Raw genomic sequence first — 144,179 nt, forward strand, 5'->3', positions numbered from 1 at the left:
CTGGGGCTGCAGTGACCTTTATGATGACTGGGTCGTCGTTGGCAGAGTCTTCATCAGCAGCAGTATCCGCCACTTCTTGTTGAGCCTCATCACACTCCATAACTCTGAGACTTTGGACGAGCTTCCTTTTACGCTTAAGTACCTTTGTTGGATCATGGTGTGCCTCACTCTCAGACGGCTGTGGTGCTGGTTCCCAAGTTTGATCCGTATCATCAGAAGGAGGTGTGCTTGAAGAGGATGTAGACACCACCCTTGATCTCTTCCTTGCTAGGGTTGTGGAAGACAATGAAGGATCATCAGGAGGAGTGGCTTCCTCAAATGATACCTCGCCTTGATTGTCGATTTCCTGATGTGCCCCTACTTCGGGAGGAACAACTATTGTGGGCACTTGTGACCCTCCATGCACCTCTGCTTGCGCATCTCCTTGCGCTGCCTCTCCTTCCACATGTACTTGGGCTTGTACTTGCACATGTGATTGTTGTTGCGGCTGTGGTTGTTCAACACTCGTCAGATGAGCTACAACAACCTGTGTTGATTGAGGGACATTGCTGCTGCTTTCTTGCGATGAGCCAACATCACTGGTCGATGGTGATTGAAGAACTATACTGGCTGCCTCTGCAGCACTCAAGGGCTTGGACTTAAGTTGGCGTGGTGGTGGTGGTGGCACTGAGCCCAATGGAGCGGGGGGGGTGCTGCCAGCTTGGTCCCCAGCAGATCCCGCTGCTGCTGCTGCAGGCATACTTTTTTTTTTACTCCCAAAAAAAGGGGCGGGCGGCACACCAGTCTCCTTGGTAACTTGCTTCTTCTGCTCCTTACTGGCACCTTTCTTGCTAGAGGAGCTACGGGTTACTTTTTTTGGGGCCATCCTCTTCAGAGCAGTTCAGCAGGCAGCAGTTGCACGAGTTGCAGAGGGTTCTGTGTCCAGACGTGACGTCGCGTGACGTTATGCTGCACACACCGCTGCAGGACTACTTCCTGGCACTGGTGGTTCTCTTGAGTCTTCTTGTGCACCTAAAAGCAATGGAAGACAGAGGAACATCAGTTCAGTTATACACCCCAACAATTCGACAAAACACAGAAAAATGAGCACAATCCCATGCCATCCTTGATGTTTACATTGAAGACACCCCACAGAAAGACTACGGACATGCAAGTATGCAACACTCACTACCCCTGGGCATAATGGATGAAAAGTAGGCAAAATAAGTGCAGGCCTCAGACACTGCCTCTCCTCAAAATGGCCCCTTACACCCCAGGCACATGTTGCCTGTACCAGCCAGCACTCAAGATGGCCACCACCACCACCCACATGGCCAGTCCACATCAACAGTACACCCCCAAAAAACAGAAAAACAGCCAGAAATCACCACAATCCAACGCCATCCATGATGTTTACATTAAAGAGAGTGAGACCACACCACAGGCACACTCAGTCCATGCACCACCCACCACCCCTGGGCAAAAGGCCACACCAGCAGCCCCCCAAAAACGACAAAAAACAATAAAATAAGCCCAATCCCAGCCCATCCATGGCCTCAATTATGTTTAAATTCAAGAAGACACCCCACAGAAAGACTAGGCCCATGCAACACTCACCACCCCTGGGCAAAGGGCCCCACCAGCAGGCCCAAAAAAATGACAAAAAACAATAAAATCAGCACAATCCCAGCCCATCCATGGCCTCAATGGTGTTTAAATTCAAGAAGACACCCCTCAGAAACACTAGGCCCATGCAACACTCACTACCCCTGGGCATAATGGATGAAAAGTAGGCAAAATAAGTGCAGGCCTCAGACACTGCCTCTCCTCAAAATGGCCCCTTACACCCCAGGCACATGTTGCCTGTACCAGCCAGTCTCAAGATGGCCACCACCACCACCCACATGGCCAGTCCACATCAACAGTACACCCCCAAAAAACAGAAAAACAGCCAGAAATCACCACAATCCAACGCCATCCATGATGTTTACATTAAAGAGAGTGAGACCACACCACAGGCACACTCAGTCCATGCACCACCCACCACCCCTGGGCAAAAGGCCACACCAGCAGCCCCCCAAAAACGACAAAAAACAATAAAATAAGCCCAATCCCAGCCCATCCATGGCCTCAATTATGTTTAAATTCAAGAAGACACCCCACAGAAAGACTAGGCCCATGCAACACTCACCACCCCTGGGCAAAGGGCCCCACCAGCAGGCCCAAAAAAACGACAAAAAACAATAAAATCAGCACAATCCCAGCCCATCCATGGCTTCAATGGTGTTTAAATTCAAGAAGACACCCCTCAGAAACACTAGGCCCATGCAACACTCACTACCCCTGGGCATAATGGATGAAAAGTAGGCAAAATAAGTGCAGGCCTCAGACACTGCCTCTCCTCAAAATGGCCCCTTCTTACACCCCAAGCACATGTTGCCTGTAGCAGCCAGCACTCAAGATGGCCACCACCACCACCCACATGACCAGTCCACATCAACAGTACACCCCCAAAAAACAGAAAAACAGCCAGAAATCACCACAATCCAATGCCATCCATGATGTTTACATTAAAGGGAGTGAGACCACACCACAGGCACACTCAGTCCATGCACCACCACCCCTGGGCAAAAGGCCACACCAGCAGCCCCCCAAAAACGACAAAAAACAATAAAATAAGCACAATCCCAGCCCATCCATGGCCTCTATTATGTTTAAATTCAAGAAGACACCCCACAGAAAGACTAGGCCCATGCAACACTCACCACCCCTGGGCAAAGGGCCCCACCAGCAGGCCCAAAAAAACGACAAAAAACAATAAAATCAGCACAATCCCAGCCCATCCATGGCCTCAATGGTGTTTAAATTCAAGAAGACACCCCTCAGAAACACACTAGGCCCATGCAACACTCACTACCCCTGGGCATAATGGATGAAAAGTAGGCAAAATAAGTGCAGGTCTCAGACACTGCCTCTCCTCAAAATGGCCCCTTACACCCCAAGCACATGTTGCCTGTAGCAGCCAGCACTCAAGATGGCCACCACCACCACCCACATGACCAGTCCACATCAACAGTACACCCCCAAAAAACAGAAAAACAGCCAGAAATCACCACAATCCAATGCCATCCATGATGTTTACATTAAAGAGAGTGAGACCACACCACAGGCACACTCAGTCCATGCACCACCCACCACCCCTGGGCAAAAGGCCACACCAGCAGCCCCCCAAAAACGACAAAAAACAATAAAATAAGCACAATCCCAGCCCATCCATGGCCTCTATTATGTTTAAATTCAAGAAGACACCCCACAGAAAGACTAGGCCCATGCAACACTCGCCACCCCTGGGCAAAGGGCCCCACCAGCAGGCCCAAAAAAACGACAAAAACAATAAAATCAGCACAATCCCAGCCCATCCATGGCCTCAATGGTGTTTAAATTCAAGAAGACACCCCTCAGAAACACTAGGCCCATGCAACACTCACTACCCCTGGGCATAATGGATGAAAAGTAGGCAAAATAAGTGCAGGCCTCAGACACTGCCTCTCCTCAAAATGGCCCCTTACACCCCAGGCACATGTTGCCTGTACCAGCCAGCACTCAAGATGGCCACCACCACCACCCACATGGCCAGTCCACATCAACAGTACACCCCCAAAAAACAGAAAAACAGCCAGAAATCACCACAATCCAATGCCATCCATGATGTTTACATTAAAGAGAGTGAGACCACACCACAGGCACACTCAGTCCATGCACCACCACCCCTGGGCAAAAGGCCACACCAGCAGCCCCCCAAAAACGACAAAAAACAATAAAATAAGCACAATCCCAGCCCATCCATGGCCTCAATTATGTTTAAATTTAAGAAGACACCCCACAGAAAGACTAGGCCCATGCAACACTCACCATCCCTGGGCAAAGGGCCCCACCAGCAGGCCCAAAAAAAGGACAAAAATCAGCACAATCCCAGCCCATCCATGGCCTAAATGGTGTTTAAATTCAACAAAACAGTTGTATCATGCACCCCTAACCAACCCTGGTCCTACTGGATACTGTGGCTACCCACAATATAATTTATTTAATGTTCTGAAAAAGTTCCAAAATTTTACTTGCAGCAACTGTAATGCCCCAAACAAACTTACTTGTGAAAGTTGATTTCTAATCCAAAAGTGATCCAAAGACAGTCAAAAAGGCCTCAAATCCAAATATCCAGCAGCACCCACAAAAAGTAATCCTTCCAGCTCCAGATCCAAATGAAAGTGACCAGGAGATGGACAAAGCACTGGGAGGAGCCTGCTGGACAGGAACAGGAAGTTGGAGACTGTGGGGCACTTCCTTCCTCCCCCCCCCCCAAAATGGACTCCTTGCAAAAAAAAGGCCATGCAAATGTCAACCTGAGGAGTGATTCTGATAAAAATCATAATTTTCTGAAGGTTTATCCTGTTTGCTGGTGATTTTCTTGTGCGAAATTGCAAAATCTCTATTTCGCAAGTGCGAGATTGTTCCTTTCCGCCGCAACTACGTGTTCGCAATTGCGAACTCTCGCGAGGTGTGCTGTGCAAGGTGGCAAGCCGCGAGTACGTATTCGCGGGCGCCAAACTCCCGCGGGAACACGCAGCAAGATCTAAAATGGCGCGTCACTCGCAAAGAAAAACAACTCGGCAAACGCTAAATGACGGAAAGTGAACGCCGTGCACCACGCCGCGCGCCGCAACCAAGCAAAAAATCCGCCGCGAGCGGATTCACGGATTTTCGACAAATTCGCGAGCGTTCGCGGATTGCGGATTTGCCGAAAATCCCAAAAATCCGCGAACGGAGCGGATTTTACGCCCATGCTTAGTGATGTGTTCTGTTGTTTGTGCTGCTGTGTTTTTGTGGTACATTACAGCTATGTGATGTTGTGTTGTATTATGGTGGTTGTCTAGCATTCTGTTTAACTGTTTTTTGTGTTGTTCCCTGTGATGATTTAAATGTTATGACGTGTTTGCATATATTGTTTTGTTCCGTAGTTTACTTTATGAAGCAGATCTCAAACTAATAATTAGCATGACGGGCGGATCACCACCCCGGGCAAGCGGTGGTCACTGCCGGCCAGGCGGTGGGGATCTGCCCTCCAGATGGCCCTGTGTCACCCCTGCCATATTTGATTGGCATGGGGCACCGCAGCGGTCGGAAAGATCGTCTGCCGCTTTTCCGCCAGTCGGTTTCCCGACCCGGCAGAAAAGGCTCTTAACATGGTGGCGGTGCTTTGCAGGCACCGCCTTCCATATTAGCATGTGGCTTTTCCAATGCCTTTCCTACGAGGAGACTCTGCCATTGAAATTCATGCGGATTTCGCTTCGGTGGGCCGTTGCCTCATTTTCGATTTCTCTGCCTGTGCACCTAGGAGCCTCAAATGTGAATTGCATTATTTCATTAATTGTCCAAAATTCAGTTGGGTCTAGAGTCCTGCTTGCGCTGTATCTATTAAACGTTCTCTTTGTATGCGTGCAATATTCTTAAAGGAAGGAAAGTATAATTATATTCAACTGGATGCCATTTCACTTGGCTGACGATTTTTTTTACATTTATTTTTAAATGTTCTTTTCTGTTCTTTTATAGGACATAATACAGGATTATTATTCAATAGATGTAGATCAAAAGTAATTATTTCATGTGTTTTTTTCAGTTTTACTATGAGACAAAATAATGTATCTCATTTTAGATCACAGTAACTGTACAATTTCTCGGTCAACAAACATATAAAAGTTCTCCATTTGGGAGATGAGCCAATATTTTTCTTTGCTCTCCTTGATGTGGACTTCATGCCTTGCCTTTATTACTTTAGTACTTAGATTATTTACTAAGTGTTCCTTGGCAGTCCCCTTAGCAAGCAGAATCCATGTTAGACTGATTAACAATCTGTACTTAGAATATTTTTGTGTTTCTTCTCTATATCTTAAACTGATCAGTCCTAATGACAGTATGTTATGTTATTATTATTTATATGGCGCAGAGCTACTCCAAGGATTGTCCTGGTGCTAGAAAGACATAACAGCAGCTACATCGATGACCGATACAGCTTGTTGAAAGAACCAGGGGGCACATGTCTCAACATAGGTAATAGCGATTCCTTAATAGCTATTTTTTATAAATCGCTACATAGTAATTACAATTTCGTATGTATGTAGGAATCGCTAAAAAATGTGTGATTCCTACATATTCCTTAATTGCGAATTGCAAATTGCAATTCGCAATTAAAGAATAGCTTCCCATTCATTCCTATGGGCCTAGAGGCCCATAGGAATGAATGGGAATTGCATGCACAGTTTGAGGGTACCAAATAGGTACTCGCAAAATGCGCATGCAATTTCAAGGGTGCAAGGGTGCCAAAAGGACACCCTAATGCACCCCTGAAATTGCCATGTGACCACATGTTGCGCACACACATGCCCCAAGGGCATGTGTGTGTGAGTAACATGGAATTTTGAAAAACGCACTTTAGTGCATTTTTCAAAGTTTTCGCAAATTAGCATCAACTTTAAATTAATGGTAATTTGCGATCCCTAATTGTGAAATCATAATTTAAAATTGCATCATGCATTGCATTTAGGGAATCGCAATTTGCGATTACCTAAATGCATTCACAATTTAAGTAATCACAAATTTTGCGATTACTTAAATTGCGAATTTGGGTTGATGCATTCTAAATGCAAAAATACCAGTCGCACAGAGGCAGATTCTGCAAATCTGCCCCTTTGCGACTGGTATTTAGAATGATGCATGTGCCCCCAGGTCTTTAGTTTTTTCTTAAAAGCAATGAGATCACGTGTTGTACTTAGTTCTACAGGGAGTTTGTTTCATGTAGCGGGCCCAAGATAGGAAAAGGGGGGAACATCCTTTACAACGCAACTTTTACCACACAGTGCCTTTACGACGCAACTTTTACAACGCAAACCATTACAACGCATTGCGCTGGGGGGTGCTCTAGGATAGGGAATAGGTTTAATTTACTATCCAACACCTTCCCTACTATCCACGGGGACTGGAGTTGGAATAGTAAATTAAACTATTCACTATCCAGCACCCCAAAGCACTATGCGTTGTAAAGGCATGCGTTGTAAAAACCGCGTTGTAAAGGCATGCGTGGTAAAAGCATGCGTTGTAATGTCATACATCCAGGAAAAGGATCTGCTGCCCATTTATAGTATGCTCTTTAACACATAATGTTGGGGAAATATGCTAGACCTTAATTGGTTCTGGCTATTGTCTAGGTTTGGGCTCAGCTTCCACAGCCATACATTGCTGATTTGCATTTATTTGCATTTTGTGTATTTTTAAATTGATAGACTGAGTATATATCTTTTTGACTTGTGCAATTATTCTTAAATTAACCTTAATGGATTGTACTTTTAACTTCGTCTCCTGGATTTTCCAGTTTAGGTTTTCTTACGTGATTTCACTGAGTTTTCATGACATTTTAGGGCACTTGTCTTTAAAGGCTCACACATTGCCTCGATATACTGAATGACCAGCAATGGAAGTGTGTAAAACAGAATTAACTTCCATCATACCCGCTATTCACAGTGCAAGCAGATTGTATTTTTGCTGTATTATTCCAGTCACTGAAAGTATACAAATGGGCTTGTACAATTCTGCTAATCTGGAGATCGCAGAATCACGACAGCAACTTTACCCTACGTGAAAAAAAATGCTGAAGTCCAACAGTGATGGTAATTTTGGGCATCGGATGGACAGTGTCGAAGAGCTTGGGGCGCTCGCTCACAGGGCACGTTTGGAAACAGATGATGGCACTTGAGGGCAGGTAGCAGTGGTGGTTGGACTAATCAACAAGCACAAGTACAGGTGGGGGTGAGTGTGTTTGTCCTTTCATTGCATGTGACTTATCATTGTCCAAGCATTGACAAAGTTGTACACTGCTAATAGTATGATGATATCTTGAAGACCCTGAGGGGCTGTCCGGGGGGGGGGGGGGAGGGAGGGTCAAATGTTGTTTAATATTTTGAAAGTTTTAACAAATTTCGCCATTTTTGTGTACAGGCACTGTTGTTGTAGGAGTATAAAGTCCTGATTTACTATGAACAGTAGCAGCTGGGAAATGTAGGGTTGTATGTGTGGAGATTTAACTGAATAGCACTGCATTAATGGCTGTGAGGTCTCAGGCCGCAGGCGCTAGTGTTACGCGGCGCCGCGGCATAAGGAACACACGGGACACCAGATTTGCTTTCGCGTGGTCCGGACTGACTCACCGGCCACGCCCCCATTTATTTTATACTCCTGCGCGTGACGTAGCACGCCCGCGCATACGCACCCTCTCGGACGCGGGCAACTAGACCGCTGCCTCGCGATCCTCGACATTACAATGGCGTAAACAAGCTCAACCAATTATACTGGAAACAAAGCGTAGTTCAATAGCAAAATTAGGCATACCAATGTTTGTTCATTAAACTACAGCATATTCATTAAGTTATTTAAAAATTGCAGATCAAAGGAAAACACTACTAAAGTTCACCTAAATTGATCGTGTTAGTGAAATCTTAATGACGCAGCCTTCCCAAGTGATATACCCTGAATATTCTATCCAAGTAAGGCAGGCCATGAAGGTGAACTGCAACGTGAAGTAATCAGAAAACTTTAAAGATTATTCTACTGGACACCGACATACAGTTTAGAACAAGTAAATGTGAAGAACTGGAACCATGCTATGGTGGATTCACGAAGAATATAGCGCTGAATTTTACTACGATCTGTAAAATGGAAATTAGACTTTCTGGGACTCCAAAATATAGGACATTCCTTTATTTGAGTCATGTGAGGATGGTGGATTGGTCCACCATTTCACATGATCTCGTGGCTACTCTGTCTACTGGTTCCTCATTCCCTACCATGAACAAGCCCAGGATGCCCATACCACACATAGTCGGGCAAATTACAGGTCCTAGATTCCTAAACTCAACCTTTCATTTTGACAAACACTTTTAACCCAAAACCAAAGGTGTGTGAAAATGGGGATTTTTTGTTAGCATTTATTTTACAATTTCGACAATGTTACTAGCTTAGAGAAGTTCTCATAACAGCAGATACAAATATTCCAAATGGGAGTTTTTAGCTGTGCCGACAATCCTGTTAAGTTTACATTTTTTAAGACGTTTTCCGACAAGAAAATGCTTCAGTGGAAACAATCCTCTGCTATAACTTTTTTTTGCAAGAAAAGTTACTTATGGGCAACTTTGTGGGATGATGATTATTGTCCCAATAATACAAAGTTGAGAAGGCTGTCAAGTTTGAATTTTTTTAATGTATTTTTGTTATTGGGATACGTTGGGAATATCTCATCCGAGTCATTACACAGCTCTTCTTCAAAGGTCATGGGCTACCTTCTGATAGACATGGGCTACAGATGCTAATTGAGATGTTAACAAAAGATTGAAGGGGACGAAAAGAGCTCAGGTGGGAATGTATTTGTCCTTACAAACAGAGAAGGTGTCTGATAGTACAGAGGATGATAAAAGTTTTTGGGGATGGACTGAAAGCAATGGGGGAGGTGATGAGAAAAGAAAATGTTTATTCACAGCTATCCTGAAGGACAGGAGGGTGGGGGTCAATTTAGTCGTATCATTCAAGATGTTGAAAGGATACAATTAGAAGGACCTTTACTTATATGTACTTTCCTTGTCTTGCAGATCTTAATTTTCCTGAGGTTCATGCTGTCTGCGATTCAGGTGCTGGAAGAGAGGGAATGGTGTTCAGGTGGGTATTTGATCTTTCTGGTAAGAATGGTTTGACTTGGTGTGTCATGCAGTGTGGTTTGGTGTAGATGAGTGCTGGCAGAGGGAGCCAGGGATGAAATATGTGGTGGGACGATGTGGTTGCACTTGTGTTGGTCTAAATTAAAGCATACAGCTGCTTGGAAGATGACTTCTGGGAGGCTGAGGGCACACAAATGAAGGCCAGCAGGCTGTCTTTTGTGACTGTCATGATGTGAACATGGTTCTCATGAGTCTGTACCCACTTTTAAGAGCACAGGGGCGAACCCTACCATGATTTTATTTTTGTCTCCACTAACCTGTATTCACTTCTAGTGGGGTTCAGAACATCTTGGAGCTATTTTAGCGATCATAGCCCACTAATGGCTGAATTTGGCTGGAGTAGCCTAAGGAAGACGTTCTCAAATATTTATAAAAATCCCGTTCATTCTTTGCGCACTGCATGAATTCCCCCGCTGTGCGGGCGAGTTAATGAGTGGACGAGATTCGGACGGCCCCCGGCCGTCCTCTGCATATGTCCACCGTAACGTCTGACGGCCGGGGACTGTCTGAAACACGCAAGGGGTTAAACTAAAGGAACAAGGTAGAAGCATTGGGTGGGGCACGATAGTCACTGGGGATTTCTTGAGGAAACTGATTAAGGTGTGCAGTCATGATTTTGAGGTATGTTTAAATCTCAGCTCCCCTGATCAGGCTACTGTGATTGCGTATTCCAATATTTGTAGTGAGGTACAGAAAGCCTTTTTTAGACCTGAACTCAAATCCAATGAGGAAGGCCCTAAATGGTTTGATAAGATGATTTAAAGATTACCCTTAAACAAAAGCCAAGGAACACACTGGATGTTAAAGTGGCTAGAAGGGACTATGCACAGGCACGAAGGGATAGGAAGAGTCATCTAAAAAAAGTATCCTGGGTAGATATAAAGGAGGCTTGTGAAGACAGGAACAATTCTGTCTTCTGGAGTATTGTGAATTGCCCACTTTTTAATGAGATAGCCTTACCAGATATCAGACAAAAAATCCTGCTAAGAATTGGGTACCTCATTTTTAAATCATCTACTCAAGTAATTGTGTCCCTAGTTCTTTTCCAATGCCAGAGAGGGGGCTACTGCTGCCATTTGAACTGGCTGAGGGAAGAGAAAGCATAGCAGGAATTACACCAGGGAAAGTGCCAGGCCCAGATAGGGTGTCCGGGGATCATTTTAAATCATGTATGAATTTCTGGGCCTCATTAATTACCCGACATCTGAATTCTGTAACCAGTGGCTACATCCTTACATGTTGGAAAAAATAAATCAATGTACCCAATTTTAAAAAGGGCAATTGAGAGCACCCAGAAGGCTACCGGTCCATATCGCTAATAGACGCTGAGGTAAAGGTTCTGGGCAGGATCATCTTTAAGCGTTTAGTGGATTGGTCTGACTGTAAACAAATTCTGTCCGATATTCAGTACTGTTTCAAACCAGGCCTAAAGACAATTGAACAGAACCTTAAACTTTACTTAGTGATTAAAAAGTACGCAGTTGGCCTAAAAGGGATGCATATATTTTGGCTTCATGAACCTCATCATGGCATTTGATAAAGTGGATAGACTGTAGGCCGTCCTGGGGGACATGTGGGTGGATGAAACCCTTGTAGCTTTTTTGCTCCATTTGAACACAGGCCTGGAGGCATCAGTGAGGTATAGTCCCACGGGGGAATGCATTATGCACTTTCAGTTGCGTCGGTTGGTGGGGGGGGGGGGGTCAGTCAGGGCTGTATTTTAGCCACCATGCTTTGTATCATATATTAATATGTTTGACCAGTTTTTAAGAGAATGTTGTGGGATTGTGCCTCTGGTGGGAACCAGAATGATCCTGGCATTACTGTATGGGGATGATTCCATTCCTATTGCACAGACATCAAATGGCTTACAGTTATTATTAAATCATTTGTATGAATTTATGGAGAATTTAGGTATGAAAATCAATTATCTTAAGTCTTACACCATGACAGTAGGCCCAGAAAATGTGAAATCGGAAACCCACTATATTAAAGACCATTGTTTAGGGAAGGCGGATAGGTTTTTTTAACTATGTATTCTGTTGGATAATCAACTAAATTGGGGACCTCTGGTAAAAGCGCATTTACAATCTTTTAATAGGGTATCGACACGTTTTCTATTCGGCAAGGATATAGCCATATAAAATCTAGATTACATCTTTACAATGCGAAGTACATCCAACAGTGGCATTTGGAGCAGAAATATGGGGATACAAATTGTGCCCCTCAATATAAGTGCAGAAAATTAAAGAAATTCAGGAGACTATTAGAATCCCACAGAGAGTCCCAGAGAAAATAGTGCATGAAGAGATGGGAGCATATTTTATTTTTGATTTTATTCAACTCCGCCCAATACTTCTTTGCTTCACAATATGACTTAAAGGTGAGTTAGAATTTAATAGAAATATTATGTGTGACTGTTTGAATATGGATCATAGCCATCACATCCCATGGGTAAGCTGTGTTAAAAAACTCTAGGGGGCGCTGGTTAAGCCCCAGCGCTCCAGAGATGAACCGTAAATCGTATATAGCCTCGGTTAAAAAGGCCTTTAGATTAACTACAAGAGAAGCAATGTTCTCTGAGGCCCTACATAAAAACAGTTACAAGCAGTTTGTGATGGTGAAGGCTATGAACAAAATGGAAATGTATTTAACTATGGGCATGTCGGCCCAGCATAGAAGCATACTAACGTATTTTTGTTTAAATCTGTTCCCGCAGCTGTTGGTGGGGTGGTATAAACCTTCAGATCGCCCTCTCTATACATGTGATAGGACTTCTGCACTAAACACTTTACATGTTGTTTTTATCTGCTCCAAATGGTCAGTCTTAACACAAAAGTATGCCCTCACTCTTTTGTAGCCCTTGAATTTTACTCAAGTGAGACCAGCTTTATTGTATCTGCAATTATTAGATACTCCAAAAGTCTGGTATTTTTTAACTCTTTTTAACCGTGTGTATCATGATAATTTTTTTAACTATTTTTAATTCTAACAGTGCTGTAACGGCTATTTTATCACTATGTTTTAACAATATGCTTTTATGATTGTTTTTGCAAATCGAATAAAAAATACTATGATGATGATGATGATGGTGAGGACTCATGATGTGTGATTGTAAAGTCTAGCATGAGGAGTCGAGAATTTGTGTTGGGAGTAAGGGTTTGCTGCTGTCTTGGAAACAACACTAATATGAGAAGTGACACCAGAACACAGTGCATCATTGCTCTTGCTTACTACCAAACACACAAACGGCAATCACCTGCCCCAGAGAAGTGTGGCTCGATGGTTAGAGCGGCAGACTCTGATGCAGAGGTCTGACCAGGGTTCAATTCCGGGTCTTGGGCTCAATTTCCCCGGACCTGATAATTCTCGCCTCGGTGCCTATTCCAATCATGGAGTCCCACTCTGCAACTCTGGGCAATAGCTTGCTTAATCTCCACAACGGCCCCAACAGCGCTGGGATGCCTGGCTTCACCTTGGGGGTGCCCAGGAGTGGACATTTCACAGGGAAAAGCCAGGAAGGGTTCCACAGCCGTATGAGTACAGCGCCAGGATGCACCGTTGCTGGGGCAGCAGTGCGCTTTACAAGTACAAATTCATTCATTAAAAAAGTCACTGAAATAGCAGAAAGACTCCAGTCATCCACTAGACCTAGCCTCCTTCACATGTCACAGACATAATGGCTGCAAACGATTGAATCATTCATAACCACTGGTAATTACTCTGACACTTCCCTTATATTATTTTCAGCTTGTCAGTGCCATCTAGGGGGAAAATGAAAATGCAAATCAGTTTTGGCCCCAACCTACAAGGGACAGCCAAGCTTCATTATTGTCAGTATTATGTCCAACCCTCTTTCCAGGTCTTATCATCTAACATTATTGTACTATTGCCCTCCAAGGATATTATCACAGGGTTTAAAGCAGTTTGAATACTGATAGTACATCCCATATGAACTGTGTAACTGGGTTTACTACCTCCACTTTCACAGTGTCACTTGTAAGGCCCTGTACCTTGAACAGGGTGACATCCATGTATTTGTCAACAAGTGCATAATAATCATATCACCAGGGGCCGTTTTGACCTGAAAAGGCCACAAAACAGACCCAACAATGCATTTTGTGCTAAGAATATAGCGCTAAATATAACAGAACAAGAACGGCATCAGTCAGTTCGCTGCTCGTACTCTTTAACTGGGCTCTTTCATTCGCCATTTTGCCTAAATTACTCTAAACTACATCTGCAGGCATTATTGCATAATTGTTGGTAATTTTGTGTTACCTTGTGACTCTGATTACTCTGGCGTAAAATTTCACGCAGGCCTTACTTAAATGTATTTTTTTGTCCTGTGGATTCAGCCAATTCATGGAATTTGTGTTTGCGTCAATGACCTCAGTGTTCAGAAGGCTGGTTTATACCAGTGAGTCTGTTTCTCCAGGTGAATTTTTTCACTTGTCATCAGGGACTTTGGGGAATATTATCAACAACTAGCGATATTTATCGCTAAAAAAGCTTAGCGACACTTTTTTTATCGCCAAGCATCGCCGGATTTTATCGCAGAGATACCGTGCTATTAGCAACGTTTATCTCCAATGCGATAAAATACCTGGCGATAGCGGCGAAATGCGTGAATATTGCTGGAAAACCAGCGATATTCACGCATCATCGCCAATAGGGTCTTAGCCAGAATATCCACCTCCCATTGGATATAATGGCTAAGAACTGGTCTGAGCAGGCGTTAGTTTTTAGCGATATTCTCGCTTAGCGCAAATTTTTTCATCGCTACGCCTGCCTTGCTAATAGGTGATAGCGACGTTAGCGACTGCTTTCAGTCGCTAACTGGTTGGGTATGTCCACTTTGCATGTCATTAGCGATAAATATCGCTAACATGCAAAGCGGGCCCCAAACCGCTCGCTATCACCTAAAAGCTGTCGCTAACTAATGCTAGCGACAGCTTGCTAATAGGCGATGAAATTATCACCGTTTTGTGGCCGAAAACGGCCGCAAATGCGGCGATCATTTAATTTCGCCTGCCTTGATAATATGCCCCTTTGTGCCTTATTTAGAGCTTGGCGGATGAGATTTTCAATTACAAATGTTGCGTCCTTCGAGTCTCCTGTATTGCAAGTGCATTACGGCCTATGATGCTAGTATTATGGCGGGTGCTACATCTGCCATGTTTTGGGGAAGTATACGGTCCACCAAACTCTAAATAAGGCCTATCGTTTATAGTAGTAGGTGCTTTTCACTCTATCAGGCTACCCCTGGCTGCACTGCAGGAGGCGCACAATGGCGGATATCTCCTGGCATGGCAAAAATGTAGCCGCTGAGCTTGATGGAGCATTTTGAATTCTGCCAATTCGACCTAATCGTTTTTTCAAAAGTCCCAGGTCACAATAGACTAGTGTTAGGCAGTATTTTATCCCGGTGTGGTTTGTCTGCTTTTCAGCCAGAATCGGTCGTACGTTGCACTCCAGTCCGATAATTGCATTTTCAGAACCATTCTACCATGCCATGCCCCAGGGCTCTTTCTAGGGCAGAAGTGGAATGCAGGACTCTTTGATATGCAAGTACTAATATATGGGAGACAGCTGTAGTGTAGTATTTTCATCCTCAGCGAATTTGCAGCATATTTGTAGATATGAATATTGCCGACAGTTTAATAGACCAGCGCATGCGGATGAAATTAAAAGCAGCTTAAATGTTTTCTTGCTCTCAAAGGTCTTTGTCCCAGTACTAGTCTACAACGTGAGGTCCATAGAATGGCAAAAAATGAAGCACGCAGAGTGATAAATATGTATTGAACAGATGTGGTTAAAGAAAAGCCCAGATGTGATAAAAACAAAACATGCAGATGTGTTAATGCATTGACGTACCTTTGGTTGGCAAAATGTGCTTAAAATCAGATAATATATAAATCATACAGATTGGCATCAATATTAAAACTGAGGAGATATTAAAATATGGTTCAATGTCTGAATAAAAATTGTCTAAGGTGTTTAGTTTAACCTTTCCGACTTTATTTTGTTTCATGAGTATTTTTAACACAATAAAAAAGTAAGTTTGGAACCTCTGAAGTCGGAGTCAAATACTCTAACCGCAATTCCTTTTTTTCCCAGCTGCTGCCTATTTTTCAGAGGTATAAACTGCATGTATGACAATGGTTGAACAAACCATAATACATTTAACTCATTTTGCATGACAAATGTCTCAAATATTATAGAGCAGTGGAACCCATCCGCAAAGCGCTCCAGCAACTTGTCGGGAGTAGAAACCTCTATTTAAATATCAATCCAATACAATAAAATGTCAACGTTCCTAATGGTGTGAAGCATCCCATATTACTCAGAACTCACGACATTAACCTCCATGTGTAAGCAATTCCAAAAAACATTTCAGTGAGGTGCACATTACAAAAAGTAGGCATGAAAACAGCATAATTAACGATAACCCTTATACATGACTAAATCACTCATAGTGGGCTCCCACAGAGAGATAGTGTCTTTACCGCCTTGTCTGGGTTGAAAAGTGCTATATAAATTCTTTGACCATACCATATAATAGGAACAGGTTTTTTGAAAGCCGAATTAAAACACAGATGATCTTAGAGTAAAATTTAAAACAGTATTGTGCATGCACACACTTTTATTGAGCATTACTAAATAACCACAAACGTTCGAGGCAACTTAATATCATTAATCCAAGGTACCTGGCCAACTGAAGACTTGAATGGGGGAAATTGAAACTTTTTTCGTTTATTGTTATGAATGAGCAATGCTTGAAAGTTTGGTGAGATTTGGTCTAAATTATCCAATTTTTACAATAAGTGAATGAGAATTAAGACATTAGGGGTAATTGATTAGCAATAGAAATAGGGCATTATTACGAGTACAGCGGTACATAGGACTGCCGTACTCGCAGAGGCGGTCCGACAGCCACCACACTTGGGCCTGCCCGCAATATTACGAGTTGGGCTGTCGGACCGCCACAGGACCTCTGCATCCACCATGGATCCAGGATCCCGCAGCGGTTGTGCAACTTGAGGGACCTGCAATATGCTGGTGGTGCCACTGATAGAAACAAAGAGACAGGAGTAAACATGTTAACCCAGTCGAGACCCGGGTACAGGATGCATACAAAGAACATTGTTTCAACTGGAAATTATTCCATATGGCAAATTACAGATGCAGATTTAATCACAAGGAATAACGGAAATAAGGGAGACCCAAAGAAATTCGTAGAGAAACATAAGGTACTTATTTACAAGTAGTTATGACAGCACTACCGTACATTGTATGTGAAAGTAACCATAAGTGGGTTGTGCACTGAACGTGCTAGTGACAGTGAACGGCGCAGTGACACAAAAAAAGTGAGCAAGCAGCGTCATAGGTTCAGAAATTTCAACAATACTGTGGACATTGACAAAGGGAAATTATACAAGGCAAAATTTGCTGTACGTTGTTTTTAATTATTTAAATTGACCACATTGGAACCAAAACTGACGGTGGGTGGTCGACGGCGTTTCTACCTTTCTGATTTCAGGTTATTATCAGGACCAGGTTACTTGATTTGGAGATATTCCTGAATGAAAGGGAAGGCATCCCAAGCGGCAGGCGAGGGAGCGTAGGTGGTCCAGGAAGAACCTGCAGGCGAATGGGCAGGCAGAGTAAAGAATGTAAGAAGGTTGAATCATCTGTGGGTGATGGAATTGCTTGAGCAAGCCAGCACTTGTATTTATAGCGCGTGGTGTCGAGGCATCTGGTGCAGTGTAAACAAGGTCTAGAAGGATCCCTGTAAGGTGTTTGTGTGGAATGGTTGATGCCTCAAGGTCCGCTTATATGCAATTATGAGCAGACTGGGACAAAAAGCCGCGGGCAGCGGTCAAGGCACGAGAGCAGTCAATGCTCATGTGGTAATGGGCGATAGCAATTCAGCCTATGCGGCAGCCAAGAAGAATAGAGCAATGAAGGCACCACCAGCATATTACACGTTACCTATCTGCGGCCCCTTTCATGGCGGTGAGCCTGCCATGAAAAGGGTGATTGAGAGGCAAAAAAGGGGGCCTTAACAGGGCCCCGTGCCGCTTCTGGGCCTGGGGGTGCGAGCAGGGTGGCAAGTGTGCCACCCTGGAATTGCACACATGTTCCTCCATGGCGTGGCATGCATGCCACACTTTGCAGTAACCTCCTGCAGGTGCAGTGAAGGTGACAGGCTGCATGTTTGGCTCTCCTATGAGCCAAAGAGCCCACCACTGTGAGACTGCTGCAGCACAGCCAGTCCGACCAGGATTAAACTACAAATCCAACCGGTGGGTGCACCACAGCTTTGGACTGCCAACATTGTAATAAGGCCCATAGTCTAACACGACAGCAGCTTTGCTGAAGCCCCAGTAATCTCCGCCTGCCTGGTTGAGATCTCTAAATATGATAGACTGCACTCTTCCACTCAGCAAAGTACATCCCGCCACTGACCTGGCAGAATGGAGTACATACAGCTTGCCAAAGGATAAATAAGCCCCTATGGGGCACATGCATCAAAGTTCCAATTTGCAATTACCAAATTGCGATTTTTAAATAATCACTATTTGGTAATCTCAAATGCCCATGCATCAAAATTTCGCAAACATTTACCCATTCAGTAAAAATCACAATCGCTACTGCAATTGCCAAATACCCAATTGCAAAAAGCAAACCCGCAATTACTTTATCGCAAATAGCAAATCCGTTTTTCGATGCAGCATGGTGACATCACAACCAGGTAGTGATGTTGGATATGCTGTCACCTGTGTACTGGGAGAGACAGAGGAGGAGACAGACTGCAGGAGCACAACAGGAGGAAGCAATTTTGGAGCCCAGAATACCCTCTGTAAGGACATCAGCATGTCTTCTGGAACAAGTGAGAACAAGGCAGCACAGTGGAAGAGGAAGCTGAAGTTCAGCGAGGAGGAGCTTGAAGTCCTCACCGTGGAAGTTGTACAGAGCCATGACAAACTCTTTGGGAAGCAGTCACTCCAGGTCCCTGGGTCGGAGAAACACGAAATCTAGCTTCGAATCCAATCCAGAATCAATGCAGTGTGGGTCACACAGCGCTCCATAGAAGGCCTGCGGAAGCGCTGGAATGACCTGCGGAGCCATGCTAAGGAGAAGGCTGCCGACAGGCTTGCGGATGTCAAGAAGACTAGAGGGGATCACAAACCCAAACTGCAGATACACCCCTGGAGGACCTGGTGGAGTCAACACTTCAGCCTGAAGCTGTAGTTGGAGTCACCCAGATCGATACCTCGGCACAGCCCAGTACTTCACAAGGTAAGATGCATGCTAATTACCATTCAATGCTAAATTTAAAAAAAATACCAAATTAGACCAGGCTTAGTGTTGCAAATCCTACTCTAGTGCACATTTAACTTGCTACACACAAATGCATTATGGGATTAGCAGCCAGCAACACCAATAGGAAAGGCAAGGAGGGATCAAAACTGCTGTTGTGCTCTCAAGTACAACAAGCATGTTAAAAATCTAGACACTGTGTGTTACCAATAAACTTTATTAATCAATACCCTGCGCAATGTGACAAACATGTACAAAAAAATACTGAACTTGCTCTGTTTAACATCACAGATGCAGCTGCCCTGGAGTCTGACGAAGGTGAAGGCCATGACACCCAGGAGACCCAAGCCCAGTCCAGAGAGGAGACACAAGAGGCCCCAGCAAACACAATACCTGCACACACAAGACACAGGACCACAGTGGCACCACTACATGCCTTTGAAACAGAAGAGGAGAGCCAACCAGACCCTCAAACATCACAGGCTGGGCACACCCCAACACCAAGACCCCAAGTACAGATGCAGGTCAGCAACGTCCACAACCAGAGACTCAGGGTAGGGGCTCACATGGGAGCTGCTGAAGATGATGCTTCTGTCATCTGGGTTGGGCTGGAGAGCCAAATGTTGAAGATGCAGCGCCTGCAATGCAAACACATGCGGTTAATGCAGGCACAACTTGATTCACTGGCTACAGACATAGCAGGGATTAGGGACAGCATGAAGGAGCTCACTACAGCAGAAATGCTTAAGTCGTGTTCTTTTTTGAGAGGTCCGGATGGGCACAATGAGTGCACCAGAAATTTGGGAAATAGCATGATCACTCCGCGAGTGGAATTTAAGCGTGTTGAATCTTTAAAGAAATGAGTAAAATGAACGAACAGATGAAAGTAAATGGAGTATGTATTTGAAGTAATTGCCGAGTTTGGCGCAACTAAGCAGTGCGTTTGGATGGTGCGCGATGTCGCACCATTGTTGAAGTGTAATATACCAGGGGCCTTATTTATGAAGGCCTTGCGCCGCCGGTGCGTCACTTTTAACATGGGAAAAAGTGACGCACCGGCGGCGCAAGGCCTTCATAAATAAGGCCCCAAGAGTGTAATTTTGGGCTTAACACTCACCATTCAGCACGAAGATAAAAAGTAAGGAAACTAGCAAGCAAGCAAAAGGAGTGCATCCTGTTTCTATATCAGTTGTTGTACACAGAAAGCCCAGTATCAGGATAGCACCCACATGGTCAAAAATATTTGAAATCTTTAAACGGAAAGACAGATGAGAAACTTCACTCGCTAGGCGATGACACCGTGACTTCATCGAGGACAGAATTTGGACGATTAGGAAATGGACATTACAGTACATGTAACAGTTGTGTTTAAAATATTTAAGCTGTCTTAAATTTTCGAGACTTTCATTACATTTTGCAGTTCACTAAGAAGGGTTTCATGGGGAATGTAGTTTTGGTATTACAGCAACAGGCGGGAGCAACTACAAATTGGAGAAAGCGGGAAACTTGCAATTAGCATAATTAGTGGGCGGGTAGAAAGAAGGATATTAAGAGAGAGGCAGGGAGGGGTGCAGTTCAGATCGGGTTGAAGATGCATAGAGGATGGAACGTGTTTTTAACAACCCAGGGCAGGTATGTGCACCAACAGTTGTATGAATTATTATGAGGGTAGCAATCCTAAAGTATATTTTGAAGACAGATTTTTGGCAAAGTGCTAAATCAAGTTAAACGCATGGTTTGAGCATAACATGTCTAGCAAAGGGCTTGCACACCAAAGTAATTCAGGCACAATGTCATGCGGCACTCCGACTGTAGAAATAAATGATGAAGGATGAGGGTTGTAGCAGTAGGTATGGAGCAGAGGTACTGGGTTTTTAAGAACCGGTACAGAACCGGTAACCCAGCGGTGTCAGGGTACACCCAGAGACCTCGGGTTCTTCCTGATCCAGACCACAGAAACTCAGAGTCTTCTAGGTGAAGTCAACGATCGATTTATTGGCTGCAACCAAGGTAACAAGTGTCCTAGAAGTACAACACACGGGGAAGTATATTCTCAGGAGACTGCTCGAATTTACAAAGTCAGGCTTCTCTTCTTATACACAATTTTAAGCTTCAGGCAAAACATTCTTGGTTGTAAAGTAAATCGTTAACATATTTCCAATACAAAGAAAGAGCAGAGTCATGGTGACATGTCCATATTTCACTTCGTGCTGCTTACAACAAATCATCCGGCAAGGCCCAACATTTCATCAGATATCAGTGGACCCCCAATAAAACAGGCACCTCCCCACCATAAAGTAAGTGAAGCAAAAAGAGCAGAGATAGATGGGAGCAAGATACGGCAGGTGTGCGCGCTGAAATGGTTTTATGGCTTGTTGAGCCCTGATGCTATCGTATTCGGCCACTGGGAGGGGAACTGACCTAACGAGTTCGGCCTGGGGCAATGGTTCCAACTTGCACAGGTCATAGGGAAGTCGATTAAGGAGTATGTGTCCTTGTGGAATTGAATTCAGCTGGATTAAGGCCTATGTAAAGGGCAACACATAAATGGAGGCGAAGGGTTTCAGAACGCAAATGACGATTTCGAGGTGAAATCGTCACTCGAATGTGCTGAAATTATATGTACATGGTGTGCTCGTCATTCTCGGTCTTTTGATACCAAATTCGTCATGTTTCGACGAAGTTTTAATTCTCGAGTCCAGAACGATTACATGAATCCAGAATCTTCAGAACCACAAACCCTCCTTTTGCCCTTACATAGGCAAATAATCTATCCTCATGTTAATCTGAGTCCAGATCTATATTCCTAAAGTCATTGAGATGTTGCTGTAACATCATTCTAGTACTCAGTTCATCTCTTGAAACAGGCTTCCTTACACATGATGTAACACAGAGGCCACATATTGCAGGAGCACACTGTATGCACAGACAGAACAGAAAAAGAATGGCTAAGACCATCCCAATGACCATTAGAATTTTCCATCCCCAGGCAGATATCAGTTCCCAGAACCATCCCAGTAACGACCAATCTCCTTTATCCACATGAATAGATTCGGAAATCTTATGTAGTTTGGAGATGGCCTGGTACACTGTTGGAGCGTTATCAGGGATGAAGATGCAGCAACTAGATTGGATCAATCTGCATACCCCATCTCGGTCTGCAAGTATGACATCTAAAGCGACCCTGTTCTGAAGGGTCATAAGTCGATCCGACTGGAGCTCAGCAGTCAGGTTACTAAGGGCACCAGTAGTTTCTATCACTGTGGACTCAACTACCCTTGTCAATTGCCTTATGTTCCTGCTGTTAGCCATGGATCCCCAGAACGGCAGAAAACCCTTTGCAAAGTCCCCAAATTCTTGACCTGCAGTGTCTTCTTCACTCAAAACACCTCTAACTATCCTTGTCCTGTGGTAGTCTGCCGCTGCTGTGTAGGTGGGAGGCAACAGGAAGGAAACAAAACATGAGCCCGAAAAGTCAGGGGGCAACCATGTATAGGCTCTATCGTGGCAGATGAAATAAGTACCCTTAGCTGCTAAAAACGCAGGGGAAGTCTGAGATCCAAAAACATACGTTTCAGTACAGACACTCTTCCCTAACTGAGCCCTGGGATTCGTGCCATTACCTTGCAGACACAGATGACCCTGATGGGGTACAATCCAAATCGGGGACGATCTCTTAGCTTGCTGTTTCTTACTCAGAGTTGCTCCATATCCAGTCATGTTCCATCCTATGTATAATAGTGTCTCATCTCTAGGGATAGTCTCATAAGAAATACCTTCCTTAATCATGTCTACTATACCCTTGACTAGAGCACTCTTTCTAGGATTGTCTGTTACAGAATGCAGGGGGTAGATTTCGTGTGCATATATGAACATTGTCCTATATGCCCATACAGAACCATTGTGACTAAATGGCAGGACCAAATAAGGGATACCTTTATCCGTTGTGTGAGGCATAAGACCGCACACCCAACAGTAAGTTGTGTTCATTACGAGTTGGTGTTGGTGTAACAACTGAACAAAGGAGTTATTAATGACCTCCAATCTCCTACTTGATTCGTGGTCAGGCAAAGGGTGGAAAGAATGAGAGGAAACAGTGGGAGGAGGTATGGGGGATGCAGTGGGTGCAAATGTTACACGAAAAGAGAATAAAACATAACTTATTAAAAATACCATGACACTGAATAGCATGGAAATACACAATATTATAAAGTTTTTCCTTGTCATCACGTTGCACAGTCTGCGCTTTAAGGTCGCTTGTTTGGCAGGTCTCTCCACATCGGTAAACTCCATCCTCTCTAAATTGCTGCCCGCGGTGGTAGGTTGCCTCTGCTAAGGGATGCTTCTGTCAGCCTAGGGCAACTCCCTTGGACCAACCAGAACTACCGACCTAACGTCGTCAGCTGCACCCCAAAGACTTTTAATCAACCGCGGCCCTAGCAGCAGAACCCGGATGGCGGTTCGAAAAACAAAAATAAGCAAGTTTCCTAGATGGGAGAGCTGCACTTTCAAAAATAATACTTGGGGGAAAATATCTATTTTTATTAGTTCATGGATCTTGGTCTCCAATTGTAAAAAGAAAGTGTTTTATTAGTTCGTTTTTCTCGGTCTCAAATTGTATCGTTGTTTCCCAGGTATTGTCTGATCCTGGAACAGAAGGTCAGGCTCTGTAATGTTCAATCGCTCGGATGGTGTCACAGCCTTGTGCAAAATGTTCTCATTTTCTTGTTCAGAGTCAGTTCTCTTTACGTGCAAGTCATGAAAAAGGACGGTATGTGACACGGTATCAGGTTCAGGGTCAGCAACACCCTTCTGGACCCACTGGTCATAGGGTAGAGGGAAAGGGATTTTTTTACAATGGATCCCGTGGACCCAGTTGGCCTTCCCCTCCACCCGAACGGCTGATCTTGTAGAAAGAAGGACGAAATGAGGCCCGGTCCACCTGGGCTGGTCGTTTTTCGTTCTTTGGAAGTTCCTTACAAGGATCCAGGAACCGGGGTCAATGGCGTGACCCGGAGTCTCAGAGGCCGGAGGCAGGGTGTTGTGGACCTGTTGATGCAAAACACGCAATTTAGCTGTCAATTCATACAGATAGTTAAGCAAAATAGGGTGCTCAAGCTCACTGAACTTGGTGGGTCTAGGCACTCCCCATATGTTGGCTGGCCGGCCAAAAACTATTTCATATGGACTAAGTTTCACTCGTGAATGTACAGTCATCCTAGTGGACAGGAGTGCTAAGGGTAGAGCGTCAGGCCATTTAAGACCTGTGCTCGCTTGGATTTTGGCCAGTTTAAGTTTTAACGTGCCGTTGTAACATTCTACTAATCCAGCTGATTGGGGGTGATTTGCAGCGTGGAACTTCTGCCGGATACCTAGCCCTTCACACACTCTCTTCATCACGCGACCCACAAATTCACTCCCATTGTCAGACCAGATCATTCTAGGCATTCCAAACCTGGGGAAGTACTCTTTCACAAGGGCTTTTGCTGTGGACAAGGCAGTATTGTCTTTTAGGGGATAGGCTTCTACCCATCTTGAGAAGGCACAAACAACAACGAGTACGTATTTTAAATTGTTGCACCTCTCCATGTGAATGAAATCTAGCTGCAAAACCTCGAACGGGTACGTAGGAGGTGCAAAATGACCAGCTGGAGTTGGGGTTCCCCTACCAGGATTTTGTTTCAAACATACCATGCAATTCTTGACCACATTCTCTGCACATTTGGGAATCCCTGAATTCTTCCATACTGGGGCCAACACCTCGCAAATCCCTTTAACGCTGATATGAGCCATTCCATGAGCCATTGTAACCACTGCAACCATCTCTGATGCTCTGATGATTCAATCCAGCAACCATTTGCATCCATTCTACCCGTACTTTCTCTCCACGTGCTCAACTCTTTCTCTGTGGCCTCAGCTTGAATGGACTTCACGCTCTCTACTGTGTCTTCACACATTCCAACATCACCAGTCGATCTTGCAGGGCCTGCAACATACATTCGGCTCATTACATTCTTTGCAGTTTCTTTCGCGATCTCATCAGCAAATGCATTTCCACGACCTACATCATCAGTCACCTTCTTGTGAGCACTACATTTCACAATTGCCATTTGCAGGGGCAAGGTCAGTGATTCAAGAAGCTCATTCACCAACTGACCATGCTGAATCTTAGCTCCATGCGAAGTCAGGAATCCACGTTCTCTCCACAATCTCCCAAAACTGTGAGCCACTCCAAAAGCATACTGACTATCAGTGTAGATAGTCACTTTTATCCCTTTAGACAACACACATGCTCTCGTGAGTGCAATCAGTTCTGCTGCCTGAGCTGAATTATGTGGGACACGTGCAGCTTCAACTACTGTGTGCAACATCGTAACGGCATATGCTGCGGTCGTGTCCCCACTCGGGAGCTTAAAGCATGAACCATCCACCCATAATGTACCATCACACTCAGCAAGAGGAGTATCGAATAAATCTATTCTCCCTTTCGTCTCTTCCTCTGTTCTGAGAAAACAATCGTGCTGTTCTGAAACATCTGATTCCTCTGTAATTGGCAACAACGTAGCTAGATTTAAGGTACTGCATCTTTTTATGTGCACATGGCTCGCTAGCAGTGTCAATTCGTAACTGGACAGTCGAGCACTAGTTAAATGCTGTGTCTTGGTTCTATTTAACAATGTGTCTACTGCATGCGGGACCATCACGATTAGTGTATTATTCATTACTAGACCAGCAGACTGTCGAATAGAGACAGCTGCTGCTGCTGTGGCTCTTAAACAACTCGGTAATGCTTGTGCTACCAGATCCAAAGTCAACGAAAAATAGGCACATGGACGCTGCCTACCTCCAAACAACTGAGTCAACACTGACAATGCACAGCCCTCCTTCTCGTGGACATACAATGTGAAAGGCTTACTGTAGTCGGGGGTACCTAACACAGGAGCCGAACACTATGCTGTGCGCAATTCGAGAAAACTTTTCTGACACTCTTCAGACCAAGGAATGGGAGTGGGTGTATTTTTGCACGTTAATGCCACCAAGGGTTTGGCTAATAACGAAAAATTTGGAATCCATTGTCTACAGTACGATGTAATGCCCAAGAAAGCACGCACTTCTCTCTGTGTTTTTGGCACATTCAATTTCGCTATTGCCTGAATTCTTTCTGGGGTCAGTTTCCTTCCCTCCTTCGATAAGAGGTGACCTAAGTAGGTCACTTCTTGTCGGCAATACTGCAGTTTGGAAAGTGACACCTTGTGATGAAGATCACACAGATGATGTAACAATGACAGCGTGGCCTTTTTACAAATTTCCTCAGTGTCTGCGGCAATGAGTAAATCATCCACATACTGTACAAGAGTAGCACCTTCAGGTAAAACAATCGTATCAAGCTGTGTTTTTAGAGCTTGACTGTATATTGATGGACTTTCACAGTAGCCCTGAGGAGCGCATTTAAAGCAGAAGCTGCGACCTCCTAAACTGAAGGAAAAAATATCCCTGCTTTCCTCGGCAATCAGGATGCTGAAGAAGGCATTCTTCAGGTCAATCACCGAAAACTAAGAGGCAGATGCTGGAATCATAGTCAATAGCGTGGTAATGTCGGGGACAACTGGGAATTATGGCACAACTATTTTATTCACCTCTCTCAGATCAATCACGAATCTGTACACAGGTGGCTGAGAAGGGTTAGTTCGTTTTAAAACAGGCAGAACAGGGCTATTGTAAACATTGCCTCGTGTTTCTTCAATCACATCCTTTTCAATCAATTCGTAAACGATCGCTAGCAAAGCTTTTTCACCTTCACTCGAGATTTTGTATTGGGGAATTCGTGGCATTTTAACGTTGGCTTTCAATGTTACAACATATGGTGGAATTTCTAAACGACCCACATCGTTAGGACCAGTGGCCCAAAGAATATCTGGAAGAAACGACAATTCTGCTGGAAGTTTGTCCCTCGACAAATACATGGGAGAAACTACTTTCTTACCTAGAGTAAGGTGTACTCCAGAAGGAGAACAGTGCAAAGTCGCACGCAACCTTTTTAACAAATCCAACCCTAGCAAGTTTTCACCACAACCTGTTGTCAGAATGAGGGGTGCTTCGAATTCACAAGGACCAACAGAAAGAGACAAAGAGTCAGAAATCGGATTTCTAACTGGGGCGCCAGAAAAACCTACAGAAACGTTCATTTCGCCAGACAAAGGTGCGCCAGGGAGTTTGGAGTGCATAATAGAACTCTTTGTAGCACCAGTATCCAACAGAAAAGGCTCTGACACACCTGATGTAATCACCTCGACGTAAGGTCCACTCTGATCTACTGGAACTGAAACAACTCCCTCTCTTTGTCTATGGCTGTCCTAGCAATCATTACCCTCCAAATACTCATCTTCTGTATAGTAATCATCAACGTAGTATTGAGCTGTCCTGTCAGATGCGTTATTCTGCTGATCAAACCTATTCATAGAATTTTGTGGTGGAAGGGGACGTGCGTTCTCAGGGGCGTTTCCACGTCCTCTACCTCTATGTGCTTGCTGACTGCCACGACCTCTCACACCAGAAACTCCATTTTCACGTTGTAATAGAATAGGACAATTATACTTGAAATGACCCTCTTCTCTGCAATATGAACACTGGTTGGGGCCTACAGGTACACGGGGTTGAGTATACTCGATTCTTTGTGAGTTCCTCTGATACTGTTGAGGCTGCTGAAAATTACTCTGGTAGTGGTTCTGACCATTGTTATTTTGACCATTATTATTTGATTACCACCACCACGTGGCGGATATGCTTGCTGCAGCAAAACCTTTGTTTTTAATTCCTTGGTTTTCTTTTCTACTCTATCTTTCTCATCCTTGTCTCTATTTTCGTAATAATGGACAGTAGCTAATATCTGCGCTGAAGAGGAGACTGCCCAAGAACTTTCTGAATCCCTTAACTTTTTACACAATTCTGGAAGCAGATTGTGCACGAATTTATCGACAAACAATCTCTGACCACCTTCTGTGGTCATATCTTGACCGCTGTGGTCGACAAATGTTTCTTCAAACCTGGTGAAGAAATCTGAGACTGTCTCTTCCTTCTTCTGCTTGCATGCAGACAACTTATCCCAATTTACACGTATTGCCGGCTATATCGTCTTCATGTAATCAACTATTCTACCATGGAGTTCTGCTATCAAATGCTCAGGCTTAGCACCACCAACTTGTCGGGCGTCTGCAGCGGCAATATTAGCCCATGAGTCACCTAACTCTTGATCATGATCTGTATGTCGAATTTTACCCAATAAAGGCTGTGGAACAACATTCCCAAACAGCATATCAATATCGGCTAAATTCATTATGCATGACCCAGCAGTCTGTGACAACTCTTTGTAATACCCTGCAGGATTTTTACGCGGATCAGGTAATGTCTGTTTAAGTGCTAAGACTTCAGCTCGCTTCCATGGGACATGTACCTATACACGCTGAAAGTGTGGCAGAATAGGTGGGTTAACAGTTGTGTCGCCCTCTCTCCATTGTGGGGGAACTCCTCTCATCGGGTATTGTCGCACCTTTTTCCTACTAGATGCACTAGATTGTGACCCAGAACTGCTTCCCTTACTCCGATATGATAGCAACATTTCAACTGCTTCCTCCACATCTGGACCTACAATCATGCCCTCTCCAAACTTAAATCGTACACGACACATCTCTTGCGGCATGCATTCCAGATCATTGTCTCCCAAATCCTCGCAAAGGAAGACACACATCTGTTCGAAAACATATCTCTGTGTCGGTGCTTCCCATTGATGGAAGACTTCCATGACCGACTCTACATCATATTTTACGGTGTCCATAACCCATTTTCGTGCTAAACGATTCAATGAGTCTCTCTCTTGATAGTCAGGCAGTCGACTTTGCAACTGTCTTCGTTCCATTTTAGGGGTCGTGGTAGACGACCCAAAAAGAGGTGAAAGAAGGTTAGTGACAGTGCTGGCCATTTTCTGCCGAATTGAAGGTGAAACTGAAGGAAGAACGGGGTAAGATAAGGCAGGAGCAGAGATACCAGCAGAGGGGGCATCAGGAGAAATAGAAGGAGCACTAGGCACAATCGTAGAGGGAGCATTAGGAGAAGTAGATAGTACAGTGGGCAAAATCGTAGAAACAGGTGTGATCGGTGGGCCTTGAGGAGGCTGCACCAAAGGAGTAGGAGCCAGCTGAAGAGTAACTGGTGGTTGCTGCAGAGGAATAGGAGGCATAACAACCACAGGTTGTGCAACTGTGGGTTGTGGAGGTGCCGTGGGATTTTGTGCATAGGGGGTGGTGAACTTAATAAATGCGACATTAATGGATCTTTTTCACGCTCTTTTGCTGCCTCTTGCTGAAGAGACGGCAAAATTGGATAACACTTATCAATCGCCATTTTACGTTGCCTGTGCAACTGCTCACTCATCTGTTCTTCTTCATTGTCTTTAAACTGCATAGCAGCTTGCATTACTGAAATTCCTCCTTCTCTCTTATTTTTCTTAGCTAATTTGATTTCCTTCTGTTTGGCCTCCTTACGCCATAGGCGAAAAGAGTCGAACATCGCCGGCCGGGCTTTCTTTTTGAACAGTTTAACTTCAAGGTTATCTAAGATTTCGGTATCAAACCTACCATATTGGGGCCATTTTAAAACACCAGCTGAGGTACTGGGTTTTTAAGAACCGGTACAGAACCGGTAACCCAGCGGTGTCAGGGTACACCCAGAGACCTCGGGTTCTTCCTGATCCAGACCACAGAAACTCAGAGTCTTCTAGGTGAAGTCAACGATCGATTTATTGGCTGCAACCAAGGTAACAAGTGTCCTAAAAGTACAACACACGGGGAAGTATATTCTCAGGAGACTGCTCGAATTTACAAAGTCAGGCTTCTCTTCTTATACACAATTTTAAGCTTCAGGCAAAACATTCTTGGTTGTAAAGTACATCGTTAACATATTTCCAATACAAAGAAAGAGCAGAGTCATGGTGACATGTCCATATTTCACTTCGTGCTGCTTACAACAAATCATCCGGCAAGGCCCAACATTTCATCAGATATCGGTGGACCCCCAATAAAACAGTCACCTCCCCACCATAAAGTAAGTGAAGCAAAAAGATCAGAGATAGATGGGAGCAAGATACGGCAGGTGTGCCCGCTGAAATGGTTTTATGGCTTGTTGAGCCCTGATGCTATCTTATTCGGCCACTGGGAGGGGAACTGACCTAACGAGTTCGGCCTGGGGCAATGGTTCCAACTTGCACAGGTCATAGGGAAGTCGATTAAGGAGTATGTGTCCTTGTGGAATTGAATTCAGCTGGATTAAGGCCTATGTAAAGGGCAACACATAAATGGAGGCGAAGGGTTTCAGAACGCAAATGACGATTTCGAGGTGAAATCGTCACTCGAATGTGCTGAAATTATATGTACATGGTGTGCTCGTCATTCTCGGTCTTTTGATACCAAATTCGTCATGTTTCGACAAAGTTTTAATTCTCGAGTCCAGAACGATTACATGAATCCAGAATCTTCAGAACCACAGAGTTAGGGATTTAAGCAGGAGGGCACGAGGGGTGTGATCTGCATTGCTTGTGCTTAAAGAGAATGCTGCTGCTGGATTAGGAAGGGGCGAGTTTATTTAGATAAAAATGAACGCTTTGCACAGTTTTGTTTTATAGGTTAGGTTTCTCAATATATGTGAAGGGACGTAGGGAACTATGGATCATATTAGACTGTAAAGGTCAAATTTTGTCAAATTAGTTTGTGATTGTGTTACTGTCACACCACCTTTACCCAGTCCCCACACTTGCCTTACCACTCCCACCCTATCCCGAAAACACTTTTTTCTCCCTTTTCACTGTGAGCACCTTCAAATGTTATTATGAGATAGATAACTGTGACACACAAGAGTTACCTATGAGTTTTTTGGCTTTCATCCATTTGAAACTGTTTTTGATTTCATGACTTATTCTCTTTGAAACGATGAAATTTTGCAATTGATTTTTCTAGAATTGTTCATTAAAATATGAAATGTGATATATCATTGTGGTGAACTGTTGCTCTTTTAGATTCTGTATACATTTATGATGATGTCTAAACACTGACCCATATTCAACGTACTTACTTTTTGACCCAGGTCAGGCAGTTTTCAGGGTAAACCCCGTTGAAACTCAACACATGCCATTTGTCAGGGCTGATATTGAAGTACCATTGCAAAGTAATGTTGTCTAATTTTGACTGTCACAATGCAAGTCTGCACATGGTATGTGTGCATTACCACTACCACATTTTCTACAAAATAAATATCACAAATAATTAAAGCATGAAGTGTCTCATCTCATCATTACCTACCTTAAAAGTAATGCTGTGTAATTTCTGCACGTCTCTGTCTCCCTTCTGCTGTGCTCGGCCCGTGTGCTGCTGGTGTTTGTCCTGGCTTGTTGTCTTCCTCAGGCTCGGTGTCTGAGAATTCCAAGGGTATGTCTCTAGTAGTTGCAATGTTGTGCAACATGGCACAAGTGGCCGCAATTTTGTAGCAGATATCTGGCCTACACTGCAATGCCCCGCCAGTCATGTGGAGGCAGCGGAACCTACTTTTAAGTAAGCCGAAGGTCCGCCCATTCACATTGCGAGTGGAAATATGCATTGTGTTTCTTCTCACTTGGGGTACTTGGATTCAGGTATGGCGTTAGTATGTAGGAACGCACAGCATATGCACTGTTACCTACAAGGTAGAAAGCAACAAAATACACACTGCTTTGTGTCATCAAGACCAAAGGGTCTGCAAGACATTTGTACATATGTTTTCCAAGCAGGTATCCTTCACCAAATTCACCCCCAAGGAGAAGAGTGTGTATGCCACTGTATCTAAAGATGTAGGAATCATGTGTACTGCCAAGGAAACTAGCCATGTCTGTGATGATGTGTTTAGAATTGCAGATGATTTGTATATTAAGTGAATGGTATGATTTCCTGTTCCTGTAAATGTACTCACTCACTAAGGGGGGACATGTGGCTACATGCGGCCCATCAATGCAACCAATTACGTGGGTAAATTGGACAACCTGATAGAAATCAAATTTTGTTTGCTGCAATTCATGTGGTGATGTAGGAAAACGTATGTGGTGGTGTATCCCCTGCAACATGGCGTCTAGGAATGAGATGAAAAAGCGTGAAAGTGCACTTTGGGAAGCCCTCCAGTTGCAGCTATTACACCCTGGATACTACCTGACTCCAGGAGGTGCAGTGAACATAGCACCTGCACATGAGTGGGAATGGCATATGTCCTGTGGGTCTGACGCTGCAGTTGGGGACCTAATTCAGTTATCAGATCATAGAGCAGTAACGGCACCCCCCCCCCAACCCAGCGCCTTGAGACCCTACGGGTGAGTAGTGCGCTCTATAAATGACCTGATTGATTGATTAGATCATGTCGGCAATCAACCTATATTTGTCATATATCTCTTCCTCTGTCCCAGCAATGTAAAGCACACTAAAAAAATGCACCTCTGTATCCTCCTTCTTCTCTGTGCTGTTGCTCGTAGCCTCGTCCTCCTCGCCATGACGTAGAGTGCTGCCATTGTGAAACATTCTGAGGCCTTATGGGACTGTTTACATACTTTGCAATGGTGCCCACCTGATTAGATAGTTTTCTCATGGTTAACACCTGATTTGAATTTGTGCTATTTTGCGAGTGCAAAATTGCGATTTCTGGGCCATTTGCAGTTTGCAAATTTTAATGCATAAGTTTGCGATTACCAAATGGCGATTCGCTAATATGGATTCGCTATTTGCCATCCGCTAAATAGGCAATCGCTATATTTTGCAAATGCAAGTGGAAGTCAGCGATTTTGGTTGAGGCATTGCTTATGGCTATTTTGCGTTAGCAAACTGCCATTTTTTGCGATTCGCACTGTTTGCTATCTCAGAATACTTTGATGCATGTGCCACAAAGTCACTAATGAACTAAACAAGCAAACAAAGTCAAAATCTTGCCTTAAAATCCTTTTAATTGTTAGGCATTACTTAAGTAATTTACATGAATGAAAATGTACACTGTGACTTCCATGATAAGTCAAGTCAGGAATTTGTATAGCGCGCTACTCACCCAGAGGGTCTCAAGGCGCTTAAGGGAGAGGGGTACGCTACTGATCGAACAGCCAGGTTTTGAGTTGCTTTCTGAAGGAGAGGTGGTTCTGTGTGAGACGGAGGTGGGTGGGGGGTGAGTTCCATGTCTTGGCCGCTAAGTAGGAGAAGGATCTTCCTCCCAAGGTGACTCTTCGGATGCGTGGAATCGCGGCGAGGGCTTGGTTGGACGATCGTAGTTGGCGGGTGGGGGTGTAAAAGGTCAGGCGAGTGTTGAGGTATCTGGGTCCTAGGTCGTGGAGGGCCTTGTGTGCGTGGGTGAGGAGACGGAACGTGATTCTCTTGTTGACGGGGAGCCAGTGCAGGTCTCTCAGGTGACCGGATATGTGGTTGTGGCGAGGTAAGTCAAGGATGAGTCAGGCGGAGGCGTTTTGAATGCGTTTGAAGTCTTTTCTGCAATTTGGCTGTGGTTCCGGCGTAGAAGGTGTTTCCGTAGTCTAGTCGGCTGGTTACAAGTGCTTGGGTGACCGTCTTCCTTGTTTCGGTGGGGATCCATCGGAAGATCTTTCGGAGCATGCGTAGGATGTTAAAACATGATGATGAGACGGCGTTGACTTGTCTGGTCATCGAGAGGGAGGAGTCTAGGATGAATCCCAGGTTGTGAGCATGGTCCGTTGGTTTGGGTGGGATCACTGAAATAATATCGACTGCCAAAATATCGACTACCCAAAATATCGAGGAAAAAATATCTACAGCCAAAATATCGAGTTTCTATGTACAAACAGGTAAGTACAAAAATATCGAGTACAAAATATCGTTTACAAAAATATAGTTGTAAAAAATATCGACTTTAATAAAAACAATGTTTAATTATATTAATATAAAAAATTAACTACTAAAATATAATTAACAATACTTAAAATAACTTTTAATAATTAAATAATTAATAAAAGTAAAAAAATAATATTTTTGTAATCATATTTCTTAAAACATATATATATATATATATAAACAAAATTTAATTAAATAATAGCCAATATTATTAACGTACAAATACAAAAGAGTAAAAATTACTATTCCCACTCCAGTGGGTGCAACAGTAGGGAAAGCGTTGGATAGCGTAGGGGTTAAAATTTCTATTCCCACTGCAAAGAGTGCAACAGTGGATATATGACATTACAACGCAACTTTTACAACGCACTACCATTACAACGTAAGTATTGGTAAGTATATAATAATTTTTTTAATTTAAATTATTTAAAATTATTTTAATATAATTTAATTTAATTTCATTTCATTAAATTAAATTAATGTAAATTTAATTTTACTTTATTTTTACACTGTACCCCTGTACCCCAAAAACCCAAAACTGACCCTGAACCCTAAAAATACCCCTTTACCCAAAAACTAAAAACTGACCCTGAACCCTAAAAATACCCCTTTACCCAAAAACTAAAAACTAACCCAGAACCCTAAAAATACCCCTTTACCCAAAAACTAAAAACTGACCCTGAACCCTAAAAATACCCCTTTACCCAAAAACTAAAAACTGACCCTTAACCCTAAAAATACCCCTTTACCCAAAAACTAAAAACTGACCCTGAACCATAAAAATACCCCTTTACCCAAAAACCCAAAACTGACCCTGACCCTAAAAATACCCCTTTACCCAAAAACTAAAAACTGACCCTGAACCATAAAAATACCCCTTTACCCAAAAACTAAAAACTGACCCTGAACCCTAAAAATATCCCTTTACCCAAAAACTAAAAACTGACCCTGAACCCTAAAAATACCCCTTTACCCAAAAACTAAAAACTGACCCTGAACCATAAAAATACCCCTTTACCCAAAAACCCAAAACTGACCCTGAACCCTAAAAATACCCCTTTACCCAAAAACTAAAAACTGACCCTGAACCATAAAAATACCCCTTTACCCAAAAACTAAAAACTGACCCTGAACCCTAAAAATACCCCTTTACCCAAAAACTAAAAACTGACCCTGAACCCTAAAAATACCCCTTTACCCAAAAACTGACCCTGAACCCTAAAAATACCCCTTTAATTTAACATAATTAGCAATTAATCAATTAAATTAAATTAATTACCAATTACATTTTAATTAATTAACACATATTATTTAATTACCAATTAATTAAATAGTACTACCAATTAATACATTTACATATTTAATTAATTATAATTAAATTACTTCCCACCCTATTCCCCTATAAACCCACAACCCGCTACAGGAAATACATTATTTTAATTTACATAATTAGCAATTATTAAATTAAATTAAATTAATTACTAAAAACATTTTAAATAATTAACATATATTATTTAATTACCAATTAATTAATTATTACTACCAATTAATAAATTTACATATTTAATTAATTATAATGAAATTACTTCCCACCCTATTCCCCTATAAACCCACAACCCGCTACAGAATAAAATTACACAATAATTTAAAAAAAATAATTAATTAAAAATAATTATAACAAAATGACACTTTTCACACATATTATAACATAAAAACACTATAAATAATTAAATATTATTAAAAAAACGATATTTTTTACTATCTAGATTATATACTTGGATATTTTCACTTTCTATATTATTTACAGTCGATATTACTTCACTTACCTTAAAAACGATATTTTGGCTGTCGATATTCTGTCCTGTCGATAATTTCTCCAAACGATATTTAAAACTCGATATTCTATCCAAACGATATTTTGGAGTCGATATTATGTCTGTGCACCGTTTGGGTGCGCTGCCTAGGGCCGGGGGCCACCATAAGTCGTCCCAGGCAGAGGGGGATGATCCTAGGATGAGGACTTCCGTCTTGTCGGAGTTCAGTTTTAGGCGGCTGTTCTTCATCCATTCGGCTACGTCTTTCATCCCTTCGTGTAGGTTGGTTTTGGCGGTGGTTGGGTCTTTGGTGAGGGAGAGGATCAGCTGAGTGTCGTCTGCGTAGGAGATGATGTTGAGGTTGTGTTGGCGTGCAATGGATGCGAGGGGACTCATGTAGACGTTGAAGAGGGTGGGGCTGAGCGATGATCCTTGTGGAACGCCGCATATGACTTGGGTGGCCTCTGATTTGAAAGGGGGGAGGCGGACTCTCTGGGTTTTTCTGGCTAGGAACGAGATGATCCAATCCAATGCCTTATCTTGTATCCCGACGTTCCTGAGGCGTTGTACAAGTGTGCGGTGGCAGACCGTGTCGAACGCTGCGGAGAGGTCCAGGAGGATGAGGGCCGCAGTTTCCCCGTTGTCGAGCAGTTTCCGGATGTCGTCTGTGGCTGCGATGAGGGCGGTCTCAGTGCTGTGGTTGGCTCGGAAGCCGGACTGTGAGGGGTCGAGGGAACTGTTAGACTCAAGGAAGGCGGCGAGCTGACTGTTGACGGTCTTCTCTATGACTTTGGCGGGGAACGGGAGGAGCGAGATGGGGCGGTAGTTCTTAAGTTCGGTGGGGTCTTTTGTAGGTTTCTTCAGGAGGGCGCTGAGCTCGGCGTGTTTCCAGCTTTCTGGGAAGATAGCGGTGTTGAAGGAGCAGTTGATGATGTCCCGGAATTGGGGTGAGATGACGGAGTCGGCCTTGTTGAAGATGTGATGGGGGCATGGGTCGGTTGGCGATCCGGAGTGGATGGAGTTCATCAAGCGAATGGTGTCATCGGTGTTGATTGGGGTCCAGGCGGGGAGGGTGGTGGTGGGGGGCTTCAATTCAGTGGTGAGGGGAGTGGGCTGGTCGCCGAAGCTGTTATGTATGTCTGCGATCTTGCTGTGGAAGAACGAGGCTAGAGAGTCGCAGAGGTCTTGAGAGGGAGTGATGTCGTTGTTGCCGGCGCTGGGATTGGTGAGCTCCTTGACAATGCTGAAGAGTTCCTTGCTGTTGTGGGCGTTGCCGTCCAGTCTATCCTTGAATGCTGATTTCTTGGTGGTGCGGATCAGCTGGTGGTGTTTGCGGGTGGCGTTCTTGAGGGCGGTCATGTTGTCTGTGGTTGGGTTTCTTCGCCAGGCTTTCTCGAGGATGCGGCAGTTCTTTTTGCAGTTCTTGAGGTCATCGTTGAACCAGGAGGCTTTTTTGCTTCCTGGCTTGTTGGGATGGTTTTTCAAGGGTGCTAGTTCGTTAGCGCAGTGGGTGATCCACTGTGCGAGATTGATGGCTGCTTTATTTGGGACCGTTGCTATGGCCGGAGGGTTTTGGTTCAGAGATGTGGTGAGCTGGTCGGTGGCAATTTTGTTCCAGCTTCTGCGGGGAACTTGTTGCGGGTGGAGGTGGGTCGTGGTCTTTCTGAAGCTGAAGTGGACGCAGCTGTGGTCTGTCCAGTGCAGTTCCGTGACGTGATTGAAGGAGATGTGCTTGCTGGATGAGAAGATTGGGTCGAGCGTGTGTCCGGCGTAGTGGGTGGGGGTGTTCACCAGTTGTTTGAGTCCGAGATTGGCGAGGTTATCCAGCAGGGTGGTGGTGTTGTTGTCGTTGTTATTCTCCAGGTGGAAGTTGAGGTCTCCTAGGAAGATGTAGTCATCGGAGGGGAGGGCGTGTGGGCTGACAAAGTCAGCATTGTCTTCGCTGAATTGTGTGCGGGGTCCTGGGGGTCTGTAAATGAGGGTGCCTCTGAGTGTGGTCTTGAGGTCGGTGTGTATCTGGAAGTGGAGGTGTGCGGTGGCTAAGAGGGTGTCGTCGGAGTTGGTTGATATGCGGATGGTGTTTTTGTGGACGATGGCGAAGCCTCCTCCTGTTTGGTTGAAGGGGTCTCTTCTGATGATATTGTATCCGTCCCGGATGGCTATGGCGATGTCGGGTGCTGATGAGGCGTTCATCCAGGTTTCCGTGAGAAAGGCGACGTCCGGCGAAGTGGTGTCGAGTAGGTTCCATAGTTCAATGGCGTGTCTGTGGACTGAGCGGGTGTTGAGCAGGATGCACTTCAGGTAGTTATTGGAGCTCTGTTTGGCGTTTGTGGTTGTAGTGTGGGTCCTGATGCAGCAGAACTTGCAGGATTGGCAGGTGAAGGGTCCATGGGTACGTCCTGGGGCAGCTTGGTGGCAGTCGTGGAGGCGGCCGCTGTTGAGTGCAGTGAGGATTACGCCATCGTAAGTTTGGCGGGATGGATGGCCTTTGCGGGATCGAGGAGTTCTGGCGCTGGGCGCGGTACAGGCGCGGACGGGCGTAGACTGGCTTACCTTTGGCGCGCCTTCGGCGCGCATAGATTCAGAAAAGGGGGTGTTCATCACCACCCCCTTTTCTGAATCGTTTTTGGCCACTATAGGTGTGGCAGGGTATACTCAGACATGAGTCCCTTTCTCACTGCTCCATCAGGATTCAAGAAAGCCGGGCCGAAGAGGCTGAAATGCCAGAAACCGGTCCCCGGTAGCTTGTCTCCTTTCTGGTGAAGAATTGGCTTGGTAGTTTGGTCTGCCCTGTTCCCATGATGCACTGGGCCAGGGACAGACTAATTTGCATATAGCCAGGTTCTGAGCTGGGATGGGGCAGGGAGATAAATAACGGTGATGGATCAAGCCCTGATCTTTGGACTGGGTAAGAGTGGTCTGCTTAATTCAGACACTCTGTTCATCACCACCCCCTTTTCTGAATCGTTTTTGGCCACTATAGGTGTGGCAGGGTATACTCAGACATGAGTCCCTTTCTCACTGCTCCATCAGGATTCAAGCAAGCCGGGCCGAAGAGGCTGAAATGCCAGAAACCGGTCCCCGGTAGCTTGTCTCCTTTCTGGTGAAGAATTGGCTTGGTAGTTTGGTCTGCCCTGTTCCCATGATGCACTGGGCCAGGGACAGACTAATTTGCATATAGCCAGGTTCTGAGCTGGGATGGGGCAGTGAGATAAATAACGGTGATGGATCAAGCCCTGATCTTTGGACTGGGTAAGAGTGGTCTGCTTAATTCAGACACTCTGTTCATCACCACCCCCTTTTCTGATTCGGCGCGCATAGGGCGCGCCTGCTGCGCGTTTGCCACTCTGCCATAAGTGGAGAGTGGAGGGGGGCAGAGCGAGGGAGGAGCAGCTGGGAGGCGGGAGCGGGGTGGCAAGTGGGGAGGGGAGGAGCGGTGATGCAGGAGGGAACGGGGGTTGGGCTGAGCAGCGGCAGGGAGCGGGGTGGAGGGGCACAGGGCACAACAAATGAAATCCAGAAACAAAACCGAAACCAGAGAGGCACAGCGGGCAGCGGTGGCGGCAGCAATCAGGGGGCACAACAATTTGAATGCAGAGCAAAAATGAAACAGGCACAACAATTTAAATACAGGGCAAAAATGAAAACAAAATACTGCACAAGACCAGATCCTTGGCGAGCTCAGGGGCACAGCAGCTGTGGGGCACACCAGAGGCACAGCGGGCAGCGGTAGCGGCAGCAGTCGGGGGTCAGGCACGAGGCGGGTGGAGTGACTGGCTCTGACCAGGTCAGGTCGAGTGTCGATTTATATATACCATATGAGGGAGGCACCAGGGCAGTAGGCCATGCCATAGCATGCAAACAGCATTTACTGCAGGAGCTGGCTGACACTGCTTACCAGAATGACAGAAGTCCAACTTGCAGTTCACCCCTCACTGCATACAGGCCCCTGGACCTCACACTCTGATCTTTTATCCTACAGATATTGTGGAATGTTCCACTTGTCTGCATTTCCCTATTTCTTCACTTGTGCCTGTTACTTAGAATCAAAGAAGACTAAACCAATTTTAGATAATCATTTACAAAGGTAATACTGGGAAATACATGGGGAACAGATTTCAAGAAGTTTTTGTCATATATCAGTGGCTATTCCTCCACCAGGCTGGCTCTTTCGTGGTGCACCAATATATCATCAGTGGGATACAAACATGTATGATCTATAAAAAACATTCTGATTTGCCATTGGACATTTTCCTCTTACTTCACATTGCCACTCAATTAAAATTGCCCAAAACTCCTCCTAGACAGTGATGTACTGTTAAGTGGTGAGTTGCGTGAAATTCAACAGTGCTAAAGACCTGTGATTTTTTTGGGCACATCAAGGCAAATTTTAACCAGCAAATGAAAGCCTAAAATTAAATTATAATGATAAGAAATAAGTGATTGAGTCCTTGAATGACATAACCTTGTTCTTTTGGCAACATGCATTCCTGCCCGATTGTGTTTATCTGAAAATCTCAAATACCATAAATGTTGTAAGGCTTTTAAAAAAATATATTTTTATTGTTTTTTTCCAGGCATGAATAGTACATCATACATCATAGTGTTGAAATGCAAGGGAAACTACATCCAGCAGTTGTTATGTCAGCTGAGAATACCTCTTGCATACGTTTAAAGGTTAGGAATAGAGGACGACTCATATCAATCCTAGCAGTTGTGCTAATGAGGGTCTAACATCGTGCCGTCACCTCAGTTTCCGAGAGCCTTATCGTTTCCCATAACTGTGTAGAAAAGAAGGAAAAGACTAATCATAACCTATGGAATTCAGCTGTTGTTTACCTATCTGGTAATAGGAATTGTACTAATGTGTGTCGTGTTCTGGTAGTCGTGCGGTATCTCTAGACAGGCTCTTTTCCCATAAATATAAGCAGTACTGCCATCAGAACGCATTTTAGGCTGGTACAGCTTCGTATACCCCACAGATCATTAGCCTCGCGAATGGTGCAATTCTGCCTTGGCAACTGTGTGTCCGAACAGTGCGTGAGAGGATGCAGTGAGAAAGGGTCCTTCTTTCACATACTGTGGTCTTGCCCCAAGATTCAAATGTACTGGGAGGATTTGAACCGCATAATGGAGACAGTGGTGGGAGAGAGGGTCCCGCTAGAGTTGAGATGGCACATTCTGGGTGTAACGGGAGAGATAACATGGCCACAGTGGGCCAAGACCTGGCAGGCCTTGGCAGGGGGTAGCCAAGAGGAATATTGCACAGGGATGGGGGCAGCAGAAGCCCCAACACTGGAATCCTGGAAGTGTGATATGGACTGGTGCCAGGGGGCTGAGCATGTGGTATACCAAAGCCGTGGCTGGCCACACAAACGGGAAAAGTTATGGGGGGCATGGGTAAAGTACAGCAGCCAATGGGCAGGCCATGAGGTGTGTCTTACAGGTTTCCAGGGAGAGGAGGGAATATAATACCACCTTGATCCGTAATGGTGTTTGCAGCATGCAATTGAGATCGGAACTGGTAGCACTATGGGGTATATGTGACATTTGGCTACCAACAGAATATATGTCTATGTATGTTGTACATCTGAAGCTTGTTCTTATGTTTAATAAAAACATTTAAAAAAATACCACCACCCCCAGACCTCTCCTCTGTGCTCCAATGCCTCAAGCACCTCCTCCAAAGGCCAGTCACTGGGTGCCTCCGTATACCCTCCGAACATCTTCTCTCAGCAATGCCTATTCCTCTGCTCTAGCCCACGGTCCACGTAATGTTCCCACATTGCGGTCATTGGACCTATCCTAACTGTCCATCTCAGTGCATTCTGTGTGCCAGGTATCACCAAAGCCAGTTCCGCAAATCTGGTACCAGCTGTTCGTGCTCTGAGCCTGGGAAATGGACCCAAAAGGCACACCTCTGCTGTTCAAGGGAGTGTACAGGCCAGTAGATCGTTAATTGTGTTAATAGCAATCCCCCATTGTGATCAGTCCCACGCTAGTCCGGTCAGTCAGCTGGCGTCCTGTAAATGGAGAAGGGGGACACCATGTGGCAGTCCTACCAGTGGCATGTCTGGGGCATAAAGTGGGTCCAGACTGACCTTTTCAGGCACCTGTGCCAACACTGCAAGGCTACCTTCAACAATATTCCTAGTTCAGGGATCCCCACCCTCAGATCCAGGAGTCTTGCCAGCAACAGTTCTTGGTTGCTCGCCAGTGTGATGGACCCCAGTTCTGTGGTGTGCTCAACGTCTAGCCCTGAGCTGTCCACTGAAGCTGAGCAGATAGAGCAAAGTCTGTGCCCCTAGGTCCATGTCATTTGGAGGTCTCTGACAATTGCCAAGGAGACCCTATTAAGGCCTTCATCCCATGTCAGGACTCATGACAGCGGGTCCAGTTGATCGAACCTGAAACAGGAGTGTGTTATCTTGACTGGAAGATTAACAGAAAAAAATAATAGTCTGGGCAACATAATTATTTTAGACAAGGAAATTCTTGCTATTAGTAATTTTAGGGTCCGCCAGAACTGTACACATGTTTTAAGTGAGCGAAGTGACGGTCCCAGATTCCATTTGTGGCATCCTGTTGGTTGTCTCTTAAGTACAGCAGCAGGTCGTCTGTATATAATGAAATAATATGCTCCCTTCCATCCACCACTATCCCATGAATTTCTGCCAACAGCTCAATGGTCAGAGCAAACAAGATGAGAGAAAGAGGATGACCCTACCTAGTCCCCTGATAAATCTCATATGGGGCGGAGACAACACCCCCTGTTCTAACCCTAGCCATTGGAGCAGTGTACAATAACCATACCCACCTAGACCATCTCTCACCCAACCTCATATTTAGCATGACTGCCTGTAGGGAGTCTCATCTCACTGAGTTGAAAGCTTTTTCAAGGTCAACTGACATGATGAGAGAATGCAGGCTTGTGACGATACACGGGTGTTATAGGATATGATATAGTTGGCAGAGGTTTAAGGATGTGACCTTTCTGGTATGAAGTCATTTTGGTCCTTGTGAAAAAGACCCCGCATATAAGGTAATAACCTTGATGCCAACACCTTACTAAGAATATTAAAGTCCATGTTCAGCATAGACAGAGGACGGGATACAGACGCGTGTGTACCTTTCTGTTACATTTTCGAGAGCAGTATCAGCAGGGCATCTGTCAGATATTGGCAATTTGCCCAGCCTCAGTGATTCAGCATACAAAGTCTCCAGTCTGGGGGCCAGGTCACTGTGAAGGCAGCATACAAATCTACAGAGTGGCCATCTGGGCCGGGAGTCTTCCCAGGAGCCATGCCCTTGGTTGCTGCTCTTATCTCCTGTATTGTCACAGGGCCTCCCAGATTTTCCCTGTGTGTAGGGTCAAGTGTGGCCAGGGGCAGAGGGGATAGAAACATTGTTATGGTCTGTTGGACTTGACCTGGTTGGCTCAAGTTCACTTAAACGTTCTGCTTTTCCCCAGACCGTTTTCCTGAAAGAGAGCTGTGAAGTTAGATGCTGTATGTATTTGCCACTGCTAATCAGTGTGCAAGTACGGATATTCCCTGTATAAATTGTAGTGGTGTTTGGTTTTCACTGATTGGTATGTTTGACTTACTAGCAAGATCCCTAAGTGATGTGCACAGTGTGCACCAGAGCTAGTACTAAAGAAATGCGCAAGGAGGAAACACAGGTCTTCAGTGTAGGGCCTGTGCGCATTGTGCTAAAGTAGCATGTTGTCCTGACAAGTGCTAACACTTGTCAGGCCTTACTTTCCCTTTTGCATACACATGGGGCACCCTTGTAGGACGTCCTGGGTAACCCCTAGGCAGGGTGCAGTGTAGTTAAAAGGCAGGACTTGTGCCAGTGTGGGTGCTAGGCCCTGACAGTGGAAAATGCTCCATTTCATTTTCCCTGGTGAAAAGCCATCCTACCCATAGGACAGAATGGGGGAGGCTGGGTGTAGTATTGTTAACCTAGTTTCCCAAGAATTGGAAATGGATCAGTGAAGTTTGGTATGTCTGAACTCACAGCGTCATAACGCAACTTTTTGGGTAGATGGTTTTGTCGCTGTATGTCCAGAAATCACTGATTCAGAAAACAGCAGAGTTTGTGCTTTAGACCTTTTTGCGTGTCTCAGCAGAATGTGAATTGCTTGCCTGGATCAGGGAGAGGTGAGAAAGGCTGAGGGAGGTCGTGCCCCAGGGGAGGGCTGGAGACGGCGCCAGACTGCCCTGCACATGGAGCGTGGAGAAGGAGAGGCTTTGGGAGGTGAAGAGGCCTGATTCAAAGCCATAAAACAATAGACCCATCTATCTCTGAGTGGTTAAAGATCCAGGACCCCTGTATCGAAGAGAGGACAATGACACTGGGGGGAAATATGCAAGACTGATTTAGGGAAGGGTCAGGGAGCCCTGAGCACAAGGAAACTTCAAAGACAATGAGGGGTATTACTGGAAGAACTGTAACCTCAAGACTTTGGTTTTTGTCATGTTGATGATGTTGTCGAGAACGGTCTCGGTATCGTTCAGAGAAATGCTGGAAGCACTTTGAAGATGCCATTGAATGGTTGAGCCTCTGGCGGCTTTGACCTGTATGCGATCGGGAAGAAAACCTCTGCCTCAGGAGGAGTTGCTGAATAAGCTGCGGGATACACTTGACCCTTGCTTCGTGATCTGGAGCTTGTGGGCCGTTTGTAGCTCTTACCCAAGGAGAGACTGAAGGCTGAAGGAGCGCTGCAGTGGGTCGTGCCCCCCTTCATCCTGAACAGGACTTTGCTGTGTGCTGCGTCCTGTACCGAAGGGCCCAAGGTGAGCTGGCTCCCTGTTTGGAAACACCGGAACATAAAAGTTTCCAGGAAGTCCCAAGTAGCGTGGTGGTGGGACCATGTTGTGGCAGCCTGAGACCTCCGAAGTGGTGCCTGAGCTGATCATGGGCACCTGGAGTGAATCAAGATTCTGACGTGCAGGATGCGTGTCTTGGTGCGGCTGCAGGTGTTGAAGTGCCTGTGGAGTGTGGACATTGTGGAAGAGAGCCGAGAATCAGGACACGCAGGGGCGCGTGTCGCAGTGCAGTCCAGGCTCTGGTGGAGAGTGCCGGGACATTGTGGACACTGAGGAGGAGTGAGTCTCCAACACATGTATCAGCGCGTGGTGGAGAGGTGAGACGGAGACGCGTAGTGTGCATGTTGTGGTGCCATCCGGGTGTTAGTGGATAGCGCCGGAAGACCGTGTGCACCAGGAGATGGAGTGAGTCTCGGCCGCGCCGGGGGTGCGTGCCGAAGGTGCCATCGAAGGTGCTTGTGAGGAGTACTAGGGAGCGGTGAGCACCAGGGAACGAAGAGTCCTAACAGCGCTGGAGAGGAGGGCCAAGTGATCGGGCCCTCGAAGGCAACATGAGGTAGCACAAGCTTTGTGTGGAAGGCTTTGTGGAAGGAGTTTGTGCTTAACATTGGTGGCCCGGACCGTCAGTCCTGCAGGAGCTGAACTACCGGCCCGAGCGTGCCTTGCCCGTGGTGACACGGTTCTGGAGAAAGGCCAAGCCGCTGCAGCAGGAGCGGAGAGTGGGGTTGTGCCCCCCAGGTAAAGTGGACCATCGCATGGGACGGGGTGCAGGCCTGGAGGGACACTCTCTCGGCCTCTCGCTGCTGGCAGCTCTGTGTGACTGTTGCTCCGGCCCAGATCTTGGTCCGTGCTGGTCCCGGACGGGCCAGTACAAGGGCCAGGGCCCAGAGTGTAACTTGGGTGTCATAGTTGATCCGTGTTGGAGGCAACTGGTCGCACACTTCTAAAAACAGTTGCATAACACTTTGCATATTTGCTGCTAGTGAACTATCAAGCTATTGAACAATATCTGACACTAGAGGTGCTGAACAAACTCAGGGGTTAGTGTGCTACACACTACGTTATGTTTCCCTTGCAGGATACAGGATCATAGCGTAGTGCATTGATTGTTTACTGCACTGTACTGAATTGCACTGTGACGCAGTACCTTCCGCGCACAGGGCATGCTGGTAGTGAAACGTATTGCATTGTTTTCCTATCGCACTGTTGGTAATTGCAGCGTGACACATTGCTGTATTCCATCCTTGAACAGGGCATGCTGATAGCAAACCGAGTTGCATTATCTTGTGTTGACTCAGTACATGATCTTGATGCTGTGCATTGCATTGTTTCACTGTGGTACTGTACAGGAACCCATTGTTAAGTAGTGCAGTATTCCTTGTATTTTGTAACGTGTAAGAATCTAGTGATACGACGTACCTAACCTATTGAGAACGGTTAAAAGTCAGCGTAACTGTTGGCTAGAAGCGGTGGTTGGGGATTAGGACCGCCCAACCTACCGGAAACAATATTACCCAGTGTATATATGGGGAGTTTATTGTGTGGTAATTTTGTATATCTTTTTATATAAAGTATACTCGATTTATACAAACTCGTGTGGAGTCCATTTGTGGTGACATCATTGGGATTGCTGTGGGCGTGGTTGCACATACTGAACGCTTGTGCCTTGGAGATAAGCCTGGCTGATCGTGTCAAGCTACTAAGGGGGTGAGCAGGGCTGTCTCAGACGGTGTCCTTTTTTTGACCCAATGTGGGAGGGAGAGGTCCGGGTCACGCACTTGACAACAACGATGCGCGTGGGTATTCCGGCTTCTAACACGGCCTCTGGTTGTATGAGCTCGGGGCATTTCTAGAGTGTTTCATAGTAATCTCGGAAAGTTGTGTTAATGGCTCCAGGAGAGTTCAGTTGCGTACCTTCAGCCGATGACCATTGTTTAATGGGTGTTCTCTCGCCTCCGGGCAAACCAGCCATGCTAAAATCCTATCTGACCCCCCCTTTGTACGTTCTAGCGAGGTCATTTTTATAGTCATAACATCAGAGACAGTCCAGAGTCTTGTTATATTGAAGTCTGACTTTCGTTATTTGGTCTGGTATCGTGTTATTGGTGCCCAGTTGTCTGCCCAGCTCAAGTAGCCGCTGTTCCAGAGAGATGAGATCTGAGTTTATTTCTCTCATTGCCAAAACAGAGTGCCCATATACATTGCCCCAGCAATACCACCTTTAGGGCTTTCCATTCAATGAGGGCAATGGAGGCAGATCCCATATTATGATCAAAATACCCAGAGATCGCTGTTCACAAGGTTTCCCTAAAACAAGCATCCTCTAAAAGCAAGGGGTTGAGGCGCCAGGTAGATGTTGCTGGCCGCTCCACCACTGGTCAGTAAGTCAGGAGTATAGGATTATGGTCTGAAAACGTGTGCCCTAAATACTCAGTGTGTATCATTGAGGTGCGAAGAGCAGTCGAGCATACACACATATCGGGTCTTGTGTGTAATTTGTAAAGATGGGAGTGATGATAGTAGCTGTGCTCAAGCCAAGGATGCACTCTCCAAATATCTGTCAGTTCCCAATGACCCAGCCAGGTTTGGAAACCCTCCGAAGTCCTATATGCTGATGTCCCCAGTAGGGGCAGATGGATCTGTCGATGGTGACATTAGCCACACTGTTCAAGTCTTCCCCCATGATAAGATCGTCAGCAATCATAGTGGACATTGGGACAGAGAGTGTTCTAAGAATGTGTATTTGAACCATATTTGGGGCATATATATTTCCTAGTGTCATCTCTCTACCTATTAGTCTACCCTTAACCAGAACATATAGTCCTTCACCATCTATAATGTAATGCAAAAGCTCAAAATGGGTTTCTGTTATATCCATATAAGCATCCCTCTGGAGAAGGCAAGTAGGAGGGTGCACAGAGTTGCCCTCATCATCTGCGATGAAGGTGTTCTGCTCCAGCTGCTGTGAGGTGCATTTCTTGCAGCATAACTGTGTGTTCAGTGTTACTGTCAATATCTATGGATATTATGGCACTTTGAGGCCAAGCCCATCCGCCTAGCATTCCAAAATATCAATTTCACATTTTGTGTCGCTCCTATTTCAGAAGTAGAGACAAATCACCCCCATGCACCCATACCCATTTCACACCTCCCCCTACCATCCGCTTCGTGTGCTTCCCCCAAGACGTGTAAATATACCCTCAACTATGAACTACCACACCCCAGGGCAGTTCAACAACGGCTAACTGTGCAAACCTGTAAAAGAACATGATCATCATGGGACAAGCACCTCGAGCCACTTAGGTGACGTAATGCAGCAGGGGTCAGGCAAGGGAGAGTGACTCCACTAGTGCCACACCAGCCCATATATTGCATTAGCCACCAACCTTCCTCCATTCTGGGTTATGGATCATCCACCCACCCCATATTTGATGGCATCACCGTGTCAATGCTCAGCATTATGTTCCAATCATCCTCCCTAGTACCCCATCTGGAGGACCTGAGTGTTCGCCATGTGTCGCTGGGGCCCATCAGATTAATTTGCCAACCATCTGGGGGGTTACTACCGGCATACCCATTCTGCTCACGCTAGAGCCTACAGAGTTTGAAATCAAGGACTTGTGATCGCAAGACTGCTCTCTAGCTGCCTTTGTCTTCTGAATTGATGTAATGTCCGCTACTGCCAGTAGTGATGCAGCTTGTTCCCTTTCTTTTTGGAAGGGGGGGCCTCCCCTTGGAGGTCCTGTGGGTCTGACGCCTGCTATGTTTCTGAAACTTTTTGCCATGTGTGGTGGATTGGGTTCTTAACTTTGGAAGAAGTGCACCCCTCTATAGGCCTCCAGCCAGGCTCACACCTCGCCAGGTGTGTCACTAAATTGGGTGGTGCTATCTGGTATTATTTGCAATTTGGCTGGAAACATCAACGAGTATTGCAGTCACTCATCTCAGAGGGCCTTCTGGACCTCCATAAAAGACGCCTATTGTGCTTGTACCTTAGCAGTAAAATAAGGGAATATCAGCACCTTACTGTTGGTTAAAGGATATGGACCATGGGTTTGTGCCCTTTGGAGGATAAATCCTCAGTCCCTATAGTGTAGCAGACTAGCCACCAGGGGTCTATGTGCCCTTTCCAGGGCAAATAATTGAGTAAGATCCTAAAGTGCCACCTCAGTATGCAGCCAGTCCTCCAAGAAGGAGTCCATGTCCGTTTCCTCATTTCCCCCAGGCAAGCCCACCACCCTGATGTTATTGCAGTGGTTATGGCCCTCCACATCTTCCGTGCGGTGTTCCAGGATTGTGACCCTACAGTCAAGTTTTGTATACACAAAGGTATCCCCCAGTTAAATTGAGGCCTAAGAGGAGGGGGAAAAGAGATAAATACAATAAGAACAACCTCTTATCGGGCCTATCTAGTTTCTAAAGTGGTAATTACTCAGACTGGACATTTCCCCATAGAACAAAATCTCAGCACAAAAGCTAATTTCTTTCTAGTTTTATTTATTTATCAAAAACATTTTTATACCTATATTTTCATGTACTTTTTTTAATTATCATTATAATTTTTTGTCCTCATTCACCTTAGAAAGGAAGATAAAGCAGGGAGTCCATTATTTCTGCCCTTATTTTTGAGATGGAATACTGACCATTAACGGGCATACTGTAATAGACACCTGCCCTTATGCAGCTTTCTCTCTCACCTGCTGTAAACACCGGAACTGTCCTAATAAAAGTAACGTGTAACCAGACCCTATAGCAGTCTAAGAGTTTTATTTGCTGGTGTAATCATTGGACATTATTCAGATCCTATTTGCATAGCTTAGGGTATTAGTAAAAAGTACTTATCGCAACCCTTCTGTGGGTTCCAACCATGTCTGTAATAAATTCCAGAATGCTTTCTTTTTTTACTTTATTTCGGATTGATCCATCCTGGACATATACATGCGAGACTCCCATCATTCTGCTTGTTGAGGTGGTACATTGCTCACCCACTTTCGGCAAATCTCTCTCCTGGCTAAGAGCATTGCATAAAACAACATATGTCTAATACTGCTTGTGTATTCCTCGTAACACCAAAAATAACCAGGAAGAGGCTTACCCTGTGGAGTGAAAACAGGTGGTTCCTTCTTAAAAACTCAGGTTTTACTATTTGGTAATGTGTACGCATAGATACTTGCCAGGTGTTTCGCAGCTTCTCTCGCGGCAAGTGATCTCCCCACAGGTCTTCGGCTAAGGTGAATTCTCAGTCCATAATGTCCTGTAGATGCCAGTACCATAGTGCTACTTCCTATTTTCTGGTGATTTAGTTACCAGTTGGTCTGCTAGGGATTTTCCCATTCCTAATGGTGTTATTTTGCTTTGCTCCCAGCTTTTCAATTGCAGGTATTTGAATTTAGAGAGTCCCCGCCATTATCTCATTTTAGTTGTGCCAAGATAATAATTTACCTTCTAATGTCAAGTCGCCCCAGATTTTGAAATCAGCAATTTTTTTCCAAGAGATACTAACCCCTTTATTAGCCCAGATAAATTAATTTATATATTGTTGTATTTTTTGTATGGTTGTTTTTCAAAATGGAGAGGAATGGGATCAAATAAAAAGGTGAATTTTTGTAGAATAGACATCTTAACTAAACTAATTCAACCTAAGACGGTTAATGGCAGATGTATCCAACTCTTCATTAGTTTAACAGCTTCCTTAACGACTCTTTTTAAATTATTCTATGTAATTGAATTGATATTTTGATTAAGGAATTATTTCCTGCGTGGTTCCATACCATCACTTCTGTCTTGCTTTCATTCACTGAGTACCCTGACATCTCTCCAAATGTTGTTGCTATAATTAAAATTGCTGGTAAGGCTCTATCCAAATCAGAAGTGTAGACCACAAGGTCATCCACATATAGGGCAACTTTCCTAACCCAGTCTCCCTGCTGAAATGGTGTAATATCAATGGTATGTCTAATTTTAAAAGCAAAGGGCTCCATATAAAAATTAAACAATATAGGAGAGAGAGGGCAACCTTGTCTTGTACCTCTAAAAGATTTATCTAAATTAGGGTTTAGTACAACATTAAAATCCCCTCCCATATTTATCGGATCGGGGAAATCCAAAAGGTTAGCAAAAAGATTTGTTAGGTGCTCGCAATCGTCGTAATTTGGGCCGTAGTAGCCAACTAGTGTCAATGGCCTGTCATTTACCTTGATTTTTGCTATAATCCATCTCCCCCCTTTATCTACTCTAGTTTCTGTTATCCATATTTTTGCATGTTTTTTCACTATTACTGCTACTCCTCTTATATTGCAACTCTGGTTTGTTTTCAAAAACTTGTTCTACCCAACTTTGTTTTTCAAAAAGGTCTACACATTCCTTTCTTAACAGATGAGTCTCCTGCAAAACTAAGATATGTGCCAGGGAGTCTTTTAAGTATTGGAGTAATTTATCTCTTCGCCCCTTTACTCGTAGGCCATTGACATTCCCGGTTAAGATCTGAATAGCCATATCTTTTTTACTCTCACTAAAACAGAGGATCTTGAAGATTTTTTCCCAAATGCTCCCCACCCCGTGCCCCCTCATCCCCCCTTCCCCCACCCTTCTTATCCAGGATAACCCACCCCTGCTTCTTCTCCTTGGACTCAGTGTTAGTCCAAGTTAGACTTCGCTCTGAATACTCTCCGCCCCATTTCTAACATGTTTACATAATCTATATGTTGTCCACTGAATGTCAAATGAATGTGAACCTATCCTTCTAAATGAAAAAGCACTTTCTTTGGCTTCCCCTGCCACCTTTTATGCTCTCCAAAAGATCGTCTGCTTCCTTTATACTTCTGACCATTTGCATTTTGTTATTATGTGTTGGACCCGGCCCTCCTGACTAGTGAATGGGAGGGGTGGCTGAGCTCATCAAGGGGGCTCCCAAACCAGCTGCGCCTGGTTTTTCCCCCACCCTGCACCTTTAGACAAAGGAATTCACTGTATAAAAAGGGGCCCCTTACAAAATGTTCTTGTTTCTGACTTGAATCCTGCCAGGGGCGTTCTGCTGCTTGGGCCCAGGGGAAGGCTTGCCTCCCTGGGCCCTGCCCAGCCCCTGGATGCCCTGGAGGACTTATTTTGGACTTTTTCCTTTAAAACCTTTTCCAGGACCTTTTGCCAGAGGAGAGCGCTGTGCTTTTGCTTTTGGTAGCTGAGGCCCCTTTGCTATGGGAGCCCTTCTTGGGGGGGCTTGGGGTCTGCCTGCTCCCTAACGCTTTGTGAGCACTTTATTTGGGCTCTGCAGCGTGGAGCTGCTCTCTGTCCTGCTCGTGTTGATGGCAGGTGCCCACCCTGCATTTTGGCCGTGCCGTGTTTGTTTAATTTGCAGGTGCCGTCCCGCGTCATGGCCGCCTACATTTGCATTTGATCCCGAGGGAGCCTACCCCTCATTTGCCGTCCCGATGGCCGCCGCCGTCCGCGGTCCGCCTGGTTGTGGGCGGGGCCGCGGGACGGAAGCCGAAATGACGCCGTTGCCGGGCCAGAGATGGTGTGTGGTCGGTGCGGGGCTCCCGTGAGCGAAGGGGAGCCCCGAGATGGACGACGCGGGAAGTCGGGTGCCCACCCCGCCTCCCGCAGCATGATAGTTGAGTCCCAGGTCCCAAGCGGGGGCCCGGGTGAGGAGGAGGGCGGGCGCTCCTCGGGAGAGAGAGAGAGCCCCGGCGGAGGAGTCCAGCGGCAGCTGCCACCAAGAGAGAAGTCCCCGAAGCCCGGTAAGTGAGGGCTGAGCAAGGGGCAGGGCAGCATCCTCTTAAGAGCAGTCCCCCGCCTGCTAGGGGGGTGCTCCAATGGTTGGGGGCATGATTGTTTTGGGAGCCAGAGTGCTCCGAGGAGCATTGTATTAATTAAGAGCCCATGAGAGGCTCCCGGGCATTTTGGCCTTTCGATTCCCCAGCGAGGGACTCCAGCACCTCAGGAGCATTTCTTTTGATCACGAGTCCCCAGAGGGCGGACTCCAACGTTTAGGGGCATGTATTGCTGGAAGCCCCTATCGCTCCACATTGGGACATAAGTACTTTGGGGGCACTTTGTATTGGTTTAGAGAGCCTGTGTAGCTCTGACTGTGCGCTAGTTGTCCTTAGAGCCAGAGGGCTCCAACGTTGGGCGCAATGTCCTAAGGGCTGGTGAGAGCCCCGTCGCAGTTTTGTCTCCAGCTGCCCAGCAATTAGTGGGCAGCTGCACCATTTAGGTGCCACAGGAGAGAGAGTCCCTGTGTGGGACAGAGATGGCACAGAGGTGCCAGGCCTTCTACAGCTGCGCAGCACTTAGTGCCAGCTGCACCGTTTAGGCCCTGTTGGTGTTCCTAGCTGCCCAGCAATTAGTTGGCAGCTGCAACGTTTAGGTTTGCGCCGGTGGCGCACCCCTGACTGGCGCTGCATTGGCAGCGCGTCCTGACATTCTGGACACAGGGCTTTTTGAGTCCCCTTGTTGGATGGCCCGTTGGCCAGGGGGCTGGTATGTGGATAGGGCGCAAGGCCCTAATGTGATTTTTGCGCAATGTGATTTTGCTATGTTTCTGGTAGTAGTTGCCTAATGTGATTTTTGCGCAATTGTGTTTTCCTGCACCTCTGAATGTGTTTTGAGGCATCATGTGCCTTGTTCTTACACCGCTGAATGTATGTTTATGCATCATGTGTTTTCCTTCCCTACACCTCTGAATGTTGTGATGCATCATGTGTAATGTGTTCATGCTTATACCCCTACAGGTATTGTGATACTTGGGTGGTTGTTTTTCTTTCTAGTACAGATGTGCTAAAGTGATTATTATTCTATGATCTACAACCTGCTATTTCTAACAGTATTTCTAGTTCTAAAAGTGTTGATTCCTGACAGTGGTCCAGGTGGCCCTGTCTTGTACATATCCCTTGTGAATATTGCCCGTGCCAGTTGGCACAATCTATATTGTGTGATTACTATCTGATGTGTTATTTGACAATACAAAAGTTATTTTTATATAACCTTGTGTGGAATTCCTTTTGTGGTGTGCCTAGGATGTTGTTGCTGTTGTGTGCGTGCGCAAATGCTTTACACATTGCCTCCCGGATAAGCCTGTCTGCTCGTGCCAAGCTACCAAGGGGGTGAGCAGGGGTTATCTTGGCGTGTGACTCCCTTGCCCTGACTAGTATGGTGGTTTCTGCCTGGCTTTGGCGTAAGCCTTAGCCAACCAGAAATCCCAGTTCTAACATTATGCATAATGCGTAGTGTCGCAAGGAACGTTAATTGTACATTGGCCCCGACTCTCTTAAAATCGTCCATGCGCTTCCCAAGCTCCCTTTGTCTTTCTAACGTTGCTCTCGATAGATCAGACCATATTTCAAAAGAAAATTCTGGACCTTTTAAAGACCTAAATTTCAGTGCAGATAACAACATTTTTTTCTTTAATTGCATATGTCTGAAAGTCTTTTTTCTTTTCTTTAAGTGGATTATATTTGCCGGATTGATTATTCACAGGAATTCAATCAGTCTTTCCTCTATCATACTGCAGTTTCTGTGGGTTTAAATCTGCTCTGCTAAAAAACAGAGCAGATTTGAACCCATGGAGACAGCAGATATAATCTTCTTAAAGAAAAGAAAAAAGACTCACAATAGCATATTGGGATATCAACAGACATCCTAAAATTAGATGGAGTTATAATACCCTCAAAGATATGGAGGACACATAACGACCGCAATATATCATCAGATCGGATTGCAATTAAATCAAAGAATTTCTTCCACGTATAAGAATATACTAATTAGGGAACTACTCCCTAGCAGAATATCCTCTTGATGACAGCGATCTGGATTATTCAGTACTTTTTAGAATCAGAGACACTTCCATGTCTTAAACCGAATATAGACCCCCAGACCACTATACAGATGCAAAGTATATTTCTCTCTTGGTCCTGAAGAATGTGATATAAATCTGTTGTTTTCACCGAAACGTGCATAGACCAGTGATCACACATCTGGGAGTCCTACCTAAGAACCAAATTAAAGAAGAATCAACCAGAAATTAGCTTAATGGACTTGTGAATGCCTAATCGTGATATTGATAACTGTGACGGATCGGAATAGCGAGCAGGACTCCATTACAGATGTGTTTTTATTGTGACTTTTCTGTGTGGTATGATTGATGGTTTGTGTGAGAAGAATGAAAGGTGAGAATGGAAGGATGATGGTGTAATTTTGAGGGATACTATAACTTGTATTAAAACTGAGAGAACCTAACTGTGTTTTTTTTCCCAATTGAAATGTTGATATGATTTTGTCTAATTTGTAAATGTTTTTATGAGTACAGTGGTATAATATAATTTAAAAAAAAGTACAGGAAAATATAGAAATAAAAATGTTTTTGATAAATAAATAAAACTAGAAAGAAAGTAGCTTTTGTGCTGAGATTTTGTTCTATAGGGAAATGTCCAGTCTGAGAATCTATGGGGAAATGTCCAGTCTGAGTAATTACCACTTTAGAAACTAGATAGGCCAGATAAGAGGTTGTTCTTATTGTACCTACAGTCAAGTTCTTCCAATCTTCACAACATCTCCTACTACACCACCACCACTGTGTTCAGAGTGTTCCACTTCTTAGACCCTGTCCACAAGTTTATGGTGTTCCAACTGTAGGAGGCCAAGACCCACTGACATTGCTCCTATGTCTTGTTGTAGAGTAGTTTTGGTATCAGCTATAGCTACCAACACTTTATCCAGGTGCAAATGAATAGAGTCCTCAGATGTGTATGTATTATCTATGTGTGTAGGGGGTAGGGGCAATGGCTCACTCATCTCAGGGTGTGTGACTCCTGCTTATTCCTGGGTTTCCCCATGTCGGTTTGTCTGCTCTGAGAGCTGTAGAAAGTCACAGGTCTCCAGGCTATTAGAAAATCAGCCCCAGTAGATCAAAAACGGGCCCTTAAAACATCTGAGGTGTGGTAATGCAACCCCAGACTCTCTGCTTAGCGTTACCGCTGGGGAGCCCTATCTGCACCCACCCAGGGAATCCAGGCAATCAGGAGGTTTGTGCATTCCTGGCAAGTCCCCATCTGTTAATCCCCACATGTTAGTAGCATAATTTCAAGCCGTAGGGTTCAGGACCTTCATTCGGTGTCCTCTAGTGGCCCCAGGAGTTCCTAGCATCTCCCTAGGGCAATTGTGGTGCTCAGTATATGTTCCTAATGGAAGGGTGGCACTTTAAGGTAAGTGTCTGTCTTGTCCTTGCAGAACTAGCTCCCAATTAGGGCCCAGTCCGGTGTCCGATTCCCAGTGATCTGGATCAAGGCTATCTTCACCCCCATGTAGGCCTCAAGCCCTGGGATGGCATGCCTTCCTTAGTCCTACCTCTGGCCCGTGTGTCCTCCTGGGGTAGGTGTCCCTTGGGTAGAGAAGGTGTTCTTGGATCCCAGGGCCCGACCTCCAGCATTGCACTCTCAGGTTGTTGCATAGGGGCGAGGGCTCCAGGTCCAGTGCCCGACCTAGGCCCCAATCTCCCATGTCACCACACTCGCCTCACCTAGGGGCCCGTTGGGTTCTGCATGATGTGTGCTCCTCTGAGTACGCCGCGTATCCATTTGTCGTAACTCCTGGCCTCTGGAGGCATCTAGGGTACCGACAGCCTCTGAAGAAGAGCCTCCTCTATTCCGGCCTGTGATGACTTGAGGAAATTGGTACGCAATGTGTCTCCAGCCTCGGGGGTCCCAGTGGCAGCAGCAGACAGGGGAGGAGGGGGCTCCGCTCCATGTCTTCTGGCACACGAGGCGCCCCCTAAGTCCCCAGATCAGACACGCACATCCGCCAGGCCCCACATCTTGGGTTTCCACTTCTACAGCCATGAGGCATGCATGTCATGGCAGGTGACCACCAGCATCGGTACCGCTTTTATCAAAGTCAGCTTCTGACCCACAGCCCTGGGAATGGGGGCACCAGCACTCAGAGATGGACTTCGGGTTCAGTGTGAGTCTCGCCATTCGCCTGCTATAGCAGGATTAATGGTGGGCTGGCATCAAGCAACTGGCTCATGCATGCACCATCTTTAGGTCCTAAGCGACGCTCCCCTTGTAAGGCTTTGATACTTCTTGGAGTCCAAATTAACCCCTGTCCTATGTGCCATCGCATGAAAATTCGACATAATCTTCGGACATTCATCAATTCCCTTTGAGTCTACAAACAGAAACACATCTAGGCTCTGTGCTACTCCCTGCAATCCCCTTTATTTATCATAAACCACTCAAAGAATGGAAATAGCACAAGAAGTAGCACAACACATGGGCGAACATTTATTAAGGGAATATATTGCCGTTAGGTAGTTATAGTTAGAATGTAGTTTCCATAACTTTGGTGCTGTTCAGCGAATCCTCGCACAATTTTCAAAACTAGTTTGACACTCAATTCAGCTGCTGTCTTGATTGTTCCGGAGTGATCTGTCAAGCGGGGGCCAAAAAGAGGGGAGGTACCAAAACATGTTTTCACCATGTTAATTTCCGTAAGAACTTTAGACACAGCCCGAACTGCTGAATGAAATTATTCCAAATCCGGCAGGAGGGTAGATGTAGGGCAAGGGAAGTGCCTTTTTGTGATGTGGTGTAAATCCGTTTAGCAGTTGGGTAGTCATTTAAAAAAAAATCCAGTTATATATATATAGAATCTGCGACCACTGCCGGACTTGTGCTAAGATCTAATTCGCTGCCAACACTTCAAACCAGGAAGGTTTGGCAGCCATCTTGTGACTCGGCTTGAACCAAGTCATAGATTTTTTTTTTAAAAGAAAAGGGGGCAGGGTAAAACAAACAGACCCCCCTAGACCTCTTGGAGGTGTCCCAGGGGACCCCACAGGGCCAAAAAAGCATTATTTTAAAAAATAATTCCGAGTGAGTCGCGCTGGATCCACAGCTCCCACATAAAATGAATCCATTCTTAATCAGCTCCCAGTTGTGCCAGATCCCTGCGGCATTTGCATAGTGTGGGGGGGCACTCGGACCCCCTCCTGGGGCTTACTAATGCCCTAGGGACCACATCCATGAAGTAGTGTGGCTCACTGGTTAGAGGCGGCAGACCCGAGAGCAGAGGACGGCCCGGGACCAGGGTTCGATTCCCGGCGCGGCAGGTTTCTGGACCAGGGTCAGCGGACTCGATAATTCTCTCGCCTCGGTGCCCACTCTGATCAGCGATCACACTCGGCAACTCTGGGCATTAGCTTGCCTCATCTTCACTAACGGCCCCACCAGACCGCAGGGGATGCCTGGTCTCACCCTGGAGATACCCATTAAGGGACAATCTCTCAGGGATGCCAGGAAGGGTTTCGCAGCGGTCGAAGCGCCTTGGGACCCTACGGGTAAGTAGTGCGCTATATAAATGCCTATACATTTACATTTACATCCTCCATAGGGATTTTTTAAAATGAATGTGGAGGAGGCCCGTACGACCTCTTATGCTGCCCGGGGACCGCCACTTCCCCAGGACTTATTTATTTATTAATGGGGAGCATCTTGGATCCCCCCAGCCTTGGGGACCACCACCTCCCAGGGGCTTAACCTTTAAACAATGCGGGAGCTGCACAGACACCCCCCAGAGCCCTGGGGACTGCCACTTTCTCGATGCTTTTGTTAAATTGAATGCACGGAGACAGGCGTCCCCCACAGCCCCGGGAACCAGCATTTCCTGGGCAAAATTGAAGAAAGGGGGAGGAGCTACACGGCCCCCCTCTTGGAGCTGTAGATGGCCCTTGGGACTGCCACCCCCAAAGGCTGACTCCTGCTATATCCTGGTTTGCCCACCTAAGAACATAGCTGTTTGCTATGGCTTTGCAGGAGCTTTACCACTCCTGCCACAGTACACGGTACTACACTTCTAGCAAGTGAGAGAGCCAAAAATGCTCTCACTTGCTAGAATGGGAGTAAAATTGCTTTTACACAGCTCCCTCTCTGTAAAAAAAAATATGCAGGCTTCCGCAGGAGGCGGGAGACCGGCAGGGACCACGGAGGCCTTGAGGCTCCCCATGTGGTCTCCATCAAAAATAATAACAGTAGAAGAGATGCTGGGCCCCGGGGGAATGGGGACGCCTGTGCCGAAATTGGCCCAGCAGAGGGGGGCCATGAAGCCCCCCCACCCCCATTCAAAAAGGCCTGGCCCTGGGTAATGGGGTCCCCGGGGGCCAAATCGGCCCAGGGAAGGGGGTCCCTAATAATTTGTTTTTAAAGCTATATGGCAAGTTGCCAGAGGCCCTGGCCCATTTTGCCACCCCTCAGCAAACATGCATCCTGGAGCACTACTAGTTGGGGGATGAAGTCCCTTTGACTCTAGAGGGTCCTTGGGGCCAACTACCATTGCTGTTACCTACAGTAAGTCCCACACAGTAGGATTGCTGAGAGGTTGTTGGAGGGCATGTCCCCTTTCTCTACCAGTCTACAAACAGGCCTAGTTGGGGGATGAAGCCCTATTGGCTCTTGAGGATCCTTTGTGGCCAACTATCCCTCATCCTACCTTCAGTCCCACACAGCGGGATTGCTAAGAGGTCTTCGAAGGCCACACACCCTCTCTCCACCACCCTGCAAACACAACTCTTGGCGCACTACTGGTTGGTGGATGAAGCCCTCTCGGATGCTTAGGGACCTTGGGGGCCAAGAAGCCCTCCTGTTGCCTCCAGTAAGTCCCTTACAGCGGGAATCCTGGGAAGCTGGTCATGGCCTGCCCCCTTTCTCAACCACTCTGCAAACGTAACTACCCGATAAAAAACCATAGAAATTCACTTAAGAAAACCAAAGGTTACAGGGACGTTATATTTAGGAAGCAGAAATTGAAAAACCTTAGAAATTCACTGAAAAAAACAAATGTTAGAGGGATGTATTAACATAATATAAGTAAAATCACTCAGTAGTAGTGCACCTAGAAAACGAATGTAACTTTTGTAGTAGGAAAGTATATATGTTTAAAACTCAGAAACCTTTGGAAAACACCCACAATCCCTTGATGTCATTAGTGATGTCATTTGAAATGTCACGAGTGAAATCTGAGCCTAACTATAACGTCCCTATAACCTTTGCTTTTTTCAGTAAATATATACATAAGCACAGGGTCAAACCCCAGCTGATGGTAACCATGTGAGTTAACTAGTGTATTGGTTTTAATTAACTATGCATAATAAACTTACCTTACCTAGGAGTATCTGAAGAAAATTGCTTCCTTGCATTCTCAGACCTTTCAAATGACGTATAGGCCACTATCTAATCTGCTTGGCCAAAATGTTAACTAATGGAATTTTCTCAAAGACAAAACAAGTGATGGATCATCAGGAATTCACTCGATCTTTTAGGTACCAACCCTTGTTGGGAAATTGTAGTTTTTAAGGCAATTCCTCATGCAGTTCAGCTGCCCTCCCCAGTTTTGTTTTATTAGCAAGTTATTTGTTCTCCAGCTCTGGTTTTCACCTCGGGGATTAGTGATACATAACATTAAGAGACCTTTTTTATGGGATCCCATGGCCTTCTGGAACCATTTAAGAAGAAAATTGCCCTTGCTGTCTTACTTAAGTTAAAGCATTTTCCAAGTTGCCAGCCTTCACTCTCATATTCAGCCTGATTCATCATTCTCCCGTTTTGCGAGCCCCTGATGGCGATTCATAAGGAATCGCTATTAAGGACTTGCAAAACGGGATTCATGTGGGAATTGCTAAATAAATTACGATTCCTACACATTCCTTATTTGCTAAAGGCCCATAGGAATGAATGGGGAGTTATTCCTTATTTGCGATTAGCAATTAGCTAATCGCAAATAAGGAAGCGATTTCAAGGGTGCCAGGGGTGTCCAAAGGACACCCTGTAATGAGGTTCCGTGACAATTTTACTCGTGTTTGTAACATTGTCGTAAATACATAATTTTGGTATCAGTGAACCGCAAATGATCCATTTAGTATATCCTGGTGTTTTCGCTATGCTACGAGCAAGAGCACTCCTGTTACCAACACATTTGTGATTTACCCATGGCATCCATCTTAGAACACGGAAGCCATTTTGTATTCCTTGCCCTCACATAGTCAATGGACATGCAATGACTTCTTTTATTTAAGGACACGTAGGCTTTAACCGGCGATTCACCTTGCTAGTGACACGTGCACCTTAGGCCAGCAACGCTGTGGCAGCATGACTCGGCAAGAACTGCCTCCCCAGCCTGAGGCCAGTCCTGCTATACTGGTTCTTGTGTTCGTTAGCCTGATCATGATTAGGCGGCCGAAGCTGGTAACCGTGCCCATTTACGACCCACAAACATTTCTTATCCTGTCTTTCTATCTTCTGCACCTGGCTCTGCTCCTTTCCTTCTGGGCCTTTATTAGGGGGAGGTAACGAAATTTACGATGAAGCGGTCCGGGTCTTGAATGAAGAATTGACATGGGATTATGATGGACTAGTGGGAACCCCTCATTTGTAATGTTTTGACATCAGATACTGTTGACGATCCCTGTGCAACGCCAAATATTTATTGTTTAAGACACGAATGCTTAGAACTGTGGTAACATGTAAAGAATTTGCCTGAAGCCCAATATTTAGTATATAAGGAGCAACCCTCTTTGTACAAATCGAACAGGCTCCTAGATACTGCCCATGTGTAGTTTCTGTGACTTCTGTGTCCCTGCAGTAATAAACCTTTGGTCTTTGACGCCACCATCGAGAAGCCCGTGTTTCTGTTTGTTTGTGCACCAAGACAGGTGGAACTCCGGGGTCTTCGGGTGTTATCCCTGACACCTCTGGACGGAACCAAAAAGTCCAGAACTCCAATTGGCGCCCAACGTGGGGCGACATCATTCGGTACCGGTCCAAAAGCCTGAAGAGTTCGAGGAGCTTCGTGTGAAGATTTCAGAGGGAGGCGCCCCACTTCATCGATCCCGGCATATCGCAAAAGTGGCCCCGACGTTCTCTTCCACGAGGGTTCCCGTTCAGACGGCTGCAGTGGTCCGTTGCCTTGACCGTCGCCCTGTCTTGGACCCGAGGTGCAGTCCTCAGTACGGCGAAACGTGACGGGTTTCTCCTTGGTGACGTCTTCAGTGCCTCAGTTAAGTATTCAGTGGTTGCTAGTTGGTTATTTTGTAAGGATTGCTCCTATTTGGATAATCCTTTTAGTTCTCAGTTCAGTTCAGTTCTGTAAGGTTATCACTGGTTATTCTGGTTACGATAATCATTCTGTTCAGTTCAGGTATCGATACATTTGTCAGTTCTGGTAGGCCTAAGTTCTTAGTTCGAGTGCGCATCTTTTCTGTTTGTGTCTTGTTTGTTTTGTGTTCCGGATTATAAAATGGTAAGTCGGAAAAATTGTATGTTGTCTTGTTTTAGTTGCAACAGTGATTCCCGGTTGGAGGACTCGTGTTTGGTTCCTCCGATTGGAACTCCCCTTTATGATCTATATTGCAAATTTGGTGTGGGCCCTATCTCTTATAATGAGGTATGGATCCGCTACACAGAGAAAGATGGTGTCCTTAGTTGGCCACTACATGGTAGTTTTGAACCTGAAGTTCTCGATAATCTAGAAAGAAGGTTGTTTAAGAAGAAAGCCCGGCCGGCAATGTTTGATTCTTTCCGTTATTGGCGAAAAGAATCTAAACAGAGAGAAATTAAAAAGTTGAAGAAAGAACAGAAAGAGCAAGAGTTGACTTTAGAACAGTCTGCTAGGCAGCTGCAACTCAACGAGTCTGAGAAAGCGATGGAGGTGGCCGATAGAGAGCGTAATTTAGCGATAGACAAGTGCTATCCTGCTTTGCCATCGAGTACGGCTAAGATAGTAGAGGACCCTGAAAAGGATCCCCTGTTGTCTTACTTGTTACGATCACCCCCACCGTATGCACAGGGTGCTACGGCTCCACCTATACCGAATGTTCAATTACCGGTTGCTGGACAACCTGGTGTCCCTGTTCCCGCTCCCCTGAATCAAGTTCCTGTACCTCCTGTGGTCAATATTAATGTTCCTTCGACAACCCCTCTTCTAGGGTTGCCGGCTTCTTTACCTATGCCTGTGTCGCTCACACCTGCTACTTCACAAGCTATCTTGCCTGCTACTCCTACTGTTCCTGATCTATCTGTTCCAACTGCTACTCTATTCACTGCCTCTGTTAATATTATGACTCCGCTTTCTGTTCGTCGAAGAATCACTGATTCTGTCTCTAATATTTTATCTCCCTTCTATAAAACTCTGATTAAGACTCCTACCTCTGACTCTGTGCAGAGACGTAGTCAGCTTCCCAGTACTGAAGAAAGAGGAATATTAGATTCCACTGCTCTTAGATGGGTTTCGAAAGTTGGAAGATATAATGTACAAGATGTATTAGATACATTTATGCAATGGAACGAACCGACACAACGATATGTGTTCGATGAAATGTGTTTCCTTCTACGTGAGGAATTGGAAGAGGATGACCCTGAATCAAATCTAGGAGAATTAATTAATGTTCAGAAAGAGTTTGCTGCAGGTATGATAGTTGGACAAAATATAAAAGAAGCGATGGAACTGATTTTAAGTTATAGGAATGACTCATCCCTTCGTTCACCGAGAGAATTAGAGAAACGTAGTACGAAACGAAATCGTCAATATCCAATGAGAGAGGTTCCACCAATTTGGCGTGAAGCTGTGCAAGCTAATGCAAACCTTGGTATTGCAGCCGCTCCGGCCCAATTCCAGAGAGTCTGGATACATATTCCATGGAAGCGAGCTGAAGTATTAGCAGTGAAACAGGCCTTGCCAGATCCGCGTAAAAATCCTGCAGGGTACTACAAAGAGTTGGCTCAAACAGTTGACGCTTGTGTATTGAATCTTGCTGACATAGATCTGCTATTTGGTAATGTAGTACCGCAACCAATTTGGGCTAAAATTCGTAAAGAGAATCATCCAGTTGCCCTAGGTGGTGACTGGGCAGCTATAATTGCAGCGGATGGTCAACAAATAGGTGGTTCCAAACCTGAACCTTTAATTGCTAATTTGCCTGGTAGAATAATCGATTTAATGAAAACCTTGATGCCAGCATTGCGCGTTAACTGGGACAAATTGTCCGCGTGCAAACAAAAGAAAGACGAAAGCGTCTCCGACTTTTTCACAAGATTCGAAGAGACTTTCGTGGATCATAGTGGTCAGGATATGAGCACAGAAGGAGGCCAGAGATTATTTGTTGATAAATTTGTGCACAATCTGTTGCCAGAACTTAGTGGTAAATTAAAGAATTCTGAAAGTGCGTGGGCTGTCTCTACGACTGCGCAAATACTTGCGACTGCTCAGTACTATGAAAATAGGGATAAAGAAGAGAAAGAAAAATCAGATAAAAAGACGAAAGATTTAAAAACTAAAGTACTTTTACAGCAAGCTTATCCGCCTCGTACGAATCAAACTAATATGCAGCAAGGGTCATATCAAAGAACGGATTATAATTTTCAAAGGCCACAATACCAATGGAATCAATGTGCTTATTGCAAAAAGGAAGGTCATTACAAAAGTGAATGTCCAGTTCGAACGCAAAATAATGCTGCGGCAGCTCAGAGAGGTCGTGGTAGTTCTATGCAAAACTCTAGAGGTCGAGGACGAGGTGCTATGCCTCCGCAGACGAGTGATCGCCCCTCTAATTATTTCGACCAGCGACATGGACAATCTGCCCAACAGAATAGGTCTCCACAGTATCATGTCGAAGACTATTATGAAGCTAGTGAGGAAGATCAGCAAAGTGAGTACTAGGACAGCCATGGACAAAGAGAGGGAGTAGTATCAGTTCCAGTAGATCAGAGTGGGCCTTATGTCGCAGTAGCAACATCAGGTATAGTCGAACCGTTTCTGTTGGATACTGGTGCAGCAAAAAGTTCTATCATACATGCGAAACTCCCTGGCGCACCTTTGTCCGGCTCAACAAACGTTTCAGTAGGTTTTTCGGGCGCCCCTGTTCACAACCCTGTTTCTGGTCCTTTGTCTATTTCTGTTGGACCACGTCAATTGAAAGCACCCCTGATTTTGACGACAGGTTGTAACGAAAATCTGCTTGGTTTAGACTTGTTAAAACGCCTGTACGCGACATTGTACTGTTCTCCAGCAGGAGTACAGCTTACGTTGGGTAAAAGAATAATCTCTCCGATGTACTTGTCGATGGATGCGCTCCCACCAGAGCTGCGTTCACTCCCTGATACTTTTTGGGCGACTGGTCCTAATGATGTAGGTCTATTGGAAATTCCACCCTATGTAGTAACTTTGAAAGCAAATGTTAAACTTCCACGAATTCCACAATACAGAATCTCTAATGAAGGTGAGCGTGCGCTCCTACTGATAGTACAAGACCTAATCAAGAAAGATGTTGTAGAAGAGACTAGAGGTAATGTCTGTAATAGTCCTGTACTGCCTATTTTGAAACGAACTGACCCTACAAAGCCTCCAGTATATAGGTTCGTAATTGATCTTAGAGAGGTTAATAAAATTGTGATCCCACAGTTTCCTGTGGTTCCAGACATTACTGCATTGTTAACGTTGATTCCTGCTACAGCAGCATGGTTTTCAGTTGTCGACTTGAAAAATGCCTTTTTCAGCATTCCGATAGCCGAGGAAAGCAGAGATATCTTCGGTTTCTCTCTAGGAGGACGAAGTTTTAGATTTAAACGCGCTCCACAAGGTTATTGTGAAAGCCCATCCATTTACAGTCAAGCATTAAAAAGCCAGTTAGATTCCTTCGTACTTCCTAGTGGTTCTGCTTTAATACAGTATGTCGATGATCTTCTAGTGGCTGCCGATGACAAGGAAACTTGCAAAACAGCTACGATTTCTTTATTGCATCACTTGTCAGATTTGAATCACAAGGTGTCACCTTCAAAAATGCAATACTGCTGCCAAGAAGTAACCTACCTAGGTCATCTCTTGTCAAAGGAGGGAAGGAAGTTGACCCCAGAGAGAATAAAAGCAATTACACAGATGAATGTTCCTAGCACGCAGAGAGAAGTACGTGCCTTTTTGGGTATTACCTCATATTGTAGGCAATGGATCCCAAATTTTTCTCTTCTAGCAAAACCATTGGTAGCCTTGACTGGGAAAGGTGTTCCGAGTCCGGTACCATGGTCTGCTGAATGTCAGCAGAGTTTTTCTGAGTTACGAAATGCACTGTGTTCAGCACCTGTATTGGGTACACCCGACTACAGTAAGCCATTCACGCTCTATGTCCACGAGAGAGAAGGTTGTGCATTGAGTGTTTTGACGCAGAAATTTGGTGATAAACAACGCCCTTGTGCGTATTTTTCATCAACATTAGATCCAGTAGCTAGAGCATTGCCTAGTTGCTTGAGAGCTACAGCCGCAGCTGCAGCTTCCATTCGACAATCTGCTGGTTTAGTAATGAACAACATGCTAGTAGTTATGGTTCCTCATGCTGTGGATACACTCATGAACCGAACCAAGACGCAACACCTTACCAGTGCTAGATTATCAGGTTATGAACTGACACTGTTAGCTAGTCATATTCAGATCAAAAGATGCAATGTATTGAATCCAGCAACATTGTTGCCGACTAGCGAAGAGTCGAGTGATTCCGAACCACACGACTGTTGTTTCAAAACTGAGGAAGAAACAAAAGGACGAATCGATCTAAAAGACACTCCGTTGTCAGAACCAGATGGCACGTTGTATGTTGACGGGTCTTGCTTCAAATTGGAGAGCGGTGATGTGACTGCTGCTTATGCAGTAACAACTTTGAGTACGATTGTGGAGACTGCAAGAGTGAGTCAGAATTCTGCCCAGGCTGCAGAATTGATCGCGCTAACAAGAGCGTGCGTTTTAGCTAAGGGAAAGAGAGTGAATGTGTTCACAGATAGTCAGTACGCGTTCGGCGTGGCCCATAGTTTTGGCCGTTTGTGGAAAGAAAGAGGTTTCATTACGTCCCATGGGACTAAGATTCAACATGGTCAGCTAGTTAATGACTTGTTGGAATCTCTAACCTTGCCGACTGAAGTTGCGATTGTGAAATGCAGTGCTCATAAAGCAATCACGGATGATGTTGGTCGTGGGAATGCTTTTGCTGATGAAATCGCAAAACAGACAGCTAGAAATATGATGAGTAGAATGTATGTTGCAACGTCTGCAAGATGGATTTCTGAGTCTGGAATGTGTGAGAACACAGTGGAAAGCGTGAAGGAAATTCAGAAAGAGGCGGCTGAAGAGGAAAAACTTGCATGGAGAGAGAGCACGGGTAAATTGGACTCGAGTGGGTGTTGGATTGACTTGTCGGAACAACAGCGTTGGATGTTGCCTGATGCGTATGTGCTTGCAGTAGTAACGATGGCACATGGAACAGCGCACATCAGTTCAAAAGGGATTTGTAAGATGTTGGCTCCGGTCTGGAAGAATGACGGGATTAGTAAGTGTGCAGAGAGAGTGGTGAGAAATTGTATGGTATGCTTGATGCATAATCCTGGCAAGGGAATCCCCACACCTGCAGGTCACTTCGCTCCTCCTTCCTGCCCCTTTGAGGTGATCCAGCTAGACTTCATTCACATGGATCGTTGCAATAATCTGAAATACGTCCTAGTGGTAGTTTGTGCTTTCTCCAGATGGATCGAAGCATACCCACTGAAGGACAATACTGCCTTATCCACTGCCAAAATTCTTCTTAAAGAATACTTCCCCAGATACGGAATGCCACGGATTGTATGGTCAGACAACGGAAGTGAGTTCGTAGGGAAAGTTATGCAGAGTGTGTGTGCCGGCCTAGGGATTAGACAGAAATTTCATAGTGCGAATCATCCCCAGTCCGCGGGTTTAGTCGAGGGTTACAATGGCACCCTTAAACTGAAACTCGCTAAGATACAAGCATCCACGGGTTTGTCCTGGCCAGACGCATTGCCTTTGGCTTTGCTATCAACAAGAGCAACTGTACATTCTAGAGTAGGGCTTAGTCCTTACGAAATAGTTTTTGGCCGTCCTGCAAATGTTTGGGGGGTACCTAGACCGAAAGAATTTAAGCAGCTGGAATACCCAATGTTAATTGATTACCTTTTCGACTTGACTGCTAAATTGAGTCTTATTCACCAACAGGTTTTCGATGCATTGCCAAAGCCACCGGAGAGTCCAGGCCATCAGCTGAAACCGGGTGATCAGGTGGTCATCAGAAATTTTGCAAGAACAAAGAATCTTCAGCCCAGATTCATTGGCCCATTCCAAGTCCTGCTAGCAACGAGAACTGCTATTCGTGTGGCCGGAAGGAAAAATTGGATCCATACGACACATGCTAAACGTGTGCCTCTGCCACTTCCTTACGACAACTGGGTAAAGAAAGGAATCGGTGCCTCTGAAACGGAACAAGTCCCCAGGTTCATACCTTTCAGCGATGCAGAACTGATCACGGATTCACCAAATTCTGACTCTCCTCCTGAAACTGCTCTTTTGAACCCTGAACATTTGTCATCCACACCCAATGAACATTTGCCATCTGCACCAAAAGAACATTTGCCATCTGCGAACGTGAACATTGCAACGTCAGCTGAAAATACATTGTTTCCAGATCAGACAGCTCCTGCAAAACTGAGATACAACTTACGTTCTCGCAATATGGACAAATAAAGCAGGAAACTGCCTATTTTCAGATTTGAATTTGCTATACATTGCCTCCAGCCGGGAAGTTTGCTAATACTTTGTATTGTTTCTTTTTGTTTTAAAATTGCCTTGCCGTCTGGGTAGCCGTAGGGTCGTGGCTGTGTGCCTAGTTGAATCTGCGGGGGTCAGACACAAGGTCGATCTTTCTGTTAGTTCTGGGAACTCCCAGGGCTGATAGAGGCATTTTCATCTACGTACACATCATCAGTGGTCGCGAACGGTCGTAGAAGATGGAGCTTCCTGAGCTACAACGAGAAAATGTAATTTATGTTCGCAGAAATAGACTGTACAGAATACTACACAGCAAATGCTTTCTAATGCAATGTGCAGTTACATTTTTAATTGTTTTGATAACGTTGGTGGGTGGAATCGTCTTTGGTGTACATTTGATTTTTATGCCAGTAACTACAGTACCTTCCCTTGATCCTACTACTTCTACGGTTTCTTCTATGCATTCTTTTCACTCATTTCCTGAACACGAACAAGCTCGACGCTCAGAATTTATTAACAATACATTTGTACAGCTCTTGCATCAACACCAACTGATAGTTAATACTACAGACTGCTGGGTGTGTGGCTTGATACCTCACACTATGGATAAAGGCATTCCCTATCTAGTCTTGCCTTTCAGCTATAATGGATCATTTCAGGCCTTTCAGACCATTTTTTCATATGCCCTTGAGACCTATCCTCCGCGTCCACCACGGTCCACTAAATACAACTCAGCCAACAAAGCTTTAGTCCAGGGAATTATTGATATGATTAAAGACGTCAATAATACTCCATCTTATCCTAGAGATGAATTACTGGTGTATTTGAGTTGGAACTCTACAGAGTATCGCCTTAGTTTGGGAGAAAGCAAGCGTAAAAGCTCCACTTCAGTTTGGGTCGTGCCTCACCGAGGTCAGGTCTGTTTGCAAGGAAATGGGAGAAATCCGAGAGCTCAGCTAGGGAGGAGTGAGTGCGTTGAGACTTACGTATTTCCGTCTAACTCCTCCCCTGCCTTTCTGACTGCTAGGGGTACCTACTTCATTTGTCAGGACAGAGCATATACATGGCTGCCTGCTGACTTTTCAGGTTCATGTTATATTGCTCGATTGTTACCCCCGACATACACTGCTTCTTCAGATTATCACAAAACCAGAGTAGCAAGAGGTGTCTTCAGCAAGGAAGATACCGCTGGTCAAGAAGCTGGAGACTTTTTCAAAGGTTTCCTTCCGTTTTGGGGGCCTATGGCCAATAGTAGAAACCTTCGTCAACTAACACGGGTAGTTGAATCTACAATTACAGAAACTGCTGGTGCCCTTAGTAACTTAACAGCTGAGCTTCAGGCGGATCGTCTCATGACGTTGCAGAACCGTATGGTTCTAGACGTAATACTTGCAGATCGAGGTGGGGTATGCAGAATGATCCAATCAAGCTGCTGTGTCTTTATTCCAAATAATGCTCCAACAGTCTATGAAGCAATCTCTAAGCTACATAAGATTTCCGACTCTATACACGTAGATAAGGGAAACTGGTCCTTCATGGAGTGGTTTTGGACTCTGGTATCAGCGTGGGGATGGAAGGTTCTGATGGTCATTGGTGTCATCCTAGTATTTCTGTTCTCGTGCTGTCTTATTATCCAATGTGGTCCCGCTCTGTGTAGCCTCTGTGCTGCAACCTGTTTCAGAAAACCACCTGCATTAGGAGAAAAGGCACGAGACAGGATGATGATACAACAACATGTCACTAACCTAATGAGCATAGAATTAGACTCTGACTCTGATATAGACTGAGTAATTGCCTATGTAAGGGCAAAAGGAGGGTCTGAGGTTCCGTGACAATTTTACTCGTGTTTGTAACATTGTCGTAAATACATAATTTTGGTATCAGTGAACCGCAAATGATCCATTTAGTATATCCTGGTGTTTTCGCTATGCTACGAGCAAGAGCACTCCTGTTACCAACACATTTGTGATTTACCCATGGCATCCATCTTAGAACACGGAAGCCATTTTGTATTCCTTGCCCTCACATAGTCAATGGACATGCAATGACTTCTTTTATTTAAGGACACGTAGGCTTTAACCGGCGATTCACCTTGCTAGTGACACGTGCACCTTAGGCCAGCAACGCTGTGGCAGCATGACTCGGCAAGAACTGCCTCCCCAGCCTGAGGCCAGTCCTGCTATACTGGTTCTTGTGTTCGTTAGCCTGATCATGATTAGGCGGCCGAAGCTGGTAACCGTGCCCATTTACGACCCACAAACATTTCTTATCCTGTCTTTCTATCTTCTGCACCTGGCTCTGCTCCTTTCCTTCTGGGCCTTTATTAGGGGGAGGTAACGAAATTTACGATGAAGCGGTCCGGGTCTTGAATGAAGAATTGACATGGGATTATGATGGACTAGTGGGAACCCCTCATTTGTAATGTTTTGACATCAGATACTGTTGACGATCCCTGTGCAACGCCAAATATTTATTGTTTAAGACACGAATGCTTAGAACTGTGGTAACATGTAAAGAATTTGCCTGAAGCCCAATATTTAGTATATAAGGAGCAACCCTCTTTGTACAAATCGAACAGGCTCCTAGATACTGCCCATGTGTAGTTTCTGTGACTTCTGTGTCCCTGCAGTAATAAACCTTTGGTCTTTGACGCCACCATCGAGAAGCCCGTGTTTCTGTTTGTTTGTGCACCAAGACAGGTGGAACTCCGGGGTCTTCGGGTGTTATCCCTGACACCTCTGGACGGAACCAAAAAGTCCAGAACTCCAGTAACACCCCTGAATTGCAACATTACACAGGTGTTGCGCACACACATGTCCTAAGGACATGTGTGTGTGTAACATGCAAAAGAAAAAAATGCACTAAAGTGCTTTAATCTATTTTTTCGCTATTTACCACGAAGTCAGACTTCATGGTAAATAGCGGCCAAATATAGCGAATTCGCAATTTAAAATTGGTTGATGAATTGTGTTAGACCTGGCATCATTGGCATGAGTCTCTCCTCCATTTTTTCTGTTGGCCTCTTCTGTTTACGATGTTTTTGCTGGTATATGCTTTGGGCACTGTGCCACTGCTGATCAGTGCCACAGTGCAAGTGCTCCCTATGTGAAATTGCTGTATTGATTGACTTCCATGTTTGGCTTATTTGGTTTACTATCAGTCCCTAGTAGAGTGCACCAGGAGTGCCAGGGCTTGTAAATACAAATGCTGCTAGTGGGCTTGCAGCACATGTTGTGCCACCCACAAGAGCGGCCTAGTAAAAGTATGTCTGAAGGTCTGCCATTGCCAGACCACGTGCAGTCTGACTGTCACGAGGACTGCGCAAGTACACCTACTTGCCAGTCCCTAAACCTTCCCTTAACTTCATGTTAGTCACCCCTATGGTAGGCCCACGGGCAGGGTGCATTGTAAGCATAAGGTAGGACAAGCCTGACAAGGTTGGCATGTCCTAATAGTGAATTACATCCATAGTCGTTTTTCACTATTGTAAGGTAGCCTGCTCTCCATCAGTTAGAATGGGCTGCCAGGATTATTAATGTTATAATCCTAGCGGGCTCGGGGAGCATGGTGCAATGTCGAGTTTGGTATCCCTGAACTCAGGGTTTAATAACGCATCCGTTTGTGTGGATGGTTTTTGGACTCTGTGTTTGAAAATAGCACTTTTAGAAAGTAGCTATTTTCTTGTCTAACTGTCTACCGGTCTCTGCTGGTTCTGGTGTGCGTGTGACAGGAGCTGGGTGGCTCCAGAGAGTCTGAATGAGTCAGTGTGGGATGAGTGGGGCATTTGCATTGAGAGTAGGGGAGAGTAGCTCTTGATAGCCTGCCCTGCCTGATACAATGTTGGCTCCGCCCCCCTGCCAGGCGACTGATGACTCTGTGCTTGCCTGGGACTTTCCTGGCCCGCCTCCTGCCGGGCAGCTGATGGCCCTGCCCCTGCCAGTAACAATGCTGGCTCCGCTCCTGCTGAGCGGCTGAGGACTCTGCCCTGCCCAGTGAATAGGCCAGGTGCTCTGGCCTGGCAACACCCACAACAAACCCAGGATGGGGGGAAATTCCCCTGCATGGACAAAGGGATCAAAGCCAAAAAGGGGTATAAGAGAAGGACCCCTGAACCAAGAAATCAGATCACTTCTGACAAGGAAACCTGAACCAAGGACAAGAAGCCTGCTGATCTAAGGACTGCCTACCCCTTCTGCCAGAGTGCTGTTTGTTGGGGGAATCCTGCATTGCTTCTTTATTTTTGCCAAGGAACCAGGAGAGAGGAACTTTTGTGTGTACTCTCACTCTTTGCTGAGAAAATCTCCAAGGGCTGGAAGAGTGCCAGTCTCCTGTTGAAGTCACAGGGCTAAAGGACTTCATCTGCTTAAAGTGCTATTTGCTGGGATTTGTGAATCCAGCACCTCTGAAAGAATCCAGCAATCTCGACGCCGACGGACGCCGCCGAATCCAGCTCGACATCGTGAGTAACGGCTCCAGTGTCCCGCTTCCTCGACGCCGGCCGCCGGGCCCGGTCGACGCCAGCAGCAACGCCAGTGAGTAGTGAGTTCGGCTCCAGCTCCAAGTGACCCCGTGTCTGCACCGCCGCTGATCGCATCGACTTCGAGCCCTCTCGACGCCGTGAGCGCTGCTCACTCTTGCAACATCGACATCGACGACGCCGTATCCTGCTTCATCCCGTGAGCGCTGCTCCCGCCTGACTTCGGTCGACGCCGCTGCAGATCGCCCCGACTCCGAGGCCCGATCGACGCCGAAGACGCGACGCCGGACATCTCGACGCCGCTGATCATCGAGTGCTTCACTTTTTCCAAGGTACTGTGTTGTTGGGGTCTGTGCGACTCCGGGCTCGACGTAGCGCTCCTCGCGGTCGACGCCGAACCTTTGGATTAACTTTGCCTCGACGTCGTGTGACTCCCGTGGGGGTTACATTGTTGCCAAGAACTGTGTTTTAGAGAAGAAGAGTTGCTTTTGATACTAAAGACTTTGTGCTAAGAAGAAACCGTGCTTGAACTATTATTTTTCCTTCCAAGAGTATTTATTAAGACTGTGGTATATTTTTGTCGTTATTTGGTCTTGTGCTAAACCTTATATAAAAATACTTATTTTTATAATACTACTGTGTCGTGTCCATTTGTAGTGTATTCACTTTATTACTGTATGTGGTCATAAATGCTTAACGCACTGCCTCTGAGATAAGCCTGTCTGCTTTGCCAAGCTACCAAGGGGGTGAGCAGGGGTTATCTAAGTGTGTGATCTCCTTGCCCTGACTAGAAAAGGTGTGTCCCTATTTGTCAGAAGTGTATACCTCTGCCAACTAGAGACAGCCGCTTCTAACATTGGTGGGTCAGCGGTGGGATTTTGAACTTTGCATTTATGACCCATGTGCAGTGATTAGTGTGCGCTACATAGTGAAAGCAGACCATAGCGCAGCCACAATCTGTTTTGGTTGGATATTCTATTTTTGTTCTCCGCTTTTCCTGAAGCTTGATTTTTGAAACTGCCAGTTTTGACCATGAGTACTGCTGGAAGCACTACACCTGTTGTTGCTATTGTGGAGGAATTTGATAGGAGTAAGATAAATGGTTATTCCTTAAAGGAGCTGAAACACTTTTGCAAACAATTGAAAGTCCCTACTCCAGGCCTCTCCAAGAAAGCAGAATATTTCAAAGCATTGGAAGCCTGGTTAGAGGCCAGAAATCCCTCTGATCCGGTGGTGGTACCGACAGAGGAAGGGGAGGAGGAAGTGCCCGTGACTGGGCCTGTATCCCCTCCTGGCAGCAGTGTTTCCTCCAAAGGTCTTTCCCCTGAAGAAAGAGAAGAAAGGGCGAAGGAGCGAGCCTACAACGTGGAAATGGCAAAACTTAAGATAAATGGGCAGTTGGAGATAGAGAATGCAAGAGGCAGGAGAGAAGCTGATTTGGAGATCAAAAGATTAGAGTTTGAAAGAGAGAAGTTAGCTTTTGAGCGTGAGAAAATGGTGAGGGACATGGAGCTCAAAGCTAAGGAGTTAGAATTGAATCCCTCTGGTGGCAGCGTCCCATCTGTGCCTGCAGAAAGTAGGTTTTATTTTCCCAAAGATGTGATCAAAGATTTTCAGAAGAATGAGGATATTGGTCAGTGGTTTAAAGCATATGAGTTAGCATTGTTGGCCCACCGGGTCCCTGAGAAGGATTGGGGAGCGGGGTTGTGGGGTCGCTTTGTGAATGAGGGAAGAGATACCCTGTTAGACATGCCTGTTGAGAATAGGACGTCTTATGCTCATATGAAAGATGCTTTAATGTTAAGGTATGGCCTCACCCCAGAAAAGTACAGACAGGCCTTTAGAGAATGTAAGAAGTTGCCTGGTACCACGTGGGTGGAGTATGTGTCATATTTTTGCAGAGCCATGGATGGTTGGGTAAAGGGCAGCAAAGTGGAAAGTTATGATGCTCTTTATGATTTGTTTGCTTGGGAGCACTTGTCTAATAACTGTTTTCCAGAGCTGCGCCAGCACCTTATTGATAGCAAGATATCTAACCCTAGAAAACTTGCTGAAGAGGCGGACCGCTGGGTCAGTACCAGGGTCCACAAGGGTCCAGTGGGAGACTCAGCCAAAGGTGGGCAGGGTCCCCAGCAGAAGAGTGGGGGGGACAGGGGTAAACAGAAGGAGTCCCAGAAAGGGCCCCAAAGTAATCCCCAAGGGAACCAAGGGAAAGGTTCCCAGCCTCCCCCTGTGAAGAAATCAGAGGCCCCGCCAGGTAAACCTGGTCATAGGGTCCCACTGACCTGCTTCGTTTGTAAGCAGGTAGGACACCGTTTTTATGACCCTCAGTGTCCCTTGAAGAAGTCTGGTGCACTACCCAGTGCACCACCCCGTCAGTTGGCTAGTGTAGCTCTGGGAGGGGAGGAGATGGTTGCCCATGGTGGGGAGGGTCCCGCAGAGATGTCCCTGGTCTCTCTAGGAGACATGGAATTGGTCCCTCCACCCCCTCTGCCTAGTAACACTAAGAAATATAGGCAGTGGGTGACCATTAATGGCCATAGAGTGGAAGCTCTCAGAGACACCGGAGCGAGTGTGACAGCTGTCAAGTGTCACTTGGTGTCCAGAGAGCAGGTTGTTCCCCACGCATTCTACCCTGTGATAGCTGCTGACAACTCCCAGAAAGAGTGTGAGGTAGCTCAAGTTTCCTTTGAATGGGGGGAGTTTCGGGTACTCTTCAGGTTGCTGTGAGGCCCGCCATGCCTGTTGATTGTCTCCTGGGCAATGATTTGGAAGACTCCCCTTGGGCTAAGGTGGAGAGGGAGACACATTTGAAAATGTTGGGTGTGCCAGAGTGGGTGTGTGCAACCACTCGATCCATGACAGCAAGTAAGGGTGTTGATGGGGTTCTAGAGCCTGAAAGTATGGCCCAGGACCCAGCTGTGAAGAGAAGAGGCAGGGGGCGCGGGAAACCGTCCCCCGTAGTTCCCGTGGTCCAGGAGGAGGCAGACCTCGAGGGGGATGCCCTGGAACCCACAGGTGAACAAGTTGCCGAACTGGGAGACCTGCCCGAGCTGACCCATTGGCAGCAGGATGGTGGTCCCTCCAGGGAGGAATTCTGTGCAGAACAGAAAGTGTGCCCTTCTCTTGTGGGTATGAGGCAGCAGGCCTCAGCCCAAACCTCAGGTGATCAGTCAGGGTCACATTTTGTGTACTGGGAGAACGACCTCCTGTATAGCGAGCCTAAGGCTGCTGAGCCTGGGTCAGCCCGTGTGCTGGTGGTACCCCAGCGCTTCAGAGCCTTCCTACTGGGTTTGGCTCATGACGTTCCTTTAGCTGGACATCTGGGGCAGGACAAGACCTATGACAGGCTTGTCACCCATTTCTATTGGCCTCAGATGCGAAGGGACACAGATGTCCATTGCAAGACCTGTCAGACTTGCCAGGCAAGTGGGAAAAGCGGGCGGAAGCAGAAGGCTCCCCTCCAACCTTTTCCCGTGGTCAGTACCCCCTTTGACCGGGTGGGGATTGACATTGTTGGGCCACTGGACCCCAAGACAGCCCTGGGCAACAGGTTCATCCTGGTCTTGGTGGACCATGCCACACGGTACCCGGAAGCCATCCCTCTCAGAACAGTGACTGCCCCCGTGGTGGGACGGGCACTAATGGGTGTTTTCTCCCGAATGGGGTTCCCCAGAGAGGTGGTGTCAGACCGGGGCACCAACTTCATTTCCAACTATATGAAGTCTCTGTGGAAGGAGTGTGGGGTAACTTATAAGTTCACCACTCCTTACCACCCTCAAGGTAATGGGTTGGTTGAAAGATTCAACCGTACCCTTAAAGGCATGATCATGGGTCTTGAAGAACCAATGAGGCGTAAATGGGACGTCCTCTTGCCATGCCTGTTGTTTGCTTACCGTGAGGTGCCACAGAAGTCTCTAGGGTTCAGCCCCTTTGAGCTTTTGTATGGTCACCCGGTAAGAGGACCTTTAAGTCTGGTCAAAGAAGGCTGGGAGCAATCTCCCAGGAAACCTCCCCAGGATGTATACAGTTACATGCTGGCCTTTAGGAACCAGACTAGGCGCTTCAGGGATCTTGCTCAGGCAAATCTGGAGGCCAGCCAGGAGGAGATGAAGCGGTGGTACGACCAGAAGGCCACTCTGGTAGAGCTTCAGCCTGGACAGAAAGTTTGGGTCATGTCCCCTGTGGAACCTTGTGCGCTCAAGGACAGGTGGACTGGACCATTCGAGGTTGTGGAGAAGAAGAGCGATGTCACCTACCTGGTGGATTTAAAGTCTCCCAGGAACCCCTTGCGGGTCCTGCATGTCAACCGATTGAAGCCCCACTTAGAAAGGTCCGAAGTGGGCATGCTCCTAGCTACAGATGCTGGAATGGAGGAGGAGAGTGAGCCTCTTCCTGACCTCCTGTATGCAAAAGAGCAAGATGGGTCAGTGGATGGTGTTGTCCTCTCTGACACACTGACCCCTGAACAGCAGCAGGATTGTCGCCATTTGTTGGGGCAATTCCCTGATCTGTTTTCCTTGATTCCTGGTGTTACTCAGTGGTGTGTCCATGATGTAGACACCGGGGACAGCACTCCTGTCAAGCACAAGGCTTACAGAGTGACTGACAAGGTCAGAGCATACATCAAGGAGGAGGTCTCCAAGATGTTTGCCCTAGGGGTGGTTGAGTCCTCTAGCAGTCCTTGGGCCAGCCCCGTGGTCTTGGTTCCAAAGGCTGCAGCGCCTGGTGCTTCACCGGAACTTCGGTTCTGTGTGGATTACCGAGGACTCAATTCAGTCACCAAGACTGACGCGCACCCCATCCCCAGAGCTGATGAGCTCATCGATCGGTTAGGGGCTGCCCAGTACCTTAGTACGTTTGATCTAACGTCTGGGTACTGGCAGATCGCCTTGACCGATGGGGCAAAAGAGAGGTCAGCATTCTCCACACCAGATGGGCACTACCAGTTCCGGGTTATGCCCTTTGGGATGAAGAATGCCCCTGCCACCTTCCAGAGGTTGGTCAACCAGGTCTTGGCTGGGCTGGAGGATTTCAGTGCCGCCTACCTGGACGACATCGCAGTGTTCAGCGCCAGCTGGGAGGAACACTTGTGCCACCTCCAGGAAGTGTTGTTGGCCCTGCGCAGAGCAGGCCTCACAATCAAAGCCAGTAAGTGCCAGATTGGGCAGGGTTCAGTGGTGTACTTGGGGCACCAAGTAGGGAGCGGCAAGGTGGCCCCCCTGCAACCCAAGATTGATACCATCCTGGCATGGGCACCGCCCAAAACCCAGACTCAGGTGAGAGCCTTCCTGGGTCTCACGGGTTACTACAGGAGGTTTGTCAAGGATTATGGTAACATTGTGCACCCCTTGACTTCGCTGACTTCCAGGAAGCAGCCACGACTTGTGAACTGGACTGACGCCTGTCAGACGGCCTTTGACACCCTGAAAACTGCAATGTGCACAGCACCCATACTCCAGGCACCCGACTTTTCTAAAGAATTTGTTGTTCAGACGGACGCTTCAGAGCATGGCGTGGGGGCTGTTCTAGCTCAGGTGAATGAAGAGGGCCGAGACTTACCTGTAGCCTTCATCAGCAGGAGGTTACTTCCCAGGGAACAGAGGTGGAGTGCGATAGAAAGAGAAGCATTTGCTGTGGTCTGGGCACTGAAAAAGCTGAGACCCTACCTGTTTGGGACTCACTTCCGGGTGCAGACAGACCACAGGCCCCTCAGATGGTTGATGCAGATGAGGGGTGAGAATCCAAAGCTGTTGAGGTGGTCCATTTCCCTACAGGGGATGGACTTCACGGTGGAACACCGCCCTGGCACAGATCACGCCAATGCTGATGGTCTGTCCAGATTTTTCCGCCTTAGTGATGAGGACTCCCTAGGGTAAGGGTAGTTCTCCCCACATTTCAGCTGGAGGGGACACGTGTTAGACCTGGCATCATTGGCATGAGTCTCTCCTCCATTTTTTCTGTTGGCCTCTTCTGTTTACGATGTTTTTGCTGGTATATGCTTTGGGCACTGTGCCACTGCTGATCAGTGCCACAGTGCAAGTGCTCCCTATGTGAAATTGCTGTATTGATTGACTTCCATGTTTGGCTTATTTGGTTTACTATCAGTCCCTAGTAGAGTGCACCAGGAGTGCCAGGGCTTGTAAATACAAATGCTGCTAGTGGGCTTGCAGCACATGTTGTGCCACCCACAAGAGCGGCCTAGTAAAAGTATGTCTGAAGGTCTGCCATTGCCAGACCACGTGCAGTCTGACTGTCACGAGGACTGCGCAAGTACACCTACTTGCCAGTCCCTAAACCTTCCCTTAACTTCATGTTAGTCACCCCTATGGTAGGCCCACGGGCAGGGTGCATTGTAAGCATAAGGTAGGACAAGCCTGACAAGGTTGGCATGTCCTAATAGTGAATTACATCCATAGTCGTTTTTCACTATTGTAAGGTAGCCTGCTCTCCATCAGTTAGAATGGGCTGCCAGGATTATTAATGTTATAATCCTAGCGGGCTCGGGGAGCATGGTGCAATGTCGAGTTTGGTATCCCTGAACTCAGGGTTTAATAACGCATCCGTTTGTGTGGATGGTTTTTGGACTCTGTGTTTGAAAATAGCACTTTTAGAAAGTAGCTATTTTCTTGTCTAACTGTCTACCGGTCTCTGCTGGTTCTGGTGTGCGTGTGACAGGAGCTGGGTGGCTCCAGAGAGTCTGAATGAGTCAGTGTGGGATGAGTGGGGCATTTGCATTGAGAGTAGGGGAGAGTAGCTCTTGATAGCCTGCCCTGCCTGATACAATGTTGGCTCCGCCCCCCTGCCAGGCGACTGATGACTCTGTGCTTGCCTGGGACTTTCCTGGCCCGCCTCCTGCCGGGCAGCTGATGGCCCTGCCCCTGCCAGTAACAATGCTGGCTCCGCTCCTGCTGAGCGGCTGAGGACTCTGCCCTGCCCAGTGAATAGGCCAGGTGCTCTGGCCTGGCAACACCCACAACAAACCCAGGATGGGGGGAAATTCCCCTGCATGGACAAAGGGATCAAAGCCAAAAAGGGGTATAAGAGAAGGACCCCTGAACCAAGAAATCAGATCACTTCTGACAAGGAAACCTGAACCAAGGACAAGAAGCCTGCTGATCTAAGGACTGCCTACCCCTTCTGCCAGAGTGCTGTTTGTTGGGGGAATCCTGCATTGCTTCTTTATTTTTGCCAAGGAACCAGGAGAGAGGAACTTTTGTGTGTACTCTCACTCTTTGCTGAGAAAATCTCCAAGGGCTGGAAGAGTGCCAGTCTCCTGTTGAAGTCACAGGGCTAAAGGACTTCATCTGCTTAAAGTGCTATTTGCTGGGATTTGTGAATCCAGCACCTCTGAAAGAATCCAGCAATCTCGACGCCGACGGACGCCGCCGAATCCAGCTCGACATCGTGAGTAACGGCTCCAGTGTCCCGCTTCCTCGACGCCGGCCGCCGGGCCCGGTCGACGCCAGCAGCAACGCCAGTGAGTAGTGAGTTCGGCTCCAGCTCCAAGTGACCCCGTGTCTGCACCGCCGCTGATCGCATCGACTTCGAGCCCTCTCGACGCCGTGAGCGCTGCTCACTCTTGCAACATCGACATCGACGACGCCGTATCCTGCTTCATCCCGTGAGCGCTGCTCCCGCCTGACTTCGGTCGACGCCGCTGCAGATCGCCCCGACTCCGAGGCCCGATCGACGCCGAAGACGCGACGCCGGACATCTCGACGCCGCTGATCATCGAGTGCTTCACTTTTTCCAAGGTACTGTGTTGTTGGGGTCTGTGCGACTCCGGGCTCGACGTAGCGCTCCTCGCGGTCGACGCCGAACCTTTGGATTAACTTTGCCTCGACGTCGTGTGACTCCCGTGGGGGTTACATTGTTGCCAAGAACTGTGTTTTAGAGAAGAAGAGTTGCTTTTGATACTAAAGACTTTGTGCTAAGAAGAAACCGTGCTTGAACTATTATTTTTCCTTCCAAGAGTATTTATTAAGACTGTGGTATATTTTTGTCGTTATTTGGTCTTGTGCTAAACCTTATATAAAAATACTTATTTTTATAATACTACTGTGTCGTGTCCATTTGTAGTGTATTCACTTTATTACTGTATGTGGTCATAAATGCTTAACGCACTGCCTCTGAGATAAGCCTGTCTGCTTTGCCAAGCTACCAAGGGGGTGAGCAGGGGTTATCTAAGTGTGTGATCTCCTTGCCCTGACTAGAAAAGGTGTGTCCCTATTTGTCAGAAGTGTATACCTCTGCCAACTAGAGACAGCCGCTTCTAACAAATTGCATTTAAGGAATCTCTAATAGAGATTCCTTAAATGCAATTCCTCGCACAATAGCGAATTCTATAATAGCGATTATTGCATTTGGGATGATGAATCACAAATGCAATAATTGCGCTCGCAAAGGGCCAGATTCTCAGAATCTGGCCCTTTGCGAGCCGATTTTCGTTTCATGAATCAGGCTGTTATTTTCTTATCAAACTTATCACGGGCGAACAGTTTGGAATAGGATGGTGCTTTGAAAGAGATAATATTTGTGAAAGTCCTCACACTCTTCAATCATGTGCAGAAGAAGTTGCACCTATGCCTAGTTGAGTTTATTACCTGGCACATTTCTTTCATTGCAGGCATGTATTTTCCTTTGACTACAGTAGCCCTGTGTGAAGGGAAATAAACTCTAAAAGCCTGCTATGCTTGCTTCATATATCCATCCAGTAATCATGGTGCCATTTGTCATAACTCAGCAATGGTGTACTTTTTATCTGGACGATATTATTTAAATGTGGTCCTGTAACGCCTTTTTTAGTAGCCCATGAGCAAAAATATAGGGGCATATTATCAAGGGGGTTTACCTCCGCTTTTTTGGCTTTAAAAGCCAAGAAATGATCTCCCTATTACCTAGCTGTCGCTAACACCAGATTTTTATCGCAGATAAACCTTGGTATTACCAAGGTTTATCTGCGATAAAAATCGCCGCAGCTCAGTGGTAAAATGTTGTCTCTAACCAAGCAATAGCGATAATTATCGCTATTGCTTGGTAATATGCCCCATAGTTTCTGCTCTTGGAGGAGCTGGAGTATTAAAGCCAACTCAGATATGTGTTTACAAATGTTTAAGCTAATGTTTTTTTATGATCTTAAGACTTTTTGTACTTGCCCAACTAGGAGCCACCAGATCGAGATGAAAACTTTCCATACCCCTTCCCTGAAAGTAATGTAAACTTATTGTAAATATAACAGTTTGCACCTTAACCCTTGTGACATGTATGCTCCAATATTGTAGTCCTCTTTCTTCTGACATAGCCAAGTGACAATGCTTCCCTCCCATGTGGTACCTACTTAAGGAAATTTCTAACCTCTTTTTGCTCTTTCTTACCCACTTTGAAATCCATATCTCTGTGGTCTGCCTTCTTGGTTTGCTATTTCCTGTACTTCCCAACATCCTTATTGCCATAGCACACGTATAGCCTTACCCCTAGATGTTTTAAATGCCAGGAGGTCTAATCTTGTGTGACCAACGTGAAAATTGCTAATTTAATTGTTGATGTCATACCCTGCTTCCCTGAGCCCTACCTTTTACTCATGTCTGTAACTACGAGCAGCATGATATCGGAAGTCTTGCCACCACAGACACTAGGCATGCATTCATGTGGGAGGGATACTAGGTCAACATAGGTGAACTTGTTCTCTGCAGTGGTGTAATGCTGTGTTTTGAAAAGTCTTTGGGATGTGGCTGCACAGCTCCTGCTCATATGCCACTTTCATAGGCCACTGTCCTGGGCGACATGGGCCTGTTCATCAGAGGCGCAACTAGCGCCACATTTCGGGGGGGGGGGGCTTGCGGCTAAGAAAAAATTTCAGGGGGTACTGAATCTCTAAGCAATTGGCAGAGTGGAGCTTCAGGGGCTCTTAGATGGGTGAAACAACAACAATGCCTCATTAACAAGCAAAAGGTCTTTAAAGGACCTGTGAAGTACTCGGGTGCAGCTGTGTGTGCCCGGGAAGCAGTCTCATCCCGGGCTGCCACACACGACGGGGAGGCTGAAGCCCTTTGAGTCCAAAGCGGCGTTGCGCGCCTGCTGTTCATCCATTTGAACCTGGGGCTTAACTCACCGTTGGTGCAATTAGATTTCTTCCTTTGTTGTTAGTGTATCTTGGCCTGGAAGCTGGCAGGATTGCATCACCGAAATGAATACATTTTTGAGCTATGACAAACAATGGTTCTCTGTAAAAAAAAATATGCAGGCTTCCGCAGGAGGCGGGAGACCGGCAGGGACCACGGAGGCCTTGAGGCTCCCCATGTGGTCTCCATCAAAAATAATAACAGTAGAAGAGATGCTGGGCCCCGGGGGAATGGGGACGCCTGTGCCGAAATTGGCCCAGCAGAGGGGGGCCATGAAGCCCCCCCCCCATTCAAAAAGGCCTGGCCCTGGGTAATGGGGTCCCCGGGGGCCAAATCGGCCCAGGGAAGGGGGTCCCTAATAATTTGTTTTTAAAGCTATATGGCAAGTTGCCAGAGGCCCTGGCCCATTTTGCCACCCCTCAGCAAACATGCATCCTGGAGCACTACTAGTTGGGGGATGAAGTCCCTTTGACTCTAGAGGGTCCTTGGGGCCAACTACCATTGCTGTTACCTACCTACGATTGCGAGCGGCCCGGTGGCAGTGGGCTTGCTCGTGGGAGCTGAGGGCTGCGACTGAGCTTTTAAGTTCATTTAGCGCGCTGTCACGCCGATTAAAAGCGGTGACACGCACTTACTTTTAAATTGTATATTCTTGTTGACTAACCTGTACTGAACATCAACAGGTACCTTTTAACCTTCATCTTGCCTTTTCAGGGGCCCAGCGAGGCTGGCTGGCAGCTGATTCCACCTCAGGCGCCGAGCGGTAGTGGCCGCCATCTTGGATCGGGCTGGTTCGCCCGACCCCACCCACGCCACTCCCCCCACGCTGCTCCTCTATTTAGGAGCGTTTCACAGTCTCCCCAGCGATTGCGAGCGGCCCGGTGGCAGTGGGCTTGCTCGTGGGAGCTGAGGGCTGCGACTGAGCTTTTAAGTTCATTTAGCGCGCTGTCACGCCGATTAAAAGCGGTGACACGCACTTACTTTTAAATTGTATATTCTTGTTGACTAACCTGTACTGAACATCAACAGGTACCTTTTAACCTTCATCTTGCCTTTTCAGGGGCCCAGCGAGGCTGGCTGGCAGCTGATTCCACCTCAGGCGCCGAGCGGTAGTGGCCGCCATCTTGGATCGGGCTGGTTCGCCCGACCCCACCCACGCCACTCCCCCCACGCTGCTCCTCTATTTAGGAGCGTTTCACAGTCTCCCCAGCGATTGCGAGCGGCCCGGTGGCAGTGGGCTTGCTCGTGGGAGCTGAGGGCTGCGACTGAGCTTTTAAGTTCATTTAGCGCGCTGTCACGCCGATTAAAAGCGGTGACACGCACTTACTTTTAAATTGTATATTCTTGTTGACTAACCTGTACTGAACATCAACAGGTACCTTTTAACCTTCATCTTGCCTTTTCAGGGGCCCAGCGAGGCTGGCTGGCAGCTGATTCCACCTCAGGCGCCGAGCGGTAGTGGCCGCCATCTTGGATCGGGCTGGTTCGCCCGACCCCACCCACGCCACTCCCCCCACGCTGCTCCTCTATTTAAACGTCCCTTATGTGTCAGCGCAGCGGACGAGCGCAGCGGGCGCGCCGGAGGCGCGCCGGAGTCAAGCCTGAGTCCTGCCCGTCTGCGCCCGTCCGCGGCAGGCCGGGGCTAGGGGCTCCCCCTTATGCCCTCTCGTTGCCTTATACCTCCTCTGAGCTTCTCTCTCACTGGATCCCTGGCACTATTAGCTCTACTGTGGCTAATTCACTACAGCTCTTAAATCTCCTTACGTGCCCCCCTGCTGCCCCCCCCACCGTTATTCAAAGTTATCTTCTGCCTTGCGCCTCCGCGCCTTCTCGCCCCCTTTTGCTTGTCCCCCCCACGCCGTCCTACAACACTACTGCTACGCTCCTCAATACTCGATCTGTTGTCAGTCATCAGCACGAGCTGCACGACTTCCTTGACTCCCATAACCCGGATCTCTTGTTCCTAACTGAGACCTGGCTCAAGGCTGATTCCCTTCCCAATGTCCTAGCCGCACTCCCCCCTTCCTACTCCATCATTCGGGCGGATCGCCCGGAGGGTAGGAGAGGTGGTGGAGTAGCCCTGATATCACATTCTGACTCCCACTTTCAGATACTTCCCTCTCCTCCTATCCCTGAGGTAGACTGCCTAATAATTCGTGCTAGCTCTAACTTGACCCCCCTCACGGCTGTTCTCATTTATCGACCCCCTCATGCTACTTCCAACTTTGTCTCTTGTCTCCAAGACACCCTCGCCACACTGGTTATTAACAACTCCTCAGTGTTGGTGTTGGGTGACTTCAACTTTTGGCCCAACGACCCCGCCGAAACCCCCCTTTCTAAAGATTTCACTAGCCTCATGACCAGCCTGAATTTCTGTCCCCTCGTCCACAGCCCCACACATGTCCACGGCCACTCGCTTGATCAGGTCTGGACTTTAAATATCCCCACTACTCCTCCTGTCATTTCCCCGTGCTCTTGGTCGGACCATTTTTCAATTTCCTTCTCCCTCGCGCTAGCCCCAGCATCTAAACCCCCTCTCCCTAAGAACACCTGGGCTAGAAAGTGGGGTAAGGCAGATATGCCATCTTTCTGCCTAGCCCTGGCCAACTCCTGCCCTGACCTCTCGGGCCTCACCGCCCCAGACCAGCTGACTACCATCGATGGCTGGCTGGCTCGGGCAGGCGACGACTTCGCTCCCTTGAGACGGATTACGGTGAAGCGTGCCCATGCGGCCAATCGTTGGTTCACCCCCGACCTCAAGGAGAAGAAGCTGGCCGCACGCAGAGCAGAGCGCGTATGGAGAAGAGAATACTGCCCCGCCAAAAAAACCACCTATCTCTCTGTGCTCAAAGTTTACAAACAAAGCATACTTGATGCCAAGACCCTGTTTTACTCAAACAGGATATTGGCAGCCGAATCTCAATCCAAAGAGATTTTCGCCACAGTACATGAGCTTGCCTCATCTAACAGAGCCACGGCCTTGATCCCCCCCTCCCAACCACTCTGCGACTCCCTCAATGATTTTTTCATTGACAAGGTCGCAACGATCAAGGCTAAAATCTCTCCTCCCTCCTCGGCCTTCATCAACCCCTCCCCCCCGGTTATCACTTCCAAACTCACGTCCTTCCCCCCTCTGACCACAGCTACACTCTTTCCTCTGCTTCAAAAGGTAAAGTCGGGCTCACCCCTAGACTTTGCCCCCGCTCGTATCTTGCGAGAGGTCTTCCTACACTGTCCTACCCCTCCCCTCACACTCTTAAATGACTCACTTAAATCCGGAGTTGTCTCCACTGCCCATAAATTTGCGGCAGTTATCCCCATTCTAAAAAAACCTGGTGCCGACCCTTCATCTCCTTTAAATTACCGTCCCATTTCCCTTTTACCCTACTTGGCCAAGGTCTTGGAGACCCACGTAACCAGCACCCTGAGCACCTACGTGGAAGCCAACCACTGCCTCTCCCCCCGGCAGGCGGGCTTTCGCCCCCTCCACTCGACGGAGAAGGTAGTGATCTCAGTGATGGACAGCCTACGCGAGGGCATTGATACCAACGTCCCCCAGGCCCTCATTCTTTTAGACCTATCCGCCGCATTTGACACGGTGGACCACTCCATCCTTCTCACCCGTGTCAAGGCGGCGGGTATAGAGGGCCTGGCCCTCGCCTGGCTCAAGTCCTTCCTGAGTGACAGGGCTCAGGCAGTCCATCTTGCTGGTTTCACCGCTGCCTCTCGTAAGGTCGCATGTGGAGTTCCCCAAGGCTCTTCCCTTTCCCCTCTTTTGTTTAATTTATACATCTACCCCCTCATTTTTATGTTACAGCAGCTCGAGGTCACGGTGTTCAACTACGCCGATGACCTCCAGCTAATTTTCAACCTTTCCCACCCCTCCTCCTCTGCTTCAAATGTCCAATCCGTCATGTTATTCATCCAGGATTGGATGAACTGCAACCACCTCAAACTCAACCCAGACAAGACGGAGTTAGTCTTGACTAGAGGTGGTTGCAGCCCCTGGTCCCCTTTCCACTGGCCCCCTTCACTTGGTGTTCCCCCACCCCCAGTCCCCAAGGTCAAGACCCTCGGCATCCTCCTGGATCCCTCACTTTCCGTCCACTCCCAGGTCAGCTCAGTTGTTTCCTCTTGTTTCTTTTCCCTTCGAATCATCAGAAAGATTTCTCGTTTTTTTTCTTTACCCGCCCTAAAGATTATAGTGATGGCCATGGTGCTCTCGCGCCTCGATTACGGGAACATCATTTACAACGGCGCTCCAGCTTACGCCATTCGCCGTCTGCAGCTAGTGCAGAACCAGGCTGCCCGCCTGATTCATGGCCTGCCTAAATACCACCGAGCCACTCCCTTACTGCAGGCATTGCACTGGCTGCCGGTGAAAGAGCGTGCCTTGTTTAAACTTGGTTGCACCACCTTCCAGGCTAAAACAGGCACCGCCCCGGAATTCATTTGTTCTGCCATCACCCCCTACATTCCTGGACGAGAGCTTAGGTCCACTCATCAGGCTCTGCTAACTATCCCCCGCTTCAGTAAGAAAAAGACTGGTGGTACGAAATTTGCAGTACTTGCTCCTTCGTTTTGGAACTCCCTTCCTTTGGAACTCCGCATGTCATCTTCCTACATGGAATTCCGGAAGGGTCTCAAAACTTTTCTTTTCTCTCGAGCCTACAATGCTTAATCCCCCTCTGCTCCTGCCCGCTTCTCTCAATCCAACAGCGCCATGAAACCGCATGGTAAAAGTGCGCTATAGAAAAGTTTTTAAATTCAAATTCAAATACAGTAAGTCCCACACAGTAGGATTGCTGAGAGGTTGTTGGAGGGCATGTCCCCTTTCTCTACCAGTCTACAAACAGGCCTAGTTGGGGGATGAAGCCCTATTGGCTCTTGAGGATCCTTTGTGGCCAACTATCCCTCATCCTACCTTCAGTAAGTCCCACACAGCGGGATTGCTAAGAGGTCTTCGAAGGCCACACACCCTCTCTCCACCACCCTGCAAACACAACTCCTGGCGCACTACTGGTTGGTGGATGAAGCCCTCTCGGATGCTTAGGGACCTTGGGGGCCAAGAAGCCCTCCTGTTGCCTCCAGTAAGTCCCATACAGCGGGAATCCTGGGAAGCTGGTCATGGCCTGCCCCCTTTCTCAACCACTCTGCAAACGTAACTACCCGATAAAAAACCATAGAAATTCACTTAAGAAAACCAAAGGTTACAGGGACGTTATATTTAGGAAGCAGAAATTGAAAAACCTTAGAAATTCACTGAAAAAAACAAATGTTAGAGGGATGTATTAACATAATATAAGTAAAATCACTCAGTAGTAGTGCACCTAGAAAACGAATGTAACTTTTGTAGTAGGAAAGTATATATGTTTAAAACTCAGAAACCTTTGGAAAACACCCACAATCCCTTGATGTCATTAGTGATGTCATTTGAAATGTCACGAGTGAAATCTGAGCCTAACTATAACGTCCCTATAACCTTTGCTTTTTTCAGTAAATATATACATAAGCACAGGGTCAAACCCCAGCTGATGGTAACCATGTGAGTTAACTAGTGTATTGGTTTTAATTAACTATGCATAATAAACTTACCTTACCTAGGAGTATCTGAAGAAAATTGCTTCCTTGCATTCTCAGACCTTTCAAATGACATATAGGCCACTATCTAATCTGCTTGGCCAAAATGTTAACTAATGGAATTTTCTCAAAGACAAAACAAGTGATGGATCATCAGGAATTCACTCGATCTTTTAGGTACCAACCCTTGTTGGGAAATTGTAGTTTTTAAGGCAATTCCTCATGCAGTTCAGCTGCCCTCCCCAGTTTTGTTTTATTAGCAAGTTATTTGTTCTCCAGCTCTGGTTTTCACCTCGGGGATTAGTGATACATAACATTAAGAGACCTTTTTTATGGGATGCCATGGCCTTCTGGAACCATTTAAGAAGAAAATTGCCCTTGCTGTCTTACTTAAGTTAAAGCATTTTCCAAGTTGCCAGCCTTCACTCTCATATTCAGCCTGATTCATCATTCTCCCGTTTTGCGAGCCCCTGATAGCGATTCATAAGGAATCGCTATTAAGGACTTGCAAAACGGGATTCATGTAGGAATTGCTAAATAAATTACGATTCCTACACATTCCTTATTTGCTAAAGGCCCATAGGAATGAATGGGGAGTTATTCCTTATTTGCGATTAGCAATTAGCTAATCGCAAATAAGGAAGCGATTTCAAGGGTGCCAGGGGTGTCCAAAGGACACCCTGTAACACCCCTGAATTGCAACATTACACAGGTGTTGCGCACACACATGTCCTAAGGACATGTGTGTGTGTAACATGCAAAAGAAAAAAATGCACTAAAGTGCTTTAATCTATTTTTTCGCTATTTACCACGAAGTCAGACTTCGTGGTAAATAGCGGCCAAATATAGCGAATTCGCAATTTAAAATTGGTTGATGAATTGCATTTAAGGAATCTCTAATAGAGATTCCTTAAATGCAATTCCTCGCACAATAGCGAATTCTATAATAGCGATTATTGCATTTGGGATGATGAATCACAAATGCAATAATTGCGCCCGCAAAGGGCCAGATTCTCAGAATCTGGCCCTTTGCGAGCCGATTTTCGTTTCATGAATCAGGCTGTTATTTTCTTATCAAACTTATCACGGGCGAACAGTTTGGAATAGGATGGTGCTTTGAAAGAGATAATATTTGTGAAAGTCCTCACACTCTTCAATCATGTGCAGAAGAAGTTGCACCTATGCCTAGTTGAGTTTATTACCTGGCACATTTCTTTCATTGCAGGCATGTATTTTCCTTTGACTACAGTAGCCCTGTGTGAAGGGGAATAAACTCTAAAAGCCTGCTATGCTTGCTTCATATATCCATCCAGTAATCATGGTGCCATTTGTCATAACTCAGCAATGGTGTACTTTTTATCTGGACGATATTATTTAAATGTGGTCCTGTAACGCCTTTTTTAGTAGCCCATGAGCAAAAATATAGGGGCATATTATCAAGGGGGTTTATCTCCGCTTTTTTGGCTTTAAAAGCCAAGAAATGATCTCCCTATTACCTAGCTGTCGCTAACACCAGATTTTTATCGCAGATAAACCTTGGTATTACCAAGGTTTATCTGCGATAAAAATCGCCGCAGCTCAGTGGTAAAATGTTGTCTCTAACCAAGCAATAGCGATAAAGCTATTGCTTGGTAATATACCCCATAGTTTCTGCTCTTGGAGGAGCTGGAGTATTAAAGCCAACTCAGATATGTGTTTACAAATGTTTAAGCTAATGTTTTTTTATGATCTTAAGACTTTTTGTACTTGCCCAACTAGGAGCCACCAGATCGAGATGAAAACTTTCCATACCCCTTCCCTGAAAGTAATGTAAACTTATTGTAAATATAACAGTTTGCACCTTAACCCTTGTGACATGTATGCTCCAATATTGTAGTCCTCTTTCTTCTGACATAGCCAAGTGACAATGCTTCCCTCCCATGTGGTACCTACTTAAGGAAATTTCTAACCTCTTTTTGCTCTTTCTTACCCACTTTGAAATCCATATCTCTGTGGTCTGCCTTCTTGGTTTGCTATTTCCTGTACTTCCCAACATCCTTATTGCCATAGCACACGTATAGCCTTACCCCTAGATGTTTTAAATGCCAGGAGGTCTAATCTTGTGTGACCAACGTGAAAATTGCTAATTTAATTGTTGATGTCATACCCTGCTTCCCTGAGCCCTACCTTTTACTCATGTCTGTAACTACGAGCAGCATGATATCGGAAGTCTTGCCACCACAGACACTAGGCATGCATTCATGTGGGAGGGATACTAGGTCAACATAGGTGAACTTGTTCTCTGCAGTGGTGTAATGCTGTGTTTTGAAAAGTCTTTGGGATGTGGCTGCACAGCTCCTGCTCATATGCCACTTTCATAGGCCACTGTCCTGGGCGACATGGGCCTGTTCATCAGAGGCGCAACTAGCGCCACATTTCGGGGGGGGGGGGCTTGCGGCTAAGAAAAAATTTCAGGGGGTACTGAATCTCTAAGCAATTGGCAGAGTGGAGCTTCAGGGGCTCTTAGATGGGTGAAACAACAACAATGCCTCATTAACAAGCAAAAGGTCTTTAAAGGACCTGTGAAGTACTCGGGTGCAGCTGTGTGTGCCCGGGAAGCAGTCTCATCCCGGGCTGCCACACACGACGGGGAGGCTGAAGCCCTTTGAGTCCAAAGCGGCGTTGCGCGCCTGCTGTTCATCCATTTGAACCTGGGGCTTAACTCACCGTTGGTGCAATTAGATTTCTTCCTTTGTTGTTAGTGTATCTTGGCCTGGAAGCTGGCAGGATTGCATCACCGAAATGAATACATTTTTGAGCTATGACAAACAATGGTTCTCTGTAAAAAAAAATATGCAGGCTTCCGCAGGAGGCGGGAGACCGGCAGGGACCACGGAGGCCTTGAGGCTCCCCATGTGGTCTCCATCAAAAATAATAACAGTAGAAGAGATGCTGGGCCCCGGGGGAATGGGGACGCCTGTGCCGAAATTGGCCCAGCAAAGGGGGGCCATGAAGCCCCCCCCCCATTCAAAAAGGCCTGGCCCTGGGTAATGGGGTCCCCGGGGGCCAAATCGGCCCAGGGAAGGGGGTCCCTAATAATTTGTTTTTAAAGCTATATGGCAAGTTGCCAGAGGCCCTGGCCCATTTTGCCACCCCTCAGCAAACATGCATCCTGGAGCACTACTAGTTGGGGGATGAAGTCCCTTTGACTCTAGAGGGTCCTTGGGGCCAACTACCATTGCTGTTACCTACAGTAAGTCCCACACAGTAGGATTGCTGAGAGGTTGTTGGAGGGCATGTCCCCTTTCTCTACCAGTCTACAAACAGGCCTAGTTGGGGGATGAAGCCCTATTGGCTCTTGAGGATCCTTTGTGGCCAACTATCCCTCATCCTACCTTCAGTAAGTCCCACACAGCGGGATTGCTAAGAGGTCTTCGAAGGCCACACACCCTCTCTCCACCACCCTGCAAACACAACTCCTGGCGCACTACTGGTTGGTGGATGAAGCCCTCTCGGATGCTTAGGGACCTTGGGGGCCAAGAAGCCCTCCTGTTGCCTCCAGTAAGTCCCTTACAGCGGGAATCCTGGGAAGCTGGTCATGGCCTGCCCCCTTTCTCAACCACTCTGCAAACGTAACTACCCGATAAAAAACCATAGAAATTCACTTAAGAAAACCAAAGGTTACAGGGACGTTATATTTAGGAAGCAGAAATTGAAAAACCTTAGAAATTCACTGAAAAAAACAAATGTTAGAGGGATGTATTAACATAATATAAGTAAAATCACTCAGTAGTAGTGCACCTAGAAAACGAATGTAACTTTTGTAGTAGGAAAGTATATATGTTTAAAACTCAGAAACCTTTGGAAAACACCCACAATCCCTTGATGTCATTAGTGATGTCATTTGAAATGTCACGAGTGAAATCTGAGCCTAACTATAACGTCCCTATAACCTTTGCTTTTTTCAGTAAATATATACATAAGCACAGGGTCAAACCCCAGCTGATGGTAACCATGTGAGTTAACTAGTGTATTGGTTTTAATTAACTATGCATAATAAACTTACCTTACCTAGGAGTATCTGAAGAAAATTGCTTCCTTGAATTCTCAGACCTTTCAAATGACATATAGGCCACTATCTAATCTGCTTGGCCAAAATGTTAACTAATTGAATTTTCTCAAAGACAAAACAAGTGATGGATCATCAGGAATTCACTCGATCTTTTAGGTACCAACCCTTGTTGGGAAATTGTAGTTTTTAAGGCAATTCCTCATGCAGTTCAGCTGCCCTCCCCAGTTTTGTTTTATTAGCAAGTTATTTGTTCTCCAGCTCTGGTTTTCACCTCGGGGATTAGTGATACATAACATTAAGAGACCTTTTTTATGGGATGCCATGGCCTTCTGGAACCATTTAAGAAGAAAATTGCCCTTGCTGTCTTACTTAAGTTAAAGCATTTTCCAAGTTGCCAGCCTTCACTCTCATATTCAGCCTGATTCATCATTCTCCCGTTTTGCGAGCCCCTGATAGCGATTCATAAGGAATCGCTATTAAAGACTTGCAAAACGGGATTCATGTAGGAATTGCTAAATAAATTACGATTCCTACACATTCCTTATTTGCTAAAGGCCCATAGGAATGAATGGGGAGTTATTCCTTATTTGCGATTAGCAATTAGCTAATCGCAAATAAGGAAGCGATTTCAAGGGTGCCAGGGGTGTCCAAAGGACACCCTGTAACACCCCTGAATTGCAACATTACACAGGTGTTGCGCACACACATGTCCTAAGGACATGTGTGTGTGTAACATGCAAAAGAAAAAAATGCACTAAAGTGCTTTAATCTATTTTTTCGCTATTTACCACGAAGTCAGACTTCGTGGTAAATAGCGGCCAAATATAGCGAATTCGCAATTTAAAATTGGTTGATGAATTGCATTTAAGGAATCTCTAATAGAGATTCCTTAAATGCAATTCCTCGCACAATAGCGAATTCTATAATAGCGATTATTGCATTTGGGATGATGAATCACAAATGCAATAATTGCGCCCGCAAAGGGCCAGATTCTCAGAATCTGGCCCTTTGCGAGCCGATTTTCGTTTCATGAATCAGGCTGTTATTTTCTTATCAAACTTATCACGGGCGAACAGTTTGGAATAGGATGGTGCTTTGAAAGAGATAATATTTGTGAAAGTCCTCACACTCTTCAATCATGTGCAGAAGAAGTTGCACCTATGCCTAGTTGAGTTTATTACCTGGCACATTTCTTTCATTGCAGGCATGTATTTTCCTTTGACTACAGTAGCCCTGTGTGAAGGGGAATAAACTCTAAAAGCCTGCTATGCTTGCTTCATATATCCATCCAGTAATCATGGTGCCATTTGTCATAACTCAGCAATGGTGTACTTTTTATCTGGACGATATTATTTAAATGTGGTCCTGTAACGCCTTTTTTAGTAGCCCATGAGCAAAAATATAGGGGCATATTATCAAGGGGGTTTATCTCCGCTTTTTTGGCTTTAAAAGCCAAGAAATGATCTCCCTATTACCTAGCTGTCGCTAACACCAGATTTTTATCGCAGATAAACCTTGGTATTACCAAGGTTTATCTGCGATAAAAATCGCCGCAGCTCAGTGGTAAAATGTTGTCTCTAACCAAGCAATAGCGATAATTATCGCTATTGCTTGGTAATATACCCCATAGTTTCTGCTCTTGGAGGAGCTGGAGTATTAAAGCCAACTCAGATATGTGTTTACAAATGTTTAAGCTAATGTTTTTTTATGATCTTAAGACTTTTTGTACTTGCCCAACTAGGAGCCACCAGATCGAGATGAAAACTTTCCATACCCCTTCCCTGAAAGTAATGTAAACTTATTGTAAATATAACAGTTTGCACCTTAACCCTTGTGACATGTATGCTCCAATATTGTAGTCCTCTTTCTTCTGACATAGCCAAGTGACAATGCTTCCCTCCCATGTGGTACCTACTTAAGGAAATTTCTAACCTCTTTTTGCTCTTTCTTACCCACTTTGAAATCCATATCTCTGTGGTCTGCCTTCTTGGTTTGCTATTTCCTGTACTTCCCAACATCCTTATTGCCATAGCACACGTATAGCCTTACCCCTAGATGTTTTAAATGCCAGGAGGTCTAATCTTGTGTGACCAACGTGAAAATTGCTAATTTAATTGTTGATGTCATACCCTGCTTCCCTGAGCCCTACCTTTTACTCATGTCTGTAACTACGAGCAGCATGATATCGGAAGTCTTGCCACCACAGACACTAGGCATGCATTCATGTGGGAGGGATACTAGGTCAACATAGGTGAACTTGTTCTCTGCAGTGGTGTAATGCTGTGTTTTGAAAAGTCTTTGGGATGTGGCTGCACAGCTCCTGCTCATATGCCACTTTCATAGGCCACTGTCCTGGGCGACATGGGCCTGTTCATCAGAGGCGCAACTAGCGCCACATTTCGGGGGGGGGGGGCTTGCGGCTAAGAAAAAATTTCAGGGGGTACTGAATCTCTAAGCAATTGGCAGAGTGGAGCTTCAGGGGCTCTTAGATGGGTGAAACAACAACAATGCCTCATTAACAAGCAAAAGGTCTTTAAAGGACCTGTGAAGTACTCGGGTGCAGCTGTGTGTGCCCGGGAAGCAGTCTCATCCCGGGCTGCCACACACGACGGGGAGGCTGAAGCCCTTTGAGTCCAAAGCGGCGTTGCGCGCCTGCTGTTCATCCATTTGAACCTGGGGCTTAACTCACCGTTGGTGCAATTAGATTTCTTCCTTTGTTGTTAGTGTATCTTGGCCTGGAAGCTGGCAGGATTGCATCACCGAAATGAATGCATTTTTGAGCTATGACAAACAATGGTTTCAGGCCATTGGTAGTGGATCTATTCAAGAACAGATCTTATATTGAACTGATATGATGAACTGAGGACTGAAGCATGCTTAGGGTGTAATTGAACATTACTTTGTACTGTTAATAAAACTCTGGAGACCAGTGATTGTAACGAGTTTCAGTATACACTGCACATTGAAAGAATGTAGGAGACGTGTATATTAGTGATGGACCATCCTGGAGTAGCTGTTAAAAGTCCAAGAACCAATTATTATGGCATTCTGGTGCAGACAGTTAGGGGTATGTATATCATTGCTGTTCCTTCACCCTTGCGCCTCACAAGGGGGTGCAAGGGTGAGAAAACCACAAAGTCAGATTTGTCAAACCGCTGAAGGCCACCTTGCATGGCTTGATAAATGTAGAGCAGTGAGTTGCAGTGAAAATTGCTGTGTTGCTTTACTTTTCCCTAGGGGGCATCCTCTTCCCTTTGTGCAGGAAGGTGCAGGAAGGTGTCCCTCCCTGCACAAAAACAATCCCTCTTACAGCACAGGCATCCTTTCACTATTGTGCAAGGGTGCCTACATTGGCGCAAGGCAGCACATTGTGTGAGAGCACAAGAAAAGGGCAGGAATGCTCTGTATAATGGTAAATACTGCACATTTCTGCCCTTTCACACAGCGCAGCACGGTGGCTTGCTACGTTGCCTTGTGCTGCGTGAAAGTTTGACTAATGTAAACTTGGGAGACTAAACACAGTTCGCAAAATAATGGTTATGCTTTGTGCAATGTGAAATTGGTGGTCCTGCCCAATCACATAGATTGAATGCACATTGGGCATGTAGACCTGTCCTATGCTGCTGTTCCGCTTTGACAAGCGGAATAAGTTATTTACTCAAGCCCCTAACCTCCAAAACGGAAGTTTGGTAGCACATGTTTTCTGGGTCATAGAAATTAGTAGAAATCCATTACAGAATAATGCACAAAAATGTACTCATATCAATTTTATGCTGCTGCATTCACTTTCCAATTGAAAGGAACTTCCCCAATCCCAAGCAATTCACGTCATACCTACTAACGACAATCAATGGGATTTAACAGGGGATACCTAAGCAATTTTGTCACCCACTAACCTATCTACCTGCCAATAAACACAAATAGAAACCGTGAATAACACTGACTCGTGTAGAATTGTGCTTAATTTGTGCAGGTGGTGGCAGATGGTGGGCACCAGCTCTCATACTTAGTAACGGAGTCTTATTTTCCAACATCAGACTTTGATCAAGAGCAAGAGAGAGAAAGGCAGAAAAAGAGAAAGGAGGAAGAGAAAAATAGTAAAATAGACACAAAGGGAGATAGAAGGGATGCAAAAGAACCTGCGAGTCTGGCATAAAGAGACAGAAAGTATAGGTTGGTGGACGAAGGTGCAATGTTCTGCTTGACATGTCTAGTGTTCCAGCAGGCACTTGTTTAACCAGCCACTCCCCCGAGGGCTGGCCACACCCACACCGCACACCCATTCAACACAGGCGTCACGAGTGACGTGAGCCTGATAATAAAAGGCCCCGAATGCACATGCTTATGGCCAGTTAACCAGCATATCCAATGTGTCTGTGTCACTCATTTTAGTAGGCTGTGGCCTAGGGCCCACAACTTTACTGTAGGTGTGGGCGGAATTGGTGTAGTCGCGCTACACAGAACTCCGCGAAACTGCAAAAAAATACTGCGCACACGCAGAAATTCCATGAACACGCGGAATTGCTAGTTTGCAATGCTTTTTTCCTGTACGCGAACGCTGTTTCCGTGCTCGGGGGGAAATATCTTGCGAACATGCATTTTGAGAATGCGAACAATCAAAAATTCCAGGAAGACGCGGAATGCAGAATTTCGGGTACTTCCCAAATTCCGCGAGCGGAACGGAATTTACCGCCCAGGCCTACTTTACAGAGGGGCATATGGTGGAATCAGCACTAGGCAGCCTTGGTAATCGGCAACCCCAGAATTCTGCAGTTCCAGTGGCTTCCTCAAATCATTTGGGACACAGGACTTTTTTCTAATCAAAACGAGCAGTGCATATACATCTTCCCTACTCTGTGTCTGTTTGAGTGCTGTTTTATATTATTACGTCTGCATTGACCCTTGTATAGCATTCTAAAGGACCAAATGGTGGTTTGAATTGATTTCACTCTCTGGTCAATTTTGTTTGAAGATGGAAACATGAAACCAGTGTATCCACAGGAGTGCTGCAAATCAATACAAGCTGAAAGCAACAAACCGAAAAGTCTTCACTGTCGAACTAGACAGCATCCGTGCAAAGAGAACATGAAATATATATCACTGCAACATACGGACACAGGTTGATCAATTTTTGTTCTGACCTCCTCACCCTCAATGATGCAACGAGTGCTTGCTGTGGATCTTGGCCTGATCAATCAATGCCAAAGATATAACAACGTTCTGCTTTGCACGACTTCAAACCATGTTTTTATTTCATGTACTGCATTACACGTAGGACAGTCAAAGAAACCTTCAAAACAATGTATAGCTGTATATATTCGCCTGTCAGTATTTTAATTCAAAAGAAATGTGTCTCTTGAAATTGAACATTACCGTTGGATAACTTTTTGCTTCTGGCACTTGGTAACTTGTAGCAGAATTTAGAATATCAGCACACATCTTCTTGCTCATCACATTAAAAGTTTAGCCTGTGATATTAGTAAAACAGTGTATTATGGGGCTAGTTCTTCAGAAAGCGGGATAGCCTGAGAGGCATGGGCATGCACTCTTGGTTTGCGGGCATTTGTGTTTTTTACAAGATTTACAAACCTCCTGGCCTTTGCCAGGGTAAACTATCAAATTCATAGTTTCTCTACTGCACACTGGGTTGTCGTGATCCCACGTAAGTGGATTGTCTGCACTGCAGAAAATCCATAGGCTTCCATTGGGTAGTTTAGCAGTAGCTATTACAGCCAGTTCAAATAATAAAGACAGATAGAATTATGTAACAGTGCTTAATTAGTGCTGGTGGATGCCTTTGAGCATCAAAGACACTTATTTGTTAGATTTGGGATAAAGGTTCCAGGCCATTGCACATGTAGGCTGACTCCATACTGCTACACCTAAAACCATGACACAAACAAATTAGCAAAGCTGATAGGTCTGGCCTTTGCTGACGCAATGTTTTTTTTTAATGCACGCATATGTAACAAAATAAATGAAAAAGTAGGCAACCACCTAAACATGGTAGACATAAATAAATAAAAATTCCAGCTACCCGATTAATTCACATTGAACACAGGGCTCGTAGTGTTGGAGTAATGAATACAAGGAATATTGTGGAATTGTTTAAAATGTATTTTTTGTGTACTAATATTAACATATGATTTGCAATTGTACATATGATTCTACATATATAGACTGAATTAATATAATTGCAATTGAAAGATATTTCATATGATGTATACAAGTGAAGGTATGAATGTGCTTTAGTTAGTCTGTATACTACTCCATTTTGAACAAGATGAATGCCATCTCTGTCACTCACTCTTGCTTCCCCACCTGCACACATCCTCTCTCCATGGGATTCAGAAAGCACTGTTAAGCTGGTGACAATTGTTTATTGCCACTCAATGCGTTGCCTTGCTTGAGTTAATTTGTTATGGTGAGTATGTAAGATTGCAACAAATATCAGTTTCATTTGGTATCTTCACCGGGTTAATTCACTGGGAGAAAGTCTTATTGTTTAAATGTTTCATATTTGTTCGAACATCTCTGGGCGACATTGGCATAGAAGGTGCTGAATAGGTTTTAAGTATTGGAATGGTGCTTATGTATTAAGGCAATGATGTCTATTACACCTGTGTTTTGATTCGCTAAAGAAATTATACTTTTGCTCACACCACAATCATTCTGCAATTCTAATTTACTATGCAAGGATTGTCTATGAGATCACAAGCAACCCGAGAGAACTCCTAGTGCATACACGCCCAACACCTCACAAAGATCCCCAGTAGACTCTGTGGGGACTACCATCAGTCATGGGGCATTACCCTAGCGGGACCTGTTCTGTATGCACTTTCACACAAGCAACCAAGGAGCTTGACCTGGGGGAAACCCGCCTGTGGAAACAGAAAAGGCATACAAATTGCAATCTCAAAATTGTATTTATTTAATCCCTCGCCCCTGCACACCATGATATGTAGGGATTACCACCCGGATGTTCAAAACCAGAATTATTGAACACCACAGCAACATCCACTGCAAAAGGGCCACCACTGAGATGTCCTTGCACTTTCTAGATCTTAACCAGACAGCAGACAATGTTAAGTGGACAATCCTTGAGGCTAATAACAGATGTAGTGCTGAATCTTTGTTCTTTAGCGAGCAACAGTGGGTCTTCCGTCTGATGACACACACCATTGGTCTCAATGATGATATACCCTGAACCGAATGTACCGGATAATCATTTTCCCACTGTTGGATTTTACCTGCATTTCCATAACTCAAGGCATTTTAACAACACCTGATCGACATAATCTGCAATATGGAATTACGGACAATCAGTTTTACAGACACGGTGCGTGATGCAATACTGAGTTAATTTGATATATTTAAATTTATACCCACAATGACATATACATGTCACCATTACAATATGGCCAAAAAACACTGAACTCCGCTTAAACACCTTTTTTGTTCTCTGAGTATTGTAGACCCTCAGTCAGCATATTAGCCACTTTGACCAAGCCTTTGTTCTTTGAGGTGTCACTTTCTCCACCATGCCTCCACAAATACCACTTGAGTATGTCCCTTGTGGCATACTGACCCCTTTGTGCATTTCAAGACAGCCACCACAGTCACCTGGCTCTTCCCTCAACTAACGTAACCCCCCCTTGCGTGTTCTCTGCTACCTGCTGACAGTCATGGAGAGGAGGGGTGGACACCATTCAGCTGTGACCCGGAAGATGCATTTAACCCAGCAGTGAGCAGTCCTTAAACATCTCCAGGCTGACAGATGACGGGGTAGGTGACTATGCTTCTCATCCACTGACAATTTAAGTACAAGATATACAGAGCGGCACATTCTTTTTGACACTTTTTCAAACGTGCCCCTTCAGAAATTTTCATCACAGCCTTGAAGCAGGCATCTGCTTATGACCTAAGGGACATGCAATGTACCTTCATTGGGTACAAATATGCCCCTACCCTTGACAAGGGATGAGTCACTACATGTTTTGTGTGTATCTGTATTTCTATCTTATACTTCTATGAATTATATTTACGAAGTCACTCACCTAAATATTTTTAGGTTGTGTGACACAACACATGAGAGGAGCATTGCATTGCACTCCTAGCATGTTTTTATTGACACATGATATTTTAAAGCCATTGTATACTACTTGAGGGCAACCCAGGGTATGTTTACTATTAAAATATCACATACTTTTTTCTCTTTTAGGCTAGAACATAAGAAAGCCAAATTGTGTTCTTTGTTCCTGTGTTTAAGTAAGCAGTATTTTACAACTCTCCTCAAGAGAGTTCAAGAAGTGGCATCTGAGCTGCTTGGGTTCGTGTTCAGTCAGTTTGGGAATTTTGCGACTGAATTTCCTTCTCATAAAATAGAACTAGTGACGTTTTTCTGCCTGCCTACGATATATCTCTTTCTACAGGTGCAGCACATTGCTGGTGAGTCAGTTATTTCTACTTTACAATTTCTCTCACCTGTGTCCTGGTGTGTGTGACCATTAAACTGCTGTTGTTCAGTTCTATTTCAAAGCCTCTCAACTGTTTTAGCTCGTATTTGACCTTTGCTGTGGTGACATGAGGAGTTTCCTGTTGAGCCTCTGTGACGTTGGAAGAATCAGACCTCAAAACTTGAACGTGAAGCTTGAATGCGCCTGCAGCCACCCGGCGCACGTTGTCAATACGTGCAGCCACCTTTGATGTGTGAGTTGCAGGCTTGTAAAAACGCTGCGTTTCATTCCTGCTTTCACACTCATCTGTTCAAACACTTTTTGGTCCCCATTCTTCCTTCAAGCTCCGACTCCTCTGTTAAAGGGATTTTTCTCCTGTCAGTATTCGGATTGAGATTTAAGACAGTAGGTACAGAGGCTAACGTTTTTTTTTTTGGTGAAGTCCAGGACGAAATGTGTAACTTTCAACAAGGAAATAAGACATGTCCTCGATGGAGACGCGCTACACAGCACTAGTTTTAATTACACTGTGCCCTTGTTCCTCGAAGCATATCTGAAGCAGTGAAAATCGCAAGTAATTTATGTTTTTCTCTCATCTCACCTGTGGTCAGCCATCAGTTTTTTTCTCTACTTAGATAGACTGATTGTGCATTGCTTTTCACTAAACATGTGACTCTGGTTTTAATATGGTGAGGTACAAGTCAAAAAATTGTACAGGCTGCAAGCTATTGTTGAAATAAGTCACAGAGAAACGGTTTGTTATTATTTTTATTGATTAGCACAATCCAGAAAAAAGATTATTATTTATGGAGCTGTGCTTATGGACAAAATATTTATGTCAATGCTATTTGCATGCAAACAATTCATTTACGTTGTATACATATGTTCTGCACTTTTGACAAGTTTAATTGTAGCTGGAATTACTATAGGGGTTTTACTTGCCCTCTAATTTCATTTAGCCAATTTACCCTTACAACTAGGTAGCCCTAGCCCAGGAGTGTTGTGCTCATCTGCACTACACATTTTAGGACTTTGTGGCAGATTTACAATAAGTGGCGCATCCCTGCATATCAGCAGGAATGCGCCACTTATTGTGCGCCATGCCTCCGCCACCATTGATGCGCCGCATTTACAATGCGGCGCAACATGGGGCAAAAACGACACAGATGTGTGACGCATCTGTGCCGTAAAAGCGGCGCATTGCTGGAGTTGCGTCGCAAGCGCGACTCAGCTCCAGCAAGGCTCTGGGGGGCCCTATCTTGTTAATGCTGCGTCAATCCTTACACCTGCTTCAAGCAGGCGCAGGGTTTTGACGCAGCATGGGCCCCAAAGTGACTGAGTGAAATATTGTAGATTTCACTCAGCCACTTTTAGGAGGCGTTCCTGCGCCGGAACGCCCCCCCCCTGCGCAGGAACGCCTCCTTCTGGCGCAGGGCTTTACAACATGAGATGCGTCATGTTGTAAGTACCCCGCACCATGGTGCATCTTTTGCGCTGCCGCAATGGTGACGCAATGGCGGCGTAAAAGGGGCGCATGGGGCTTGTATATCTGCCCCGTAGTCTTTACCACCACAGTCTGCTGTACTGCCCCGCGCTTCCTACTAATTACAGACTGCAGTCTGCTTCATCTTGATTTTCTACAGCGGCAAGAAGATGTTGTGGCTGCACGGTTTGCCTTCTTACCACTGGGAGCTGTGTGATCTTGTGCAACTGATGCCTACGATGTGTGACCTTGTGCACATCTACGCTATCCAATTTGGACTTCAAATCTTTTTTCTATTGATTCAGTCATCTTGCCCAACATCATTTTCACTTTTATCTTAGAGGATACCATGTCCTTTTCTCTCAAGCTTCAACACTAAGTTATGCAGCACTTATATCACCTGCCTTCAACACAGTGTTTGTGTTTGCTACACCCCTCTACCACGATGTCTTGAGGTGTTTCTCACTTGAGGCTACTCTCAGCCAAATTGTGTTAACAAGAGTGCATTTCGGTTTTCTTTGTGCAGTTTGGTTGTGCAGTTTGGTTATTGCAGTTTATGAAGGGCAGATGCTATGGTGAGTTACATTACAATATTTTTTTTATTTACCACAATCTAACTGTCTTCTTACTGGCAGTTGCAACCGTTGGTTTGGTTGCTGTTCTTCCCCAACTGCCGCTTACCTCATGCATTTACCACGCTGGGCACACAGAGGATCCTCTGTGACGGCACGCTCTTCGTAACATTATGGCCAATTATCTCTGTTTGGCCGACAATGGAGCCGCGAGCAATCCTGCACTGCACGCCGTGCGTGTGGCCATCTTCTGTGCCTTCAACACGTAAAAGGTATTGTGTGCTTTTCTGTTTCAAATCTAGTCAACGCGCCATGCTCTTTCGTGTGACACGCAACTTGAAATGCGGATATCCAGTGGACATAATCATTGGAGGAATCATTGTCTATGCACGGCTTGTCCTTCTGTGTTTGCTGATTGACCGCAAGATTACGCCATGTACTTGCTCTTGGTACATGCCAGAGTAACGCTGTGGGCATGGACGGAACATTGAGGTGAGCAATCCAGCGTTATTAGAGGTGGCTTCTATGTGGCACCTGTCCAGGGTTCAAATACATATTTATCATTGCCCGCTGTTTTCCAGCCTCTCCACAATGTTTTTCATCCTCCACCATGTGCATTTCACCATATGCCTCACACTTGTTCATGTAAGGCATTGTACATGGACCTGGCCTTGTGCGCGACTTGCACACATCCTGCTCATTCAAGTATTACTGCTTATGTGACCCTCAATTATTTACACTCCCTCACGGAAGAGCTGGAGGCAGTGGACACGATAATTGGACATTTAAGATCCTCTGGTGCTTACAAGGACATGCTACGTTTCTGTGCCACACTCTACTTTTCTTTTCCTGGAATGTGATTCGTGGCTACATGGTGTTCAGCTTGTCCTTCCTGGGGGTGTTCAGACAGTTTTGGTGACACGCTCACACTTATCTCCTTCAGGCAGCTAATAAAATATTTGTATTTTTCATTATGCTCGCACTTTTCCACCGCTTGTACACATGCATTGAGTACACACCTGCACACAGGTTCATTATTTCACTTTCAAGGACATTGTGTATACTCCTTCTGGAGTTTATTTCACATGTGTACTTCTACATCTCTTCACAACATTGGGATCACAAGGTTTCCAGCCCCATTTGCTTATACACACATTTGCCTACTTGCTTTATGGTAATTACACTGTACGTTTCCCTACACAGGGATGGGAATGGGTACTAGCCCCATTTGCCCAAATACTCTAGTCTGGGAATGGGTACTAGCCTCATTAACCCACATACTTTTGCCTTCATTGGTAACATACGGTTTTTACCCTTACACAGGGCACTGTAGCAAGGGTTTCAGTCCCATTTACTTTTTCATTAGTACCCTCACACAGGGCATCGTCTTATAGGTCTCAGTCCCATTTACATTTACATTTTCTCCCTCACACAGGGCGTTATATGGGTCATAGTCCCATTTTTACAGGGCAATTCTGTTTCCTTCTTCTTGAGGTGTTACTTTACACAGCCTACTTTGTCATGGGCTTTCGTCCCATTTACCATTCTCCTCACCATCCTGCACAGGAGTAGAGGACGGTAATGGGTCTTAGTCCCATTGGCTGACATTGTCTCTTTATATTAAGTTTTATTGCTGTATTCACAACGCAATTCTCATAATTTATCGAATAGTTTTTGGGGGAAATCGGGAGAGGATCAGTTGCAGTACTGTAATTTTTTTCTTCTTCTCTGTTTCCATTATGTCCAGCTTTCCTGGTGATGTCTTACCTATTTTCATCCTTGGTCTATGGACTTACATTGCTTTTCGTCTTCCTTTGTCTCCAACCTTCTCTCCTGTTTTTGTTCTTTCTTCTTCTTCCCTCTTCAGGAAGAGATCCACTTTCCCTCCCCTCTGGGTCTGTGTGTAGGCTGGTGTCCGGTTTGCGTCTTGCCTTATTCTTCCTTCCTTTCTTACCTGCCTGGCCAGTGGGTATGTTTGGGGGTTGTCTTTGGCACGTCTGTCCTTCTCCATTTCTTATTCCCTCTCTTGCGTCTCACTGTCGTCTTCTTTCTAGTTCATTGTTGTTGTGTTTTTTTTTTTTCAGCTTGCTTACTTTACCTTCTGCTCCTTGTCTTCTCCCTTTATCTCCTCACTCTCCCTTGGTCTCTCTTTCCCTTCTCATTTTCTCTGTCACACCATTGTTCCTTCCTTGCTATCTGTTCTTTGTTCACTCTCGTTATCTTTTATCTTATTTTGCATTGTTCTTCTATTAGAAGGAAAAGGGATATATATAGTATCCTGCATGGGAAACATCCTTTACAACGCAACTTTTACCACGCAGTGCCTTTACGACGCAGCTTTTACAACACAAACCATTACAACGCATTGCGCTGGGGGGCGCTCCAAGAAAGGGAATAGGTTTAATTTACTGTCCAGCACCTTCCCTACTATCCACAGGGACTGGAGTTGGAATAGTAAATTAAACTATTCACTATCCAGCGCCCCAAAGCACTATGCGTTGTAATGGTATGCGTTGTAAAAACCGCGTTGTAAAAGCATGCGATGTAAAAGCATGCGTTGTAATGTCATACATCCATCCTGCATATATGTTGTAAGATGTTTTACCTCCGCTGCTCAGCCAGTGCCTGTGCTCTGACTTATTGGAATGTTAGAGTCTGATTATGCCTCGGAATGTTGGGACTGAGAGAGGCAGAGTGACAGTTGGTCATGGGCTGAGCAGCTGACAGGCAGCTCCTGGTGGGGCTCTGATCTACCACATATTTACTTGATGTCCTGTACCTTACTACTTGTTAACTACATGAAATAAATCATCTTGAATTACTACCTCCTGTGTGGACCTTCATCACTGCAAAAAACTCAGTTGGTTATGTCCTATTAGGTACATATTTGACTTACAACTCCATTTAAGCACATTTTGGTAATCATTTGATACCAGTATATACATACCCCCCTAAGCCTGACCAAGGGTAGGGATGCCTATTTTCACTCATGTTGTCCTAATGAAATGCCATGGATCCCTCCTAGACCAAGAGGAGTGAAACATGTTGACCTACATGACCTACACAATCTGCACATGTAGCCTAACTAGGAGCAAACAATTGACACGTTTCTTTTATCTCTAATAAGGGGAGCCGTAGATATTTTTAACTCACCCTTTCACTTATCCCACATACCTGCACTCATCATCACGGCTACTCAATTAAAAAATCTCCGTCAAAGAGCCTTCCCCCTGGGCCCACGGGGTATTGCAGTGCCAACCCCGAGGATCTAAGCCAGATGATGAAGCATGACACCCTTACAGGTGTGGGAAAGCACTACTTCCTAAATTGGAAGACTCCCTCATTTGTGCCATTTTTCCACCCTGAACACATCCATTCAAGAGCTATGATTTTGCTGCCCATTGAGACTTAGAATAATTTCAGATTTTACTTGCTCTGTTTAACTTTACATCTGAAAGCTTATTTGGCATTGACTCAGTCCCCCTTATTTTGAATTTTTCTAATAAAACCCTTTAACTTTCCATTCATCAACTCAAGTATTGAGTGGACCTCATTATTTAATGAACTGTTTATACTCTGTTAATTGATGTTGGGGAGGTGCCTTAAAAGGGGGACACATTGCCACATGAAATTGAAGTTGAACACAGATCCAGTAAACTGTTGGAGTACCAATTTAGGTAAATTTCGAGTGTCAAAAGTTTGAAATATAGTTTTGCAGCCACAGTTTCATTGCACAGGACTTCACATTCTCCACATTTTGGAACCCTCAGGGATCTGTTTCTTTCAGGAGCACTTCCGATACAGGTACAAGAGAAGTATTGGGATATTTGCATTTGATTCTGCTTCTAAGTTCCCATATGCTTTGTTTAATTTTCTTGCAAGTTTGTCTGATGTGCAATAAGTCACATGGAATTATGTAGAATGCATTTTGTATATTACAGCTTGAAAACTGTATCAACAAGCTGTGAACTAAAGCTTGCCTAAATACTTAGATTTCAATAATAACATGGCGTATACTGCAGTGTCCGCATTTTTAGCGACCTATGAGGGGTGATAAACTCCACATCTCACAAAGACACTTTTGTAGTGAATTGGAGGAAAGGGTTGCAGGGCCCAAAGGATTGTTAAGATTGTGGCCCTTTCTGATTGTGAACATAGGCAGTTTAAGATTCATGTTCTAAGTTCTAAGTATACACCAATGTTTTCTTATGAATTTTTTAATCAATTTGGAAATTTGAGAAAAGGTCATAAAACAGACAATTTTATCAGACTTTTTCTTAGGGTGAGGATAGAGTAGGTAGTCTCTCACACAGTACCAGGCTCTTTTCAGTGAGCATTTCACCAGGCAATGGTTTTATCATCTCTTTCCACTCATTGGTTTGCTTCACAAAAATATTATTTCTGGAGATTACAGTTAGGTCGGGCACACCCAAAAAAGTGGCCACATTTGCGTATTGTCTTTCTGCAAAAACACTGCTTCAGAGATGTTGTATAAAAAGAAACTTTGTGGGAAGCATGTTTTATTAACTTCACTTATATAACAAAAAATGCACAGATTTGTTCACGCTGCTGAGCCATACAGGAATGCAAGTGAGACCACTTCTGCTTAGGCCCCCTGCCCCTACTCAATCAGCATACATTACTGGGCCAGTCCAGCGAGAGAAAGGGAGTCATACCTCCACCCATCTGCCTCTCGAAAGGGCGTGCAGGCACCCACTGGGCCACTGCCTGCATCCTAATGGCACAGACAGCCCCCAGGCTGCCCAAAAAAGCAGCCTACAGCTTTACTGAGCTACCGGCACTTCAGCCATTTCCAGAGTGCCAGCATCACCAATCTAACCATGATGCCCCCCCCCCCCCACTTTTTGCTCTAAATGCTAATGGTTATGACTCTGAGTGCAATAGAATTTCCTGCCCACACCGCAGGGCCTGTGCTTGCTTCGAAAACCTTTATGTTCGACTTGGTAATCCTAAATTGGCAAACATTTTACCCCTTAATAAGTACCTAGTATATGGTTCCAGGAGTACTAAAGGCAATTGATAGTAAAGGGGTCCCAGGGCTGCAAAGGAGTTTGTGCCACCCTGGGCGACCCATACAGCCTACTGACAGCAGGCATGTATGGAGTTGTATGAAGATGGTGGAATGGGTGATAAAAGGTGAAGAATGGCAGTAAAACAGATTTGAACTAGAGGGTGATAGTGGTGTGATGTGCAAGTGTTTTAAGAATTTTTGACTTTTTTTGTGATGTAATGTGTGAAATAATTTAAATAAAAGAAACTTTTGATTTACTCAGATGGAAAAATAGGTCTGTGGTACATGTTGTTTTACTTCAATAGGTACCCTTTTAAATAAATGAGAGTGAATAGACTGGAAGTTCTGCTGTTCTTTGTTCCATTGAGGCTTGGCCTTACTGATTGGAGCCCAAACCCTGTTTTGGTATTGGTTTAATGTATGCAAGGCACCCCTAAGGAAGGCCTTCTTAGTCCAGGAGGCAGAATGCATTATATTAAAGGTGTAGACTCCTATATATCCCTAGAGTGGTGCTCCCAGTTGGAAACCAATATATGTGTTAGTGGTCCAATGGCTACACTAACAATACATACAGAAAAAACAATTGCCACAAATTAATTACACAAATACATACAACTAATATTACAAAAAGTCACAAATCATTTTCACAAAGTTAATCAAACATATAATTACAATAATGTTGAAACTACAATAAACAGTGAGACAATTGGAATATGAAAAAAATAGAATCAGTTTTGCATAATAATAAACAATTCGTCATTTAGCAAAAAAAGCAGCTATATAAAATAGCAATTGCGAATTTACGCAGAATATCCTATATATCAAAATTCAGGCTATACTCAATATAATGGCCGACGCGTTTCAAGTCCCGGTTTTTTCAATTGCCGGACTCTCATCAGGGCGGGATAAGTCTTTTCGTGGTAAGCCAACTGTTTATGATAAAAAGACAAAAACTGATTCGAACTGGACTTCCTCAAAACGTCTTTATACAATAAAAACGCATACATTTAGGCAAAAGAAGCTTTTTCATACCTGGCCTTTGACCAGCGGAAAAATAAGGGCCTTCTGATGTGCGTTCATGCGGTACTCGCCTAAAATTGACAAGGCAACAAAAGGCTAAGTCAGGTTGTTTGTAACCCGGGAATTAAATCGGCCTTAGTGAAGGAAAAAAAGGTTTTTACCTACAAAGGGCTCCAATTGGGCGTGTGCTCTCAACTCTTCTAGTGCATGTAGATGCAATCGTGGCGTATTTAAAATCTAGCAAAGGATAAATAAATCCAAGAAGTGGCAATGAGACATTTATTCGTCAAGTGTTAAATGAACACAAGTCGCGCTCACCAGCAATAAACTTACGTGAAACTATTGCAGATTTCTGCAGGGGTGCCACAGTTTGAATATGCGCGGTTCAGCGCCGGTAGGAAGTTCTGAAAAACGGAAGGTACGGACATGTTACCAGTCAGGACCCTGAGTAATGCGGAATAAAAAACTTCAACGCGCCGGCCTCTCGACCGGAATTCAGGGACCCGCTTACCTTCTGATTCAGTTTTCGAAAAGGAATGATTCACACACGGACAGCGTGAGGACGAGCCTCCAGATTGTCGTCTCCATTACCAAGTGAAAACAAAATCACATGATCATGACAAAGGCGGAGCTGACACCGCTGTTCAGCAAATTGCATTCTGGGATTTGTATTTTGTCTCATTACATGGTAATTAACCACTGTTAGTCAAGGCTTGGAAAGCGAGGTTAAAGGAGCGAAAATTAACAGGTTAAGCCCTGGTGAGCTCACTCATGCAGTTTAATCCTTTGTTTATGCTATCAAATTTCATAATCAAATATGATTCCTTGCGCAATAAAGCACTATCAACGCAAAGAGAGCCATTTTTTGAATCAATTACTGCCAAGACAGTCCATTTGAATTGATTTTCACTGTGATCTAAGGCCAAAAAATGTTCGACCATAGGTGCCGATTGAACCCTTTTCTTGATTCGAGATCTGTGCTGGGTTATTCTTATGTTTATTTGTTGACTCGTTTTACCGATGTAAACCTTATCACATGGGCAGAGCACCGCATAAACAACATTTTTCGTTTTACAATTAGTAAACTTAGTGTGTTTCCATGAAATTCCGTTATGATCAAACACATCCCCCTCCAGTGTTGTAGGGCAGGCAACGCAATTCCCACATCTGTGATGTCCAACAATCTGCGGCAAGTTCCATTGCGTTAGTAGATTGCTTCTGGGTTTCGGAATGTAACTGTCAGCACGTATCAACTGCTGACCGATACTCAAGTTTTTCTTCATTGCGAAGATAGGTTTGGACATAGGACAGGTAAGATTCTCTAACAAATGCCAATTTTTTAGGACAATTTGTCGAAACTTATTGGTGTGGGGGCCAAAAGTAGTGACACAGACAAGTTTGTCTAAATCTGACTTGATCTTTTTCTCTAATAGAGTCTCTCTGGGTGTGAACCTTGCTCTTTTTTTAGAGTGCTTCAATAATTTTTTGGGGTATCCCCTCCCTTCCATTTCTCTACAAAAAGACTCAGCATGCATATCAAAGTCCCTGATCTCAGTGCAGTTCCTTCTGATTCTTAATAATTGCCCATAAGGCAGATTTTGTTTTAAACACTGAGGGTGTGAACTTTTGTAGTGCAAAATCGTATTTCTGTCTGTATCTTTTTTGTACAGTGTTGTGGTAAGTTGTTCATCTTGGCGACTGATTAAGACATCTAAAAATGTCATTTCACTGTTACTTGATTGTATTGAAAATTTGATGTCAGAATGCCGTGAGTTTACCCAATTGTGGAATAGGTCTAACTCGGTCTGGCTCCCCTGCCACAGGAGCCAGACGTCGTCTATATATCTCCACCACTGCACGATCTTTTCGAGGAACGGATTATTATTGAAAATGAATTTCTCCTCATATTGGGCCATATAAAGTACGGCCATTTCCGGCGCATAAGGACAGCCCATGGCTGTCCCTTTGACCTGTACAAAGAACTCATTTTCAAACTTAAAGTAATTCATACGGAGGGAAATTTCAGCCAATGAAATTATGAAAGATGTGGGCACCCTATGTGGTCTTTCCCTAGATTCAAGATATACTTCAATCACCTCAAGCGCCTCGTCCTGAGGGATTTGGGTATATAACGATGTTACGTCCATTGTGGCCATGATTTGGGTTTCTTTATTAAACTGTATGCCCTCTACCTTCGTGATAAATTCAGTTGTATCTCTGAGATAAGATGTTACATGACATAGAAACGGTTTCAGGAAAAAATCGATATATTTAGACACTGGTTCCAATACTGAGTCACAGCCTGAGACTATAGGTCTTCCAGGGGGGTCTACGCTGTTCTTGTGTATTTTAGGCAAAAAATACAAGACCGGTGTTCGCGGATGTTTTTTATTTAGGAACTCAAATTCTTTGGGACCAAGATAACCTTGTGCAAGAGCATCTTTAGTCAGTGTATCTATTTTACTCCGAATCTCATGGACAGGATCTTCTTTGACTGGTCGGTACCATTCATGGTTCTTAACATGTGAATCACCAACAGCCAGGTACATAGGGCGGGGCCAGATGACTACTGCACCGCCCTTGTCAGCTTGTTTGATGACAATTGAATTATCTGCTTTAAGATTTTGAATAGCAGCTGATTGTCCCTTCGTGATGTTATTTTTAACATAACATTTAGATTTTTCCAATTTCGTTATGGACGAAAGAACTGCCTGCTCAAAGGCGTAGATCTGTTTGGGTATATTCATAGTGGGAGTGAATTTCGACTTAACTCTTAGACCAGTTATTTCTAGGTTTTTAACCACTTCAGAGCCCAAAAAGTAAGACTTAAGCCTAATCTTGCGGCAAAATTCAAGTGCCTCTAGCTTCATTTTAGTAAAATCTGTACGTCTATTGGGGACGAATTTAAGACCCAAAGTCAGGACGCTTCTTTCGTCCACTGACAATTGCCTGTCCGAGAGATTGACTATTGTGGATTGCTCTAGTTGTTGTACTGCCTGTTTCTTGTTCGCATTTCCCAGGGTTGTTTGAAACGAACCCGGTTTTGTTGTCCCCTGCCTAAAAAAGGCTGATTGGAATTGCCCTGTTTGTTTTGTTGCCCAGGTCGCGAGTCAGGGGAAGAGTCAGAAGATGACGTATCAGAGAAACCAATAAATCGATTTCTTGAGCGTCCTTGAAAGGAAGTCAATGCTCTTCTAGAGTCAGTTGTTGTGTAAAAATCCTCTTTGAGGAATGGATATACCTGCTCTATTTTGAAAGCTTTAGAGTCTCTCTCAAACTGTGTAGTTTTTACATTAATTGTGTGATCTTTGAAGGTTATGATCTCTTTTTCCACCTTCTCAATTAATGCTTTAGCGTCAGATATTGTGGGATTTTCAGAAATTGCTTTCAACAACTCCTCAATCTCCTTTTCCTCTTCACTACATAATCTTTGTGCCGTTTCTATGGTATGCACCATCAAATCTCTGCTACATTTCGTATTAATGTAGCTGAAACCTTTTTTATAAGCTGAATCTTCCGTGAAGATCACAGGGATATTCTTTATCTGTAATCCCCAAGGAATAGTGCCTGCCTGTAAATGCTGGAGGAGAAAATACCCATGGAGTTCAGTCCTAATGTGTTTTTTACGTAACCTTGTTAGTTTGTCTACCTCATTCTGTTGTTTAGCTGAGGTGCTTAAAGATAAAGACGAGAAAGGGGAAGATGCAATTAAATTCCGAATGTGATCCTCTGTAAAGGATAACGTGTCCTTCTCTGCCATATTACGCAGTGGACAAGTCCACTGCTGTCGATGTAATCGTGGAAAAGACACCTAGGTGTCCCGCTCCCACTCGAGTGAAAACTCGCTCTACAAATTGTACAAGGAAGGGGTTTGGCCCAGCAAAGTTAAGGAGGGAAGGTAGGGCCGATTAGTAAGAAAAAACGGAGAGAATGTACCTCCACCACCAATATTTTGAAGAATTATTCAAACAGAATAAACGGAAATCAATACGTTTATCCTAGCCGTCGATTTAGGCTAATTAGTTTTAATTATTCAACATATTTAAAACAAGAGGGACATGTAGTCTACTCAACAGAGAATCCATTTTAGTGAAGTTACACTAACAATACATACAGAAAAAACAATTGCCACAAATTAATTACACAAATACATAAAACTAATATTACAAAAAGTCACAAATCATTTTCACAAAGTTAATCAAACATATAATCACAATAATGTTGAAACTACAATAAACAGTGAGACAATTGGAATATGAAAAAAATAGAATCAGTTTTGCATAATAATAAACAATTCGTCATTTAGCAAAAAAAGCAGCTATATAAAATAGCAATTGCGAATTTACGCAGAATATCCTATATATCAAAATTCAGGCTATACTCAATATAATGGCCGACGCGTTTCAAGTCCCGGTTTTTTCAATTGCCGGACTCTCATCAGGGCGGGATAAGTCTTTTCGTGGTAAGCCAACTGTTTATGATAAAAAGACAAAAACTGATTCGAACTGGACTTCCTCAAAACGTCTTTATACAATAAAAACGCATACATTTAGGCAAAAGAAGCTTTTTCATACCTGGCCTTTGACCAGCGGAAAAATAAGGGCCTTCTGATGTGCGTTCATGCGGTACTCGCCTAAAATTGACAAGGCAACAAAAGGCTAAGTCAGGTTGTTTGTAACCCGGGAATTAAATCGGCCTTAGTGAAGGAAAAAAAGGTTTTTACCTACAAAGGGCTCCAATTGGGCGTGTGCTCTCAACTCTTCTAGTGCATGTAGATGCAATCGTGGCGTATTTAAAATCTAGCAAAGGATAAATAAATCCAAGAAGTGGCAATGAGACATTTATTCGTCAAGTGTTAAATGAACACAAGTCGCGCTCACCAGCAATAAACTTACGTGAAACTATTGCAGATTTCTGCAGGGGTGCCACAGTTTGAATATGCGCGGTTCAGCGCCGGTAGGAAGTTCTGAAAAACGGAAGGTACGGACATGTTACCAGTCAGGACCCTGAGTAATGCGGAATAAAAAACTTCAACGCGCCGGCCTCTCGACCGGAATTCAGGGACCCGCTTACCTTCTGATTCAGTTTTCGAAAAGGAATGATTCACACACGGACACTAAAATGGATTCTCTGTTGAGTAGACTACATGTCCCTCTTGTTTTAAATATGTTGAATAATTAAAACTAATTAGCCTAAATCGACGGCTAGGATAAACGTATTGATTTCCGTTTATTCTGTTTGAATAATTCTTCAAAATATTGGTGGTGGAGGTACATTCTCTCCGTTTTTTTTTACTAATCGGCCCTACCTTCCCTCCTTAACTTTGCTGGGCCAAACCCCTTCCTTGTACAAAGTGGTCCAATGGCTAACATGGGCTGCGAACCGGGCATCCAGAAGATTGGCAGTTCCTTTATGGTACAACTAAAACAAGTCATGTTTGGTATCAAACAACATGCCTTCTATCCCCAACATGATTCTTGAGCCCTGGGTGACATGGCATATACCCAGAAGACACCTGTCGCCAAGACAGGATTCTGACCTCTTGCCAGGCATTGTGATCACTTATAGGAGTCAGAGACAAGGGTTGGGCAAGAAGGAGGTCACACCCCTCTTCTCCCCTGATGAATTGGAACATCAGAGGGGTGAGCTTGGAAGGCTACACTGTATCTGATATGCATGTGGGCTGTCCTCCTGAGGAAGAAACAGCCCTCCTCTTGTACCAGGTGTGCTTGCACCGGACAAGATGGGAAATTAGCTATGCAGGAGGTGTACATCCCCAGGAAGTCTGGCCACACCTCTAGACTGGGCAGCCTGGTCTGTGCACCGAAAATTGAATTATGCCATCTTTAGGAGGGCAGAAAAGAAACACTGTGTTCTGGGTAGAAAAGAAGGGCTACACCACCAGATGTTGTCACCTCAGGGGCGAGCTAACTGCAGGGACTAGTTGGCCATTGGCTACTAGCTCTAACACCCCTAACTCCCCAAAATCTAAGATTAAGGGGACCCCCCTGACACCAGAACCTCAAATCTCAACAGCTTACTTCAAAGAAGGACCAATCGGAGACCTGTGTTGCCAACAACAGGACTTTGCCAAGCAGCACAAAGCAAAGATACTTTTTCCCTGAGGCATCCGACTTGAAACAGTGAACGACTCCTGTCCATGTCCACAACTCGACACTCTGGAAGAGAAGGAACCCTTGTAGGAGCCAGAAGCACCCTCAGTCTCCCCTGGACTAGTGGCACTAGTCCCCTGCAAACTGCAGTTAAAAAAAACCTTTGGAATCAAAGTTTTGCTGGTCATTGGGCCCTCTGAGGGATTGCCCAAATCCAGATGGCCAGTACATTGTAGGAGTTGTAGTTTTGCCTGCCCCAAAGTTTCTGGCCGCAACATTACTCCCCAGACACACTGACGTTCCTGGAGCTTTTCGTTGCACTTACCGCTGCCAAGTCTTGTTGGTCAGAAATCCAGTAACCAACCCCCACACTCGATGCTGCACCTACAGAGAACACTGTGCAATCATCGGCTGATGTCAGCAGCTGTGTACCTGTTTTTTTTTACATTATGTTTATTGCACACACTTTGTAGTTGTTAAAATCAGCACCACCTGCGGCTCCTGTTCATCACCGAGGACAGCCAGAATAACTCTGTATCCTGACACAACAGGATAGGTAACTGCTGTGGCCTGGTCCTGGGGCCCATATGCCCTTATCCCTAAAAGGATTCCATGTAACTCAACCTGCAAGTGACCGATTGTCACTAGTCAATGTTGCCATTGATCGCAATGTTATTTTCTCTATGTATTTTGCTGCACTGATTTAATAATGCTTCTATAAATCTAGAACTCTGGATATATGTATACTATTATGTTTGCTTTGGTGTTTAAATTAAGATAAAAATACACTCTTTTTATAAATTGGTGTCGGGTTTCGCTTGAGTCGTGGCAATTAATTATCGTCCATGTTGGTACTCTGAAAGGCCTAACAAATGTTTCTATAGAAAAGCCTGACTGCTCTCTGCCACTCTACTAGGACTGAGATAAGTACTTATTAGTGTGAATCCCAGGACCATCTTTGGGATATTGTGATAATATTACATGGTAAGGCTACACAGCCATACCACATAATATTCTACTTTCCTACGAGGAGTTCAAAGCTTTATCTTCAATTGTATTATTAAAGTGCAGTCGGTCACGGATATACGTAGTTGTTAGTAGTGCGTAGTCTTTAATGTAGAAATAATAGCCTAATAGTTCTAACCAGGGGTGTTGTTAGCCCCCTGCTTTGCCAGCCACCACAGGGCTGAGTTATTTATGGTCTCTTCTATCTGCAACTCAGCAGTCAAAAGATCACAGTTAAAGCTAAAGAAAGACAAGTCAACAGAACAGGGAAAAAAGCATGGATGTTAAAATAAAGGATAGGTTAAATGATGAATGGGTGAAAGGATGCATGGGTGGATGAAGGGGTGGATGACAGGATGGATGGTTGAAAGGATGCATGGGTGGGTGGGTGACAAATGGGGGAGAGGGTGGATGGCTGAAATAATGCATGGGTGGGTGAAAGGATGGGTGAAAATGTGGATGGGTGAAAGGATGTGTGGAGGGGTGAAAGGATCTGTGAGTGATGAAAGGATTCATGGGTGGGTGAAAGGTTGATTGGGTGAAAGTAATGCATGGGTGGGTGAACAGATGAATGAGTGAAAGGAAGCATGGATGGGTAAAAGGGTGGGTGAGTGGATGAATGAGTGGGTGAAAAGATTTGTGAAAGGATGAGTGAGTGGGTGAAAGAATATGTGGGTGGGTGAAAGGGTCAATGGGTGAGAGGATGCATCAGTGTGTGAAAAGATGCATGGGTGGGTGAATGGGTGAAAGAATACATAGGTGAGTGAAGGGGTGGATTGGTGAAAGGATGAGTGGGTGGTTGAAAGGATGGATTGGTGAAAGGATATATGACTGGATGGATGGATGGAATAGTGAAGGCTGATGGATGAAAGAACAAAACAATCACAGAATGCAAAAATGAAATGGTGGATTACAGTGTGTGTATTGAAGGGTGAAAGGCTGAATGGATAGATGTTGGGTTAGAAGAGACAAAGAAGATCTTCTGGAGAGGATCCTGTCACGTGCATCGCTCGCTTGGTGCCATCAAAGCTTTGGTTCTAACACTGAACCATAGCCTTATCCAATGACTTGAATGGCTTTGCAAATTTTCATAAGTGTGTACAGCACCAGAATACTGGGATGGTTAATATTGTGATCAGCATAAACATGTTAGTTTGTATTTTTTTCTATGGGTTGGCATTAAGTCTCCTGTAATGATCAGTGTTGTATACCCGTTTTAATGATTTCTGTTTAATTGCTTAATGATTTGTGATATCTTGATTAACATTCCCACCAATCTTTATTAGATGTTTTAATCACAATGGCAGTCCTACCCTTTAATCTTTTGAGGTCTATTCTCTCCTCTTCCGTGATATTATATGGTGTAAAATTTTGTGATGTACATTAGAGATGTCTTTGAGAATCAGTTTTTCAGAAGTAATAATTTCTGTGGGAATAGAGACTAAAGGAGCGTTAAATGTGGATGGAGGTCTGTGGCCAGTTTAATCAGCTCTGATTTATCAAAAGATACCACAAACAACCTAACCTAGATTAGACACACACTGTTAAACTTGTCAGCCTTAGGCTGGTCTTCCCCCCAACTTTTTGCCTTCCTCCTCCATTTATTCTGACTACTTTTCTGCTGGCCTTAGGACTTTGAGCACTTTACCACTACTAACCATTGCTAAAGTGCATGTGTAATCTCCTCTACAGTTGGTAATATTGGCTCATACCAGATTGGTTTATTTAGTTTATTTATAAGTCCCTAGTAAACTGCACTACACGTTCCCAGGGTTGAACATAACCCTGCCAGTGGGCTTGCAGCACTGCTTGGGTCACCCACTTAAGTAGCCATTTGCACATGGCTCTGGCCTGCCATTGCAGAGCCTGTGTTTGCAGTTTGAATCTTCAATTTTTACCTGACAAAATAAACCTTTTTCCAGGTTCAAACCTTCCTTTTTAATACAAATAAGTCACCCCTAGGGTAGGCCCTGGACAGCCCAGAGATCAGGGTGCTATTAATTTAAAAAGCAGGACTTGTACTTTTCAGTCTTCTGTGTACAGGCAGTGAAACCCTCTTACATCAATTTGTCACTACTGCGCAGCTTATATCTCCCAAAGGATGGCATTAGGATTGCCTTATTACATTTTCTACTGATAATTTCTAAGTGAGAAGATATAACTGAATCAAGTTTGGTGTCTCTAGAATCCTAATATAAAATTCTAATTTATGGCAAAGTCGTATTTTAAATTTCAATTCTAAAAATGGCACTTTTAGAAAGTTGGCATTTTCTTGTTCTATCTCAATATAAAAGAGAGGGGCCCTGTTACTCCAATAGACAGGGATCCATGTACAACTTTATTGTCAATAGTAAAAATCCATTGGAGAACTCAATTAATTCCATTCAAACATTCCACACTACGCGTCTTTTGGGCTCATACATCCCTCCACACCCATATTCAAGGGACCCAAAAGACAATTTTTAACGATTGATATTTAATATATCTCTCCAAATAAAACAATTTATATAAAATTCACGTATTAGGAGTTTAAAAATCCAATAATACAACAATATTGCACAAAATATCACAAATACACTGTATCAATAGACACAACACATGAGACATACACATTTGTCATTAAAAGTTTGTTAATTTGGGCAAGATGGCGGATGCGACCGCATCCGTGTGAGAAGCCGTTCCTGCTCCTCGCTGACGTTCAGCCTCCCATCACGGCTTTTTTCGGCTGACGGCGGAAAAAAAGGACTTCTCCAGGCTATAGACAATGAGCCTGCTCTACTTTGGATAAAGAATCTGGAGATTTTTGCGGGAGTCTACCCACCGGAATGCTCTTCTTGTTTTCTCGATACTGTTGGCGCTTGCTTCTCGCTGGTTGGCGCTCTCCCGCTGGGCTCTGCAGGAAGGATTTGACTGCACGCTATTGTTCGGGTCAGCTGTGCACACAGGTGGGACCGCCTCAGCGGCAAGGATTACCTCGGCGGAGGTATAGGAGTTCGTTCCGCGTTGCTCTGATGGCGCCGAAAAACCCCAATGTGACCTCCCAGCTGAAGGGGCAGAAGCCCAAGACAAGCGCTACTACTGCGGCAATGGAGGGGTCTGTGGCAGCGGTACCGACACAAGGCTCAGGCGGGATCCCGGGTGTCATATCTCCAAATGAATTGCTTGTTTCTGGGGATGCTTCAACAGCCTCTGTAGCAACCGCACCAGTGAATTCTGGGACTTGTAGGACTGGAGCCATCCCAAAGATACCGGGTATGTTTTACAAGAAAAAAAATGCAAGCTACCAGTACTAATACTGTGGAAAGTCTTGCAGTGATGGATAAGACATGTGAGAATGTATTGGTGTCTGGTCAGAATAGCATTGAGACAGAAGGTGTAAAAACAACAATAACTGCTGCTCTGGAAGAGCATCCTCTCATGAATAATTTATTAGGCGAAATTGGGTCGCATCATCATAGTTCCGTTCCTGGTTTAAACGCAAATCTGGATGTTTCCATTTTAGCGACTGACAAGGATATTAATCAAGATACTGACTCTATTGATTCAGCAGGCAATTTCTATTCGATGTCTGACCTATCTAATGCTTTGGAGTGAGAAAGCCTAGAGGGGGAGTTGCGAGAGGATTTGAGCGAAGTTAGTGTCTCTAGCTCTGCTCATCTAGAGGAAGGAGGAAACGAGGAAGGCGTGAACGACCCTAACAGGATGGACTGGGGCACAGTAGACGATACAGTTCGTAAAAATGTAAAAGCTTTAACTACCCTTGTTCATATACAGACTCCCCAGCAGATTGATGGAACCGTTGCTTCTTTTCAAGATTCCCCCGTTTTAACTTCTCAGGTTCAAACCGATTTAGACTTAGGGGGTGAGAATCAAATTCCTGAAATCACATTAAATACCATTTACCAAGTAATGCTGCTACACCGTGAAGAGACCATAGCTTAGAATCTGTGCACACAGGGTGCGGTCCGAAGGCTCCAAAATAATGTGCGGGAAGTAGTAAAAACCTGCAGTGAAATTGCTGCCAGAGTAAGCGAGGCAGAAGGAAGAATCTCTGCTATTGAGGATGAAGTAAACCAACAAAAAACTCAGATTTCTTCACTAGAGTTATTGCAGGAGGATGTAAATTGGAAGATTGTGGATTTAGAAAATCGATCCAGGTGGAATAATTTACGTGTCTTGGGAGTGCCAGAAGGAAGCGAGGGATCTAATATCAGGCAATTTGTGGTACAGTTGTTTACACAAGCTTTTCCGGAATTAACCCAGTGGCAGTGGGAGTTGGAGATACAAAGAGCCCACCGTTTTCCTTTTCAGCAGAAAATCGTAAAGGGGGCAGTGAATATCAAACCAAGAGCTATTTTAATCTGCCTTAACAACTTTCTCGCTCGTGAAGAGCTGTATGACCTGGCTAGACCGGATAGAAAACGAAAAGCTATGGGAGTGGAATTCTTTGTTCGTTCGGACTATTGTCATGCTACTGTTCAATTGCGTTGGCAATTACGTCAACTTATACCCTCATTCCAAGCCAAGGGAGCGCAGGCGTTTTTATTAAACCCGTAAAAATTGAAGATAATTTATGAAGAGAGAACACAGTTTGTGACTTCCGAGATAGCAGCAAAAGAACTTTTGAATTCTATTTAAGAACTGAGCTATAATCTTTGCTATAATCTTTGCTATAATCTTTGCTTTTTTTTAGTAAACCCTGATTCAAGAACAAAACTCATTCTTTATGGGGTCTAATGGGGTCTAATGGGGTCTAATGTTTAGACTTATTGTCTTGTAGGGGTTTTTTTCTTGTTTCTCTTTCACTGCTGCTTTCATAGTTTTTACAGGGTAGCTGTTGAGACTGATGGGGGGCGAACTGGGCTCAGCGAGACGCACTACGTCTCTCATTCCATCACTAACAGGGGATTTTCATCCCCTAAGCCCTCTTTGGGTTGGGTTCAGGGAGGGTTTGGGAGGGGGGTGGGGGGCATTGGTGGAGGGTGGTGGGGTAAGGGTGCCAGGGCAAGTGAGAACAGAACGGAATGTACTAATCTAAGTAATTGCTGTATCATTCTAAGTAAATATGTATGCCAATATGCTATGCTTTCTTTTGTGAATATGAAATTATTAATGGTTTTTCTGAGAAGACTATATTGCATGGTTTGTTATCTATTAATTTTTTTTAGAAAATTGACATGGGGAGAGTAAGGATATGTTCATGGAATATTTGTGGATTGAATAATAGAAAGAAAAGGGGGATCGCATTTCATATACTTCATGATTTGAAGATTGATATTCTGTGTTTACAGGAAACTCATGTGATGTGGAAGGATAGGCAATATTATAATGATTTGGGGATGCAAATTGTGGGATGTACTCGTCAAGGAACTACCACAAGAGGAGTCGCAATTATGGTAAAAAGGGGAGTGGGTAGCGCTAAACGGGTCAAAACTGATGTATATGGAAGATGGTTAATTTTTGAGATTGTATTGGCAGGATCTTCATGGACCTTATGCTCGATTTATGGTCCTAATTCGGACGATCCTGAATTATTACATTTTCTCAGTTTGGAATTGGCAGGTTGGCCAGGCCCGTTTATATTATGTGGGGACTTTAATATCCATTTGGAGTCCAATTTTGATATCAGGAGTGATGTGACGTATGGCGGGATGAAAAAGAAGAATTCGGTTTGGTGGACATAGGCTTCGCTAAACGCACCACTGCTCCAGGATATACTTTCTTTTCCGCCCCACATCACAAATTCGTACGATTAGATTATTTTTTTGTTTCCTCTTGGTTTTGTCGGGATTTAAGATATGAGATACTTCCTAAGATTATATCTGATCATAATCCAATAATGATTTAAATTAGTCTATCCTCAAACGTTTCGTTTAAGGGGAATGAATGGACGTTTGAGCGTATACTATTAGCAGACCCACTGTATATCGAATATATGGGGAGGTGGATAAAAGAGTTCTTCGAATTTAAGTGCGGCTCGGCCTCTAATCAAGTAGTCTGGGATGCTTTTAAAGCGGGCATTCGTGGAGAGACTTTGGTTTATTCAATTAGGAAGCAAAAGGAAGGTCGGAAAATATTAGATATGTACTATACGAAATTGCTGGAATGCGAAGCTGAATTAGTTGTAGCTATCAAGTCTGGGCAAGATATTGAGCCAATTAAATCAAACTTGGCAATTCATAAATCGAGACTGTATGAAATTTTTGCGAAAAAATTAGCAGAGCAGTTAGCCACCTTCAAGGCTCAAGTGTATGAGGTTGGGGAGAATGCGGGTCGAATATTAGCCAAAAAGATCAGGCAGAAAGAAACAATAAACAGGGTGAACAGTATTCAGGATGATAAAGGACACATCCTTGAAAAATCAGAAGAAATACTAGAGGCTTTCCGACAATATTATATTAAATTGTATAATGAGGAAGCTATATCTTATTCCCTGGAAGATGTTATGAATTTTTGTGGTGGCTCACCCATCTCTAAAATAACCCCAACTCAGGCTGAAATTTTAGATGCAGACATTACTTGGGAAGAGGTGGAAACTGCTATTCTTTCTTTGGCAATGGGGAAAGCAATGGGCCCTGATAGTATCCCTTTGGAATTTTTCCGGGTATTTCATCAGGTATTAAAGAATGAATTGCTTCTTATTATTCAAGAGGCACAGAAAGGCGATGCACCGGATTCATGGAGTCAGTCAACTATTTTGGCCTTTCTTAAAAAGGATAAGTCGCCTCTATTGCCCGCATCCTATAGACCTATCTCCCTAATTAATGCGGACAGCAACATTTTTTCAAAGATCTTAGCTAATCGCCTTGCTGGTATAATTTCAACAATTGTCTCGCCGTTCCAACATGGGTTTATACCCAATAGGGACACTACGGATCATATCCGACGTTCTATAGCCTTAATGGATTGGGCCCACAAGACTAATCGGTCTCTTGGAATTACCCTGTGGATGCCGAAAAGGCATTCGACAGGGTAGCTTGGCCCTTCTTATGGGACATGCTGCATTTGAAAAAGTTTTGCTCTCAGATGATCTCCGCTATAAAAGCGCTGTATCTCTCCCCAGTATCATCCATAAGACTAGGTGGGCAAAATTCTATTCCTTTTTCAATATCCCGTGGTACGAGACAGGGTTGCCCGTGTTCACCTCTGCTCTTCGCTCTCTATTTTGATATCTTTTTAAATAAATTAAATCAGACAGAGGACATAACACCGGTGCAAGTTTCAACTAGGAATTATAGAGCCCTCGCTTATGCTGATGATATTGTAGTAGTGACAACTGATATTCAGCGGGCTTTACCTAAAATTTAAGATTTAGCGGCTAGTTTTGGACATGTTTCCGGATATAAGTTAAATATTTCAAAGACGCAAATATTATGCACTGGACCGAATCCGCCGAATCAATTCAACACTGTCTCAGAAGCCATATATTTGGGCATCAAAATCACATTTCCGGTTTCTGTTATCCCAGAATTAAATCTGAAAACTGTGCTTAGGAAAGCCAACTCAACCCTTGAGCGTATAGACCATCTTCACCTATCTTTACTGGGCAGAGCGAATGTTCTTAAAATGCTTATACTCCCCAAGTTTTTATATATGTTCCGCACCATTCCACTCGAATTCCCTTTTAGTTGCTTTAAACAATTGGAGAGAATATCAGCCAGGTTTCTTTGGGGCTATAAACGCCAGAGAAGAGAGTATAAAAAATGATTTTACCAAGGGATAGGGGAGGGTGGGGTATTCCGTATTTTCTATATTATTATTTGGCATCTGTTATTCATTTTATCTCTCCATTGGTAATCGGGGGAAAAGGCACGGATTCCATTGAGTCACTTACCCTCCATATATGAGTTTGCACTTGGTGAAGAGTGTCGGGGATGCCTCATTAGGATCATAGAACCTAGTTACTTAAAAAAAAGTTAAATTTAAGACCGTGAAGGCTGCTTATGCAGCTTAGAGAATAATTAGGCGGCAATTAGGTATCCCTAAGATTACGCTCTACACACCTCTTTTAATGTCTCGTACTCTCCCAATCAAGACTCAATAATGAAACGATGGCGTAACTTGGGAGTTCAGTATGTGGGTTATCTATGGCAGGATGATAATGTAATGTCATTTAGTGAACTACAGACTAAGTTTCATATTCCTGCAAATGACTTTTTTAAGTACTTGCAGATTTATTCTTTTTTTAATTCTTTTGGGGTAGAAACTCGATGCCAGTTTCGGGGAATTCCGTTTATCGATTCTATGTTGGCCAAAAAATCAATAGGGTATTATTATAAATTGTTAATTTCTTTTTGCCCAGATGATATGGAATTAATACAGTCTAAATGGACTGTCAAATTGGCAAAGGAGATAATCCTTATTGAGGAATCGATTGCTCTTGCGAATAGAATTTTGATTACTGGCAGACTACGATCTCAACATTATATGGCCCTGTTTGATTTATACTATACGCCGTTCAAGATATCTAAATGGGGGACATCTGTTGGTACTTCATGTAGTAAATGTGGGGAATTTGCTGCTGATGCACCACATATGTTTTTTCGATGTCCACAGCTGTCTAGATTCTTATTATCTATTCAAAATTTTATGTTAGTATTGTTTGGCACAACAATTATTCTGACAGATGAATTAGTCCTGATAGGTGTAAACTCAGACATAATACCAGAAGAAAGGAAATGTCTACTATTTATTTTCATGGAATTCATTCGGGCATGTATTACGCAAGACTGGATTAGCCCAGACCCCCCATCTTTTGAAACTTGGAGAGCCCGTTTATTGGCCACTTACAATGTTGAAATTGCTATATATAGAACTAAGGGTCGGAAAAAAAGAACTTTAGGTATGAAGATTTGGGCTCCGCTAATGCAATGGATTGAAGGGGAGGCGGATTACCATATTGTTAGAACTATCTGAATGTCATATATTATTTGTCTTTTATTGTTCTATTTGCACTCCAGGACTGTTGTCATTTTTCTTTTTTTTTTCTCTTCTATAGTTTTTTTTATTTTTTATTTTTAATGTATCTATTGCTTTGTTCTGTTCTACTCACTTGCATAAAAATGTGGGGAAAAAGTCTTAATAAAGATATTTAAAAAAATAAAAAAGTTTGTTAATTTGAGTAGAATCAATGGAAAAGTTATGTTATCTGAAATTTTTTTGGCATGTGGCTCATTGTTCCTCAAATTTATCAGAAAAGAGAACGTCAACGCATTTCATTGGGTTGACAGAATAGAACCACCTTTTCAGGACAACAACAAACATTTGTATCCCTGTAAACGATTATGCAGTCTTTATCTGCATAAAAAAAACATATATCTGAAGGAAAATGTATCTTTAAAACACAACCAAATCTTACAAATAGATATTGCTCATCATTGGTTCACAGTTATGATTTAAAACATTAATCTAATTCCTAAGTCTCAACAATTCATTTCAAGCCATGCTTTTTTTCTGACAAGTGTAAAATACCAAAAAACCTTTGCTAAAGAGAATTGTCCAAAAGACCCAATCAAGACTGGAGTGCAGAAACTCACAACAGCTTTCACTACCCAACATTCTTACACAGTCATGCTCAGGCACATTTCGTGCCTGCAGCCTGCCTCTGGTCACATGACTGGGTGTAGTTGAAAGTTGGGCTTTGTGTATTCCTTGTAGACAGCCACATACAATGGGACAGTTGGCCATCACTGACAGGATGGGAGGAAGGAGCTTGGCCCAGCCTCACATACACATGCATAGGCTGTGTCTTGTCCCCACACAAAGGGCTGCATCCCCCTATAGCTAATCTGGGGCCAGGGAAAGGCAGGCAAGGCATCTATGCATTTCAAATGCATGCCTGTAGAAGCGTCTCCCCACTTTAAAGGCAGAGCTGTGTATAAAAGAAGGATCTCAAACACCACCACTTCAATACCCTTCTAGACCTGTGGATACTCTGCCAGGAAGAAAGACTGCTGTGCTGCTGAAGGGCTGCCACTATGCTGCCCTGCACTCAGTTGGACTCCTGCTTTGCTGTGCTGATCTCCTGTCCTCTTGAATGGGTGAGAAAGGCTGGACTTGCATCTCTTGAACCCAGAACACAGAGTGACTCCAAGGGATAGTTGGCTAACCTTCTGATCTGAAGCTTCAGGTACATAACAGGCTAACCAACCTCCTGTACCTGGAATCTGCCATCTGTGAGTCTACCCTGCCAAGTGGTGCCACCCCAGTCCTGGCCTCTTGGAGTGGGCCTAAGGTGCTTATCAGTGGAACCGATGCATCTTCTCTGCTGAGTGACGCATCCCGAGCAGAACTGCCACATCTCTTCCGCTGAGTGGCGGATATCGAGCAGAACTGCAGCATTGCCCCTGTTGCATGAATTGAGACCCACATCATAGCCTTGAAAGTTCTCAAAAACGATGCATCGCCCCGACGACGCATCGCATCCACACTCCAGTTACTTGCATCTCTCATCGATGGCAGCCTTGATGTCGATGTCAGAATCTGCATCATAGCCTCTTTTCTCTTTGGAACTGGTGCATCATTAGCTGGGTGCCTCATTCCCGACACAGGGCTTCGGAGTGCAAGCCCCATTGACAATGATGCAACAGTACCTCATCCCGCAGCCTTGTTGCATCTCAGAACCGATGCATCGATTCAGCTGTGCAGCGCATCTTCAACTTAGATCTAGGCAACGCTTCGCTAACAGTATAAGGTATGAGCCTTTGTCCTGGTCCGGCACAATCAGATATCCCCAAGAGAACTTTTTGGTGCTATTTTCCTTACAACCGTTCAAATTCAATATCGCCAGTTCTACTTGCTGGATTTTTGTTGTCTTGGTCTTGATTTATTTATTAAAACTATTCTATTTTTCCAAATATGTTGTGGTCTGTTATTACTGTGTTACTGTTTGAAGTGTTGCACAAATACTTTAGACACTGTCTCTAAGTTAAGCGTGACTGCTCTGTGCCAAGCTATCAAGGAGGAGAGCATTGGCTAATTTGAGGTTTGGTTGTGCCTTACCCTGACAAGGATTGATACTGCTGGCTGACCAGGGCTAACACCCCTGTCAATCAAAACCCCAATTTCTTACACACTCACTAATAACAGAATATTTTGATTTGTAAGACCACAATGTGTTTCATACAACAGGCAAGATGTGGATGGCACCGGGGTCCAGAGGCCTCTATACTTTCCAAAATACCAAGAACTTCTATCTATTTACATCATTTTAAAAAAGCCAGAGGTGAGCAAATGGGAATAGAGCTTACCATTCTCTAAAAATAAAAAATCCTGTTTTTATTCCGCTCGTAATACTGGGGATAGTTGTGTTACTTTTCAATCCATATTTCATTAGCTAGGGGGACGGAATCTCATTGCCATAAAGAGATTTGTCCGGGAGCATATGGTTTGGCAAAGTGGTGAGTCTGGGATTAGCGCATAGGCACACTTGCTCCATGGCAAGCATCTAAACTACTAAACCCCATTTACGGTGCAAAGCCTTCAGAGCAAAACGAGAGCAAGGAGGCATACTGGAGAATACAGAAGTAGTTACTCAGATGAGTGGCACAGAATGTAAGGCTCCAGGATTTAATGATCTGGAGTTCCTCCATCTTTATTTTACTGCTGCACTCCATCTATGGTCGTTTACAGTGTATATATATATATATATATATATACATATATGTGTGTGTGTGTATATATATATATATATATATATATATATATATATATATATATATATATATATATTTATGTATATATTCCAACCTTGGTTCCTCCAGCATTCATAAAAGAATCCGCTCGAGCCTAAATTTCTTTGCAGCGTGATAATTTATTAAGACATGCAAGCAAGTAAAACGGCCGACGCGTTTCGGTGCACAGGCACCTTGGTCACGGATCAAGAACTGTTTGAAAATGTACTTTTTTGGCAGCCATTTTGTAATGGTATTTTATATTCATTAACCTATCTTAATTTCTATGAATTTATGCACTATATGTAAAGTAAATTTTCAAACAGTTCTTGACTTAGAAATTCACTTAAAAAACCATAGGTTTCACACATGTTATAGTTAGCTGACATTTCACAAGTACAAAACTATTGAAATTCCCCCGTTATAGTTAGTTCAGCTAACTATTGCTTGCGCGCCCGCAATGCATTGCTGATGATGTCACATATTACATCACTCATGACATGGTCAGTGACATCACTCATGACATCACTGATGACATCTCAAATGACATCCCTGATGACATCACTGATGACATCATCCAGTGAATGTGTGTCTTTCTGAAAAATAAATATTTTGTATATATGTATATGTAAAGGTCAATGGAAGAATACATGGGTAAATACGTGTCTAAATGGATGTTTTTTTTGTAAAATTGATTGTATAACTGACTTATTAAGTGTATCTTAGTGAATACATGTATTAACGAGTAATGTTTAAATATTTAAATATCTGTATCAGTGTCTCACTTTGTGTATAAGTGGCTGCATGGGTTGGTGAGTAGCTGCATGAGTGTGTGTATGGGTGATTAGTTTGTTTTTTCAGTATCAGTATGAGTGTCTGTATGGTTCGGTGGGGGATATTACTTGGCGTATAGATGCATGAATGAGTGACTCACTGTATGTGTTTTGAAGACAGCATGTGTGCAGGACTGTATGGGTGGATGAGTGTGTGTATGGGTGTGTTAGTGAGTGAATGACTGTCTCAATAGTGTCTTTATGAGTAACTACATGTTTTAAACTAGTATATTTGAGTATTGATGTATATAAGTGAGTATATGTGAGATTGAGAATTTAAAAGAGTTCCTGTATAAATAAGTATGTGTTTCTATAAGTGATTCTTTAAGAGAGTAAGTATGCGTACGTTTCTGTAGAAGTAAGTGTAGTGATGTGTGTGTATAGCTGTATATGCAAGTAAATGGATGTTTGATAGTTTATTTGCATGTGTGAGTATGTGTGTGAGTAACTCTATGGATTAGTATCGGTGTGTAACAGGATGTATAGGTGTATGAGTACATATGATGAGTGAGTACATGTATGAGTGACTATATAGAACTGTTGGTGTCTGAGTGGATGTGTATGTAGATGTTGGAATTACTGAATATGTTGTAACTGGTATTTGTATCTCCATTTTTTGCAAATTTTTGTTTCTATTTTTGAATGTGTGTATCAAAAGTAATATTAGAGTGAGAGGAGGTCTGCAACTCTTTCACAAGGATGATGTCCTCTGTGATGTCATGAGTGATGTCATTTGAGATGTCATCAGTAATGTCATGAGTGATGTCACTGACCATGTCATGAGTGATGTAATATGTGATGTCATCAGCAATGCATTGCGGGCGCGCAAGCTATAGTTTGCTGAACTAACTATAACTGGAGAATTTCAATGATTTTGTATGAGTGAAATGTCCAGCTAACTGTAACATGTGTGAAACCTATGGTTTTTTCAGTGCATTTTTTAAGGTTTTTTAAATGCTAATTCCTAACTATAACGTGGCTGAAACCTATGGTTTTTTCAGTGAATTTCTCAGGTTTTTAAATGCTAATTCCTAACTATAACGTGGCTTAAACCTATGTTTTTTTCAGTGAATTTCAAAGGTTTTGTAAATGATAATTTTTAAATGTATTAATTGTTATTTTTTATACTGATTTACTACATTGTTTTAAAGTATTTATTTTTAGATCTTTTATTTTTTAAATTACATTACATATTTTTAATATAAATTGAAAAAACGTTTTTAAAAATATTGAAATTGTAATATTTATTTTTTAAATGTTATATTTTTCTAAATGTATATATTTTTTATATAGCAGGCAATGATATCTTATGGAAGAAAATTCAAGTTACTGTAAGTATGGTTAGAATTACTTTTCAGGATCAGTAGTGGGCTGAAAGATACAGCACTGAGGTCTCTCCTGATAACAGGTGAGTAAATCGGAATTCGTAGTTCGGCAGATTTTTGAGGAATTTTTTTAACTTCCAAAACTCCACACTAAGAAGAGTTTCCAAGTGAAACCAGTCAATGTTAGCCTATGTAAGGAAATTCAAGTTACTGTAACTACGATTAGAATTACTTTTCAGGATCAGTAGTGGGCTGAAAGATGCAGCACTGAGGTCTCAGCTGATAACAGGAGAGTAAATCAGAATTCGTAGTTCGGCTGATTTGAGAGGAATTTTTTAAAGTTCCAAAACTCCACACTTAGAAACATTTCCAAGTGAAACCAGTCAATGTTAGCCGAAGGAAGGAAATTCAAGTTACTGTAACTACAATTAGAATTACTTTTCAGGATCAGTAGTACTGAAAGATGCAGCACTGAGGTCTCTCCTGATAACAGGGGAGTAAATCGGAATTCGTAGTTCGGCTGATTTTTGAGGAATTTTTTTAAACTTCCAAAACTCCACACTTAGAAAAATTTCCAAGTAAAACCAGTCAATGTTAGCCTATAGAAGGAAATTCAAGTTACTGTATGCATGGTTAGAATTACTTTTCAGGGTCAGTAGTGGGCTGAAAGATGCAGCACTGACATCTCTCCTGATAACAGGTGAGTAAATCGGAATTCGTAGTTCGGCTGATTTTAGAGAAATTAAGTTACAAAACTTCACACTTAGAAAAATTTCCAAGTGAAACCAGTCAATGTTAGCCTATGGAAGGAGATTCAAGTTACTGTAACTACGGTTAGAATTACTTCTCAGGATCAATAGTGGGCTGAAAGATGCAGCACTGAGGTCTCGCCTGATAACAGGTGAGTAAATCGGAATTTGTAGTTCGGCTGATTTTAGAGGAATATTTTGCTCAATAGTGAACGAAGGGGGCGGGGCCTGAGGTGACATGTGTGCAAACACACCTTGTGGTGCGTTTTAGGTTGGGGAATTAATTCCTCTTCAATCCTGAGGTCCCCTGTGAGCCAACTAGCCCACCAGGTACCTCCAGTATGCGCCAGAGAGCTGCGTTGCAGAGAGGTGTTCAGAGGGCACGCCCTCTTTTTACAACACTCTGCAAAGCAGCTCCGTGGCGCTAACTGGAGATCCCTGTTGGTCTAGTTGGCCCCTAGGGGACCTCTGGATTGAAATGAATTAATTCCCAACTTAAAACGCGCCACAGGGCATGTTTGCACATATATCACCTCAAGCCCCGGCCCCTACCTTCACCACTGTGCAAACACGCCCCGTAGCGCGTTCTAAGTTGGGGGATTAAGTACCCTTGCATACTGGGGGTCCATGGGGGCCAACTAGCCCACCAGGAACCTCCAGTATGCGCCAGGGGGCTGCGTTGCAGAGAGGTGTAAAAAGGGGCGTGGCCTCATTACACCTCTCTGTAACACAGACCCCTGGCGCGTTTGCAGAGGGGGAACTAATTCCCCATGCATACTGGGGGTTCCTGGGGGACAACTAGCCCACCAGGAACCTCCAGTATGCACCAGGGGGCTGCGTTGCAGAGAGGTGTAATGATGCCATGTCCCTGTTTGCACCTCTCTACAAGGCAGCCCCCTGGTGCATTTGCAGAGGGGGGAACTAATTTCTCTTGCATACTGGGGGTCCCTGGGGGCCAACTAGCCCACCAGGAACCTCCAGTACTATGCTCCAGGGGGCTGCGTTGCAGAGAGGTGTAATGAGGCCACGCCCCTTTTTACACCTCTCTGCAACACAGACCCCTGGCGTGTTTGCAGAAGGGGAACTAATTCCCCTGGCATACTGGGGGTCCCTGGGGGGCAACTAGCCCACCAGGAACCTCCAGTACTATGCGCCAGGGGGCTGCGTTGCAGAGAGGTGTTCTGAGGCCATGCCCCTTTTTACACCTCTCTGCAACGCAGCCCCCTGGCGCATACTGGAGGTTCCTGGTGGGCTAGTTGGTTCCCAGGCTGGCCATTTTTAAAAACCTTTATTTATTTTTTGGGAGGGGGGCCACATGGCCCCCCTCCCGAGCCACTTGTAGCCCCCCACGGTCCCTGCCGGCTCCCCGCATCCTGCGGGAGCCGGCATTGCCTTTGTGCATGGGGAGCAGCTAAGATGCTGCTCCCCATGCAGAAAAGCAAACCGCTTTGGTTTTTGAAAGAGAGAGCAGGTTTCCTGCTCTCTTTCAAAAACCAAAGCCGTTTGTTAGGCACCCCGGGACACTGCAGGAGCCGGCCCTGGGGGGTGGTGGTCCCCAGGGCCATCATGGGCTCCAGGAGGGGGGACACGTGGCCCCCCTCCCACCTGTTAAAAGCCCCAGGGGCTGTGGTGTCCGTCACGGACCCCCCAATTTAAATTTAAAGATTAGTGCCCCGGGGAGGTGGCGGTCCTCATGATGTGTGGGGGGCTTGAGCCCCCCCACACAGGTTTAAAAAATAAAAAGGAAGCCCCGGGGGGTGGAGGTCCCCGGGGCTCGGGGGGCCTTAAAGGCCCCCCATCATGCATATCTTTGCCCCGGGTGGTGGCGGTCCCCGGGGCAGTGTGGGGGGATTGCCCCCCCACACTTTTTTCATAAAGCCCCCGTTATTTGGTCCCCCCGGGGGCTAATTAAAAAAAAATCAGACCGTTTTTTTTTCATGGGGTACCTACACATATCCTGCGATTTTGTTTCGCGTTTCTTTTGCTGCTTTCTTCTGGCTTGGTTCTATCGAGGCACAAGATGGCTGCCAACACTTCCTGGTTTGGAGTGTTGACAGCCAATTAGCATAAAGCTCGTGCTCAGGAAGGTTCGCGTACTGTACGCATAGGGTACTTCGTCTATAGATATATCTATGATTTTACTTTAATTTTCTCAGGAACTACTGAACGGATTTACATCATTTTACAAAAAGCGTAATCTGTGAACCGAACTCTACCTTTTTGCCAAATTTGGTGTCATTCCGTTCTGCAGTTCGGGCTGTAGCCCATCTTAAAAGTTCTATGGAAAATTGCATGGGGAAAACACAATTTGGGACCCCCCTTTTTTCTCAGCCCCGCTTGACGAATCACCCCCAAACATTCAGGGAAGGAGCGGAGCAGAGCAGGCCATTTTCTTAGAGAATTTCGCGAAGATTCGTCAACCAGCGCCAAAGTTATTCCAAATAGAATGTTGCGGATTTCCTATGGAAACTAGGTCCTAACTATAACTACCTACTGGCGATTGCCAGTAGGTAATACATATATATTTATATATATATAGAGAGAGAGAGAGAGAGAGAGAGAGAGAAATGCTGCTACAATGGTGAACAATCCAAATCACTCAGAAAATAGCACAGCACTAACAGGAATTCTTTTGCGTGTGATTTATTTGTGCGAAATCTTCCACTGCACCAACAGACGCGTTTCGGCGTTGCCACCTTCTTCGATGTTAGTAAGAGGCTATACAAGCCACCATTTTAAAGTGCCCAGTGCTAGGTTTAAAAGAATAATTCATGAGCAGCGAACATGGCCAAATCAACTCTTTGTACCTAAATGTTGTATAAATCAGAGCGGCCATCTCACCATATGTCTCTGGCATTGATTATATATATACATGTCTAGTGTAAAAACAATTGTTATGCTCAAAAACAGGCAGATAACTCAAAAAACATAATGTGTTCACAAAAATATTGAGATTTCATACAGGATCAAAAATACACATGTTGCGAGACATTGCACATTTTTAAAACAAACTAATGCTTATTTCATCCTCTGTACAATTGTGAGAGACTAAAGCCTGTTATGGTGTTTAAATACAAAGAATTCAACCCTGGATGGGCAAATTATACCTCTGAAAGAGTATAAAACGAGGTCTGCAGAGCAACATGAAGTGAAATGGGTTCCACTAGTTTTTAAATAAAGTTAAAAATAAATTTTCGTGTAAATACCTCTCTGGAACCGTTTTCAGTTCTAGACAGTTTTATTAAAGCAGGGTGTATATCTCTGTATCTAACTGGGGTAGATGGTAAGCAGCATCACACACAGACAGAAAAGGTCAGGCGGAAGTCATACATGTAAACCCTAGTGCCGGAAATCTTATTCTAAGTGGGTCCAAAGTTCTTCTGTTATGTCCAGACCTGTTGGCTCCTTGTATCAAGGTCGATGATATATTTAGACTCCATTCTCCGGAGTATCCTGACCCTATCACCCCTCTTTCTTGTTTGGGGGCCTTATCTATGCAAAAGAACGTCAACAAATCACAGTTGTTGTTATGTGTTGACTCAAAGTGGGGAGCCACCGGATATATGGGGTCTTTTTTCGCAATGGCGCAAATATGCTCTAAGACGCGATTCTTTGCCGGGTGAATAGTACTCCCCACATATCGTTTGTGGCACGGACATTCAAACAGTATATTGTGAAGTCTGAATTGCAATTCAGAAGACACCTGATTTTTTTCTTGGCTGTTGGACCTCAATGCTGCTATAACTGTTGACTTTCCCACTGAATTTGCAGGCCTTACACTGCATACACGGATACAATCCGGTAATGCTATCTTTCTTGTGTGTGGGTGCACGGTAGTGGCTTGAGACTAAGTAGTCACTCAATGATTTGCAGCGCTTGTACGTGACCAAAGGTTGAGCTGGAATGGCATCTTTCATTATGAAATCAGTTTTAAGAATATGCCAGTTTTTTCTGAAGATACTCACTAGTTGCGAAGATCTGGAATTATAGCCGGTGATCATTCTGGCTAGTTCGATTCTATTGCTAGGTGCTATAGCATGTGTTGTCGTGGGTATCAATAGTTCTGGTCTTGTGACTGTGTCTACTCTTTTGTAGATATATATATTAGTAAGCTAAGCATGTTTACATATTTAAAGATCCTTGCAGAATTTTGCAAGGTCCCTTCCTCTTTGATTTGTGTGTCTAGACTTCTGTTAACTCCATCATGATGTAATGTTTTCTCTTCCTCTCATTCGGTTAAAATAAATTTGGAAAAGCCTGTGCGTTTGATTCCCACAATGAACTGGCAGCATTTCAAGTACATTTCTCTTATTGGGTCTTCCTGGTGAAATATGAGCTAGAAATCCTCATAAATGATTCTTTGTGGGAATGTTTATTTCAGAGTGGAAGAGAGAAAGATGAATTTCGCTCTAGCAAAGTCTGCCGTACTCCCTTCCGGTTCTCACCATTCATTTATATCTTAAAAAGGTGAACATAGTTCATATCACACTTTTATCTTGTACCACTCAGAGTTGAATTTAAGACTGATTCTATTGCAAATGTGGAGTTAATTAGGAGGCTTCCGACAACAAATCCTCATAAATATGGTCCTGCTAATATTCAAAATGTGCTTACCTGGAATCTCCGGGGCATAATCTGTTTACCATAATATTTACTGGAAGGAGGTGCTATTTTGCTACATTTATTTTTGCGGTTGTCAACGCTGCTTTATGGTAGAAAAATGTATTGCTAGCATATTATCTATTCAGACAAAATAATAATTGTGATTTTCTGCAGTATTGACTGATTGTTATGCGACATATGCGAACATTAACGATATACAAAAATGCTTACAGTATGTGACACAGCGCTCAAAATTACTATGGTGCCAACTAGCATGATCTGGACCGTGTATGTTTGAGGAGGAGGTATCTTTACCATGTATAGTTTTCAGGTCTTTGTATCCAGGGCATGTATTCTATCAGTTGCTGTTGTTGATGTCACACCAGTATTAGATTCCAGATATTGGACCTCTGTGAGACTTCAGTCTTACACATCAGAATCTTTCACAATGTTGACGTCAATATATAACATGAGCACCTTCTGGGTAGTTTATGTATGTAATTCATCCACTGGTGCCCCTAATCGTTTCACAGTGTTCTTGCGCACAGATTTAACAATTATCCTTCAGAGGGCAATCAAATCTGTCCTTCTGAGTTACCATTACTTAGCATACTGGTAACTCCAGGAGGCACAATTAGCCAATACTTTATCAGAAACCCTGAGAAATGACCAGGGGGATCAGAAATTCCAAGTCCAGTTCCACAGGTAATTTATTTTCTTGCACTGAACTTTTTCATGCCGATTTCAGCTTCTCAAGGCCGCGGAAATCTCTGGGTGAAAGTAAACAAATTTGGATGGGACAGGATCTCCCATAACCAACCCCATCGGAATTCAGTGGCCATTCAGAATAAGGGCTTTTGTCTTCTAGACAAGGAAATGTAATGCAAAAAAGAATGGTATTGATGAAAGTTGTTCCTTGTAGTGATTTCTTAATTAATAAGTTATTATTATTATTATTTAAAATTTTATATAGCGCGCAGTTACCCTAGGGCATCCCAGCGCTTATCCAGACACCATCAGATAATAAAAGACGACAAGGTCAATGCACTCAAGCAGGGAACAAATAAGTCTTGAGACACTTGCGGAACCGCAGAGTACAAGTTTCGGCGCGTAAATTGGAAGGGAGCGAGTTCCACAGCTTCGCCGTGTTAACTGAGAATCTTCTCCCGCCAGTACGAGACCTTTTAATTCTAGGGACTAAAAGAAGGTGTTTTTGGTCGGAGCGCAATGATCTGCTCGCTTTATATGGGACCGCTAAATTCTTTAGTATAGGGGGGCCTTTCCCCAGAAGGATTTTGTGGGCTGTACAAAGTGCCTTGAATATAACTCTCTCCCGCACTGGGAGCCAGTGCAGCGCCTTAAGAGCAGGTCTTGCTGATTGCGTCCTAGGAACGTCCATGAGCAGTCTTGCCGCTGCATTTTGGACCTGCTGGAGTTTCTTAAAAGTGGAATCAGGGGCGCCCAAAAAGATGGCATTGCTATAGTCCAATCTAGATGTTATAAGGCCCTGAATCAGCAGCTTCCTAGATGTTACAGGTAGAAGAGGAAACATTTTGCGGGATGACCGTAACAACGCGAAGCACACTCCAGCAGTTTTCTTAGCTTGGGTCCGGAGTGACAAGTCTTGCTCGAGCCAAACTCCCAGGCTCTTGATCACCTCTTTGGGGTCCGGAAGGTCTCCCATACAGCTCGGCCAGCTGGTCAAAGGGAGAAAAGGATTTTTACTCCCTAACAGCATTATTTCCGTCTTCGAGCCGTTCAATTTAAGGGCTGATTCTTCAATCCAGGCGTGAACGTCCGAGAGGCAGGAGTGCAGTATATCCGGATTCACCGCCAGTTGGGAGAGAGAAACCACCAATTGCGTGTCATCCGCATAACTGACGATCTTGATGTCATACGGTGCCACTATATCCTCCAAGGGGGCCATATATACATTAAACAATGTCGGGCTGAGAGAAGAGCCCTGTGGCACTCCACATTGGAGGGGGATCGATTTAGATCGCTCACCGCCTTCCCAGACCTGGTATGTTCGTCCGGTGAGAAATGATCTCACCCACTGCAGGGCAACCCCGGACAATAAGTGGAAGATAGACTTTGAATGAACAATCACCCAGTAGGATCCAGCTAATACGTTTTTGAAATGACCTTCCTAATGTGACCCGACATTGCCGTAGTTCTGTTAGATAGTAAATAGTTATCAAGGACCCCCTGATTACATTGGATTTAGGATTCCTAGGTCAGGGAAAAACAACTGATCAATAGGTAACAACCTAGGCAATCATAATACAGATTTTAAAAGATTTTAAAATTAAAAAAGGAAAAAATGGGCTACCAATGAATTCAAATTCTGATATTTATTTACACAAGTATTAAAAAATTAAAACAACATTATATATACATAGAATGGACAACAAAGCAGTAGAACATAGAAAAGAATTTATAAACATCATAAATCACAACTCATTTATACAAAATTCATTTAAAACAAATGAAATGGCCTAATAATTCTCGACAGGAGGAACATGGAAACGTTCCTTTAATGGGATTATTTGTTAGAATTGATCTCTGCACGTGATTCAATTCTGTTTTAGGAGTTTTAAATCGTGAGTGCACAATGTGTTCTTTAATGTTCTTGTTTCGTTTATGTGCAAAAAGTGGCTTAACCAGTTTTTGCTCTCTCGAGCAGTTACTGTTCAGAATGTGCCAATTAGAGGTAATAATCTGCTTAATTTTGGCATTTACAGTAGAGTGTTTAGTAATGCAGACAACTTGTTCATTTTTTCCAGGTGTTTTCGTCCTTAGCAAGCAATCTCGGTCATAATATCGTGCTCTTTTGTACGAATGCCTCACCAACCGGTGAGGATAGCCTCTTTCAATAAATTTTGATCTCATAATTAGAGCTTGCTTATCAAAATCAGCTAGATCAGTACAGTTGCGTCTGACGCGTAAAAATTGAGAGAAAGGGATGCTATCTTTCTGTGACCTAGGGTGAAAACTTTTGTAATGTAAGAGGGTGTTTCTAGATGTAGGTTTGGTATAGAGATCAACTTTCAGTTTTCCGTGATTGTTCATTATCACTATATCAAGAAACTCTACTATTTCATTACTAATCTGAGTGGTAAAGTGTAGGTTCTGATCAGCTGCATTTATCCAGGCAATGAATTCCTCTAGAGTTTCTCTCCCATCGGTCCAGACAAAAAATATATCATCAATATATCTGGACCAATGGGAGATTGACTCAAAGAAGGGAGCTGCTTCATTCTGGATATGTTTCTTTTCAAATGCAGCCATGAAAATATTGGCCACTGATGGGGCTACCGAGGCCCCCATACTTACTCCTTGGTTTGCCTATATATGTGAGTGCCGAATTCAAAATTATTTTCTGTCAAAACTATTTGTAGACAGGCTAGCACAAAGGTTACTGGGCAAGGAATGTTATGCTGTTCAATAAACCATTTGGTAGTCTTCATTGCCTCCGACAGAGGGATATTACTATATAATGATTCAACATCCATAGTAACTAATAGATCTTGATTGGAATTGAATATTAAACCCTCAGTTTTAGCAATCATTTGGCCTGTATCACGGATGTATGAATCAATTTTAGTTATAAAAGGACGTAAAAAATTGTCCACATATTTGGACAGTGGTTCAGTTATTGTACCGATGGTCGAGACTATCGGACGGTAGGGAGGGTCATTTTGGCTCTTATGCACTTTTGGTAAGCCGTATATACATGCCATTTTATTCTGGTGATGATTTAAGAATTCATATTCTTTTACAGAGATGTCTCCAACCTCTAGAGCTTGCTTAGTTAACGATTGAATTCTTTTGGATAGAGGTAGGGCGGAATATTTCTTGATGGGAATATAGAACTCTGTATTACTAAGCATTTTAAGCATATTGGTCTCATATTGAGCAGTGTCTATAATCACTATTCCCCCTCCTTTATCACATCCTTTGATGGTTAGATTTTCATCACGTGAGAGAGAGGATAAGGCTTGATGTTCAGCTTTATTTAAATTGTATATAGGCTTTGGAATAAACTGTAGTGCATGGTCTAGTTTTTTAAGGACTACTAACTCAAAGGTAGCTACTTCTGGTCCCAGCTGTTCTAGGGAAAGACTGAAAGTGGACGGAAGACTGAGTGGTTTTATAGAGTTATTATCTTCTTCCACTTCATTATTTAAAACAAAGAATTTTTTTAGGCGAATCTTACGAAAAAAGGAAATGATATCGCAATAAAGTTCAAACAGGTTAAGGGAGGAATGGGGAACATAAGATAAACCTTTAGATAGTACTCTAATGCTGGAGTCATCTAAAGCAGTTTTACTTAAGTTAAAGAGGGGAATTACATGCCTGGTTTCCAGTACTGGCGATTCCTGGTCTCTCATACAAATTGAGGTTCCCCTTGTTGATGATGGTGTTGGGGTTTGTAATTCCCTCTGGGCACACCCTGAAATCGAACTCTCGGGCGCCCGCGACCCATCCCGCGATTCCCTAAAAAAGGCTGTCTGCGGTTGCCGCTCCCTTGGGTGGAGTTGTGAGTACTTTCAGATTCATAATATCCCTCATTATTCTCATTCTCAGAGTCTGATGTTTCAGAGAATGTATTTACACGTTGTTGTTGTTCTTTATTCTCTTCAAGGTAGTGATTTTGTTGGTAAAAATCTGGTCTCAGGTAGGGGTAAGTGTTTTCAATCGAGGCAAACCTCTTGTCTTTCAGCAATTTGTCATTTTTTCTTTTATCTAAGTAGGCAGAAAATGACTCAAGTTCTTTGTTACATTCCTCGATTTTCTTTATAGATTCTTCTATCTGACTGTTATTTTTTATTTTATCTTCTAATTCGTCAATCTCTGTTCTTACTTCAATCGCTAATTCCTTTGCCATCTCTACAATAAGCATCATTAAATCGCGTGAGCACCTACTCGCGATTCTACTCCATTTGTCTAAAAAGGCTTTGGAGTGAACAAAGAGACCAGGAATATTTCGAACACGGAGCCCCATGGGGATTATGCCTAACCTGAGGTAGGCTAACATAAATTCCCCATGTGCCTCGATGTGTTTGAGTTTCTTTTTTAATTCTATACTTTTTTTATTTCATCGTTATTATAATTAGGTCCTTTAGAAGTATTGCCAAAAGGAGTGGACATACCTACAAGTGTCTCGAATTCTTCATCAGTAAAACCAAATGTCTTTTGTAAAGCCATGGATAAGAGGTGGATAAAGGGGTTCGAAAATATTCGAATATCTATATCAAGAGATAAACAAGAAAATGAAGCAACAGTGAATTAATTATAAAAAATATATATAAAAGTTGAATACAATACATTCAAAGTGGAAAAGGCCCTGCACAGACAAGCTGTGGGAAAAATAGTAAATAGTTATCAAGGACCCCCTGATTACATTGGATTTAGGATTCCTAGGTCAGGGAAAAACAACTGATCAATAGGTAACAACCTAGGCAATCATAATACAGATTTTAAAAGATTTTAAAATTAAAAAAAGGAAAAAATGGGCTACCAATGAATTCAAATTCTGATATTTATTTACACAAGTATTAAAAAATTAACACAACATTATATATACATAGAATGGACAACAAAGCAGTAGAACATAGAAAAGAATTTATAAACATCATAAATCACAACTCATTTATACAAAATTCATTTAAAACAAATGAAATGGCCTAATAATTCTCGACACGCGTTTCGGCGACCAGCGCCTTCTTCTGGAGAAGCCAAATATGTTTATCTAAATACAAAGAATTAAAACACAGAAAACACAGTTATAATCCGTTCTAAAGCAAAATGGCAACATCAACATGATAAAAGACAACACGTTTTCAAAATGACAGCTTCATTTAACCAATTTGACAAGGACATACTACTTCATTTCCTGTATATCTCTTGGCAAAATATAACCATGGCAGAACAAAATAACCTAATAGTTTTATATAGAAATTAATAAGTGCTAAGCTTTCTGTCATGAGGTGAAGAAAATAGAGGATGATCAATTCCTCCAGTAACATGTTTCCACATTTATCTTTTAATTTAGAGGAGAACTATTTATCGAAAGTATTTATAATTGCTTTTGAGCTTTTGTTTCTGGTTAGTGCAGAATAATTTTGTTCATATACTTACACTTCAAAACGATAAATCAAATAAAAGGTAAAGGTAGGGCTGCCTCAAATGATTTCCTTTTTTAGAGCATTTCTTTCATTTGATCAAAGGTATTCACACGGGCAACTGATTGGACACTGGGGATATAGAAAAATGATAACTGATAATTGCGAGGTTCCATTTACTATTGGTGGTCATTTTTTCATTTTAACAAATGTATACAATATCAAAAGAAGCGGGAAAAAGCTTTACACACATAATTACCATGAATTGATGTCTATTCCGAATAACACGATACAGAGGATGAAAACACGACTTTTCTCTGATATAAAGGTTTGTATTAATTTTATGGTCAATCTTTGAAGCCGGATCTGGATAGGCCAAAAGAAAAAGACCGAAAATGAGACAGAGAACAAGATGAGTGACCTATACTTTTATTTTATTCTGGTTTAGATTATTCTGTTTAGTTTTGCAACTAGTACCTGATAAAATAGATTGGATAATGTGCGTTTCTCGCCGTCAAAAGAACAGGGTTAAAAGCACTGAGTACGATGTATGCACTTGTAGGTCCCTGTAGAAAACAATTATGAAAACGTATTAGGGATGCAGTACCATCTAACTAACTGCGTCTGTTCATTCATGAAAAGTATTCTAAAAAGGCAGGTTAGGGATGTACCTGTGTAGATATCAATGTAGCTTTATATGTGTAACTTCTCCTGATATGGGGAGGTTCCTTTCTTTTAGTTTCCTGAAGGGGTTACAAAGAAATACGCAGAGTTAATTTTTATCGGCTATAAGAACAGCTAATCTGAAGTTTCGTCTGACAGAGTCATAGTAGACTCGAAGAACACGTTACTCTCACCTTTAAGTATGATTTGCGGTAAAGCTTAAAAATCCGACGGCGAGAAACGAGATCACAGCGGCTTCAATCGTCAAAGGGCGGTGTAACTGACGATAGAAAGATATACAGGAAATGAAGTAGCATGTCCTTGTCAAATTGGTTAAATGACGCTGCCATTTTGAAAACGTGTTGTCTTTTATCATGTTGATGTTGCCATTTTGCTTTAGAACGGATTATAACTATGTGTTTTCTGTGTGTTAATTCTTTGTATTTAGATAAACATATTTGGCTTCTCCAGAAGAAGGCGCTGGTCGCCGAAACGCGCGTCGAGAATTATTAGGCCATTTCATTTGTTTTAAATGAATTTTGTATAAATGAGTTGTGATTTATGATGTTTATAAATTCTTTTCTATGTTCTACTGCTTTGTTGTCCATTCTATGTATATATAATTTTGTGTTAATTTTTTAATACTTATGTCAATAAATATCAGAATTTGAATTCATTGGTAGCCCATTTTTTCCTTTTTTAATTTTAAAATCTTTTAAAATCTGTATTATGATTGCCTAGGTTGTTACCTATTGATCCGTAGTTCAGTTAGAACCATTCTCTAAGATGCTGGTCCCATATTCAAAGGTGGTCCCAAATCTAGAGGGATAGAACATCTTCACTGCTCAGAAAGTTGCAAAACACTATATCAACCGTGATATAATTGTATTCTTCGAGCCTTAAACAATAACTTATAAATTAAGCCGATGTATTTTTCCTGGGCAAAATGATTTGTGATAACATGGCACCTCCTCTCAGAGGCATATGTCTGCAGTACGAAAAGTGAGTCCAGGGACACAGCTTCCTCATACTCTGCAGTCCAATATACTTGTTTGGACTGCTTCTTAGAGGTCAGGGCAGTCAAGATGCATGTATGGTTCAATAGGTCTGTACATAGTTCTTCCAATGACTAATGAGGAATGAAAACAACCCGAAATAAATGTGTGTTATGGGAGTCGCCCAGCCCAGAACAGCCAGGACCTTTTCCTCAGAAGTCTGGCGTGTCACACTCCTACCTTTTGTCCAGTCGTACACTTAGTTGACTTGCATGTGTGCTTGACTGTCTCTGGGCTTGGATCACTCTCTTTTGTTGGAGGAGACGATCTTTCCAACTGGAACTAATGAGCATTTTGTTTAAGTAGTGAAGAAAGAAGAAATTCATTTCAGCCAGAACTTATTTAATGGGCCTTTGGATAGCGAAGGAGGTGTTCCACAACAAAAGGGGTACGACCTGGTACTGATATCAAGCCATGGTTAGGGGCAATCTTTCAGTACTCATTTGTTGAATCAAACATATTGAGGAACCAGTTCAGACCCAGCCATATGCAAATCAGTCTTGACCCTGTGCCTCATGGGAACAGTCCAGACCGAACTGCCAAGCCAGTTCCTCCCTGGACCGGAAACAAGCATCCCGGGACCGGTTTCTGGGTATTACCCTTCATCAGCCAGGCTAGCTTAAATCCAGTGGCACAGTGAGCAAGGGACCCACGTCTGGTCATACCCATCCCACTTAGGGTGAAAAGTGCTTCGCAAACAAATGATGGGCGGAATGCTGAATAAATCATACATTCACCCCCAGTCAAGAGATCTGGGTTAAATCCATTGTTCCTTTGCTCACCATGTCACCCCAGTTTAGACCCAGCCATATGCAAATCAGTCTTGACCCTGTGAGCAAAAGAACAATGGATTTAACCCAGATCTCTTGACTGGGGGTGAGTGTATGATTTATCCAGCATTCCGTCCATAAGTGGGTTGGGATGGGCATGCCCAGATGTGGGTCCCTTGCTCACTGTGCCACTGGATTTTCTTTTCTTTGGGCTTCT

General features: G+C 44.4%; 1 long non-coding RNA gene across 1 annotated transcript; it reads right to left on the reverse strand.

Annotated features, from left to right (window-relative positions):
* Window positions 1-19,322: 19,322 nt before the first annotated feature.
* LOC144819734 (uncharacterized) lies at window positions 19,323-101,044 on the reverse strand. Its single transcript, XR_013607538.1, has 2 exons — window positions 100,969-101,044; window positions 19,323-19,759 (listed from the first exon to the last, which is right to left on the reverse strand). It is a non-coding gene; the product is annotated as an uncharacterized LOC144819734 (long non-coding RNA).
* Window positions 101,045-144,179: the final 43,135 nt, after the last annotated feature.

Source organism: Lissotriton helveticus, chromosome 2_1, assembly GCF_964261635.1.
Source record: "Lissotriton helveticus chromosome 2_1, aLisHel1.1, whole genome shotgun sequence".
Classification (NCBI taxonomy): Eukaryota; Metazoa; Chordata; class Amphibia; order Caudata; family Salamandridae; genus Lissotriton; species Lissotriton helveticus.